Consider the following 116382-nt stretch of genomic DNA (forward strand, 5'->3'; position numbering starts at 1 on the left):
TGAGTGCTGCGATTAAAGGCATGCGTCACCATCACCCAGCTTTAAATATTTGGTTTTATGTGGCATTTGTCCCTTCAATGACTTTAATCATGCTGTGAAGGACTGTGCTGTGTAGAGGTGAACATTTCATGGGCTCTATCTGTGAACTCACAAAGATAGTATTGTTAAAGAACTCCTTTTATTGTTGATTTTAGTTTTGAGATAGTGTCTCATGATTTAACCTGGGTTGTCTAAAAGCTATGTAGCTGAGACTCACTTCAAATGTCCCCTGCTGCCATAGCCTTTCAGGCGCTGGTCTTCCCCATCACACCAGCCAGAGCATTTAAAATAATTTTTTAAATTACATTATACTTTTTTATGTGTATTTTGCCTGAATGGAGATCTGTGCACCATTTTCATACCTTGTGCCTAAGGAGGCCAGAACAAGGTACTGAACCCCAAGGAATTGAATTTACATACAGATAGTTGTGAGCTATAACATGGTGGGTTCTTAGAGTTGAACTCCAGTCCTTTGGAAGAGCAGCCAATGCTTTTAACCGCTGAGCCATCTCTCCAGGCCCCTTAAACTACATTTAAAAACATTTTGTGTGAGGTGGGGGAGGGTGTGCCATGGTGCCAATGTGGAAGTCAGAGAGGACAGTTTGTGTGTAAAACTTGGGCTCTGCGATCCACTTTAGATCATTAGGCTTGGCAGCAAGACCTTTGCCAACTGAGTCATCCCGCCCGCCCCAGTAAACATTTATAATGTTTTAATTCTGCATATGAGCATATGTCTGTGTATGAATAACTATATATGAGGGGGGTACCAGTGGAGGCCAGAAGAGTGTGTCGGGTACCATGAAGTTCGGATTACTGGTGGCTGCCAGATGTGACTGCGAGCCAAACTCGGGTCTTCTCTGGAATAACCAAGTACCCTTAACCACTGAGCCGCTTCTCTAGTCCCATCTTTTTTAATTAAATTTTAACTAGCTTTTCATTTTGAAACAGACATATAACTACTAACAGCTTTTTGAACTTAGCCTCTGTCAGGACATGACCCTTAAGTGTTGTTGTTCATCCAAAACAGCCTTTTCCTTGTCTCCTCAGTTCCTTCGTCACACTTAAGAAAACTCAACTCAGAGTTTACCAAGTTCACACCTCAATAGTTCCAGGTGTCTTAAAAATGACTTTTTACAGATTTTGGCTTTGAAGGATACAGTTGAAGTTTGTATTTGCTATTTAGTCTAAAGCACTGTTCCTCAGTGTCTATCCTTCCCCAGGACAGGACTTCTGGAAACTCACAGACTCTCATACTTCCTGTGTGGATGACCTTTGTTTGACTTGGTTTCTTTTTTTTTTTAATTTTTTTTTTCTACCTTGAAGCCAGGTCATAGGCTAAACTAGCTCTGGGTTAATGTCTTAGGCAAGAATAATTTACCTTTTTCTTTCTTTTAAAGACAGGGTCTCTCTATGTAGTTCTGGCTATATTGGAACTTGCTATGTAGACCAGGTTGGCTTAGACATCACAAAGATCCACCTACTTCTGCTTCTGAGTTCTGGGATCAAAAGTCATAGGCCACAATGTTCACCTACAGTTCATCTTTTTATTAATTTTTTAAAAATTATTTTTTTAAAAAAATATTTTTCATTTGTTTATTTTTGTTTTTTACAGGGTTTCTCTATGTAACAGTCCTGGCTGTTTGAAACTTGCGTTGTAGTCCAGACTGGCCTTTAATTCCGATGTGCCTGCCTCTGCCTCCTTAGTGTTGGGATTAAAGGCATATGCCGCCACTGCCTGGCCAATTCATCTTTTTAAAACTAAGCATTACAATCAGTGTTTCCAGTTGAATTTATGGGTGGGTTTCTTTGCTTTTATTTTTAGAAAAGACAACATTGTAGCGTAGAGCTCTCTGAGCAGCTAAGGTAGGCCTTAAATTTGTGTTTCTTCTTCATCTGCCTCCTGAATGCTGGAATTACAGGCATTAAAATTTAGTATCATATTTTCTTTTTTTTTTTCTGAGACAGGGTTTCTCAATGTAACAGTCCTGGCTGGCCTGAAACTCACTGAGATCCACTTGCCTCTCCCTTCCAAGTACTGGAATTAAAAGTGTGCTCCACCACCGCCCAGCTAATATATTTTTAGTTATATCTGACTATCCTCTTACAACGAAACAATTTTGCTCTTAATGTTAACATATTCATGTCTTGTTATGAGTTTAAATGCTACAAAACCAATATTCCAATGGCATACATTCTCTGTGAAGTTCAAGGTGTATTTGCACTTTTATTATTAGAATGTAGCCAGTCTGTCGTAAAATGACCTTGGTAGGTCCCGTGGTGAGTGAGGACCATGTGGGTGAGAGACAGACAAACATGCCATACGGAGTTTGAGTGTGGAGTTTGAGAAAAAGAAAATGGGAAGGGAAGAGTGAGAGAGAGAGAGAGAGAGAGAGAGAGAGAGAGAGAGAGAGAGAGAGAGAGAGAAAGCTGCCTCTCTAGAGATAGTGGTAGAAAGGAAAACAGGAAAAGTCCTGCCTGCCCCTTCAGAGGGGGGTGGGGGATGAGGGACCAGGAGTGGGTGAAGCTTGTCTCTTAAAGGGACTTTGCCCTGCATACAAACTAGGACCCTGGGCTGGCCAGGATACAGGCTGGGTACATCCTGCCAGATGACAGGCAGACCAGCATAATGCCTGAATCCTAACACTCTACTAAAGATGTATATTCAAAGAATGTATTTAAAAGTAAATGTTAAAGTCAGGCATGGTAATACACACTTTTGATTCCAGGATTCAGGTAGAGGCAGGAGGATCTTTGTGAGTTCTGGTGTGGCCTAGAACTATATAATTAGTTCTAACCAGCCAGGTCTACAATGAGACCCTGTCTCGGGGAAAAAGTTAATGGAAGTCAGGTCTTCTCTGCATGGTTAATAGTGAGATAAGAATAGGTTCACTAGTTTTGTATCCAGTTTTGTAAATTTAATCTTTTATTATTGAACATGCAAACGGTTTAACCTGATTTAAAGGTTTAAAATATGTGAGGCAAAGAAATCATAGTTCACAGAGGAGTCTGCTGAGCTCTCATGCCTGTCCAACTCCATTCCCAAGCACCTTCTGTGGGGAATAATTTCTCCCAGCTTATAGCTCTGTTTCTGAAAGGCGAACATATGTGTGTCACTATATTTACTGTGGTTCTCTTCCTACACGACCGTGTTCTCCGTTCTGTAAGTCTTTTCAGAGGTTTGTCCATTCTCAGTGATCCCCTCGACACCCACTGTGCTTTCGCTTTCGGAGCTCCTTTGGTTGTTGCTGGTCTAAACTTGATTTGTTCACGTTGACTCTCACCAAATTGTCAGTGTGCCTCCATTCAGTGAACACTTCCACATGCACCCCCCCACCTCCACCCCCATTCGAGTCTGTCAGATCTTTTTAGTTGTGGCATTTCTTTTTTTCTGAGACAGGGTTTCTCTGTGTAACAGCTCAAGCTGTCCTGGAACTTGCTCTGTAGACCTGACCTTGAACTCAGAGATCTGCCTGCCTCTGCTTCCCGAGCCCTGGGATTCAAGGTGTGCACCACCACTGCCCTAGTTGTATTATTTTTATGTGTTGGGAACATATAGACTTACTTCAACCCTAGTCTAAGAAAAGCTGATGGACGCTGTTGTAGGTACTCAAATGGCTTTGAATAGCTGGCCAGTAGCTTTAGTACAGCTGAAGTATGATTTTTAGAGGTTATGAAAGTTGGAGTAACTGTACAATAATTTTTTTTTAGCCCATGGCAAGCCTTACCTTGTTACATTGGTCAGCCTTGAACTCAGGACCAATGTGTCTCTCCATCACAAATGCCAGGATCCCAGGTGTGTACAACCAAACCTAGTTTACAACAATAATCGCAGCCCTTCATGCCCATCCAAAGTAAGATCCTGGAATTACTTAGGAAGTCTGTCCCACTCTCAACAGCTTCCAGTTAGACTCAAAAGTTTCTATGTGTGAATTTTATTTTTAAAGTAAGTATAATACATTCTTACTCATCAGGTCAAGATGTTTCCTGTCCCATGCATGAAGATTGGTTTGGTTTCCATTGCTTGTCAGCAGGGAAATAGAAGGAATAAAACATCCAATCAAATTTACTCTTTTTATTTTGAAATTTCCAGAGAAGCTACAGTAACGCACACATTCACTTGGACCCTATACTTTCTCCTTTGTCTATTAATTCCTTACAGCCATGTAAACAAAACAAACGGCCCCAAAGTTTGGTGACCTGAAACATCTACCCCCTCACTCATTTTTAAGACAGGGTCTCATGTATCCCAGGCCGGTCTCAGATTTGCCCTTGAATTTCTGATTCTGCTGCTTCCACCTCCTGAGTACCAGGGTTCAGTCATGCAATTCCATTCTGGGTTTATTCATCATTGGGGATAGAATCCTCAGCCCTGTGCTTAAAGGGCAGGGTCTCCACAAGAACTGCATCCCTAATCCAGTACTGTGACTAAACTGGGTGGTCCTAGGTGAAGGTCTCATAATTGGAATCAGGCTGCCTGCAGTCAGCTCAAGGCTTGACCAGGCCTAGAGGATTTACTGCCAAGATGATCATAGGGGTTTTCAGCTCCTCACCAACTTCACCTCCATAGCACTTGTAGTCTCATGGCATTAGCAAGTGACACCCCCTGACTTGAAGTGAATGAAAACCCTAGCAAAACCACGCAGTGCCTTTTATGACCTAGCCTCTGAAGTCACTTCATCTCTGAAGTCTGCTTAACCCTGTTACAAGGGCATCACTAATGAGGCCACACAGTAGGAGAGGGAGCCTAATCCACTTCTTATAGGGAAAATCCACTCTTTTGTCTGTGAATGTATCTTAGAGCAACCACATCCAGGTGCACTGTCCGCATGTTTGCTTTGTCACCAGCTTCCCTTCATGGAACAGTGTGAGGGTGGATAGCATGCATTGTGCTCGGTCACTACCTAACACTGAAGGTATACTTAAGGAAAAGCTTTTCAAAACAATTGCTAAAATCAAAATTTTTCCAGGCATGGAGGCACATGCCTTTCATCACAGCATAGGAAGCAGCCAGGAGGATATCTGAGTATGAGGCCAACCTGGTCTACATAATCCCCTACATCCCCTCCTACCAAAGTTAGCACTGTGGTAGTACTTTATTTTATTTATTTAGTTTTTTTGTTTGTTTGTTTGTTTTGTTTTGTTTTTCGAGAAAGGGTTTCTTTGTGTTGCTTTGTGTTGTCCTGGAACTTGTCCTCTAGACCAGGTTGGCCTCGAACTCAGATCCACCTGCCTCTGCCACCCCAGTTCTGGGATTAAAGGCACCGGCTTACTTTTTTATTTCATATTCCACTTATATCCATGTTCTAATGTCATGGATTAGTCAAACTGATTTCTATAAACAAAAGCCTTCAAAGTGTGACGTTACCTTGTTTAGATTGGTGGGGCGGGGTGAAGGGGCAATCGTCCTGGGACTGTGTGTGTAAGCAAGCATGACCAAGCTGAGCATCAGACCAATAGCTAAAACAAACAACAAAACAAAACACAAAAACAATTCTCTCCGTACTGCCAACCATTCCTGTAAAGCTGTTTCTGTTGCCTTCAGTTCTGTTTCGGTGGGGACGCAGTTGAGGCGTATGCTGACAGTTTGGGACGCCTGTTTAGAGGTTCTGAGAAACTCTTTGTCAGATTTGAGCAGGTAATAACTTTTGAAACTTGAGTTCTTTCATCTGCGAAGGAGAAACAGTTAGCTCAGGAGAAACCCGCTGCTCAGCATCTTAGAAAGAAGGGACCAGCCAGCTAGTCCAGGGACCTGGCCCCACCCGGCCCCAGGACACCTCCGTCCTCCGTTAGTGCAGCTTCGAGGGGCGTGGCTGCACGCGGGGGCGGGGCTGCGTCACGGGGGCGGGGCGGGCGACTCAGCCCATCGCACGATGTGACGCGCCGCCGGAGGCAGGCCGGGCCCTCAAGATGGCGGCGTGCGCCCGGAGCGGCTCGGCCCGGCAGTAGTGGCGGGACAGCACTCGCCGCTGGGGCCTCCCGCCCCCTGAGTGGCTGCTGCAGCGCCGGGAGTCGAGGATGGTAAAATGACCCAGGGGAAGAAAAAGAAACGGGCCGCGAACCGCAGTATCATGCTGGCCAAGAAGATCATCATTAAGGACGGAGGCACGGTGAGTGTCGGTTCCGCGCCGCAGGGCGGCCCCGGCGCGGGCCCAGCTTCCGCGTTCGCCGGCCCGGGAGCACCCAGCCCGCCCGCGCTGCTGTCGCCGCCGCCGCCGCCTCGACCGCTCCGCGGCCGGTCGCGGCGTCTCGGGGGCCTGTGGCCGCGGGGAGGAGGCGTCGGCCCCTCGGCAGCTCAGCCAGGCCCAGCGTGGCGCGCGGGGAGGCCGGGCAGCCTTGAACTCCATATGCTGTGGCGGGTGGCCGCCGCCGCCGCCCGCTGGGGCAGGGTACGTGCGTTGTCCCGTCGTGGTCCCCGGAGCTGGAGCGGCGGCTCGGAACTCCTGGGCTTGGGGTCCCGGTTGGAGGCTGGGCTCGCTTCCCGTCCCGGCGTCGGAAGCCTGACCTGACTACCTGGGGCCTACACTCTTCCTTTAGAGAAGTCATCACCTTGTGCCTCAAAATAACAGTCTTTAATTTGTCCTGACGCGAGGATCAGGGAGAGATTCTTTGAAAGGCAGGCGGGCTGGGGCTAAAAAATGTACCTTTTAGCCGGTCCTTATTCTTGGTAAACTTTATGCAGTGTGCGGTGGGTTACCAGAAGAGGATATAGGATTTGTAATTGACAAACGAGCGTACACTTTTGTTGTGCTGAGATTTCCCTGCTGTTACCCTCTGCTCTTTGCTGGATCCTTTGGTATCACGTTCGGAAGTAGAATGGGAAAATGAGATGTGTCTCTTTCCCGTGAAGTTGCAGACATGGTTTCTTTCATTCCATTTGTTTGTAATTTAATGGAGCCTCGGTCAGTGCTAGCAAAGCACTAAATATGTAAGTAGGCCACCACCAAGGATTTGCCGAATTCAGTTTGAATTAAATGACAACTTTCTTTTGACATTTCAGATCATGGCCTAGTCCAGCTGCCAAAATTTAGAAAGCTTGGGACATATGGAACGATTTCAGAATATGTTCCGTTAACTGTCAGACTTATTAGTTGTCATAGCTTTGACATTTATTGAAAAAAGAAGTTCGATGTTTCCTAGATCCTTGTTACTGATTAAATATTACTTTAATCTCATGAATTCAAATAAGCTGCTCTGACCAAGTTGGTAGGAACTATATTGTAAGGATGTCGTTGTCAGCTGTAGGAAGACATTTTTTGTTGGTGACATTGTTTCTTTTTTTGATTTTCCAGATAGGATTTTTTTTGTGTAACCTTGGCTGTCCTGGAACTCTGCTCTGTATGTAGACCAGGCTGGCCTCGAACTAACAGAGATCCACCTGCCTCTGCCTGAGCACCGGTATTAAAGGCCTGCACCACCAATGTCTGGTGAAAGCCAAAATATTAACAAAGTGCATTTTATAAAGCCAGATGACATTTAAGACAAGTATTCTTTGCCAAAGACAAAAATGAAAGATTAAGGAATACACCTTTTTGATTGTACTTTGATTGCCTCTTTGGAGGATTTTGGTTTGATGTGATCTGTCAGATTGTTTTCTGTTTTGTAGTGAGCTTTGTCAGCCCTGCAGCAGACTCTTCCCATACTCTTAGGTTAGAAGAGACCCATGTAACTCAGGATGAATTCAAACCTACTGTCCCGCTTCTGCCTTCCAGGTGCTGGGATTATAGGCACCTGCTACCAGGACTGGCAAGAGGAGGGTCTTGTTTGTTTGTTTGTTTGGTTGGTTGGTTGTTTAAATCTTGCTATTTATAAAGATAGAGCAAATTTCTAGGTTGCTGTAGTACACAAATGCCACTTTTCACTAGTAACAATGTAACAACTTGCTGGTAAACTAAATCGATGACTACTTTTCTTGAGGGCTGAGGTCTTAGAGCATTGTCCTTTCTCATCTTGCTATACTTTGTTTTCCTTTTCATTCTTCTTTAAAAAAAAATAGAAGATTATGAGCAGATGGTACACACCTTTAATCCCAGCACTCTTGAGGCAGAGACAGGTGGATCTCTGAATTCCAGGACAGGGCTCCACAGAGAGACAAGAAGAAGAAAATAGCTAATGTCCATGCCTGGTGCCTGTGCTGATCAGAAGAGGGGGTCACATGCTCTGGAACTTGAGTTACAGGTGGTTTTTCACTGCCATGTCAGTTTTGGGAACCGAACATGGTGTTTGCAAGAGCAGCAAATGCTCATAATGACTAAGCCATTCTTTTTTTTTTTTTTTTTTTCCTTTTGGTTTTTCGAGACAGGGTTTCTCAGTTGCTTTGGAGCCTGTTCTGGAACTGCCTTCCAAGTGCTGGGACCACTGCCCAACCCACTTTCCCTGGTGGCACACACCTTAATCCCAGCACTCTGGAGGCAGAGGCAAAGGCAGGCAGATATCTATGAGTTCAAGGCCAGCCTGGTCTACAAGAGCTAGTTCCAGGACAGGCTCCAAAGCCATAGAGAAACCCTGTCTTGAAAAACAAACAACAACAACAAAAGACCTGGTACTGTCTTCACAGTAAGAGCTTTGCTTTCCCCATTGAATCCCACTGGGCCTCCAGATGGCTGACTGGATATCTCTATCTGTCTATCTATTGGTAGGTTGATTCTTTCTCGTACATTGTGAGTGTTTTGCTTTAAGATGGCATTGCTTTTCTGCCTCTACATGTAAGTTAGACTACCATTGTGGACATTGAGGTTTATTGTTATTTGACATGTGGGTGTTTTGCCTGCATGTGTCTCACCATGTGAGTGTGGTGACTGGAGGTCAGAAGCAGCCATCAGATCCCTTGGAACTGGAGTTATTATTGGTAGTTAGCCGCCATGTTGGTGCTGGAAATGAAATCAGGGTTCTTTGGAAGAGCTGCCATCATCTTTCCAGTCCTCCCCACTCTATCCCACCTCTGTTTTGTTTTGTTTTGGAACAAGGTTTCTCTGTGTAATAGCCCTAACTGTCCTCAAAGTATCTCTATAAACCAGGCTGGCCTCCAACTCACAGAGATTCACCTGCTTCTGCCTCCCGGGATTAAAGGCGTGTGCCATCACCATCTATCTCTGGTTTTTGTTTTTTGGGATTTGATATTTATTGAGCTCTTCAATTTTTCTCTGCTACCCTCCCTGCCTCTACCCTGCCCCCTTCAGTCCTCTCCCAAGGTCCTAATTTACACAGGAGATCTTGTCTCTTTCTACTTTCTACTTCCCATGTAGATTATATCTATGTAAGTCTCTCTTAGTGTCCGCATTGTTGTCTTAAATTCTCTGGGATTGTGGTTTGTAGACTGGCTTTCTTTACTTTATGTTTAAAAACCACCTATGAGTGAGTATATATGATAATTGTCTTCTGTGTCTGGGTTACCTCACTCAAAATATTTTCTAGTTCCATCCATTTTCCTGCAAAATTCAAGCTGTCATTTTTTTCTGCTGTGTAGTACTCATTGTGTAAATGTACCACATTTTCCTTATCTATTCTTCGGTTGAGGGGCATTTAGGTTGTTTCCAGGCTCTGGTTATGACAAACAAAGCTGCTATGAACATAGTTGAGCACATGTCCTTGTGGCACGATTGAGCATCCTTTGGATATATACCCAAAAGTGATATTCCTGGGTCTTGAGGAAGGTTGTTTCCTAATTTTAGAAATCGCCACACTGACATCCAAAGGGTCTGTACCAGCTTGCATTCCCAATGCAGAAGTGTTCCCTTTCCCCACAACCTCTCCAGCATAAGTTGTCATCAGTGTTTTTGATTTTGGCCATTCTTACAGGTGTAAAATGGAATCTCAGAGTTGTTTTGATTTGCATTTCTCTGATGACTAAGGATGTTAAATATTTCCTTACGTATCTTTTAGCCATTTTAGATTCCTCTGTTGAGAGTTCTCTGTTTAGGTCTGTACTCCATTTTTTTTTTATTGGATTATGTGATCTTTTGGTGTCCAATTTCTTGAGTTCTTTGTATATTTTGGAGATCAGACCTCTGTCTGATGTGGGGTTAGTGAAGATCTTTTCCCATTTTATAGGTTGTTGTTTTGTCGTGTTGACCGTGTCTTTTGCTTTACAGAAAAGCTTTTCAGTTTCAGGAGGTCCCATTTATTAATTGTTTCTCTCAGTGTCTGTGCTGCTGGGGTTCTATTTAGGAAGTGGTTCCCTGTGCCAATGCGTTCAAGTGTACTTCCCACTTTCTCTTCTATAAGGTTCAGTGTGGTTGGCTTTATGTTGAGGTCTTTGATCCATTTGGACTTGAGTTGTGTGCATGGTGATAGATATGGGTCTATTTTCATTCTTCTATATGTTGATATCCAGTTATGCCAGCACCACTTGTTAAATATGCTTTCTTTTTTCCATTTGATATTTTTTGCTTCTTTATCAAAGATCAGGTGTTTGAAGATGTGTAGATTAATATCCGGGTCTTCTATTCGGTTCTATTAGTCCTCCTATCTGTTCTTATGCCAATATCAGACTGTTTTCAGTATTGTAACTCTGTAGTAGAGTTGGAAGTCAGGGATTGTGATGCCTCCAGAAGTTCTTTTATTGTACAGGATTGTTTTGACTATCTTGGGTTTTTTGCTTTTCCATATGAAGTTGAGTACTGTTCTTTCAAGGTCTTTGAAGAATTTTGCTGGGCATTGCGTTGAATCTGTAGATTGCTTTTGGTAAGATTGCCATTTTTACTTTGTTAATTCTGCCTACCCACGAGCATGGGAGATCTTTCCACTTTCTTCAGTTTCTTTCTTCAAGACTTAAAGTTCTTGTCATACAAGTCTTCCACTTGTTTGGTTGGAGTTACTCCGAGATATTTTATGCTATTTGTGGCTATTGTGAAGTGTAATGTTTCTCTGATTTCTTCCCCAACCCTTTTATCATCTGTGTACAGGAAGGCTACTGATTTTTGAGTTAATCTTGTATCCTACTACATTGCTGAAAGTGTTTATGAGTTGTAGAAGTTCCTTGGTAAAATTTTTGGGATCACTTATGTAAACTATCATATCATCAGCAAACAGTGAGAGTTTGACTTCTTTTCCAATTTGTATCCCCTTGATCTGAAATAATTGCATTGCACATATATATTATGTTTTCTTAATCCACTCCTCTGCTAAGGGATAGCTAGGCTCTATAACTTAAGGAATGTCAACAGTGTTGCAGTAAGCACTGATGTGCATTTATCTGTGATGTGCTGATTTGAACTCCTCTGAGTAGTAACAAGGAGTGGTAGACCTGGTCTTGTGGCAGATCTGTTTAGTGTTGTGAGAAACCTCCATACCGAGACCATAATGATTGGAGTACCTTACACTCCCACCGGCAGTGTATAAGGATTCTTTTTTGGTGGCATCCTAGCTAGTATTTGTTTTGTTTTTGTTTTTTAGGTTTTTTTTTTCACCCCTTAATGATTGTCAATTTTATTGATGAGAGATGGAATTTCAATTTACTTTAAATTTACATTCTCTGGTGATTTGTGAAATTTAGCATTTTTTCTTCTGTTTATTGAATGTCATCCTCTGATACTGATTTCATTGCTGAACTATTTTTTTGGATTGCTAGTTCCCAAATAACAACACTGAGACTTACTAAGTGTAAAAGATTGGCCTTTAGCTTAGGTTTGTCTCAACTATTTCTTACAACTTAAATTAACTCATTTATTGTAATCTGCATTCTGCCACATGGCATTACCTCTCTTCCATCTTGCATCCCCTATTTCCTCTTCTTGTCTCACTGGCATCTCCCTGCCTCTCTTTTCCCAGAGTTCTCTCTTTCCCTGGAAATTCTGCCTATCTGCCTAGCTATTGGCCATTCAGCTCTTTATTACACTAATCACACAATATATATTCACACGTGTTCAAATATCCCACAACAGATTTACTAGTTAGGTTTTTTCTTCTTTTGGTTTTTCAGACAGGGTTTCTCTGTAGCTTTGGAGCCTGTCCTGAAACTAGCTCTTGTAGACCAGGCTGGCCTTGAACTCATAGATATCTACCTGCCTTTGCCTCTGCCTCCCGAGTGCTGGGATTAAAGGTGTGTGCCACCACCTCCTGGCACACTATTTAGGTTTTTAAATTCTTTGTGTATTCTACTTGTTACTTAATCTGTCAGATGTATAGTTAGCAAGAATTTCCTCCCATTCTCTAGGCTGTGTCCACCCTGGTGATTTTTTTTTTTTTTTACGACTGAGTACTACTATATTTATTTATTTATTTATTTATTTATTATGTATACAACAGTCCTTCCTTGTATGCTTGCATGCCAGAAGAGGGCACCAGATCTCATTATAGATGCCCGTGAGCCACCATGTGGTTGCTGGGAATTGAACTCAGGACCTCTGGAAGAGCAGTCAGTGCTCTTAACCGCTGAGCCATCTCTCCAGCCCCACCCTGGTGATTTTTTTTCTCTTGCTTTACAGAAGCATCTTGGTTTAATATAATCCCATTTGCCAATTCTTGACAGTTTTTCCCCGTGCTATTGATGTCCTTTTTAGAAAATCCTTGTCTACACATTGTGTTGAAGTGCTTTCCCCTAGTGGGTTCAGTCAGGTCTTTGATTGATTTTGAATTGATTTTTTTTGTGCAAGGTGAGATCTAGGGATCTAGTTTCATTCTTGTAGATTTGGAAATTTAACACCATCTGTTAAGAGGCTCCCCTTTCTCTGATACATTTTTATGCTTATGTCAGAAAGTTAGGTGGCTGTAATTGTATAGGTTTATTTCTGGACTCTTCTTTCATTTCTCTTTAACTGTATGCCTATTTTGTGCCAGTACCATCCTGTTTTTTGTTAACTGTCTCTGTCATGTAGTGTGAGATTAGGTATGCCCTAGCATTGGTCTTTCTCATTTGAGGAATGGCATTGGAATTTTAATGGGGATTGCATTGAATCTGTAGATGGTTTTTTTTAATAGGATGTTCATTTTCACATTATTAATTCTTATAATCAGTGAATATGCAATGTCATTCTATTTTCTAGTGTCCACTTAGATTATTTTCTTCAATGTTTTCAAGTTTTCATATATAATTTTCTTTTACTTCTTTAGTTATATTTACTCCAAGGTGTTTATGTGTATAGGTGTTTTACCTGCATATATGTGTATGACATCCCTGCCTGATGTTCTCAGAGGCCAGAAGAGAGCATCGGATCTCCTAAGATTGGAGTTCCAGATAGTTGTGAGCCGCTGTGTGGGTGCTGGGAATTAAACCTGGATCCGCTGAAAGAGCAGCTAGATCTTACTTGCTGATTCATTTCTCCAGCCCCTGTATATTTATTTTGAGTCAACAGTAAATGGGATTGTTTTCCTGCTTTTTTTCTCAGAATCTTATTATTTATAATTAGGAAGGTTCACCAGGTGGTGGTGGCACACATCTTTAATCCCAACACTCAGGAGGCAGAGGCAGGCGGATCTCTGTGAGTTCAAGGCCAGCCTGATCTACAGAGCAAGTTCCAGGACAGACCCTAAAGCTACAGAGAAACCCTGTCTCAAAACCAAAAATAAATAAATGAATAAATGGAATAAATACATAGGAAAGTTACTGATTTTTGTATGTTAATGAAAATGTTTATCAGTGCTGAGAGTTTTACCTTTAGGGTTCAGTTTAAAGAATTATATGGTTTGCAATTAGGAATACTTGACTTTTTCCTTTCCTATTTGTTTCCCTTTTGTTTATATTTTCACTCTAGCTAAGACTTCAAGCACTGTATTGAAGATGTGAAGGAGGTAGACACCTTGTTTCTGATTTTAGTAGAAACATTTTTGAGTTTTTCCCCATTTAGTAATCAAAGCTAAGAGTAGGCATAAGAACAGCATAAGTAAGTGTAGAGTAAGTTACTAAATGTTAAATTATGCCTGTGAGCCAGGTGATGGTGGTACACACCTTTAACTCCAGCACAGGAGAGAGCTGGAAGAACTCTGTGAGTTCAAGGCCAGCCTGCTCTACAGAGCAAGTTCCAGGGCATCCAGGGCTATTACACAGAGAAACCCTGCCTTGAAAAAACAAAAGCATACAAAAAATTATGTCTGTGTATCTATTGACTACCATTTCGCCAGTGACAGTAATTATGTCTGTGTATCTATTGACTACCTTTTCGCCAGTGACAGTAATTATGTCTGTGTATCTATTGACTACCATTTCGCCAGTGACAGTAATGACAGCATAGGTGAGTTTGCTGTTGAAGGGTCTGTACATAGCAGTAAAACTCTTAGCTCTGAGTTCTGCTACATATAAAGACGTGGTGACCGTATTAAAGTTTCTAAGATTAAGAAGTAAAACTGAGAATGGTGGCATTCATCTAAAATCAGTGCATTGTTGAAGGTGAGGCAAGAGGTTTGTGAAGCAGAGGGTTAGTTTGAGCTGTGTGGAACCTTGTCTCAAAGACACAGGAAAGGAAAGATGATTGGATTAAAATCAACTTGTGACAGTTCAGAATGCATCCTGTTAAAGGATGTGAGCTACAGTTATTCACATGAGTTATATACTTTATTGAAATTAAATTTTTGTTAGATTTTTAAAGTATACTCGTTCCTTATTTAGACTTATATGTTTACTGTGTGTACATGTCTGTATGCTTGCATGTATGTCTGTAAGCTATGTGCTCTGGTGCCCAAAGAGGCCATAAAGGACATTGGATTCCCTGGAACTGGAGTTGGAGTTACAGATGGTTGTGAGCTATTGTGTGGGTTCTGGGAATATAACCCAGTCCTCTGGAAGGGAAGCAAATGCTCTGAACCACTGACCCATCCCTCCAGCCCAAGTTCATTTGTTTTTTTTTTTTTTCTAAGATCTTCATTGGTCTTTTTTAAACACAGGGATTAAAAACATGGAATTAGACCACTGATGAACTAGATAGTTCTTTGTGTTACATAAAATCACTTCATTGTAGTGAATCCACAAATGGAATCATTACACAGCAAGATTAAGGTAGCCATTCAAATGTTTCCCCAGTTGTAACTACACATCCTGTTGAATTTCTTCTTTTTTTTAAATTTATTTATTATATATATAGTGTTCTGGGCACCAGATCTCATTACAGATGGGTGTGATCCACCATGTGGTTGCTGGGAATTGAACTCAGGACCTCCGGAACAGCAGTCAGTTCTCTTAACCTCTGAGCCATCTCTCCAGCCCCCTGTTGAATTTCTGTACAGTTAGAGTAGCCATTCTAAAGCCGAGGAGCGTCCATTAAGGTTTTATACTTTAGCTATCTATTATATTATTATTATTATTATTATTATTATTATTATTATTACTATTGTTGTTATTTATGAGTGTGAGCATGTGTACATGAGTGCACACACATGTGCCACTGTGCATTTGTGGAGATCAGAGGAAAAGCCTCAGGAGTCTATTCTTCCACCTTGACCTCTCCTTCCATCTTTATATGGGTCCTTGGGGTTTGTTGCAGATGTTTTTACCAACTGAAACCACCTGGTACATTTTAATGCCTTTCATTGCCTCAAAAAAGGAAAAGGAAAAAGAGAAAAACCAATCTGACAATTGAAACTAGAAAAGTAGCTTTATATCCTCTTCTGTGACTCCTGTGTCCCTTTGTCTACAATTGTTTCCTCATCACCTAGTATTACCTTCTCATAGCCTCCTTTCTTTCTTTCTTTCTCTCTCTCTCTCTCTCTCTCTCTCTCTCTCTCTCTTTCTCTTTGTTTTTGTTTTTTGAGACAGGGTTTCTCTGTAGCTTTGGAGCCTGTCCTGGAACTAACTCTTGTAGACCAGGCTGGCCTCGAACCCACAAAGATTTGCCTGCCTCTGCCTCCTGAGTGCTGGGATTAAAGGCATGCGCCACCACCGCCTGGACTTGGTAGCCTCCTTTCTAAATGTTACACTGTACTGACATATGTACACTATAAACTTACAGGTTCTTGAAAGCAAAGAAATAGACACAACCTAGATGTCCACCAGCAGGTGAAAGGGTAAGAAAAATATATACAAAGTGGAATATTCTGTTATAAAGAAAAAATGGAATTATGAAATTTACAGGAAAATAGAAGGATCCAGAAAGTATATTAAGAGAGGTGACCCAAACTCGTGAGAAAAAAATGTGTATTCTCTGTCATGTGCAGATCTAGCCTATAATGCATATCTGTGTATGCATGAAAATGTGTAGTTCTGGATAGTAGCTTAAGAAGATAGACTCTCACGTTGACCAGAGACTTCACTATATAGGTGTGGATAGTTTAAACTCCCAGTCCTTTTGTTTGTATCAGATGTAGGGATTCTAGAGGTGTACCACTGTGCCAGACTACTTTAAAGATTTATTTTAAAAAAATTAAGGTGGACACTTTTAGTGTCCATGGTTCTGCAAGAGGATCTCTGTGAGTTCAAGACCAACCTGGTGTACAAAGCAAGTTCTAGGACAGTTAGAGCAGTTCCAGGGAGAAACCCTGTCTCAAAAAAGAAAACTAGAACAAACAAACAAACAAACAAATGTGTATGAGTGTTTGCTTGCATGTGTCTGTGTACCATATGTGTTTATTGCCTATGGAGGCCAGTGTTGGGTCGTTTGGAGTTGGAGGCAATGTTAGCCTTTGTGTGCTGCTGTCTCATGGGAATTGCTTTGTTGGAAATACCTAAAAAGTAATTGCTATATTGTTTACAACATGAAGTGTGCTCAGAGAAGCAGAGCTCCAGATAGCCTCCTCTTACCTCTTCTACCTTCTACTGTGGAGGATGACTGCCACCCAACCATGTCCTCACACTTTACTTTCTGATTTTAATGAGAATAGTCAGTGTCTAGACACGGTCCCCAGTGCTTTCTACTCCACAGAGAACAACAGCCTCAAAGCTATTGCCTGAGGACAGAGGATCTGTTAAACAACTCTAAGAATGTTTATTTCCTTTTGTCTCCCGTATTATCAGTTTTCAAGACTCCCCTTTCATGCCAGAAGATGTTAATTCTCAATCCACTTAAATACAGCAGTTTACTGTTTGTATAACATAGTAGATAAGCAGCCTCCTGTATACTTCCTTTGTCTCCAGATTACTTGTGGTATCTAGTGCAGTATCACTGTTAAATGATGGCTGGTATATTTCTTAGGGAGTGATGACAAAATACCCACTTATGTTCAATAGGGCATTAGTTTACATGTGCAGTTGGTTGAATCAATGGCTGCAGAATCTCTTCACTGTCTTTGGTAGGTGTGTGGCAGGCAGCACCTCTATAGCTTATCCTTCAGCATTTGCTTTAGATGGGTGTATGTGGATAAATTAGCAAGCACTTTTCTAAGATTATGTATTTTGTTCAAACAAATATTATTAGGAGTACTGCTTACTAATACAATCATGGTATCTGCCAAAAGTTGCAGGTTATTGTAGTGTAACTTGTTTGTGGCAGCCAAAAGCTTGAGATTTGAATAAAACAGATAGCTTTTCTGAAGTAGTGTTCTGACAAGTATGATTTAAAATTTTTCAGTTATTTAAAAAGCACAAATTGTCATTAGCATGGTTTCAAATTGCAAGTGTGAGTAAAAAACTAAGACTTAAGGACTGGAGGTCTAGCTTGGCTGTGGAGCACTTACTTGTCCAGCATGTGTGGCCTCTGAAGTTGATGCTTAGCCTTCCAGACTAAAGAGTTGCTGCTTTTAGCGAGGGTGCATCAAGATCCCCAAAATCGGTTTTGTCTTTTGAAAGCAAATGTCGTTTCTTGTCTTTCATAGTGGCATGACTTTTTCAAGGTATAGAGGCAGTTAGGAATTCCCCTATGTAAAATTATTTTTTTTGAATTTTTGAGACAGGATTTCTCTGTAGCATATTTGGAGCCTGTCCTGGAACTAGCTCTTGTAGACCAGGCTTGCCTCGAACTTACAGAGATCCTCTTGCCTCTGCCTCCCAAGTGCTGGGGTTAAAGGTGTGCGCCACCACCACCCAGCTTATGAAATGTTTTTTAAAATAATGAGTGAAGCATTGTGATACTAAGACAAGTCCTGAAGTTAGGCTCTATCCTATTGACCGCTTGGATCTAGTTAGCTGTTTGTAAATTTTAGTTTTACCTTAATGAGTTCAGTTTGTAGGCATTCCTATAATATTGCTGCTTAACTTGATGGAATAGCCACACCTTCCCCACTAATTAAAAAGGGGTGCAATAAATGGGTCTCCCTTAATAAACCTTTTCTACTTGAGACCTCTTTTCTCCTGAGGAATTTATATACTCTGATACACAAGTGTATAAAAGAAATATACAAATTAAACACTTAGGAAAGTCTTTGTTTTCTATAATTAAGGCAGTAGTTTTCTGTGAGAGCAGAAAGCACTGCAGATCATAACTCAGTTGCAAGTCTGAGCTGAGGTCTTGGTAGCAGTATGCTACTGAACTTGTAGCTGCTAGCCTTGAGTTTACATAGCTGCCTAGGGAGGATCTTTAGAGTGTTATGCTGCATATCACAAACACTGGAAAGAAAACAACATTTGAAGTCTGTGTCTTCTGAATGTATATTGCCCTTATTCTTTTGTAGAGTTGAAAACAGTAAGTTGAGCTACTGTTAGTCCAGGAATGTGTGAAGGCTACCCCTTGTCACCTAGCAACCACATAACCACATGACAGTTGTCAGTAGGAATCAAGGTATTAGCTATTATACACCAGTCACTTTGATATGCCTTAGGATACAAAAGGAAAAAAAATTTCTGTACCTAAGAAAGTGATATACTGTGGCATTCATTGTATGCCCACTTGGGCTCTGGAGTTGTTTCCCCAAAACACACACTTTATTGGGGGGGGGGGCGTCTTCAAGACAGGGTTTCTCTATGTAGCCTGGACCATACTGGAACTTGCTCTGTAGACTGGACTGGCCTTGAACTAACAGAGATCCACCTGCCTCTGCTTCCTGAGTGCTGGGAGTAAAGGCATGAGCCAACAATGCTCAGCTAGTTTTTTTTTTTTAATATTTTTTATTTTATGCATATGGGTGTTTTGACAGTATATATGTCTGCACCAGGTGTTGGAAGAGGGCATTAGATCCCCTAGAACTGCAGTACAGTGCTGGGAGTTAAACCCAGGTCACCTGAATAACAAGTGCAGTTAACCCCTGGGCCGTCTCTCCAGCCACTGGAGTTTCTTCTTAACCTGTATGTGTGTTCGCTTGTCTTTGTTGTAACAGAATGTCTGGGAAAACAACTTCATAATTTTTTATAACAATTTCAGAGGCTTCAAGCCATAATCTGTAGCTCTATTGCATTGGGGCCACATGATTAAGTGAAGCTTCATAGCTGAGTTTATGTGGTAAAGCAAAACAACTCATCTTAGGTTTACAGGCAGCAGAGAGAGACAAAGAGACAGGAAGGGACTAGTGTACCCATCAATAGGATAATGGCTTAGTTTCCCCAACCAAGTCCCACTTCCTCATATGGCCTGTTCACTAAGTACTCAACGATGGAGTAACATACTCCATGGAGTAAAATGCTGCTGCTGAAGCTCACTCTTTCATGAACTGGTTTCCTCTTGGTAGTACTACCAGTGGTGGGACAAGTTCATGAGCTTACGGGATACTTCGTATCTAACCAGCACCCTGTTTATCTCTCTCTGAGATACCCATAAGCCAATGGATGCAATTATATTTGTCTTTTCTAGGCTGTAAACTTTGAGAACTGGGAGTGTTGTGCTTTTGTAGTCTTAGAACTCCTGCATAGACTGTATGCTGATGTTTGCTGAACAATTGAGATCTTACATAAAGTGGTTCCTAGCCATGGTCCTTCAACACCCCTCCCCGAAATTTCAGGTTCCTCTGATTTCTTGCTTGGAATGGGGGTATAGGACCTTAAATTCTGTAGGTTTGGGAGGTACATGTATTGTTTTAATGATGATGCCTTGTGACAATATTAAGAGCAATACAGCATTTTGGCATGTACAAAAATCTAAACTCCTCAACTTTTGCACACAGCTGTTAAATGTGTTTGAAAGCCTAGGAAGTGGCACGTGTTGGTTTGCGTGCAAATCTCATCTGAAATATTCAAGTTGGTTGAAGAGTCCAGCAGTTTAGACTAACTATCCCCATCGTTAGGTAGTGCGTGCTGTATGTTCTTAGTGTTGACTATCGTCGCCGTTAGTTATTCGGGAGTTCACCGTTACCCTTTTAACGTTTGAAAATGTCTTTCTACAGCCTCAAGGAATAGGCTCCCCTAGTGTTTATCATGCGGTTATTGTCATCTTTTTGGAGTTTTTCGCTTGGGGCCTACTGACAGCACCCACATTGGTGGTAAGTAATCTTTAATGTGCACATCACTTTTTCTATAGCAGACGGCTTGTTTTCCTTTCCATGGTTAGCCAATACTAACTGATCGTTTCTGCAGAAGTGACCTATACTTACTGCTTTAACTACCTCTTCCAGCCTTTACATAGCCCTTAGCTGGGTGGTGGCTCAGGTGTGTGAGTGGGCCTGTCATTGGATATGCCCAAGTAGAGGCTTAATCAGTAGAGGAGAAAAATCTTTACATTGATAGGTTTAGGGAAGGTGAAATTTAGGGCCCATATTACTCAACATAATTATTTTGAGGTAAATTGAGTAACTCTGTTTTCCCAAGACAAGTTTCATTTGAGCTCAAGATCTACAAAGACTAAAAGGGATGTTACTTTTTCCAAGATTTGGAACCATGGAAGATGGTTAATTTTCTCCTGCCAGTGCAGGAAAAGGAAATAGAAGCAGGTTCCCAGATATGGAGGAGCCTGTCTTGAAAAGAATAATTAGTCTATAGCTTACAGAATCTCAGAGTAGAATTTTTTTCTTAATGTTGGGCGTATGGGTGTTTTGCCTAACTGTATGTAGTACATCAAGTGCATTCCTGGTGCTGGTGGAGGTATTAGGTCTACTGGAAGTGGATTTACAGATGCTGTGAGCCACCATGTGGGTCCTGGAAATCCATGTTCCCTGGAAGAGCAGCCTGTGAATGCACTTAACAATGGAGTCATCATTGTAGCCCACTAGAAGAGAACTTGGAAGCAGTTGGCTTACTTGTGCATGTTTACAACAAGCTTGGTCATTGTGCACTCAGGAGGCTTCAAAGATTGTTCATAGAAAAATTAAATGACCATGGAAGGAGAATGCAGGAGTTGAAAATGTTTATAGTCCATATTGTTTGGCAGATTTATCTACACATAAAGGCACATAACAGTTGCCTTTGCCTTTTGTGCATAAAATATTGATGTTTCACATGGTAACTTTGAATACACAGGCTATATTCATCTTCAAATAATTGGTTTTTGTTTATAATAAACTATCATTTGTTTAAAGTTAGAATGGTTCTCTCAGTAATGTGCTTAGAGTTATAAGTGTGCTAATTTGGTACATTTTGATTGAGATGCTTTTCCTTTTAAAAAATACAACTGATTTACTTAACTGTATCATTAGTTCTTCACACAAGCTGGGTAAGTACAGTTCTGATAACATGGTTTAAGGGCTGAAGTATAACATGTTGAAGACTATGCAGAATCCATGCTTCAGTCCTTGGGTCTGACACAAAGATAGTCTCAACTGGAGATAGGGCTCAGTGACCAAGAGCAGTTGCTCCTCATCCAGAGGACCCTAGTTTAATTCCCAGCACCTTTGTTAGGCATTTAAAACCTCCTGCAAATGCCAGTTCCAAGAGACCCAACATTCTTTTCTCGCCTCTGTAGGGTACCCCCAAGCATGTGACAAACACATACACATTAAAAAAAAATCCATTAAAAAAGAAAAAGATACCTCAAGTTAGCATTGCCTGCCTGCCTGCCTGCCTGCCTGCCTGCCTGCCTGCCTGCCTGCCTGCCTGCCTGCCTGCCTGCCTGCCTGCCTGCCTGCCTGCCTTCCTTCCTTCCTTCCTTCCTTCCTTCCTTCCTTCCTTCCATACTGGTGTAGGGCCTCATGCATGATTATCAAGAGCCCTACAACCTCCAGTTGTAACTTTGCTGTTTTGAAGTCAGATGATTATTATTATCCCCAACAAATGACAGAGAGCCAGTGCTGCTGACTTAGTAGATCCTGGAGTATCTTCCCTCCTACTCCCCTCCAAGTTCTAATGAAACATAAAGCCCCTTGGTTGGTATCTACTGATTCAAAATCTTGAATATTTAAAAGCAAACATACAGACATGATTTTTCTCATCAATGAGCTTCTTTAATTCACATTTGACTTGTTTTTCCTGATCTTTACTTATGTCCCTCTACCAGGTGTCAAACCCAGGACTTTGTCCATGCCAGGCAAGGGCTCTACAATGGAGCTGTACTCCAGTCTTATAAGTTACTCATTTGTATTTACAATGAGTATGTTTTCTGAGGTTTCTTGTTGTTGACCAGAAGAGGAACTAAAGGAAAGGGAAGATTTCTGGTTCTTGCAAGATGTCCGTAACTGTAACAGCGTTTCTTCCCCTTGTGACCATTCCCCGTTGTTTTTAGAGACAGGCAGCACTGTGAAACATTGGCTTCTGAGTCAAGTGAGAGCTCAGTCGCTCCATCTATAAGATTTCATAGCTCTATGCTAATCTGGAAATTCATGTGAAATAAAACTAGATTGTATTAGGAAAGGTTGCTAGAGCTGAGCAGTGGTAGGTAGATCTCTTAGTTAAGTGCCTAGTCTACAGAGTGTCTTCAGGACGACTACACAGAGAAACCTTTTCTTGAAAACCTGAGGAGGGGTTGTTTGAAAATATTAATGTAGAAATTTTACCAAGACTAAAATGTAACATGTGCTTTTTATTTTTTAAGGTATTGCATGAAACCTTCCCTAAGCATACATTTCTGATGAATGGCCTAATTCAAGGAGTAAAGGTATGATCAATTGTTTGTCTGTTTGCCCTTGTGCACATGGATATATATACATGCATAACTTTCATATATATAATTTTGTATACTGATTGCCAAATCCCTGAGTTAGTAGTTTTTATAACTATATAGTGTATAATTTGGGGTATTTATTCTTTTTACACTATCAGTTTTACATAAGGTTGACTTAGATATGGGCAGCTGTGTGTAATCATTTTATATTTTCTGTCTTATAATAGAATTCTTGTTCCAGAGGTTTCATTGCTCCTATAATAATACAAATTTAGGAACTGGAGAGATGGCTCAGTAGTTAAGAGCACTGACTACTCCATCAGTAGATCCTAAGTTCAATTCCCAGCAACCACATGGTGGCTCACAGCCATCTATAGTGCGATCTGATGCCCCTCTGGCATAAGGTTGTACATGCAGATAGAGCACTCATATACATTAAGTAAATAAATAAATCTTTAAACGAATACAAATTTAAACAATAAGGATAGCTATGAAAAAGAAAAAATTTACTCCCAAACCCTTCATCTATGCAGTCTTCTTACCAGTATAACAATATAGGTAACTAGCCTATGATAGTTTTCTGTTGCTAGTTTAGTTCCTGTAATTGGAAGTACATTAGCATTTCATATTTAATGCTCAGGCAGAAGCCAATAGATGATCTAGCCAACCTTTGGAAATTTTAAAACAATGTATAGGCAAGAAATAAGTTACTGTTGATTGAAAGTTTAATGATTTATTTATTCTAGAGGTAAAGTTTCTTTTTTTGTTATAGCAAAGTAGTTCATTTTTGGCTCATGTATATACAGCATTTTTTTTTTTAACTTGAACTTGTAGGGTTTGTTGTCATTCCTCAGTGCCCCACTTATTGGTGCTCTTTCTGATGTTTGGGGCCGGAAATCCTTCTTGCTGCTAACAGTGTTCTTCACATGTGCCCCCATTCCTCTAATGAAGATCAGCCCCTGGTATGTACATGCTCAGTTCTGTGTAGCAGTTAAGTAAATATTTCTGTTATTGCTTTCTTATCTTTCTTCCTGTTTTTTTGTTGTTTTTTTTTTTTTCCTTCTTCTTCCTCGAGACAGGGTTTCTCTCTAGCCCTAACTATTCTGGAACTAGCTCTTGTAGGCCAGGCTGGCCTCGAACTCACAGAGATCTGCCTGCCTTGCCTCCCGAGTGCTAGAATTAAAGTCACCACGGCCCAACTGTTAGTATTTTCTTAATGGTTTCTTTATTTTAACCAATTTACTTATCAGTATATATTTTAATTTTATTCCTTAGTGTATTTATTCTTTAATGCAGATGAGGCTCAAGGGAAAAAATAGTACCTAAGTAATGGTCAAGAGGATTTGGAATTAGATGCTACTATTGGAAGCATCTAGACCACCAGCAAACATGCTTTAGGATTTCATAGCCCAAATTTCTTTCTTTCTTTTTTCTTTTCTCTTTTTTTTCAAGACAGGGTTTCTCTGTAGCTTTGGAGCCTGTCCTGGAACTTGTCGACCAGGCTGGCCTCGAACTCACAGAGACCCGCCTGCCTCTGCCTCTCAAGGGCTGGGATTAAAGGTATGCCACCACTGCCCGGCTACAGAGCCCAAATTTCAAAACAGTATTTTAGAGACTGGAGAGAGGTGTTACCTTTCTGTTCTTAAGTAGGAATTTTGTAGTTTGTCACTGTTAATTAGGGATGGATTTTACTAGTAAAACTCAAAATGATTGCTCAAAAATCTGTTGCTCAAGACTTGTTTTTCTTTTCCTATCTAAAAGATTGTGGGGCTAATGGTCTAGAGCTTGAGTGTAAGTTACAGTGAACAGGACGTCGTCTTGCCAGTCTTCCGTCCTAAGCTGTCTTAGCAGTACTGAAACACCAGCTGTCGTGTCAGCCGTAGATGGCACTGTGGACAGTACGGCTATACTTCGGTTTTTAATTTATTTATTCATGTACTTTATGTATACACCAGAAGAAGGAATCTGATACCGTTACAGATGGTTGTGAGCCACCATGTCATTGCTGGGAATTGAACTCAGGACCTCTGGAAGAGCTGTCATGTGCTCTAAACCACTGAGCCATCTCTCCAGCCCCACTTTTTTGGTTTTTGATATGTTTTGTTTTGTTTTACAAACTGGACTTGACTTCTAAACCCTGCCCAGCCACAAAGAGTGCTGTGTTACATGCACCCCAGCCTTCAACACCATCTTCTTTTAAATCCAGCTTTTACTTACATTATGTATATCTTTGATCAGATTTCAGGCATATGTATGCTTCTGTTAGAAGAACATGTTAGCCTCTGTGATAAAAATTAGGGTTATAGCCAGGAAAGTGGCACACTTTTAGTCCCAGCACTTAGAAGTCGGGGACAGGTGGATCTCCTGATCTCTTTGGTCATCCTGGTCTACAGAGTAAGTCCCAGAACAGGCAGGGTTATACGGAGAAACCCTGTACTCTGTGTGTGTGTGGCGGGGAGTTATTTTTCACTTGAGAAAGAGGATAAGTTCATACACACAAAAGAACAGCAAATGCCCTGAACTAGCAGGGCAATAGTTGTGTGTCTGTACATTGATTCTTTTGTGCTCTTTCCTATTCCATGGTGTAGATGTATATTTCCAATGAGTATCTAGAATATTTAGGGGATTTGTAGAAGAGTCTTCTAATTAGTTAAGAACCAAGCTTTGAAAACCAAGCCTTTGATGAATACTAAAGATGCAAATGAAATCTTACCAAAGGAATCTAGGGAAGAGCTAAACAAGGATTTTGGAAAGGAGTGTGTTTGAAAACATTTAGTAGCAGTAATGTTCTGGTGGAATGATAACGTGAGAGTTTATAATGATTGAGATGACTTAAGAAAACTAAATGTCACCATTACAATAAGGCTTTTTTTTACTATTAGCTGACTAGTTTGAAGTCATTTTTAGTAAAATACAGCTTATCTTTCAAAGTGTGTGTGAGTGAGTGTACACTCACCCATCTGGATTCATGTGGAGGCCAGAGAGTATTAATTCTGGGCTGTTAGTGTTAATTATTTTTCCACTGTGATTTTTGAGGCAGAGCCTAAATCCAGAAAACATGCACTTTATGCTAGATTTGACTGGCTGTTGAGCTCTGGGATCTGCATGTCTCCATGCTCCAGAGCTGGGGTTATAGATGCTCACCTCTGCATCCGTTTTTACATGGGTGCTTGGGGGCCTGCACACAGTTCTTTTGCTTGTGCAGCAAGTTAGTTAACCCACTGAGCCTCTCCCCAACCCCTTGTTTATTCTTTGTAGTAACTCTTAATTTTATAGACACTACCATTCAGGTTTCTCAAGTTTAAAGAGTTTGTTAACAATTGAAGAGCCAAAAACAACCGAAGGGAAGCATACAGCTCTGTTTAGGCTCACTGTAAACATGTAGTGGCTTGTTTGTCGGTCTCTGTTGTCGGATTTTGTTTCTGTACGATACTTGGATAGAAAGTTGTAAAGAGTGAGATATCAGTTTTTAGCTTGTTGCTGTTCCTACACTTTCACAGTAACTGGCCTAGGATAATAGATGCGTTCATTCTTACATTGTCCTAGAAAGTTTTTGGCTGAAATGTGTCATTCTTGCTGTAACTAATAGACATGAAGGAACATTGTAAGTAATGGTGGTTGTTCTAATCATTTTTTCTTGGTTGCCTTTCATTCTTAGGTGGTACTTTGCAGTGATCTCTGTTTCTGGAGTTTTTGCAGTGACATTCTCTGTTGTATTTGCATATGTAGCAGATATAACTCAAGAACATGAACGAAGTATGGCTTATGGTCTGGTATGTATACGTTTTTTCTTCCAGCAATCTTTTGTGCCTGCTACAAAATACTTGTGTTAAGTGTCTCTTTCTGCAGGAAGTGCTAATTTGTAATTACTCGTTAGATTGTATTTAGAAGTCTTTTCAAAGTTGTTATGGTACATGCCTGTAACTCAGGATTAAGGAAGCTGACACATTAACTGATTGACCTTGGCTAATTAAACAAGATTACATGAAAGCCTAGAGCCATATAAGCTTTGACAGTTACTGTTTGGAATATCTATAAATGGTGTCAGAATTTAAATGATTGTATTCTTGTCAGATTTTTTTTGTATTGGAATTCTAAAAATAAGGACATATAATTGCTACTCATTTAATAACTCATTGAATTAATCTAAAGTATAATAGGCTAACATCTAGGTCAGGGTTCAGTAAACCATTTCTGAGGCTTTGTGAGGTATGTACATTCTCTATTCAATTGTGTTGTCTGTGTTAGTGTGTGTATGTCCGCAACTCTCTAAGAATGTAACAACCAGGCAAGTAAGAGAGCTTGCTACCGATTGGGTTAGACAAAAACTACTGCACAAGGCTAGCCAGAGCTTTTCATTCAAAATTTTCCAAGCCTGGTATGTTCATGTACTCCTTTAATCCCTGGACTTGGGAGGCAGAGGCAGAGGTGTCTGTGAGTTTGAGGCCCGACCGGTCTGCATAAAAATTTGCAGGCCAGACAGAGCTATATAGAAAGAGAGAGATCCTTTGAAAAGAAAAAGCCAAAAAAAAAAAAAAAATGCAGTCTGGTTGTTTCTTAGTTTGGGATAAGGTCAAGTAAAGAATTTCACGCCTTTAAAGGCGTGATCCAGCAAATGACACCGACATGGTGATAATGTGAATCTAGAGCCTTTAATTAAAGGCTGGTGGTGCAGCCTTTAATCCCAGCACTCGGGAGGCAGGGCAGGTGCATCTCTGTGAGTTCAAGGCCAGCCTGGTCTACAAGAGCTAGTTTCATTACACCTAGGGCTTGTCTCAAAACAGCAACAACAACAACAATCAACCAATCAATCAATCAATAAAAAGAAATAATATGAATCTAGAGAAAGGAGAAAAAGATCTTTGTAGTCCTTTCTCATTCTGCCAGAAAGAAATAGTCATAAGCTGGTAGAACTGACAGGGATAAAATACAAAGGAACCCTGAGTGGGCCTCTGTTCACTGCTTTGCAAGTGTGAGCTCATCTGATATGCACAGTGAAAGTGCCCTTTGCCCCACAGTAGTACTGGAGCTCTGCTCCTGCTGTGCTGGCTCCCTAAGGAGATAGCACTGCTGTCTGGTTTTAGAATAGTCCCATCCCAGGGAACACTCTCAGACCCACTTATCATCTGTCCTCACTCCGCCCTGAGCCCAGACAGCAGTCTGCACACTCCGTCTCTGTGCTTCTGCCTTCAGTAGACATTCCATACAAATTGCATAGTGTAAGACAGTCTTTATGTCTAGGATCTTTCCCTTAGAGACGTGTTAAGGTTTACCTGGTCCGTCCGTCCGTCCGTCCGTCCATCCATCCATCCATCCATGCTGCTGTACACTGTTCCTTTGTTTGGCATAAACCACATTTTGTTTGTTGAGAGGTGACAGTTTCTTGATGGGTGCTTGTGTATCATAATAAACATTTAATTATCCGTTTAATTTTGATGAGAGAGAACAGAACAGAATTGGATCTCCTTGTAGCAGTGGGTGATGTTAGGCTGTGCTGAGGATGAGTAGGACTGACAGGAGGGGCATGTGTAATGCTCTGGGCTCCTCGCTTCTCAGCTAAATGAGCCTTTAGTTTCTTGTTGGTTTGCAGGTCTGTTTTCCTATGACTTTGTCTGTGGATGTAAATGCAGAAAAGGCTCCAGAGTTTAAGAAAACATTTGGGAGGCTAGAACATCTTCTTTAGACAAGATCTTCCTGCAGGCTTGAACAGGAAGTGTGCAGCTGCAGCTGACTTATAAAGGAGGATGGTGAATGGGTTCTGTCAGGGGGGTTCCAGATGATCCCCCACTTTCTGTTTTTGATTGCAGGTTTCAGCAACGTTCGCTGCCAGCTTAGTCACCAGTCCTGCAATTGGAGCTTACCTTGGACGAGTGTATGGGGACAGCTTAGTGGTGGTCCTCGCTACAGCAATAGCTCTGCTAGACATCTGTTTTATCCTTGTGGCTGTGCCAGAGTCGTTGCCTGAGAAGATGCGGCCAGCATCTTGGGGAGCACCCATTTCCTGGGAACAGGCTGACCCCTTTGCAGTAAGTTTCTCCTTGGTAGTAGAATGAATACCTGATTCAGGGGGATATGAGTGCTTTCTTCTTTCTGATGCTTTCTTGGGAAAGCATCTTAAGGTTTATTTATATATTTATTACAATCAGGTTCTCAGTGTGTAGCCCTAATTGACCCATTACTTAAGATCATTCTGCATTATTCTCGTGAGTTCTGCAATTATAAACATGAGCCACCATACAAGGCTAAAGATTTATTTTTTGAAGATTTTGGGATTTTTTTTTTTTTAGACTGGTTTGGTGAGGATGAAGTAAAGACAAAACTAGTAGTGAGTTTTTGACTTAAGTGTACGTTGGTGTTTCTCCTATTCTAGTCTTTAAAAAAGGTGGGCCAGGATTCCATAGTGCTGCTGATCTGTATCACGGTGTTCCTCTCCTACCTACCGGAGGCAGGCCAGTACTCCAGCTTCTTCTTATACCTCAGACAGGTAAGGTCCTACCGTAGCGGACTTGTCATGTTTAGTGCTGTAAGGACAGCATTTCATTTTCAGGGAGCCGGACTCATCTGTGAAACGAATGCTTGTCCCAGTTTGCTTTCTTCTTGCCAAAAGCAACTTGGGGAGGAAAGTGTTTATTTGGCTTCTACTTCCATGCTACAGTCCATCATTGAAGGAAATCAGGGCAGGAACTGAAGCAGAGAGCATGCAGGAGTGCTGCTTGTTGGCTTATTCCTTAAGTTCATGTTCAGCTCCCTTTCTCATACCTCCCAGGGTCTCCTTGCCCCACAGTGGCACCACCTGTAGTGTACTGGACTCTCCCATCAGGCATTAATCAAGACAATGTTGCATAGACACCAATCTGATGGAGACATTTTCTCAATTACGGTTTTCTCTTCCTGGATGAATCTAGTTTATGTCAAATTGACAAAACAATCAAAAACACAAAATAACCCTTCCCCCCCCCCCCAAAAAAAACCCTACCAATACAATATTATAAAAAGTAGCCAACAAGAATTTTTTTTTCCTTTTTTGTTTTGTTTTACTTTGTTTTTGAAATGGGATTTTTCTGTGTAGTGGCCAACAAGAATTTAACCTCCTGTTCATAGTACCTGTTTCTGCTCCCTGTCTTTGCTACTGGGGGTGGAACCTACAGACTCATGTTGCAGTTATTTGTAAAGTGATTTTGGGTGCTTGGTAGCTAAGTATAGCTAAATAAACGGGATTTGTTAAGGAGAAGAATGTATTTTACATATGAAAAGCCATTTTTCCGAAGAATCCTTTGTCCTTTATGTATAATAAGTAAATTAAAATTAGAATTAAAAGTCATCGATTAAGCATGTTTCTAGTCATTTAATATTAATGTACAAATAGTAACACTAACATGTTTGCTATGCTCCTTTTTCATTCATTTTGCTTGTTTTGGAATCCTTCTAGATAATGAAATTTTCCCCAGAAAGTGTTGCAGCCTTTATAGCAGTCCTTGGCATCCTGTCCATTATTGCACAGGTGAGTTCCTGTTAGTTGGAGTGACTGCATAGAGGGGAGCCCATCCTCATGCAGTGATGGAATGTTAGGGAATGAACCTTTTTGTTTTGGAGATGGGGTCTTTCTATGTCACCCTGACTCTTCTGGGGGTCACTATGTAGACCAGACTGGGCTCTAACTCACAGAGATCTTTCTGCTTCTGCCTCCCAAGTGCTGTTCTCTGAACTATAGGTTCATATGTGATGTATAACTGTGAAATCATTCATCAACAAATAATCACTGGATGTCTATGTACAACAGCCTAGAACAGTGGAGTCGGTCCCTGCTGTTTAGTTTACATTCTAGGGGATGACACATTAAACATTAGTTATGATTAAAAACTTCCAAGAAAGGGAAGAAGTGGTAGAGAAACTTGGAAAGGTTTTATTTTATTAGTAACGGGAATTTAGGGAGTGCTTGATGTACAAGGTGGCATTTGGCCAAGGATATGCAGACTATAAATTCAAGAAGAGAATTTTAAGTGGTTGAATGATGGGAATAGTGCCCCAAGGGTGAGAGTACTTGTGTTTGAGTAAGAAAGTAGAGGTCTGGTTTGGGTAGGAAAGGAGGCTGGCAAGTAAATCCCAGGGGCTCCAGGAAGCTCTTGGTAAGCTCGCAGGTAAACAGTGATTGTTGGTGTGGAGGGTCTTTTAGTCTTGTGTGAGAGATTCTCATAGCAGCGAGTCAGCCTTGGTTGTTGTACACAGGAAGTGATCTCAGGAAGGGAGGAGACCTGTGTTTCTGGATTCTGTTTCTGACTTGAATGACTCCTCACAGCTTTAAGAAAGCACATTCACCTTTTGTTCCCACTTGCAAGGCTATAAACAGGCCCACAGTGCACAAGATGTTTTGTTGCTGAGTGGGGAGAACCCAGGGTCTCTTTTTGTACCCTTTCCTGGATTAGGATTTATTGGTCCCTCCTGGCTTCTAAACTGAGAAACACGAATTCTGTAATCAACAATACTAGTTGGCTGCATACAGTGAAGGACTGTAAGGTGCTGCTTTATAAGCAGCTTCCTTAGCCTCACATTCCAGAGAGTGCATGCCTCTGCACACAGCTGGCCATTCAGCCCCCTGCCAACTGTATGGTGCCAGCCTCCTGTGTTCTTACCTTTGGCTGCAGGAACCTCATCAAGGTGAATGGTTTTTAGCAGTGCTTTCCCTCTGGGGTGCATGATGAGAGTTCATGTTCTTCCCTGTGAACCTCTAGAGCATGGTTCTCAACATGTGTGTAGGGGGGTCACATATCAGATATCCTGCATATCAGATATTTACATTACGATCTATAACAGGAGCAAAAGTACAGTTACAAAGTAGCAAGGAGAATAATTTTATAGTTAGGGTAACCATAACCACAACATAAGGTCACAACGCTCGGAAGACTGAGAACCACTGATCTAGAGCCTTAAGAGGAAGCAGGACTTTTGAGATGGAAGTGCTGTGTTTGGGGATAGTCTTCAGCACACTTTTCCAATTCTTTTTTTTTTAAATATTTATTTATTTATTATGTATACAATATTCTGCGTGTATTCCTTCAGGTCAGAAGAGGGACCAGACCTCATTACAGATGGTTGTGAGCCACCATGTGGTTGCCGGGAATTGAACTCAGGACCTTTGGAAGAGCAGGCAATGCCCTTAACCGCTGAGCCAACTCTCCAGCCCCCCCCCTTTTTTTTTTAATATTTTTTAGGGTTTATTTAACTTTTATTTTATGTGCATTGGTGTGAAGGTGTCAGATCCCCTGCAACTAGATCTTCAGACAGTTCTGAGCTGCCATGTGGGTGCTGGGAATTGAACCCGTGTCCTCTGAAGAGCAGTCAGTGCTCTTAACCACTGAGCTATCTCTCCAGCCCCTCCAATTCTTTAAACTTTGCATTCTTCACAAGAATTAGATGCCACGGTGTATGCAAAGGGGCGCAGTAAAGTACTGAAATAGCTGCTCCATTAGGGGGACAGTTTTTATTGAAGGTAAGAAAGAGGGCAGCCAAAGGCATCTGGAAGAGTCTAGAGCAGAGAGAAAAAGAAGCAGAGTGGACATGACCAGGGTGAGGGAAGTGGGAATAGCAAGAGACAACCAGAGAGGGAATAGAAAGTAGTGGTTGTAAGGAGGGTGAGTAGTTGGAGGTGGGGAGGGAAGGGCCAGAAAACTAGCTAGTGTGGACTGCGGGAGCCTGGAGGCCAGCATGAGCTGTGATATGCAGCCACAGGCACATGTCAGTGATATTGAACCATAGGTTTCTTCTGCCAGAGGCAAGGGAAATGACTCCTTTTGGAAGATAGAAGTTTCACAAGTTTCTGAGGAATGCTGGCATTTATCTGATTACCAGAAATCTTTTTATAATTCAACTTGAATTGAGCCAAGACTGTTATTCCTGAACATATGAACTGCCTAAGACCTAACAGTCTTGAGTATACTCAAAAGTTTTCTTTTGATTAACTGAATTCTGTCTCTCGTACATTGTGTATAAGTAGAACAGAAATTCTTGCTTCTAGTTGTTTGAATGTGTAAGCTGACGGTGATACTGTCACCATGTCCACACATAAACAGTAGGAAGTGCAGTATGTATTGCTTTAAAAGGAAATAACATAACAAAATCTTATTAGAGGAAATAAAATTTGAAATTTTCATACACTTGTTAGATTGAAAAGTACTAGCTTTACCCAGATTTTTTTTAGTGAGTTGAACTTCTGGCAGACTGCTGCTCAGGAAATTTTATGGATTGGCTAGCAAAGAGTCTAATCCCGCAGGGTGGGCAGACCCAGGGCCTCCATCTTGGATGCTCTTCACTTTTACCAGACTTAAAGAAAGTGGAGTCCTCAGATCCTCCAAGAACTTGGTATGGTGGTAGTGGGTTATTATCTAAAAGTTCTTCTAGGAACCTTTTCTGAGGCAAGGACTCATTTTAACTCTTGCCAGCCTAGAACTCAACTCCAGCCTAGACTGCCCTCAAACATAGTTCAGTTCTCTTCCTGACTCAGGCTCAGATTACAGCCTGAGTCACCACACCTAGACATACTGACATTTGTTACCACACCTCAGAAAATGTTAAGTCATTCCAACTTAGACTCTGTAATTATTTGTGTGGGGAAGTAATGAGTGATTATTGGTACCACTTCTACAGACTTATTATTTTGTGTAGTGTGTTCAACTTTAGTTAGAATATCAAAATTGTTTTTGACTCCCCAATCCATGCTGAATTTCATTTAGATTTGAAATAGAGGTATGTCTATCTACTCACAAAACCATTTATTAAATGTTTCCTATGTGCCAGGGACCGCTCTCAGCACTTTGTGTAAATGCCTTATTTCATCCAGTGTTGAATTCTGAAATTGCTCCTATTAGCTCCACTTGGCAAGAGAAAACCGAAGTAGACTTATCCAGGGTCTCAAAGATCATAGTCCAGCCTGTTTTTCAAGTCTGTGCTCTTAAAACTTGCTCAAATCATACTTACTAAACTATACATTTCATAGAATCTTCATGGTTTCAGCAGCAGGTTTTAGATGAAATTGTGGGTCATCACTGGGCTATTGGATTGCAATCTATTTTAGTTACTTTTGTATTTTTGTGATAACACACCATGACCAAGGCAATTTATAGAAAAAAGAGTTTAATCTGGGGTTCACAGTTCCAGAGGACTATCATGGCATGGAATACGGCAGCCAGTAGGCAGGCATGATGGTGGAGCAGTAGAAAGAGCTGACATCTGGTCCACATGCAGGAGGCAGAGTGTGGTTGTAGACTTTTGAAATCCCAAAGCCCACCCCCAGTAACATTACCTTCTCCAACAAGGTCATACCCAATACTTCACAAACAGTTCCACCAACTGGGGACCAAGTATTGAAAACAGATGATCGGATGGGGCCATTCTCATTCAAACCACTTGGCCTTGAGGCTTCATTCATGCTGTCGCGTATTGGGCATTTCCATCAGGAGCCTAGAGTTCTTTGTCAGCATTGGTCCTCATTGCAAGTATACTAAGGGGTTAGAAAGCTGGACTCGAGTATTGTAGCTCTAATTCTGAATGTGTTAGCCTGTAGCACTGAGCTCTGAGCTAGCTAGGGCAATTACTGCTGAAAACAGCCACACTCGTGTAAAGGATACTTCATCAGAGTGAAAGAAACCACCTTTTTTTTTCTGTATAAAAACTCTGTGATATGCCCCAGCGAGATGGCTCAGTGGGTAATGATGTGCGCCACTAAGCCTGAGTACCTGTGTTCAATCCCTGAGACCCTTACATTGAAGGAGAGAAGCAATTCCTGTAAATAAATAAATGCAAAAACAAACTAAACTTTGTGGTAATCATATGTGTGTTTTTCTTCTAGACTATAGTCTTGAGTTTACTCATGAGGTCAATTGGAAATAAAAACACCATCTTATTGGGTCTGGGATTTCAAATATTGCAGCTGGCATGGTACGGATTTGGCTCAGAACCTTGGTAGGTATAAATATTGTAATGTTCATTTTCTCAATTTTTTTATATTCTTTGAAAAGTTCCTTTATTTGCATAATGTATTTTGAGCACCTTAGGCCTTTACTACCTGCCTCTCAATCGTCTTCCAGCCTATAGTGGCATTTCACTTGTATTTTAATAAGTAAAACTTGCCTGGAGATCAGGAAGGTAAAACAGCCACACTAGCCAGCCTTAGACCAGCCAGCAATGGCACACACCTTTAATCCCAGTAGCCACACTATTTCCCATAGTAACTGGGCAGTGCATGACTTTAATCCCAGTGATTCACGCCTCTAATCCCAACCCTAGAGAGGATTTTAAGATGGGAGCAGACAGCTCTCAGTCAGAGTCTCATTCTGAGATTCCTTGGAAACAGGATCACCATTTTGGACTGAGGTCCAGGTAAGAACCAGTGACTGGCTGCTTTGCTTTTCTGATCTTCAGGTTGAACCCCAATTTCTCCCTCTTGAGTTTTTATTAATTGTGCTTCACTAACTGCATAGACACTTGTTTGTGGTGTGTGTGAATTTAGCCCACAATGTAGTTAGTACTATCCACACATGCATGGCATGGTGTAGGGCATGGGAAGCCTACCCATAACCACACCCCATCAAAAGATGTTTTTGTGTGCTTTTGGTTTTTGAGACACGTTTCCCTTTTTTTTTTCTCTTTTTTTTTCCTTCTTTCTTTTTAAGCTAAGGCTGCCTAAGCGTAGGTGTGTACCTGTAGGTGTGCACAACTTTGCCAGCTCCGCCCTTTTCTTCCTTCCCAGCTAAGCCATTGACTTCAGCGTGTTTCTTGTGCTACAGAGCATGCATAGTACAGTTTCCCACATACATTTATATATTCTAGACTGGATAAGTAGTGGCAGTGGCAGGTTGTTGTTTTTTTTACATGAGATTATTAAACTATTGAATCTGTAAGGGCTCATTTAATCAGTTTGTTTTTTGTTTTTTGTTTTTTTTTTTAAGTAGGAAGCAGCACAGAATTCTGTGGCAACAAAGACAGCCTTCTATCTCTTTTGTCATTCTAGTTAGGGGGAAAGTTTTGTAGTGTTTCCCACTGGCAGGTTGAGAGTGAGCATACTCCACTTCATTCCATTCTGGCTTCCCCACCAGACTCAGCTTTTCTTGCAGACTGGTTTCCTGCAGGCTGATGTTGGTCGGATTGGGCTGCCTACCACTTTGGGCTTGGGTATTATTAGTAAACACTAAGAATGTGTTTAGTGGGTGATGTATTTTCCAGTCCAGTCATTACAGAGGACCCACAAATGTGAAGTATTTCTTTCAAACAAGAAGCCAGGAACTTCCAGCTTACTACTCCTTATACTTTAGAGATTATATCAAGTCAGTGATCTTTAAACCGAAACATAAATCCATGGGAACTTTGGATGGTTGCTGGCTTCAACATTTAAATACACTTGATGTTTCTTATTAATTTTATGTATAATCTTCAAATAGCCTTTCAGCTTCCCACAGAATGTTCCAATTTTACAACAAAATACCACATCATCTTTGTGAACAAGTAGTTACTGTTTCCAGAGTACACAATGCTATGACTTGCCCAGAGCCAATTAGAGGAACAGAGAAAGCACACTTCTCTTTTCTGTACCACAACCACTGCACAGTCAGGATGACTTGGTTTGATTTGACAGGTAAAATGGAAGCAGTATTAATTTTTGTTTTGCCGCTTTGATTACAGGATGATGTGGGCTGCTGGGGCAGTCGCAGCCATGTCTAGCATTACCTTTCCAGCTGTTAGTGCCCTTGTTTCACGAACTGCTGATGCTGATCAACAGGGTGAGTTGGTAGGCACTCAAAGTAGTCGTCTAACTTTGCTGTCTGCGGTAAAGCAGCTTCTGAGGTCCTAATTTCCAGTGGCTGTTGTCCCTTGTCTTTCCAGTACTGAAGGTTTGGCTGAGTGGCGTTTGCGTCATTATGACAAAATACCCAACAGAAACAGCTTGAAAGGTTTATATTGACTCTAGAGTTTTGTTTTTTCATGATCCGTTTATTTTGGTTTTTTTCAAGACAGGGTTCCTTCGCTTTGGAGCCTGTCCTGGAACTAGCTCTTGTAGACCAGGCTGACCTAAAACTCCACCTGCCTCTACCTCCCGAGTTGCATCGCCACCACCCAGCATGATCTATTTATTTTTAATATGCATTGGTGTTTTGCCTACATGTATGTCTCTGTGATGTAGTTGGGATACCCCGGAACTAGAGTTATAGACTGTTGTAAGCTGCATGTGGGTGCTGGGAATTAAACCCTGGAATAGCAGTCAGTGCTTTTAGCCTCTGAGCCATCTCTCCAGCTCTGGTTATAGAGTTTTTAAAGAGTTCAGTCCATGGTTGCTTAGTCTCATTGTTTGTGGGCCCAGAGGGAAAATTATGTCAGCAGGAGAATAGAAGCTACCCACAAAGAGTAGACAGGAAGAAGCCAGGGACAAGATACATTTCCAAGAATTCACCCCAGCATTCTGGTTCGAGGGCCTCCCCAAATAGAGGAGTACCAATTCAGTAACAACAACACACAGTAACAACAACACATGAGCCTGTGAGGGATGGTGCGTGTTCATGTCCTGATTTACTAATGAAGTTTCACTGCCATTTTGATATTGTGATAGGTACCTTAGGCTGTAAACTGAAACTGCACTTTTGTTTCTTGGCCACCCAGACCCAAATAATCACACAGAAACTATATTAACTACAATATTTGGCCAATGGCTTAGGTGTATACCTAGCTAGCTCATACATCTTAAATTTAACCCATTTTTGTTCATATCTGCATTGCCACGAGGCTGTAGGTGGTACATGGTGCCTCAACTCCATGTGCTCTCTCTCTCTGCAGATTTCCTGCCTGGGTTTACTCTGCTGAGCTATTGGCCCAAATAGCTTTATTCACCAACCAATAAAAGCAATACGTATGCAGGATGTCATTAGGGTTTGTTTAAGCCTTTAAAACTCTGTAGCTTCAGTTATCAAGACATCAGTAAACATAGAAAGGTTTTGCGGTAGGAACATTGTTGGCATGCTCACAGGAATGGTCCTGTTCTGGCTGTAAGAGAAAAGAGGGTAGAAGAGTGACAGTGGTTACTTAGTAAAATGGTCACTTAGGAGGGAAAGGCAAGATGAAACTAAAGAAATTGAAACGAAACTCAGTAGTATATATTTGACTGAGTAGCAGACTGTGTGGGGTGGTTTTTAATGTGCTTAATGAGTTCCTGGGTGATTTATAGCCAAAATCCTAGTGCTTTTGCTACCCAGAGTTCACCCTGTTAGGTCTGGGCTTGCACTTACACAGGGCGGTGACTACTGATGGCTTCTCGGTAGCTTTTAATGCTGTTAGAGCTAGTTTTAATACTGTTAGAGCTAGTTGCTAGTATCTGTTAATAATCTCAATTTAGATTGATTTCACATTTGTAGGATAATGTGCTAAATGATTTCTTTAAACATGTAGGTGTTGTTCAAGGAATGATAACAGGAATCCGAGGATTGTGCAATGGTCTGGGGCCAGCCCTTTATGGATTCATTTTCTACATATTCCATGTGGAACTTAAAGAACTGCCAATCACAGGTTCAGACCTGGGGACAAACACAAGCCCTCAGCACCACTTTGAACAGGTAATTCTTAACTTGCATGTTAAAATGTTCTATTTATTTGGCTGGACTAAAGGATTATTTTGAAAACAAGCTTTAAGCCGGGCGGTAGCAGCTTACACCTTTAATGCCAGCACTCGGGAGGCAGAGGCAGAGGCAGGCGGATCTCTGTGAGTTCCTGGCCAGCCTGGTCTACAAGAGCTAGTTCCAGGACAGCCAGGACTACAACACAGAGAAACCCTGTCTCGAAACCCCCACCCCCACCCCAAAAAAGCAAGCTTTAATATAAAACTGTTTCTGGTTTTTTGACAGAGCCTCACTGTAATTCCAGCCTGGCTGGAATGCATTGTGTGGCCCATGCTGATCCTTCTGCCTCAGCCTTCTGAATACTGACTGAGATTATGACATGAGCCATGATGCCCATTCTAGAGTTCTTAATTTACTTTGAGGTCAAGTGAAACCCAAATGGATTGGCTGTATAGCCCTGCTTATAGAGTGCTTGCCTAGCATGAACAGGTCCTAGATTCAGCCAGACGTTGTTAAAACAAAAAGAATCTTTAAAGTCTAAGACTTCTCTTGAGTATCTATTTGCAAAATTGTCTGTGCATACTTTTTCCTGTAAGACTGAAAACCATATAAAATCCTACTTTGTCATTGTGTGTGATGGCATGGTAGCCATTTCTCCACTGCATACTACTGCTTTCTTCTGACTCCATAGTGTCACAGTTGTCACCCATCTCTAGACGCAGTCGGCTATGCATGTTTGTTGCTGTGCTTGCTTTATTTCCCGCCTTATAACTGAAATTATATGCCAAGCCACATGAACCACTGAGCCAATACAAACAGCTCTTCGGTTACCTTGATTTAGCAAGAGTTTCCTGCAGCCAAGCCTATTTCCAAAGTTTAAAAAAAAATGTGGGTCATGTACAAGAAAAATTGACAGTGCAGGGTTTTATGTCAGACTGAAAGTGATTTGGAGTTAAAATAAAAATTTGTTTACCCGTTTTTTGTGGTTAGCAATCTTGTGTTTTTGAAACAAAAAGGTATTGATTCTACAGGTGTTAATACGTGAAGCTTTGCTTGACTCCAAGGTTCCCGTCTTCCTCTTGGGACTAGCAGATTGATAAAGGTGCACGAACCTGTTTGCAGGTTCTGGGCCAGAGTAATGCACAGTTGTCCAAGTTCCCTCTGCCAGTTTTCTGTGCACGACTTTCCAGAAGCATTTTATAACTGTTGCTTTAATGAAGTCAGTAATTTTAGAGAAAAGTCTGAGCACCGGGTGGTGGTTGCACACGCCTTTAATACCACAGGAGGATCTCTGAGTTGGAGGCCACCAGGACAGCCAGAGAAACACTGTCTTAAACAAAAAACCCGAGGAAAGAGTTGCTAAGCAAATCTTGGGGAAGGGGGAATATCTGTACAAGAACCCTAACTATTGTTTCTTCCTCAGAATTCCATCATCCCTGGTCCCCCCTTCCTCTTTGGAGCCTGTTCGGTACTGCTGGCTCTGCTCGTTGCCTTGTTTATTCCGGAACATACTAATTTAAGTTTAAGGTCCAGCAGTTGGAGAAAGCACTGTGGTGGTCACAGCCATCCTCACAGTACACAAGCGCCAGGAGAGGCCAAAGAACCTTTACTCCAGGACACAAACGTGTGATGACTGAAATCAGGAAGACTTTTTATCGGCACCAAGGTCTTAGCTTTCACCCATAGTTCTGGATGTACATTCCATTTCCATCTACAATGTACTTTTAAGATTGTCTTAAGAAATATCTGCATGAACTCCGTGGGAACTAAAGAAAGAACCGGAAGTTTTCCAAAGATGTTACAATTTCTTTCTAAAAGAAACCTTTTGTTTATTAGCACCAATCTCTTGCCACTAAACTGTTTTATTATACATCTTTAATTAAAAGCTATATATGTAACTCTGCTGTTAGCACGTCTCTGCTACCATTTCCTTAAGGTGTTGAGCTTTTACCGTGCTGACTCAGTGACACAGTAGGTAGTATGATTGTGGACCTGTTCGCTTTAACATTGTAAAAGCCTGAGTCAGATTTTAATATTGTAAAATCTTGGGTCAAATAATTCAAAGCCTTAATGCAGATGCACTAGAATAAAGAAATGGTAAAGAATTATTTGCATTTTAAACAACAAAACTTGTGAAAATTGTAGAAAACCAGAATCATGTTCCAAACCTGTTTGCCATAGTTTTATTTAAAACATTATTCACTACTGTTTTGAAGTATGAAAATATCAGCCACTTAGAATTGAAATTGGGGTGGTCAGAGAGCCTATACATCTATGTTCTGCTTCTTATACCACTATTCTTTTGATGTTTGCATAATCATAAGGACCTCAACACTTGAATACATAATCTAAAAATTATATAGTAAAGCTGGTAGCCTTGAAAATGTCAATGTGATATCTATATGTAGATAAATATATATAGTGGCCTTTCAGGACTGTCACAGTAACACTTTATTTACAGAGCTAATGTTTGTCCTAAATTTTCAGGACCCTAGAAGAGAGCTTTATACAATTACTGATGTGAATTTCTCTAAAGTGTATATTTTTGTGTCCAGTTATATTATTTAAAAAAGTGTTACTTTGTAAAAATTGTACATAAAGTATTGTATAGTTTACACTGTTTTCATCTTGTGTGTGGTTACTGCCTAATGCTTTTTAAACTTGGAGCATTCACTATGATTAAGGTCTCAATATGTAAATATTCTGTTAATAAAATTAAATATTTTAATGATTTTTTTCTTTTTAAAAAAGTCTTGATCTGTGAGTCCCTGTAAGGCCTGTTTGGGCTTTTATTTGTTACCATAAGTATGTTTACAGAAACAAATCTTACCTTAACTTACCTCCTGTGTAGTTCATTTGTTTGCCCTCATCTCATCAAAAAACCCCTGAAGGCAAAAATGCAATGTTTGCAAATCAACTGGAAATACTTGATTTCATAAGCACAGGCAATACAAGCCAGTCTTTAATTTTCTACACATGCTTCTGGCATACAGAACTCTGAAGTTTGTATACTTTATTAACAAAGGTCACAGTTCTTAGAAACATCATTAACAGCAACATTTTCATTATTAACACATGTGCACCACAAAACAATCTGAAACAATAGTTGAAGAGGTAGAGCAAAGAATTAGCGCAGTCTATGTGCATGTACACTTAGCCGCTGTGAAAATGTGCTGTCCTATCTTGGAAATGGGTGTTTATAAATAGTAAAGGTGGGGATCTTTTTTAAAAAGCTACGTGTCATAGATCCCTTCCAAAACCTGCCAACCCCTTATGTATATTACACAGTATTTACAACAGTCCTGCATTGCCAAGAGATTTCTTTCCAGAATTAAGTGCTTTCAAGTAACAATATTCTTAGTCATCACTGGATTTTTAATTACACCCCTTATTGGAGATAGCTGGCAGTTGCCAGCATCTTGAAAGTGAGATTAAAAATCCCTGTCTTCCTGTGGTCCTAGTAAAGTTGACACGTCACTACCTTGAAGTGTCTTCAGCTGTGTAAAGTACTTGGGAAAAAAAATACTTTTTAATGTTTATGAATGTTTTGCCTGCATACCACGTGCATGCCTAATGCACTCAAGAGACCAGAGGGGGAAACAGGTCTTTTGGATCTCTGGTTACAGACAGTTGTGAGCTTCCATGTGGGCAATGGGAATAGAACTCTCAGTCCTGGAAGAGCAGCCATCAACCACTGACTATCACATGATTGTTACCATTTTACAAATAAGATTTGGGGTCTTAGTAGGATTTTAATGTCCTTTGAGTAGTTGTCAGTAAGAACACAATGGGAACCTTAAGGTTAAAGATTTGTGTTTTGTATGTCCGTTCATACATGGGTATTTATTTGCACATGAGTGCATTATGTGCCAAGGAAAGGACCTCTGCAAGAGCAATACAAAGTCTTAACTACTGAACCATGCTGTTGCTTTTTGGGGTTTTTTTGTTTGTTTGTTTTGCTTTTTTGCAAACTACTTCATTTCCAAGGAATAGTTCTTAGGAGATTTAGTAGTGAGAAAGAAAATTGTAAATTTCAGTAGTTAATTTTCTTTCTTTTATCAGCAATGCAAATTTTGGTTTTATAAAAATACTATGAATATTCATGATGCCATTACACTGAAGGAATTTTGTGCTCTAAACTCAGCCCAGATGACTGACTAAAGCAATTTAGCCATGTGAATACAATGTCCAAATTATTTTTACATAAAAATACATAAAATTACTTCACAGATGAAATGTTTCAGGGAAAAGAATTTACTCACTATGAATACTTCATTCATTTCAGCGATTTAAAGTGCTTAAGAGTGTCACTGGGTAGGGACATCAACCACAACCAGGAGTGCTTGGCTAACACAAAATGGGCTCCACTGTTTTGGTTTGATTTGGTTTTTTTTTTCCTGGTTGTTTGTGTTTCTTTTTGAGGGAGAAAGTACATGAAATTGGGTGCACAGGGAGGTATAGACCATCTGGGAAGAGATGGAAGAGGAAAGAATAAATCCAAATATATTATATGAGCCAGGCATGGTGGTACACCTTTTGTCCCAGCATCTGGGAGAGGCAGATGGATCTATGAGTTCAAGGCCAGCTTGGTCAGTGCCAGCGAGTTCCAGGCTACAGAGAAAAACCCTGTCTCAAAACAAACAAACAAACAAAAACCAAAAACAACAAACTTGAATTTTGGTGTAAAGATCAATAGTCACAGATGGAAGCTATTTCTCCCAATTCTCAGGTGGCAAATTAAGAATTGTTATACTAATAAACGTGATAGCATGAATCACAGCTTTCTTCCGCTATTCCCTTGTAGGGCACATTTTTCTTTAGGCTGTTTCTTACTCAGACCAAGTGGTAAGAATCTGATAAAATTCAGTGATATTTTTAGAAACATTCTGTTTACAGAATAAAAAATACCATTTATCAGAATCTTTGACAATCTCCTAAGTTTGTAAATGGCAGCAGTATTACAAAGGATTCAGGTGATCTAATAGAAACAAGAAAAATTGGTTTTGTTGTCTAAACTGTCAGTAAGAAATGAAAGGTGTTGGATTAACTATTTGGTAATTGCCCAGGAAAATATGCTGAAGATGAAGAGGGAAGAATTGTGGGTTTGGAAGATGTCTGTAATGCTCCCAGTATGCCATCTTTCTGATGATCTGCAAAAGAGGACAAAACACACAACATATTACTAATTCAGTCTTAGACACATTTAGTTAAATTGTACCGTGCCCAGCACAGACATCTCCTCACCTGAAGTAGTAAACAGATTCTGGCTGAGTCCACGTAAAGGAATGCTAGCTTCTCTTTTCTTCAAGTATTTGGATTCCAGTCCTAAATTTTCACTACTTTAAAAAAAAAAAAAGGTAATCTTTAAGTCATTTCAATGTTCATTTTCTATGTGTATGTGTTGAATATTCCTAGTCGAAAAATTCAGTATGCTCAAATACCATAGCACAAGATTTTTTGATCACCCACATGATGCCACAAGTTGTCAACCCCAACATCTGTTGACCATTTGATGGATGGCTCAGTTGAAACAGGTGCACCAAAAACAAAACAATATATACCTGTGAGCTGTGTATAGGAGAAACATCAATCTTTTCTTTCAGGCTTAGGTCACATCCTAAGATAACTAAGTATGTATTCCAGATATTCCAAAATTCTAATGCTTCAAAAGCCTGAAGTACCACTAGTCTCAAATGTTTTAATAAAGGACACAGCCTGTGTATTCTTGTTTTTTAAAGCCAATAAAAAACATATCTATAGGGCTGGAGACATGGCTCAGAGGTTAAGAGCACTGACTGTTCTTCCAGAGGTCATGAGTTCAATTCCCAGCAACCACATGGTGGCTCACAACCACCTGTAATGAGATCTGGTGCCCTCTTCTGGCCTAGCAGGCATACATGGAGGCTGAACACTGTGTACATAATAAATAAATGGTTTTTTTTAAAAAAAAAAATCTATATATAATGCATTCCTTCTAAAAAAGGATTAAACTTTAAATTCTACTAAGAACTGGGATGAGGGGACTATTTGAGGAGTGAAAATTTTATGGGTACCATAAGATTTTATATAATGGCAAACACAGAGGAAGGAGATGAGAAAATACAGGAGAAACCAGCTTTATATGCTGAGAACGTTATCTTGAGTTTATTGTAGTCAATAAAATATACTATTAGAGTCGGGAGGTAGTGGTGCAGGCTCAGCATTTGGGAGGCAGAGATAGGTGAATCTGTGTGAGTTTGAGGCCAGCCTGGTCTACTAGAGCTAGTTCCAGGACAGGTACCAAGGCTACACAGAGAAACCCTGTCTTGGAAAAACAAAACAAAACAAATACTATTAGAACAAAAAAAAAGCATGTAAGTGACACATGACAGAAGAAAAAGGCATAACTGATTTGAAAATATCATTACTCTAAAAAGTCTGCATGTATATTTATTTTTCTGTGTATGGGTGTTTTGCCTATCTGTGCACATGTATGCAGTGCCCTTGGAAACCAGAAGAAGGCTTCAGGTCTCCCTTGGAGTTACAGAGGGTTGTGAGCAGCCATGTAGGTGTGGGAATCAAACCCAGGTCCTCGGAAGAGCACCAGTGAACCATCTCTGTAGCCCTTTTTCTGAGACCAGAAGCGTCTGGGCTTTTGCACTAGAGATCTGGCCATCTCTGCCACTTGAGTGGTGGAATTAAAGGCATGTTCCACTATGCTTAGCTGTAAAAAGGATTTCTGTGTACATACCCAAATATTTACAAGAGCAGTCTTTATTTATAAGAAAATCTAAGAGGAAATCCTATAATTTAAAACCATATACAGGAGAAGTCACTTTTTCATAGCTAAGAGTAACTCCCTGAGTACTTACTTTTCTTTCTCAGTTGAACAAGGCCTGCTAACAGTTGTTCCTGGCTGCGTATCTAGTGATGTGCTTGGTTTTGTAAGCTGCAAGTTAAACTGAACCTGTGGGGAGAACATAGCTCACATAGCTCATGAACTCAGAACTGAGGCAGTTCCATGCTGAACCAAGTGGTTAGTTTTAGTTCTTGATAAGTCTAGATAATAAAAATAAAGGTTTTGTCTATATTTTACAGCACAAGCACATTCTTTTGATACATAAAAAGAACCTGACTTTTCCTCACAAAAAAAACCTCACACAACACATGAGATGAAGAACACAAGTGATTCTCTTAACGGGTACTTTGACATGAACACTGATGCATTCAGGTCAATTACAGGACTGAAACTATCCAAGGTTTGGTTGGCCTGGTAGCACATGCCAATATCCCATGAGCTGGAGGGATCAAGAGTTTGAAGAAAGCTTGGGCTACATAGCAAGGTTCTGTCTTGAAAATAAGGGGGAAAAAAAGAAAGAAAAAGAAAACAACACAACAACAGCTTTACCTTTTGTATTCTGAAAATCATGCCTTCTAAATGGCTATCAAAGACTGCTATACTAATTTAAAAATTCTAAGCAAGGTATTTGAATTTAAAATTTGTAAAATAACCAAAAATAAGAATGACCAAATAATACTACCACACAACAAACAATACCAAGGAATAAAACTTAAAGAAACAAAACTACTATGAAATTTGAAAGCACTGAAGAAAAAAATTAAAACATTAAGTATTGAACAATTTAATATAACTAAGATATCTATTCTACTCAAATTCATTGGCAAACTCAATGAACTTTCCATCAAAATCCCAAAGACATTCTTCCAGGAATTAGAAAAAAATTCTAAAATATGTAAACACAAAGGCCCAAAAAAGAATGCAATCTTGAGCAAAGAGCAAAGCTGGAGGCATCATTATACTTGATTCCAAGGCACACTACAGAATCACAGTAACCAAAACACCACTGTACTGGCACAAAAGGAGACACACATACCAATGAAACAGAAGGCAGAACCCAGAGATAAACCCATGAAGCTAGGGGGCTGGAGAGATGGCTCAGTGGTTAAGAGTACTGACTGTTCTTCCAGAGGACCCGGGTTCATTTCCCAGCTCTCACATGGCAGTTCACAACTGTCTGAAGATCCAGTTGCAGGGGATCTGACACCTTCACATCAATGCACATAAAATAAAGTTAAATAAACCATAAAAAAATTTTTAAAAAAAACAAGCAATCAGCAAAGAAACAGTCTTCAGAATGGGAGAGAACAACATATATCCACAGAACTCCTGCCCAGAATACACACACCAAAAATTCAACAAAACAAGGAATCTAAAATATATGAATGATCTAAATAGATACCAAAGAAATAAAAATAGTCAATATGGAAAAACTGCCTAATGATTTTAGCTATCAGGGAAATAGAAAAGAGAATTACAGTGAGGTAACTTCCTGCCCCAGATAGAATGGCAATTATCAAAATAAAAACAGGCAAATTCTGAGGAAGATTTGGCAAAAAGGAATTCATACCCTGTTGCTGATAGTTACTATAAAGATCAATACAGATGTTCTTCAAAACACCACACATGAATTTACTAGGAATTTATTTCACTCTTGGGTGTACACCCAAAGGAATAAAAGCCAGAATACAAAAGAGATAAATGGAAACCAATGTTCACCACATCACAGCCCACTACAGCTAAAACAGATTCAGCCTAAGTGCCCACTAAAATGTAAGAAAATATGGTGTGTATGATCACACGCACACACACTGGAGTATCAAATCATTTGTACAAAATTGACGGAAATGGAGGATATTACATTAAGGAAAACGAGCCAAACAAAAGTATCTCTACCACATTTCTCCTTTCCTTTGTGAAAGTAACACCAACAGTCCTCAAAATCAAGACAAGGGAGACAAGGGAGACAAGGAGAAGACACAAAATACAGGAAGGAAACAGGAACAGGGTAAATCTTGAGAGCATACACAACGACTCTCAAACTGTCTAAAACTGGTGGTATGTGGGCACGGCACATTTAAGAAACAAGCTGTGGTTCTCAGCACCAAATACACATTACAAAATAATCTTAGGAGCAACACATGCACAATCTTACTCCAACCAGTGAACCTAGGGGTTCTGTTCACAGGCCACAGAATGATCACTAAATTCTGCACAATGGGGACAGATACAGATGGCACAGAAAACCCTAGAAAACCAGCTGACACAGAAACACAGTCTGGAAACAAATCAGACCTTAAAACTTCAATTGAGTAAGAGTCTCTTTTAATTTTTTTGATGATTCCTTTTTATTTTTTTATGTGCATGGGTATTTTGCTTGCATGTACATCTGTGTGAGGATGTCAGAGCCCCTGGGACAGGGGTCACAGACAGTTGTGGTCACCGCATAGGTGCTGGGAACTGAACCCTGGTCCTCTGGAAGGGTAGTCAATGCTCATCTCTTCTTTGTCATCTGAAAAGACTCTAGAGTATCACAATAAACTACTTAGAATAGAATCCTAACTACTTAACAAAGAGTCAGGAAAATCTAAGTGACTTGCTTTATTGAAAGAGAACTCCAAAGACACCTTCATAGGATTACAAACATTAGATTGCAGGAAAATGCTTTAAAGCACCTATCATAACCATGTGTTCAGCAGAACATTCATGAAACAAATGTAAAAAACAGAATGTAGAACTTGAGGGTATATAATTCAGTGTTAGATCACCTGCCTGGTTAATGAAAAAAGAAATAAAAAGGAAAGGAACAGGCATGACTGCTGCTAGGCATGGTGGAGGAGAAAGTTTACTGTAGACATGCGGGAGAGCACAGCCAGAGGCAGGGACATATGGAAGTGTCCAGAGTGGGCATGACCAGACTGAGCTCGGCCATGTGGGAGATGGGGAGGGGAAAGGAGAGAGGAGATAAGATGGGGGAGGGGGAGAGGGAAAGAAGCAAGGGGAGCCAGGTGCAACAGCCGGGAGGCCAAAGGTCCAAAAGGGAAGGGGCAGGTAACCAAAATGTCGGATTGATTATATAGGAAAGAGCCTCTGGGGGAAGGGCAGTTCAGCTCCTGGGCTGGAGAGTTCAGGGTAAAGGGTAGGGTATGCCTGCCATCTACACCCTATGACAGGTAGGAAATGAGGGATGCTGGGAGAATCTGGCAGACACATCCAGCTTTGATATGTTAAATAGGCAACTCAGCTGTTTGTCCAGGGTTTGAAACTTAACACCTGACCAGTACAAGGTTCTAGATTCTGTTCTTGGTACTGAGAGAAGGGGGAAAAAAGAAAAGAAAATAAGAATTTTAAACGTCTTTAATCCCAACACTTAGGAGGCAGAGGCCAGTGGATCTCTATGAGTTCAAGGCCAGCATGGTCTACAAAGTGAGTTCCAGGACAGTCAGGCCTGTTACACAGAGAAGTCCTCCCTCAAAAACAAAATAAATAAATAAATAAATAAATAAATAAATAAAAATTAAAACACCCAACTAAGCACCAAAATGTTAGTTATAATAATGATGATCAAGAAATGAAATGGATAGAAAAAAATCTTTGCTAATAAATCAAGGGTGAGAGGAGTGGTTCTCATCTACCATTTACAGCAATGTCACCAGAACTCTATTTTAGAATCTGCTGGCTATAAGCACGCCCTGTAGACATGGAAATTCTGACAGGAGAATAAGAAAATTGATTTTCTTATTTAGTATGATTTTTAGCAATCTTTCTTCAGCTTGCTGACTTAGTAAAACAATAAATAAAAACGGAGAGGTAACTGGAAATAACAAGATTCCATAAACTGATATCTAGTGTACCAGCCTTTTCTTTTCGGGCAACCAATCAGCTCCCAAATCATGACAAAGAGACCTATTAGTTTTAAATGCTTTTTTCTGGCTAGCTCTTTTTCTCTAATTTAAATTAACCTGTTTCTCTTCATCTACACTTTGCCTCGGGCTTTTTACCTTTTCTTCCCGTACTTCTATTCCATCCAGGTGGCTGGTGACTGCCTAGCTGGCTGGCCCTGGTATCACCTCCCTTTCTCCCCTTTTCTCCACTGGTTCTTTAGTTCTCTCTTTTCTTGAGCCCAGATTTCTCCCCCTACATATTCTCTCTGCCTATCAGCCCCACCTATCCCCTTCCTTCCTAGCTAATGGTTGGTAAGCTTTGTTATTAGCCCAGTCAGGTGTCTTAGACAAGAAAGGAGAAACAAATGCAACATAATTTTATATAATTAAACAAATACAACACAGACAAATGTAGCACATGTTTATACAATTAAAGTAATACTCTGCAGCATAAACAAATGCTAAAGTAATGCTCCACCACAAACTAGACTTTACACACTGCAGTGACTCCACAAACACGTGATGCTTGTATTTCCTTTAAGCACACTAGACATTTAGTATTCATCTAATGATGAATTCTACCAGTTAGTAGCTGACCAATCAAACGCACTTTTAAAAAGTGAAAAATTACTCATATGCCAACAAGAATTTGTAATCTTTCAAAACAGCTCATTTGGCTACCTTTGGTCCTGAGATCGGATGGCTGGTGTTTTTGACAGATACTACAGGAGGGAAAGCATTCTGGAATGCAAACGCAGAAGAGACAGGATAGCCAATTCCACAGCTTGGGTAATTTAGTCTATTATCAACCTAAAAACCAAAATAAAAAATGATTGGAGATGAGAAATATACCTAAATTATAATCTGAAATATGTTGACCTAGAAGGCAAAGTGTCTGCTAGTAATAATTACTAGTTAATAGCAATATCTCAGAGGCCAATTTTCTCAAAAAGTCACCACAAAATGTTGCTTTTAAATAACCAAAGGCTGGAACCTCTTTGGTCCATCAGGAGGGCCTTCCAGACTAGCTTTGTAAGTATGGGTCAAAGAACCTCCTGGGTTTACCACTGAATGGTGTTAAAACAAAGCCTGACAAGGCATGTTCTTTATCTAGTCCTACTACAGAGAAGATGGAAGGAAGCGTGAGGATTCATCAACAGTCATAAAATAATTTTGTCAGACTGAATAAAACCAAGACAAGCTGAAACAAATGCATGGTTCTACTAATTTTAGTATCATGTCATGAGAACAGTTTCTTAAGAGGCCACTTGAGCGCCTCTAACGCCAGTGGCAGGACTATAAACCCCTTAAGTTACTTAACAGCACTCATTAAAGAGTCAACTTTTCTAAGCTTATAATTTAGCCCTAGCCATTTCTTTCTGTATCCCTTTCCAACTGAGCAGCAGTCTTTTCAAAGCTTTCCACAATGTAGTACAGTTTATGAGAGCAGTAGATATCTAAATTTAACAATCAGTGGCAATCCCTCATAGCCAGCAATATCCCTCTGGTGTACAGCTGGGGTAACTGTTCTACGTGATGGGGCCTGCAAACTATAAGCGATCATAGAACCTCAGCAAGTGTCGGAGAAAGTGGGACTTTACCATGGATTGCTAACAAACTGCTAGGGAGTAGAAAAAAGTGGCTGAGTCTCTACTTATGTCTTACTGATTAAGGCAAGGGAGTGTATTAAGGCCAGAACTGTTAGTGGTTAGCGAAGCCACAACTACAAACGTCAACCAGAACAGAAAGCTGTCTGGCCCTTTCTGTAGCCTAGCAGACTTTTGTCTGTGTTCCGATATGATTGAAGAGTGCTCTTGTTTTTTGTGTTGATTCATCAAGAGACCACATCTGATGATGATATTCTATATAATTGTTATGTTCAAGAGGAAAGTCTAGGTCTTTAACCATAATAAGCAAGCGCTTATTAGCCTTGCCATCTCATAACACCAGGCCACCTCCTGGATCTAAAGAGCTGTCTTTCTTCTTCCTCCCATTCCTTGTGAGGCAAAGACTAAAAATGTCTCTCATGATGAAGTATATGTTAATATGGCTGCCTCCCCACTTTGTTTACTGACCAAATCAGTGTAGGCTTTTCTCCACAGTAGGTCCAAACCTGGGCTTGATTCTAAACAATCTTTCTCTGCGTGTGTGTTCACATGTATTTAGTTTCAGTACACTTAATAATTATTTCTATAGAAAAGACTTATAAAGTGTGCCCTTTACACATACTAACATATAAGTACACACACAGTCAACCTATTTACAAACACAGAGGCATGAAATACAGTCTGATTAAAGTCATGCATGTCTAAACCGCACCCCCTGGGAAGGACTGCGGGGCTCTAGCAGCGTCTGCACACGTCATCTCACGCTTACCACATTCAGGCTGGGAGACACCCCACTCCTGATGGTGCTGCTAGAACGCGCAGGTGGGGTGGGAGAGGTTCCCAGTGTGTCTTGTTTTCTTACCAGCTGGTTTTCATTTAGTTCTTTGTTTAGCCACGTGATTACTTAAATAGGAGAACAAAAGGCAGAACAGAATTTCATTTTCGTTTTTTTGAATAATTTAACATAATTAAATGATAATTAGTACTTTTCTCCCTTTGGTTTTTTCACACAGGTTTCACCACGCAGGCCGAGTTCATGCTCTTTCTGCTCAGATTATAAATGTGCAAGACCACACCAGCTATCAGTAGTTTTTGTAATTCTACAGCTGCTTTACATCAGTCACACAACATAAACTTGATACATGTTTGTAGTTAAAGATGCCTATTTTGACAACCAGCACATGGGAATTCTTATTCTATTGCTTTCCGAAACACATACTTCTACAACTCAAAGTCTGACCACTTTTGCTTTTAGAACAGTATCTTATTCTATGTCTGATGCCTAATTCTTAGAACTGAGAAAACGTTCAATCACAGTTTAATCTTGCCAGGCATGGTGTCACATGCCTTAATCCCAGCACACTCATGAGGCAAGAAGCAGACAGAGCTAAACAGAAAGCCCCTTTCTATAAAACAAAATAATTTCATTTATCTGCACTTTTACTAATTCAGATAAAAATTTCAAGTTAACAATAAAATGAGGCAAAAAGCCTCATTTACAGAAAAATATAACATTACTTACATTTTTCATTATTTTTTAAAAGTTGTTTACTTTCTTCAAGTTTCTGAACTGTAGTTTCTAATTGCTCTTGCAATTTGCATACCTGAAATATATCAATCACAAGTCAATAAAAGTTACAGACTAAAGAAATGTATTATACTACTAATTAGATAACTGACAACTACTGAAACCACTAAATTAAGTTGGGCGGTGGTGGCGCACACCTTTAATCACAGCACTCGGGAGGAGAGGCAGGGGGATCCTGAATTCGAGGCCAGCCTCATCCTCAGAGCGAGTTCCAGAACATCCAGGACTACACAGAGAAACTGTCTTAAAAAACAAAAAACAAACAAAAATCCACTAAATGAAAAAGAAAAAGATTCAACTATGTAATGAATATTTAAAAATTAAAATAGGAGAATATATACCCAATTACCTATCCATTCTGTACATATGAGAAGCAAGGTTTTAGAGTATTGATTACTAACACTGCAAACTAATATGGGTTATTAACATCTACCTAATCTAATGGGCTTTTGTTTAAGAAAAAAAAAAAGGCCAAAGCAACTGTCTTCATACAACCAAGCTGAAGTTTTAACATCTATGTGGGGAAGCTCACTAACTCTTTACACAAAGCAGGCACAACCCAGAAGCAGGAGACAGTGACCACCTCTTGCTCTTTGGCTCGAAGAGACTGTCCGGCATCCTGCAACTCCCTTCGCTCCTTCTGTAGCATTTCTTCTTTCTCAGCCAATAGTTTTTCTTGCTGAATAGTAACTGTATTCTTCAGTTTCAATTTACCCATGAGAGTTTTAAGATCCCCTTGTAACTTCTTGATAATTTCATTTGCCTACAAGAGAGCCTCATATGAATATTTATGCAAGTCAATGAAATATTAACATTCTGCTAAATATTTCAAAGCGAACCTTCAGAAGTTCTGCTGATAATGATTTTATTGTAGCTTCAAGTTTTCCCAGTTGGACCTGATTTTTCTCACCATTTTCTTCTAAAGCCACCTGATATAAAAACAAAACACAGTAAGGCACTGTATTTATTTAGGGAAAGCATCACTAGTAAATGTGATCGATTTATTTTTAAATTTTTACAAAAGACCTTTTGTTCTTGGATTGTATCGAATGCTTCTTTTGTTCTCAGAACAAGCTGGTCTTTATCCTTGATTTCCTGTTCTAAAACCGCCACTTTTGTTTGTAGCTGGTTAATGTGCTTTTCTTTCTCATGGCATTCAGCATCCAGAGTACAATTCTCTCTTCTCAGAGAAAGGACCTCTTGCTTAGCCCGCTGCAGCTCCTGGGGTGGTTAGGGAAAGGAATTATTACACATCATGTAAAAGGAAAATGAGTCAGTTGGTTATTTAAAACTAAGGTATCTTGCTTGGGGTCAGAAAGATGATTCAATGGATAAAAGCACTGTCTGCCCTTCCAGAGGATACAGGTTCAATTCCCAGCAACCACAAAGTAGCTCACAACTGTTTCTAACTGTTGAGTCTAAGGAAATCTTATGCCCTCTTCTGGCCTCCACAGATACCAGGTGCAAAGACATACATACAGGCTAAACAACCATACACATAAAAATAAACAAAATTTTTTAAAAAACAAGCAAAATACTCATTACCTTAAAAAAAGCAAAAAAACAAAAAACCCCTTTCCACTGGTGGTGTATACCTTTAATCTCAGCACTTGGGAGGCAAAGGCAGGCAGATCTCTGTAATTTCGAGGCCAGCCTGGTATACAAAGCAAGTTCCTGGACAGTCGAGCTATTACAAAGAAAAACCCTGTACTGAAAAACAACAACAACAACAAAAAACCTTTCCAAGATGTCTTAAACACCGAAAGACAGGGGCAGTGTGACTATCTTCACAACACTCAGAGGCTGAGGCAGAGTTAATATAACCTCGAGGCTAGCCTGGGCTACATAAATCTTATCTTCAGCAAAAGAGCAGTCTTTAGTAATTTTGAGGGTCTAGTATGTTTTTTAAAAGCCATGAAAATCTCTCCAGTGGTGTGTGTAAGTTATAGATCTAGATACAACTTTAAAATATACTTTGAGTTCAATTATACCAAGGAGAAAACAAAGCAATTCTAATTTATGAAAAAAATTACAGGCTGGAGAGATGACTCAGTGGTTAAGAGCACTGGGTGCTCTTCCAGAGGTTCTGAGTTCAATTCCCAGCACCCACATGGTGGCTCACAGTCATCTCTCTTCAGGCCTGCAGGCATACATGCAGGCAGAACACTGTACACACAATAAATATATCTTTTTAAAAAAATTACAATTGCTTTTTATTTATTTTTATTTTATGTGTGTGTCTTGCTGCATGTATGCATGTGCACCACATTTATGCCTGGTGAAGGTCAGAAGAAAACATCAGATTTGGAACTGTAGTTTTGGATGGTTATAAGCCACCATGTAGGTGTTAGAAATCAAACCTGGGTCCTCTGCAAGAGCAACAAGTGCTCTTAAATGCTGAGCCATCTCTCTAGCTCCATTCTGTGTAATTTTATTACCTATTTCTTATAATAACATTATTTTTCATATCAATAAATATTAACATTTCTGAATTTTTCTTTGAATTATACTTAAAGCAAGAAAAAATCAAATAGTAACTGTTAATTAAAAATATATTTTAAAAAAATCTAGAATAAATTAAAAAGGTAATAGCACCAAATGTAACTAAGCCCAATAAGTAATATATAGGGAATTATTTTAACAAAAAATGTTTAAGATAATTTTAGAATGCACAACAATGGTTTTTGGAGCAAATTTAGATATCAGACAGACTTGACTTCAAATCAGAACACATGTACAGGGCAAGTGCGGAAATACTTCTTTCAGTGTCCTCATTTATAAAGTTTCTTGACGTGTGCATTCAGTTTTAAACACACATGTACATACAAATAAATGAAATTTTAAACAATCTCTAATGCAGGTTCTTGGGAAGGAGCTGACATAAGATCACCCTTCAAAAGGCTTCATTGGGAAACAAGGTCCTAAAGAGCCTGAAGAGGGAGAGAAACACAGAAGTCTGAGGGGAGCTAGGCTGGGACAGGTACAGCAGGACAGGGGCCTTGACAGGAGACAGACCCTTTAGTTCTCAAGAACAATGGAGGTCCTGGCTCTTAATGATTCTCAAGGGGTGAGCAAACTGCAGACCATGTGACCATGTGACCTAGTCTGATCTGGCCTCTGGGCCAGAGTGATGAAAGCAGGAACTAGGGAGGACCATGAACTTCTCTTACAGCCACAAGTGAGAGCGGGTACAAGACACAGCACAGCAAGCTTAGCTATTCTGTCCCACAGACAGAGCTGCAGGGGTTCATGGCATGACAGCTGTTAGAAAAAGCCCTGGGATCTAACATAAATCCCCCAAGAACTTCAAAAGTCCTATGTAAAATGTCGAACATATTGGCTGGACACAGTAAATATCCAATAAATAATAATCACTTTAGGGCATTAATGCCTACAATGTTTAACTTCACATTATTATGAAACCGAACATTCAGAGATAACAAAGTTCTTCAGGCAGGAGTTCTACTTTACAGGTGTTCTGCAAATCCTAGAGGAAAACACTTGGTATTATGGCTTCAACATGAAATGTCCCCACAGGCTTCATCTCCTGCTGAATACACGACATGGAGAGGTTGTGGAAACAAGAAAGTGGGGGCTTACCAGAGCAAGTTAAGTTGCAGCGACTTATGTCCTCAGAGCTGTATTGTGTCATGTCCCTGCACTGTTACAGTTCCCTACCCACTTCCTGTCTACTATGAAAAGAATAGCCTCTTTACCACATTGCATCAAGTTCAAAGTACAGCCAGAATAAAGCCTCTAAAATGCTGAGCCAAAACAATCCCCCCTAAAGTTGTTGATATCAGTATTCTATCACTGATACAAAGATAACACAATGAGGTTATATAAAAATCAATATAATTAAGAGTGTTCATAAACTGGCCCATTTGGGGGTTTAGACAGCATTATTATGAAGCCATTAGCCACCCAAGATACCACGCCTGAAGTCAGAAATGTTGCACGACCACCCAAAGAGTACAGGGTGTAAATGTACACATCTATTGTCAATGCAAAGAGTACAGGGTGTAAATGTACACATCTATTGTCAATGCAAAGAGTACAGGGTGTAAATGTACACATCTATTGTCAATGCAAAGAGTACAGGGTGTAAATGTACACATCTATTGTCAATGCAAAGAGTACAGGGTGTAAATGTACACATCTATTGTCAATGCAAAGAGTACAGGGTGTAAATGTACACATCTATTGTCAATGCAAAGAGTACAGGGTGTAAATGTACACATCTATTGTCAATGCACAATATTTCAAGGATCTATGCATAAAATTGGTGGAGCTTTAGCTTCCAAATACTAGTGAAACTTTGGAACTTTGGTGATCTCTGATGTTAAATAGATAGACCTTAAAAAAATCAGAAGCAAGCTGGGCATTGTACCACATAGCTTTATTCTGAGCACTAGAGAGGCAGAGGCAGTTGGATCTGAGTTCAAGACCAGCCTGGTCTACAGAAAGAAACACTATCTCAAACAAACAAACAAACAAAAAATCAGCAATGGTGGTGCTTGCCTATAGTCCAACCACTAAGAAAGGTAAAGTCAGGTACTGGACTAAGCTCAGGAGTCTGACACCAACCTGGGGAACACAGAAAACCCTGTCTTTAAAAAAAAAAAGAAGAAAAAGAAAAAAATCTGAAAATAACTTCTACCAATGTTAAGCAGCAACTATCATCAGTGCCAAGGCATCCACAAATGTGCTCTAGCAAACACCAACACTGTTCAATCTTCTCTGATGTGTAGGGTATGAAGCTCACTGCAGAGCACGTGCCAAGTATGCAGGAAGCCCTGGTTAAATCTCAGCAGAGCACAAACATACATTCCTGGGTGCCTGAGGAGACAGGCAAATAACAAATGATTATAATCCCTTTCCTTCCCCGTGTTGGCTGGAGGGGCTTAAGCAAATAACAATAGAACTCTGCAGTGCAGCCCAGTGATCTCTACAGTGAGGATAATAGCACCTACATATGGAGTTAATTTCTGCAGGTCGCATCCACAGTGTCTGTCATTACCCTGCACGTGCTCAGTAAGCATTAGCTATTGTCTAGCAGTAGAACGCTCAGTGGTCATTCAACTTCACAGAGCTGCGAGACTAAACATGTCACCACTAGCCCTGTGAGACAGACACGGCACTAATATTAGAAGACACACTGAAAGAATCTGGGAGATGCCCTTTTATTTACTATTTATTCAAACATCAAACTAAAACACCCAGTTTATCTCAGTTCCTCCTGAATTAGCACTTTTATCACATCTGCCATCCCTGTTTTCTCTACACTGAGATGATTATGGCAGGGCCAAGAGATCTATGCAGAGCACCCAGGGAGCACCACCTACTCAGCAGTACGGCACAAAGTGAAAGCAAGGACTCAACCTCAGCAGTCCCTAAGTGGGACAGGAAGCAGCCAGCACTCTACCTCTTCCACACCAGCAAGTTTCGCTTTCAGTTCTCTGACAGTGGCGTCTCCTTTATACTTCTTCTCAGTGAGGTCTTTATTAGCTGCCTCTAATTCAGACAGTCTGTTTTGAAGCTGGAGGATATTTCGTTGATGGAGGGCTTCCAGCTCCTTTTTCTGTTGCTCATGCTGCTGCTGGTACTGAACCTGGGCCTATTACAGAATAATATGTCAAAGAAGAAAGAACAGAAACAGAAATAGGGAAAAATCAGAAGGAAAATAGTCGTAATTTCATCCTCATTTTCAGATTTCCCTGCTTAAAAAAAGTCTGTTTCAATTACAGATTTCATGAAAGAAAGTGAAGGCAAACAAAGGCATATTTAACACGATTGTCTTGTTTGTAATTCCCCCTACACTCAAGAGGTATAAACCCAAGGATCAGAGCTACAGTCATTCTCTGCTACACAGCAAATCAAGACCATGTAGCCTGGGCTATACGAGACTCTAAAAAACCAGAATAACCAGAATGGTGGAGGCAGAGAAGTAGATAGTCTCACTTTTATAGAGTAAAAATATATAAAATCCCCAGTCACACATATTGTTTAATAAGAATGTAGATGAAAGAAAAGGTGGGACCAAGGTGTGGTGGTGTACACGTTTAATCCTGCACTCAGAAGGTAAAGGCAAGTGAATCTCTGTGAGTTCCAGGATAGTCAGGTTACCCAGAGAGACAGAGAGGTGTGCGCTGACACTCTGCTGCAGCCGTCTGCATTAGTGAGTACATCTCAGTCATTCAGAACTCATCGTTCCAGTGTCATTTCCTTACGGCTCATTCCTGTACCGTGTAGTTTTATCTGTATTGTGATGTACAGATTTTTCTTGCTATTATTCCCTAAACAACACTGTACAACAACTGTTTACATGGCATATACATTATATTAGACATTATAAGTAATCTAGAGATGATCCAAGTATAGACAAGCACAAGTTATATATAAATAGCATGCCACTTTATAGAAGGGACTTTTGAGTATACCTCTGTATACTTCATAAGTGTGTGTGTGTGTGTGTGTGTATAATAATATATATTATATATTATTATTCCACTCTCTTATAGATACTGAATGACACCTGTACATGACAAAAAAAACTCATGTTTAGGATATACAAATAATTCATAAAAATAAGTAAGAAACAGAAGGTCCGACCTCCCCAGGAGCAGCCAGTAGGCCCAACAGGGTGCACCAAGCAACCTCTGGCATGACCTGAACCTTGGCCCCAACTCTACCACAAGGAGCAACCATCTTAGCCTTGGATTCACTGGCACCTGAAGGAGTGATCATTGGAAACACAGCCCCAACTACACAACTTGGAGGAAAAGATGGGCAGACAACAAGGTAAAAGCACATGCAACAACACAAAGAACAACATGACACCTCCAAAAAATAGCGATTCTACAACAGCAAGACTTGAACACCACAACACTGATGAAGCAAAAGAAAACGATCTAAAAAATAACTTTAAGAAAATGTTTGAGGCACTTAAAAGAAATGAAAAATGCCCTCAAAAAATTGGAGAGAAAAAAAAATTTGGAAGAAATCAACAAATCCCTTAAAGAAAACCAAGAAAAAGTAATCAAACAGGTAAAAGAAACAATTCAAGACCTGAAAACCAAAATAGACAATAAGGAAAACACAAACTGAGGGAGTTCTGGAAATGGAAAATTTGGATAAATGGTCAGAAACCATAAATGCAAGCATAAACAACAGAATACAGGAGATGGAAGAGATAATCTCAGGCCTTGAAGATACAATGAAGGAAACATTCATCGGTCAGAGAAAATGTTAAATCAAACAAAAGCTTAACACAAAACATGCAGAAAATATGGGACACCATGAAGATGCCAAACCTAAGAATAATAGGGACAAAAGAAGGAAAACTTAAAGGCACAGAAAATATACTCAACAAAATTGTAGAAGAAAACTTTTCCAAAAATAAAAAGGACATGACGATGAAGTTACAAGAAGCTAACAGAACACAAAACAGACTGGACAAAAGGGGCTCGCCACATAATAATCAAAACACTAAACATACAGAATAAAGAAAGACTATTAAGAGCTGCAAAGGAAAAAGGCCACGTAACATATAAAGGCAGACTGGACCCTATCAGAATTACACCTGACTTCTCAATGGAAACAATAAAAACCAGAAGGTCCTGGCCAAGCATTATGTAGAGATTAAGAGACAATGGATGCCAGCCTAGACTACAATACCCAACAAAACTTTCAACACCATAAAAGAAGAAAACAAGATATTCCATGACAAAACTAGATTTAAACAATACCTAGCCACACATCTAGCTCTACACAAAGTACTAGAAACTTTGTGTAGAAGGAAAACTTCAACCCAAGGAAGTCAGCAACACCTACAAAAACACACAATAGATGATCTTACAGCAGCAAATCCCAAAGAAGAAAAAAGCACACACAATAACATCAATCAGTCAATCAATCAATAAATAACAGGAACTAGCAATCACTGGTCATCAATATTCCTTAATATAAATGGATTCAACTCACTTATCAAAAGACACAGGCTAACAGATTGGATATGAAAACAGAATTCATCCTTCTGTTACATACAAGATACACACCTTGACCTTAGAGTAAGGGGTGGGAAAAAAAAATCCAATCACATGGACCTAAGAAATAAGCTGGTATAGTTATCCTAATATCTAACAAAATAGACTTCAAACTAAAATCAATCAAAAGAGACAAAGAAGAACATTTCATATTTTTCACACACAAAAAAAAATCATCAAGAGGAAATCTCAATATTGAACATGCATGCCCCAAATGCAAGGGCACCCTCATATGTAAAAGAAACTTTACTAACGCTTAAATCACACATTAAGCCCCACACACAAAGAGTGGGAGACTTCAACACTCTACTCTCACCACTGGACAGGTCTGCCAGACAGAAACTTAACAGAGAAATAAGGGAACTAACAGATTTTATGACTTAAATGGACTTAACAGACATCTACAAAATATTCCATTTAAACATTTAAAAAAAAAAAAAACTTCTCAGCACCTCATGGAACCTTCTCAAAAATTGACCACATACTAGATAACAAAGCAAACCTCAACAGATACAAAAAATTGGAATAACCCCCACACATCTTATCAGATCACCATAGCTTAAAGCAACACTAATTTCAGAAAGCCCACAAACATATGGAAATTGAACCTAAATCACCAATGGGTCAAGGAAAAAATAAAGAAAGAAATTAAAACTTCCTAAAATTCAATGAAAACGACTGCACAACATACCCAACCTTATGGGAAACAATGAAAGCAGTGTTAAGAGAAAAGTTCATAGCACTAAATGTCTACATTTAGAAGCTGGAAAAAGGGCTGGAGAGGTAGCTCAGAGGTTAAGAGCAATGATTATTCTTCCAGAGGTCCTAAGTTCAATTCCCAGCAATCACATGGTGGCTCACAACCATCTATAATGAGATCTGGTGCCCTCTTCTGGTCTGTAGGCACACATACAGACAGAACACTGTATACATAATAAATAAATCTTTAAAAAAAAAAAAGATGGAAAAATCCAACACTAACGAATAAACAGACAACAGGAAATAACAACATTGAGGGCTGGAATTGACAAAACAGAAACAATACAATATGAAGAATCAATGAGACAAAAAGTTGGCTTTTCGAAAAAAAATCAACAAAATAGACAAACCTTTATCCAAACGAACCAAAGGACAGAGAAAGAATAACCAAATTAACAAAACCAGAAATGAAAAGGGGGACAATGACAGCAGACACAGAGAAAACACAGAGAATCCTCAAGTCATACTTCAAAACCTGTACTCCACAAAATCAGAAAACATAAAAGAAAATGGACAATTTTCTGAATAAATATCACTTACCAAAATTAAATCAAGAACAGATAAGCAAATTAAATAGACCTATAACTGCTAAAGAAATAGAAACAGTCATCAAAAGTCTCCCAACCCAAAAAAAAAAAAGCCCAGGGCCAGATGGTATCAGCAGCACAGAATTTTTTTTTTTTCCATTTGTAGGCTGGGGAGTAAATGAATAGAACAGTGTTTTCTATCCAGTCATTTTCCCCAGCCAGCTTCAATGTTCCAAAGTTTAATTACCAGAGCAGGGAGGAGACCATGAGCTGAACTCAACACTTTGGGAATCAGCACAGAATTCTACAAGACTTTAAAAGAACTAATACCAATACTCCTCAAATTGTTTTACATAATAGAAACAGAAGGAACACTGTCAAACTCTTTTTATAAGGCTACAGTTACTCTGATATCCAAACCACAGAAAGATACTACTAAGAAAGAGAATTATAGCCCAATCTTACTCATGAACATTGATGCAAAAACACTCAAAAACAAAACAAAAAAAAAGCTGGCAAACCGAATCTAAGACCACATCAGAAAAATCATCCACCATGACCAAGTAGGCCTCATTCCAGAGATGTAGCGATGGTTTAACATATGAAAAATCTGTCAATGTAATCCATCATATAAATAAACTAAAAGAAAAAAAACCCACATGATCATCTTATTAGATGCCGCAAAAGCCTTTGACAAAATAAATATCCCTTCATGATAAGTCTTAAGAGCAGGGATACAAGGAACAAAGCTAAACATAATAAAGGCAATATACAGCAAGCTAACAGCCAACATCAAATTAAATAGAGAGAAACTCAAAGCGATCCCAATGGATCATGAACAAGACAAGGCTGTCCACTGCCCATACCTATTCAATATAGTACTTGAGGTTCTAGCAGAGTCATAAGACAACTAAAGGAGATCAAGGGGGTACAAATCAGAAAAGAAGTCAAACTGTCACTATTTGCTGATGATATGATAGCATAAATAAATGACCCCAAAAATTCTACCAGAGAACTCCTACAACTCATAAACACCTTCAGTAATGTAGCAGGATACAAGATTAACTCAAAAAAATCAGTAGCCCTCCTTTATACAGATGGTAAATGGACTGAGAAAGAAATCAAGAGAAACATCACCCTTCACAATAGCCACAAGTAACATAAAATACCTTGGGGTAACTCTAACCAAACAAGTGAAAGGCCTGTATGACAAGAACTTTAAGTCTTTGAAGAAAGAAACTGAAGAAGATACCCAAAAATGAGATACCCAAAAATGAGATCTCCCATGCTCTAGGGTAAGTAGAACAGTAAACAGAAATCTTACCAAAAGCAATCTACAGATTCAATGCTATGCCCATCAAAGTTCTTCACAGACATCTAAAGAACGATACATGATAGCCAAAACAATCCTGTACAATAAAGAAATTTCTGGAGGCATCACAATCCCTGACTTCAAACTCTACTATTGAGGTACATTAATGAAAACAGTCTGATATTGACATAAAAGCAGACAGGAAGACCAATGGAATCCACTCGAAGACCCGGATATCAATCTACACACCTACGAACAACTGATTTTTGACAAGAAGCAAAAAGTATTAACTGGAAAAAAGAAAGCTTATTCAACAAATAGTGCTGGCATAACTGGATATCAACATGTAGAGGGATGAAAATATATCCCTATCTACCGCCATGTACAAAGCTCAAGTCCAGATTCTGAGAGTCCTGGAGGCAGGACCACCATTTTCAGACTGAGGTTAGGAGTCCTGCTTGAAGCTTGACAAGTAAAAGCACCTCTGATACACCGAAGAACAAATAAAACCAAGCACTGATGGCTGAAGTCAGAAAAATGATGACTCCATATGTTAATCTGAATGAAAAGGACTCCCAGAGGCTCATAGGGCGTGGTATTATTTACAAGGATTAGAAGGTGTGGCTCTACATGTTATTTATATGGATGGAGGCATTACAATGTGAACAGAAAACTCACTGACTGCTCACAGTAACCAAAATTTCAAAGCATTTAAAAGCCTACCAGTATTAAAAAATAAAGTCTACCAGTTTGATAAGTAGTTAATTTAAGTTGTATCTGAATGACGAATAATAGCCGAAGCATTAAAAAGGCATGTTTGAATTAATAGAGAATGATATCTTAAGATTTTTTAAAAAGTTATAATCAATATATCTAATAAAATTTTATTAGCATGGAATAAAACCCCAAATGTATAGCTATAACTTACATTGTTACAAATTTATAAACAAATATTTGTAAATTGCATACCATTCATATATACATAGAGAAAAGTCTAGAAAAAGATATCAAATAATCTGCACTGAGTTGAGAATCAATATGATGACCTTAATGAGGACCACCAGGTCACCCAGGAAGGGTGAGGCTGATGGCTGGGAAGTCGCACAGAATAAAATGCCTAGGATGATTATATAATCTCTGAATAGTAAGACTTTGAAAACTAAGCTTTCAATTTGAATTTCACATACTTGTTAGATGTTTGAAAAATTTACGGCAAGCATTTATTACTTTTATAGTTAATGAAATAACTCTTTGACATTTTCCAGGTACCTTTAACGTTCTTACCTGCAAGGCTTTTTCCTTCTCACTTGTTAATTCCTGAGAATGCTTATTTGCCAGTGATGCTGTGTGTGAGGCCCATTCACTCCGCAGTTTATCTAATTCTTGCGTTCTCTCTGATAACGTCTATAACAGAGGTCAGTACACATTAATAGGAGAGTCTCTTGAATATGCTACACTTCAAACAAGGGCACTGGAAAGGAAATTTTGGCTTTCCAATGCATACTTAGCATTTTCCCCACAGATTAACTTAAAGACAACAAGATAAGAATAAAAAGATGACAGGTGACGTTTAACCCGCCTCTAACTTTTAATTTCATCCAGCTCTTCAGGGCCAAATCCTTTCCTCTGACCTTAAGAAACCTGGGTTTATTAAGTCTCAACTAAGTTTACTTCTTATACCTAAGTACATTAGCATTGTCCTCCCCACAGAACCAAGTTGTACAGGAGTATTTCCTGCCTACAGCCATGCTGCTTAGCAAGTACTTTCACCCTAGATTTCAAAGATAAAGGGCAAAGTGTAGTGGCCAAGACCAAAACCATGCTAAGCCCATCAAAGGATTAATTCTAATCTCAATACAGGAAAAAAGGAAACAAAGATGGAAACTAAAAAGTCATTTTAAGCCAAACAAATAAATAAAATGCAAGGGCAACAAGAGCTTCCACCAAGTCTGATGGCCTGAGTTTGATTCCTGGTACCTATGGCAGAAAGAGAGAAACCCAACTCCCACAAGTTGTCCACTCACATGCCATGGTACACACATGCCTACACACAAACAGAAGCACACATACAATAAATAATTTTTAAAGGAAAGAGAATAAGTGATAGATACTAAGCATTGTCTTACTTAATGATGACTTAGAAAATATGTCATATGTTAGGGATGGCAGGGTGGATTATCTAAAAGAAAGCATCCATTTAAGACAATTAACTAATAGGGGAATGGGACAAAGATGAGATTCCATGGCAACATACTTTGAAAGAACATACACAAAGGCTTGTATTTAATTCAAGAAAGAATTCAGAATCAATATCTGGATGACTTACAAAGGCAAAATGAAACTTGAATTACCTCTTGTGCAATGTGCAGTTGCCTGGTAACATCGTCTAGTGATTTAGTCAATGATAATTTTTCTTCCTATTTATAAAAATAAAATTATGCAGCTTACAATTTAATACAATCATCCATAGCCAAACTATTCAAAGTGCAGCAAAATACAACACCATCATCATGCAAAGAGCCTATTAGACATGCAAGAACTCAGGCCTTCTAAAAGGAACCTGCATTTTCATAAGCCCCCAGATGATTTGTATACCATGAGCACTAGCTATGCAATGATCTAACCATTTAACCGAAATCTTTTTTCCTTTGTTTTTTTCTTTGTTTTTTCAAGATAGGGCTTTACACAAAGTTTCTCTGTGTAGCCTTGGCTGTCCTAGAACTCACGGTATAGACCAGGCTGCCCTCAAACTCACAGAGATCTGCCTGCCTTTGCCTACCATGCGCTGGAATTAAAAGTGTGTGGCAGTGCCACCCAGCCCGAATTTTTCGTTCCTAAGCAGCAACACCACACCATCCTTCTGCCACAAACTTTATGCAGCATTTCACAATATTCAGAACATGTTCATATACTTATTTTCAAACATATTTGCTAGCTGATGTTGGGTATAGGATGCTAACATGTGTTACTTTTATGTTACATTTTTTTAACTCTGTGAAGATGTGATACTTTGCCTGTCTAGAAAACCTGATGGTCTAATACAGATCTGAACGGCCACAGTGAGGCAGGAGAAAAGGTAGGTGGGGCTGGCAGGCAGAGAATATATAGAAGGAGAAATCTGGGAGAGAAGTGGCCAGAGAAAGAGGAGGACATCAGGGGTCAGCCATCTAGCTACAGCAATCCATGGAGTAAGAGTAAGATTTACAGAAGAGAACAGGAAAAGTCCAGAGGCAAAAGGTAGATGGGGAAATAGAAGTTCAGAAAAGCTGGCAAGAAACAAGCCAAGTTAAGGCTGGATATTTATAACTAAGAATAAGCTTCCATGTCATTTATTTGGGAGCTGGATAGTGGGCCCCCCAAAAGAGCCAAAAATAAAAGAGTAAAAACCATCACACTGCTACTACAAAATGACACAATGGTGACATGGAATTCAGGTGCCTAAGGCCAGAGCAAAGCAGTACACATTCTGGGCCCTAAGTTTCTCTACTGTGGGTCTAATTCTAGACTTACAGCTATAGGCAGTAGCTAAACGAAAACCAATAAAATTCACTACAAAAAAAGAAAGGACAATATGGCTCCTCAGCGATTTATAAAGTACTCAGGTAAGAGTTTAAAAGAGTGACTTAAATTCAAAGTCTTACCTTGCTGCATTTCAGACAGCCTGCTAGAAATTTCTTTATCTCTACATCATTTCCAGGTAAAAGCTTTAATGACAGGTGAATAAGATGCTTGAAAGGATTTGTCTCCACGACATTTAAAAATACTGGCAAGTTATCCAAAAGAGTCGCTGAAGAAATGAGCTGCAGCAGAAACCTTGGAAGAGAAAAGCCACATTCTAGCACGCAGAACTGTGAAACCCTGCCGCTGCATCATGGACTTCGACTCAGACCATGAAGTAGGGAAATTAAAAATCATAGGGGTTATGAGTAAGAGGCTACGGGAAAAGATAAGGAGGAGTATGACGGTGCTGAACGAAAGCAGTCCTTGAGTTCATAGCAGGGGACAAAAGAGGAAACAGAGAGAAAGAAAAAACTAAAAACAAAAACTCAGCATACCACAGGGGAGACCAGAGTACCAGCTCCTTACTCTGGCAACTGCCCTTTAAATTACGGACTATCCTTTCCCCTGGAAACTCTCAGAAGGATCACATAGCCTTGACTCACAAGACAAAGGCCTTTATAGAAGAATTATACCTAATAAACATAAAAAAAAGTGTGTGGGAGTGGAGGGCAGGTGGCGCAAGCCTTTAATCCCAGCACCAGAAGGAGAGGCAGGAGGCTCTCTGTGAACTGGAGGCCAGTCTGGTCTACACAGTAATATAAGTTCCAAAACAGGCAGCACTTCATAGTAAGACCCTGTATTAAAAAAAAGAGGAGGGAAGTCAGAAGTTTGTGGTGCACTCCTTTAATCTCAGCACTTAAGGCAGAGCCAGGTTGATCTCTATAAATTCAAGGCCAGTCTGATCTACAGAGCGAGTTCCAGGGCAGCCAGAACTATACAGAGAAACCCTGTTAAAAAAAAACAAAAAACAAAAAAAAACTACTACAGAAAAACACTTCAGAGTTTCTAATATAACAAGATATTAAACAATAGTCAACAGTTGTTCAAGCCAAGAAACAGTCCAAGGTGAACTTATCATGATCAGGAGTCAGCAGCACATGACCATGAACGTAAATGCAATCACTAGCTATTAAATAGTTCAACTAGCTTGGTGCTGGAGAGACGGCTCAGCAGTTAAGAGTACTTGCTGCTCTTTCCAAGGACCTGAATTCAATTCCTAGCACCCAGGTTGGGGAGCTCACATCTCTAGGAGCTGCAGCTCTAGGAGATTTGACATACCCATCTGGCCTCCAAGGACCCCCATACACACAGAGACACATAAATAAGAAATGAATCTTAGGCTGTGTAGTGGTAGCATACACCTTTAATTCTAGCACTAAGAAGGCAAAGGCAGGGGAATCTCTGTGAGTTCAAGGCCAGACTTGACTATAGAGTGAGTTCCAGGACAGCCAGGGCCACACAGAGAAACTCTCTCAGAAAACCAAAAAGAAAAAAGAAAAAAAAAGAAAGAAAAAGAAAAGACGAAAATTAATAAATAAATCTTGGTAAAACAATTATTTAAGCTAACTTTAAAAGTTGCATCAAACCATGTAAATTAAGGTTCAAATATTTCTTTTTTTTTGTTTTGTTTTGTTTTTTAAAGATTTATTTATTATGTACACAGTGTTCAGCCTCCATGTATGCCTGCAGGCCAGAAGAGGGCACCAGATCTCATTACAGATGGTTGTGAGCCACCATGTGGTTTCTGGGAATTGAACTCAGGACCTCCGGAAGAGCAGTCAGTGCTCTTAACCTCTGAGCCATCTCTCCAGCCCCCAAATATTTCTTATTTTAGTCAAGATTTCTTTTTTATTTTATTTTATTGTGCATTGGTATTTTATCTGCATGTATGTATGTATGTATGAGGGTGCTGGATCTCCTGAAACTGGAGTCACAGACAGTTGTGATCTGTCATGTGGGTGCTGGGAATTGAATTCTGGTCCTCTGGAAGAGCAGCCAGTGTTTTTAACCACTGAGCCATCTCTTCAGCCCCGAGTTAAGATTTCTTAAAATTTGGGGTTTAACTGACCCCTAATCCCAGTTTTAAAAAATAAATAAATAAAGGGGGGCATTTGTAATACATGGAAAATAATTTTGTATCAATTATCTCTCAAAGAGGAGTCTGTGTAGAGGTCTATTACCATGGCACTCCCAAGTCTCACCTTGGAGTCTCTTTCACATGTTCCTGGGTACACTGCTGAAGGAGGTCTATAAATTTCTGTGGAAAAGCTAAGAAGTCCACCAGGAGACCTTGCTGCAATTTTAAACTATACAGAAAACAGAAAAACAGTTCTTCAGAAACTTAATTACTATCTTTAGTTATCATTCATGGACTAAAATATTCTTTATTTACTAATGTCATCACTATTTAATGTTACCCCTAAAATCCGAATCCCCAAAACATCACAAGACTGTATTTGCTGCAAAAGCAAAGAGTAAAAAAAAACTAAACTAGGGAACTTTTGATTTGAATCAACCTTATCTAATGGGAGTTGAGAAATTTAGCCAAAACATCAAAATTCTGAGCTATTTAATATGTAATAATATAAAAACTAATAATCTATAAAACATTTATCTTTTAAAATAGCCTGTCAACAATTATAAGACAGTCAGTATTCCCAGAATAACTTACCATCTGAATAGGTAGGTATATGTTTCAAAAAAGAACAATGTAAACACATAAAATTCGGGAAGTAATTTCTAGACTATACATAGGGCCAGTAAATATAAAGGACTCACCTTTGAAAATCTTCCTCAGATATAACAAGGTTATACAGAAAAAATGGATCTGTATCGTCAGTCAGACGGATGACTAAATCCTAAAGAAAAGAATACTTTTTTAAAAAAATGTTTTCAGTAGATCTTTTGTAAAAATGAAATTATTCAACAACATCAATATATCAGTTGTATGTCAGAGTCCTGTTTGCTGGCACTGCTTAATTTTACTAGTCTTGAGAGAGTAAGTCTGTTAAACAGGGGCAGACATTCAACTCCACAAGACCTGCATGGGGTGTGCAGAAGCTGGTGAAATGCTGGAAGTTAGGGCATCTTCTACGAGGTCAGAGAAGGGGAGAGCAGCTTTGCACTCTGGCACCAATGCAAGACTCAAATTAACTGGTCTGGTATTTCAAAAGCAGCAAACACAATCAGCAAAACTGACAATCATCTACTCAAGAAAAAGAAGGGGCTTTTGTCACTCAGACGGTGAGTATCAGGTGACATGTTTCCAGGGCTTCCCAGGAGGCCTCCCACTCCAGCTGCCCACTAAAGGGACAATCCATCTGTTTCCTTTTCTAATGAAATGGGTTCCTTTCATAAAGACACTTGCCAGGTTGTTAAATTCTAAGTGTGACAGAAATCACAGCTGACAGGCAGGTACACAAAAACGAGCAACTTCAGTGAACACTGGCCCAAGGAAAACCCACACACCTTGTAAGAGGGGCTAACAAAGAACCTGAAGAAAGTCTACTCATTTCTAAGGAGCCTCTAGGGGATTGGAAACATTGAAGTAATTTATTAAAAAGGCTAAAAAAAAAAAAAAATGAAGAGGTACCATATGTAAGATTAACACGTAAGAATGTTACTCTCTGTTCTAGAAAATCAACAAACTGGGGGTTTACTCTACCTCAGAACAGCTTGTGATCCAGTAACCTCTACTTAAGTACGTCTTCAAAGTTGCCTCAGATGCTACTGAAAACCAACAGCAAGCCAAAAGCTACAGTTACTGCTAACTACAACAAGCTTGCATGTGTTCAGGGAAAGTTGCAACACAGAAAACATATGCTACACTTAGTCCTATGGCCTATATCTTTAGTGCTGTCAAGTTTTTTTTTTAAGATAGGGCATCAGTTATATAGCCCAGGTTGGATGCCAAAGAACTCTCAATCCTTCCTCCTCTTGAATACTGGGATTACAGGGATGTATCACTACATTCAACTCAATTTTGAAGTTCACATCAAATTCACACTCTAAATCAAAATGTAAAGTAAGCTAATTTTTTAAATGCTCAGAGCATACCCAGATTATTATATCAATCCCTAATTCTTCTTGGATTTAGTAATACATGGTATAATTAAATTTAAACGGCTGGCTTAGATTTCACCACCCTATGCTTGCAACAGTTATAAAACGACCCAAAAATTTTAAAAATGAATTTAACAAGAGTCATCTTTTTTAAACTCCATAATTTTATTATAATGGCAAAAAGACCAGGAGAGAACAAGTAGTTCACCACTACCATAAACTGGACAGCAGAATTTCTCATCTTTGGGGAAACGCAAGAGTCAGCATATGTGGAATACAATGGATAAGCCCCACCTGGTAAACCCACCTTAGTGATTATAGGATGACTAAGTATAGGTAAGTACAGCTCTCATTTTCTTAAAACAAAACAAAACCACAACAATAATTACATCACACAAATGCTCATATTTCAAAAGGAAATAGATACCAACCTTTCTGTGCACTGGATTAGAAAGTGACTGTAGTTCAATGCTCACTCTGACACTTCCTCTCCTGAGAGGATGAAAAGACAGGAGCAACTCAGAAATGTTCAAGCGACATGAGTTCCACTACCCAAACACCAGTTAACCATCCTGACCACAAGCCTCTCCACAGGTGTCCTCAAGCTTATAAACAGGTTCTAGAATGTACACTGGGCATGGCTGCTCTAATAAATAACAAGTAATCCTTAATGGAAGGCTTAATTTTTGTCACTTTTAAAATGAAGATGCTGTGGACTAAATGGGGCGAACAATCAGAGTGCCTATTGCTTGTAATCTGGTAAGTAACTTACTGCCAGATTCTAAATAGCATCTACTAAGACAGACCATCAATTTAGTAACAACTTTTAGTTAGATCTGAAAATTACCACTGCAATGATCAAACTGACTTACAAAGAGATACTATCTTAAAAAGTTAAAATAGTATATTTACATTATTTTTATACTCAAGGAAATGACAATCACTATCCTGTTACATACATTAAGTATTTTAAACCCAAAAGCAAATCTACATAAAACATTCTCTATGCAATATATTCATATAAGTATTTTCAACTCACTCTCTCATTCACTCTGAGAGAGTGAAGCTACAACACTCCACATTCTATGCAGTCTCCATTATGAACAAGGATTAAAAGTAGTAATAGCATTAAACTGAGAAACAAAATTAATAAAGATAAAATTAGTGAAAAATATTTATGTATCTCAAAACTATTCTGCTAAATTCAGCAACAAGGGCCTTTCTTTGATATGTGTGTGGGGGTAAACAAATTTGTGGTGGTATGAATATGAATGGCCCCCATAGGTTCACATGTTTGAACACTTGATCCCAAGTTAGTGGAACTTCCAGAAGGATGAGGAGCTGTGACCTTTGGAGAGGGGTCTGTCATTGGGGATTGGCTTTGAGGTTTCAAAGGACTTGGATCATTCCCAGTGTAGTCTATCTCCTGCTTGCCCTCAGATGTTGCTTCGGGTACCTGCTACCTCCCACTCTGCCATCATGGACCCTAATTCTGAAATTTAAGCCTAAAAGAAGCATTTCTTTTATATGTTATTGTAGTCATGGTCTCTTATCACAGCAATAGAAATGTAACTAAAACAAAATTGAATCTGCTCAAGTGTAAATTCTTCTAAAGATTTGGTTTAAACCCTTTCCATATTCTACTTATCTACAACAGAAGTAAAAAGACTAGACAGACACAGCAAATGACAATGGGTGGGGAAAGTGGAAAGGGATAAGATTCAACTGCTAAGATCTAGGTTAAGCTTGGATTTGCAATTCTATATTGTTTTAAAATGTATCATTTTAGCCGGGCAGTAGTAGCACATACCTTTAATCCCTGCTTTCAGAAGGCAGAGACAGGTGGATCTCTGTGAGTTCGAGGCCAGTCTGGTCTACAGTGCGAGTTCCAGGACAGGCTCCAAAGCTACACAGAGAAACCCTGTCTCTAAAAACAAAAGAGAGAGAGAGAGAGAGAGAGAGAGAGAGAGAAGAAAAAAAGAAAAGACATACACACAACCAATGAGAAAGTTTCCTTTATCTACGTTTAACAATTATTTGTATATTCTCTCTCTGCATTTTGGTAAGTTTGGATAAAGGTTTGTCTATTTTTGTCTATTTTGTTGATTTTCTGGAAGAACCAATTCTTTGTCTCATTGATTCTTTGTATTGTTTTCTTTGTTTCTATTTTGTTGATTTCAGCTCTCAAGTTGATTATTTTCTGCCATCTAGTTCTCTTGGGTGAGTTTGCTTCTTTTTGTTCTAAAGTTTTCAAAGGTTCTGTTAATTCACTAGTGTGGGATTTTTTTCCAGCTTCTTTATGTAGGCATTTAGTGCTATGAACTTTCCTCTTAACACAGCTTTCATTGTGTCCCATAAATTTGGGTATGTTATGTGATCATTTTCATTGAATTTTAGGAAGTCTTTAATTTCTCCCTTTATTTCTTCCTTGACCCATTGATGCTTCATGTGAGCATTGTTTAATTTCCATGTATTTGTACACAGCAGCAAAAAATAATGATATCTTGATATTTGCAGGCAAATGGATGGAGCTAAAAAACATCATACGAGTGAGGTAACCCAGACCCAGAAAGACAATTATCATATGTACTCACTCATAAATGGTTTTTAAACATAAAGCAAAGAAAACCAGCCCACAAATCACAATCCCAGAGAACTTAGACAACAATGAGGACCCTAAGAGAGACATACATGGATCTAACCTACATGGGACGTAGAAAAAGGCAAGATCTCCTGAGTAAATTGGGAGCTTGGGAACCTTGCTCCCCATGGGGGAGGGCTGAAGAGGAGGGGAGAGGAAGGGAGCAGAGCAGAGAAAAATGTAGAGCTCAATAAAATCAATTAAAAAAAGAAAAACCCAAAACCACATCTAGAAATATGTGGTAGGAAAATCTGAGTTTGCAGCTATAGCATCTCAAACCATAAATCTTATTTGCTGTTTTAGAAAGATCCATGATATAAGAGCATTAAAACAAATAAAATCCCAATGAAATACACTACTTATCTCGAGTACACACATTTTAAACATTGTTTGTAACCGAATAACACCCTCTAGACCAGTCAGATCTAGCCAGGTTGGTTTACTTATTTTTAAATAAAGATCTTAAACATTAGACACCAGAGCTGGAGTTCAGCCCATTGCTGCCATCTAGAAGCTGTGATCTTATCCTCTCAGTGCACAAAAAACAAAAGCTGCTGTAAGCCAGGTACTCTGCTGGGTGCTAAGGATACAAACAGAAGCAAACATGGTTCATGTCCGCAAACTGAAGTCAGACCAAGTTACCTAGATTCATCTGATTGTTTTAGGGCTCAAGAGACAGAAAAGAAGAGCTATTAATGTCTACTGAGTACCTATACTGCTGGATACTCGAGAAAAGAGAGAGAGAGAGAGAGAGAGAGAGAGAGGCAGAGAGTCAGAGAGAGAGCGCTATCCCAATCAACAATAATCTTGGTGGTTATTTCCCTTACAGAGAAGAACCCAAGGCACATCACAAAACCCAAATTTGAACTTATCTCTTTACTACATAATGATACCTAAAAAATGATTAATTAATCTCAACTTAGGCACCCAGTTTTATAGCTGGTCTCAAACTCACAGAGTGTCACCTGCCCCTGCCTGAATGCTAGAATCCCACTACACCTGGCCATCTAGTCAACTTTAAAGATCCTTATTGGAAAGGGATTTAAGCTATATCTTGGGGTGCTGGGGAGATGGCACAGTCAGTAACTGCCTGTCACACAAGCATGAGGATCTGAATTTGACCCCCAGTACCCAAACTAAAAGCTGTGTGTGGGACTGGGGAGACAGCCCAGTGGTTAGAAGCACATACTTGTTCTCTCACAGTCTGCACCCCAGCCCACACCAAACCATCCACAAAGGTCTCACCCCAGCTCCGAAAGACCTGCCACTCGGCTCCCTTTCCAGGCACATATGCTCACTCCCACAACAACACCCCCCACATGCTAAGATACAAACACACCACACATGCTAAGACACACACACACAGACACACGCGCGCGCGCACGCACGCGCGTGCGCTAAGACCCATGTACACAAATAATTTTTTAAATCAATGTGTTTGTATACATCTGTAGCCATAGGGGTCGGGACAGTGTAATGTCAGGAGATCCCCAAGGCTCACAGGTCAGCCAGTCAGTCAATTAGTTTGTAAGGTACTACGTTCAATGAGACCATGTCCCAAAAAATAAGGCGGAGAGTCAGCAAGATAAGTCAGTGGGAAAGACACTCGCTCCCAAGCCTGACAGGCTGAATTCCATCCCTGGAACCCACAAAACCTACATGGTCAAAGAAGAGAACAGACTCCTCCAAGTTGTCCTCTGACCTCCACAAGCAAACTGTGGCACACATCCCCTCCCCTCCCTCCTCTCCACAGACATTAAATATATACATGCAATTTCTTAAAAATGAATTTTAAGGTGGAGACCATTTTTAAAAAGATACCAGAAGCCAACCTCTGGTTTCCATACTCATTCATACACATATTGACACATACATTGCACACATGCACAGCACACGACAGAAAAGACAGACAGACGCACACACACAGACACCTTGGGAGTCATGAAAGAATGACCCAAGGCAGAGGAAGAGCACGAGTGGAGCCATGGTAGAGAGAGCACAGGGCATTAAGAAGAGTTCAGGTCCTCTGACTACAGAAGAGAGTTTAGGGATCAAAACGAAAGAGCGGGTGGCTATCCAATGCTGGGTTTAGAGATCTCACCATTTCTCCCAGGTAGGGTTCCCTGAGAGTTACAATACCCTCTACCCAACTGCCTTCCCTTCTTCTATGCCTTTATTATACTTTATTAGACTACTTATGCAATCACACCTGACTAATAACTAAGGTTTAGGGAATATTTAATATATACTAGTTGCTATTATAAGCACTTTGCATGCATTAAACTATTTCATCTTCAATAACAATACTATGAGGTAGGTACTATTATTCTGAATTTAAAAATGAGAAAAAAAATGCTAATAAACTGTGTAGGGTTGGGGCTGGGAGTACAGTACAGTGGTAAAGTCCATGATAGCATATTGCAAGGACATGAGTCAATCCACAGAAACACACACACAGTAAACAAACTGTCTTTAGTCTTAAAGAATCTAAGTTGTCTTTCCTATAGGGGTTAGCAGAATTACTCTGCACGAAGCCAGAGAGTAAATATTTTAGACTTTGAGTTTCTGTCACAACTGCCCCCCGCACCTGCTACTGTTGCTATTGAGTGCTGAGGACCGAGGCACATCCTACAATAAAGACCACAGAGCTATATTCCCACTTATACCCCATACAGTTACTCACTGAAGCCCTTGTGCAGAAGCAACCAGACAGTTGCTAACAGAGAAGGGTGGCTGTGTCCCAGCAAAATCTGATTTAGGAGCAGTGGCTGCTCTTTGCCACAGGTGATAGTAATATCAGGTTTCTAAACAAAGTTTAAGAGCTGAAATTGGGTTTTAACACGGTTAACTCTGATTACAAAGTGTTGGGGAAGAGTTGAGAGTGTCAAGCTTCGAATCACAAGTAATGTCCCATATTGCCCAACAGAAACAAAAGAACAAATGGGAGTCATAAGTGTCATGTTAAATTGTCTAGAGTCACATTAGAAAGCCCCTCGCTTTGAAAGTAAATTTAATTTGAATACATTTAACCCCATATACTCTAAAAATAGCTGTAACGGATAATAATCATAACATTGAAATTGTTTACATTCTTGTTACTAGCATGTCTTCAAAATCTACAATCAATTTTTACACTTAGGGACATCAGTTTGGAGTAGGTCACGCCTAATAACTGTTATGCAGATAATGACCACATACTGGACAGCACAAACTAATCACCAATTAGAGACTGGGGGCCGTATAGATCAGCGTACAACATGTTGAGTGAAAGCGTAAGTTCAACGGCCAAAGTCAAGAAGACAATGAAAATTATCTACAGATTCCCTGTATATGGCTGGTGTTCTCAGTCCATTCTGACTGCTTTGCCAGTTGGTTCTGGACCTAATTCTAAACTGTAAACCATGGTTTAACTGGCAACTCAATAATCCGATGGCTTCATTTTTTTTTCCAGGCAATATTTCTTCACCATTTAGTTTCTACATACATTTTTGCACCTGATCTCCACTGAAATCATATGGGCATGTGCTAAATCAGTTTTGCAAATGAGCATACAAGACTCACAGAAACTAAATAAATATATTTAGTTAGATAAAAAAAAATATTGCTTAAAACGGGGGAAATAAGATCTCACTTCTAGTCAAACCTATCTGAGCCTTGATAACACCTGTGATTAATGTTGCACGTTTGCATTTATCTGTGAGACAGGTTTATTGTTCTCTACCACACGTGAAGATCAAGGGACCCCAGGGGCCCAGCTTTACGCGGTCACAATATTCACGGAATGGACAGAGTTCCTGACTTTCCAGGCTTTGAGGTTGGTTAAATGTATCTTTGCTTTGAACTGATGTGCAGGTGGGGACCAAGAACATCACTGAAAAACAAACTTTTTTTTTTTTTTAGTTGAAGTTCTAGAGCTTCACTCCCACTGTCCTTCTAGGGAGATCATGAGTGAGGAGCTGGTGCGGACCCTTCCCTGAAGTCACCGTGAAGCTTCGCAGAAACTAAACTGCAGAGGATCCGCGCTCCCACCCAGGGACATGCAGGCAGGAGGCTCGGTTCCGCTCAGAGCCAGGACCTTAGAGTGCGGGGAGTCGGTCTCCCGTTCCCTCGTTCCCTTTCGTCGAGTCCCCTCCGCAGCTGCCGACTCGGCGACGTACAAAGGTAACCTCCGGGTCCCCGCAGGGTCCCTTCCCACGTCCCGGTAGTCAGTGCGCCACGGCCGCGGAGCGAGCCCCGCTGAGCCCAGCCGCCATCTTCCCCATTGGCTCGACCCCAACCGCCACCCGCCGGCGCCCACAGGCGCGGCCCTCACCTCTCCTCACAGTCTTTGCATTTCACTTGCAAGGGGACTAGGTCCTGGAACAGAACTTGACTCATGTCGGACCGCTGCCCGGACGGTTGTGCGAAAAAGCCCAGCAGGCCTGGGCCTCAGTGCCAGTTTGTTAGAAGTCCCCGGCCTGACAGAGTTTGAGTTTGGCGCTCAGCTCCCGCGGAGGAGGAGGGGGGGAACGATAAACACAGGGAACGGAGGAGGTTTGGCCCTCGGCAGCCACCATCGACTCCTTCTGCGGTGATTGCGTATTTCCGGTCATCAACCCCCGAGGTGGGGCGCACGCACCCACACCGCCCCCAGGCGGCCATGTTTGTTAAGAGCAGGGGAACCAAAGGCTGGTGACGGCTTGGGGCCGGGTGCCGGACTCCCGCCAGCCGAAAGGATCGTGGCTAATGGAGACCCCCGCGCCGCCCTCGCACGCGACCGCTCTGCCAGCGGAGGGCAGATGCAGCTACTTCGTGGAGAAGAAGAAGCGCTTCTGCAGGATGGTGGCGGCCGCGGGGAGAAGGTTCTGTGGTGAACACGCTGGCGCCGCGGAGGTCCGGTACCGCCCCACCCTCCCGGGAGTTTCCGGGTCTGTGGGTGCAGGAGCCCGGCCTCGCCCCCTCTGACCGGTTCCTGCTTCTGTCCCTCGGACTCGTCCGCTTTTCCGGCTGTAAATGCAGCTCTGACCTCAGCGCGGAGCCGTGATGAGCCCCCCCCACCCCCCGAGGAGTCTTGTTTTCTTGTCCTGAGTAACGCGCCCCCTGAGATGCTCTCTCAGATCTGTGTAGCCAGCCTTCCACTCTCCTCTTGTCCCCAAGGGAAGTGATTCTTTTTACAGAGCAGTGTGAAGTCGCTAGGTCTTCCCATCGGGTCTTTAATTATTGTTTTATGAGCGATAACCACGTGTGAATGCATCAGGAAGAAACTTGGAAATTTTCTTACTTAGACTTCACCAGGAAACACCTTATGAACTTGTGATTCTTGTTCTGGGGTGGAGAAGGAAAAAAAATATTAACGCACATAACAATTTTAATTGAAAAAAAAGCCGTTGAAAGCAAATTGCACTGTTTTTAGGGGTTTTTGTTTGGTTTGGGGGGCAGCAAACACTTGGTGGTAATGTAAGGCATTTCTACTGTAAGTGCAGAACATTAGTGGCTTCCAGTGCCTAGAGAACAGGGACGTTGCCAACCTACAAATCACAGGACATTCTCATCCCCCTTTTCACCAGAAAACACCTCAGTAACAATAGCACATGGTATACACTCAAATAGTAAATTTTTAAAATGCTTGTGTGTGTGTGTTCTCTGATTAGGCTTTGCAAGTTAGAACAGAGTCCTATTTACTTTGAAAGTTAATTTTACTGCTTTTTTAAATTTATTTATTATGTATACAATATTCTGTCTGTGTGTATGCCTGCAGGCCAGAAGAGGTCACCAGACCCCATTACAGATGGTTGTGAGCCACCATATGGTTGCTGGGAATTGAACTCAGGACCTTTGGAAGAGCAGACAATGCTCTCCTGTTTGTTTTTGAGGCAGGGATCTTGCTATATTTTCCCAAGTTGGTCTTGAACTCTTTCTCTCAGAGATTCTCCTGCCACAGCCTCCCAAGTAACTGGTCTTCACCAAAGAATCAAGCTGGAACTTAAGTTTTAAAATCTGTACATAAGGAAGAAATAATATATGTTATCTTAAAAAATACTGAATAATTTTAACTTTCCCTAAAATTTAGTGTGCCTAAATTCATGAACATACTGAAATTAATTGAAATAAAATTGAGAAAAAAATAAGAGTAAATATGTGGTCAGCTTTTTCTTTGTGGCATAGCATTATACTAAGCAGTGTTGTAACTTTCATAAACCTTAGGAAGTAAATCATGCTATTATTCTCATCTTTTGCATGAGGCAGTGAGCCTCTGTAGGGCCGTAGATCTAGCAGCTAATACAGCTGAGACTCACACCTAAGCAGTCCTGCTGGTCTCTAGCTTTAATAATTGTACCACCCTGTTTCACACACGTTCGTAGCACCTGTGGAGTAGAGCTGCCAGTGCTTGCTGTTTTCCCTTGGTTTCTCCCAGTACCTACAGTTAAATGTGTGTAACTCAGAATATTGTAACTAACGTACTGAAAAGTTGCAAAGCTGGCGATTGTGGCCCATCCTAAATTGTGTCACACCTCGTTTTTCCTCACATACTTTCTCACATATTTTATTTCTATATTTATTGAGACAGGGCCTCAGTATGTAACCCTAACTGGCCTTGGACTCGAGATCTGCCTGCCTCAGCTCTAGAGTGCCAAGACTCAAAGTTATGTTCCTTCATGCCTAGCTTTTCCCCATATTTTAGCAACCTAGACTTAAATATGCATTTTAAAATCAACAACATAATTTTAATGGGCAACATTTTCCAAAATTAATAAGTATTCAAGTATTATAATTTAGCCATTTATACCCCTTATATATGTATTTTAGAAGATCATTTTGTACATGATGAATATTTTACAGTATTTTGTTAGTTAATCTGAAGTAAATGGTTAACATCCTTTCTTAGTGGTGAATAAAATGACTGCACCCATTTTAGCAGGTATTATCTCTGATGCAAAATTATATAAGTCGGCCAAAACAGTATTTGTTTTTTATACAGGAGCCACTAACAGATTTTTTTGTTGTTGTTATGAACATGACCTGATCTTGCTTATTTTTCATTATGAATTTTTAAAGTTTTCTTACCTTGTTTTGGGAATAGAGATACACTGTGGGTATATCTAACAGTTGAATGTAGTAAACTTGATATCTAAGTAAATGTATCCTTTTTAATTTATTAGGAAGAGAATGCTCGGAAAAGAATCTTGTGTCCTTTAGATCCAAAACAGTAAGTATTTAGATCAGACAAATGTTTTTGTTGTCGTTTGGGTTGTGTGTGTGTGTGTGTGTGTGTGTGTGTATGTGTATGTGTGTGATATACTACAAACAGTAACTTCAAAAGGCTCATTTAAGATTTAAGATTTTCTCTCTCAATTTTTCTCTTTAAATTTAGCACAGTATATGAAGACCAACTAGCAAAACATTTAAAAAAATGTAACTCAAGAGAGAAGCCAAAGCCTGTAAGTGTTTGAAATGTGTGGTATGTGGTGTTTATATCCAATACTACTTAGTATTATAAGGTGCCGGTTGAATTTGGCAAACGTATTTAAGTTCTCACTTGATAACTGTACTTTTCTTCCCTCCTCCTCCTGCTTCCTCTTTTTCCTTGTTTTTGTGTTTTGTCTGTTTTGTTTGGGGTTCTGATTGGTTAGATTAGAGGCAGGCTTCACTGCATAGCACAGGTTGACCTCATGCTCGAGTCCCTTTTCCCTTAGCTTTGCAAGTACTGAGATTATTGGTTTGTGTCACCCTGACCAGCCCAGAATTTTGACAGGTTTTATTTTTGGTTGCTTCTTTGCTTTTGAGGTCAGGGACTGTGCTGTGTTGCTCAGACTGGACTTCTCAGTCTCAAACATTTCTCATGCCTTCCCTCCAAGTGTACGGTGATAGGTATATGCCGCCGCCCCCAGCTTGATAGGGGTGATGGTACAGCAGCAAGAGATTTAGAGTCTTTAGAATTAAGGTTGTAAAGACTTAACTGCTGGGCATCTTTGAGATTCAGACTCGTATAGAAATAGTGGGTTTGAGCTAACACCAGTTCAGATGAGTCTCTCACAGTGTTCACCCAAACAAAGGCTGAAAATCCGGGTTTCTGTTTGGTAACAAATAGAATAGGGTGACAGTAGATGACTATACTATGTTTTATATATATGATGGGTAGGTGTATTTACTTCATGGAATAGAGCATTTTACAATGTGTACCCCAAAATATCATGTTTGTTTGTTGTTCTTGTTTTGACTTTGGTTTTTTGAGACAGGGTTTCTCTGTGTAGCAGCCCTGGATGTCTTAGAACTTGCATTGTAAACCAGGCTGGCCTCTGCCTCTCAAGTGCTGGGATTAAAGGCATGCACCACCACCGCCCAGCAGCATGTTGGAAACCTCAGATGTATAATATAAAATTGATTTTTTTTCAAAGACATTTAAAATAAGAATAGAAAACTTTTAATGATATAAAGTAAGATGTTGAACACATATAGTAATGGTTTGACCGTCAGCTATCAACCTGATCAATATAATTGATGTGTATGGATATGTATCTCTGAATATCTACATGTAAAGAAGTTAGTTGTCAGGCAAAGGGTGTTTGTTTTATTGGAAGTAAATAGCAAAGAGCACACATCATATTTGTCACAAGTTAGCATGTTGCAGGTTTATGGATGCCGGCAGGAATTAGGAGATCCCTGGGTCAGAGACAGACAAAGGCTGAAATGCCTGTCATCAGGGTCTCTACTGCTAGACTATACCACATCTGGGAATTTGTATTATTCACCTCATGGGAGCAGTAAGGGCATCTTTCTCAGGTCAATTATCCTTGTCTTTCAAAGCCTATGGACTTAACTCTGGGGCTCTGTTGGGAATACTGCATATACAGTGACTTGCCCTGAAGCTGAGGAGCCCTGTCTTCAGGAAAGACTTTTTTCCCTAAATTGGGGCAGTGAGCAAACCTGCCTCTCCTGTGCTCCATAGGAAGACATTTTTCTTTATTATACTGTACAGTAAGTAAGCCTGCTATGGGATCTAGGAAGAAATGCCATTTCTGTCTAATAAGGGTGGTTGATATGCAGCTATCCTTGAAAGGCTAGTCTGGAGCACAGCGAGACTTGTAAGAAATCAGAAGACCCAGCAGAAGTGACTCCCAGGAGCACTTCTCGGTTTGGTTTTGTTTGTTTAAATTGTTTATTTATTATTACACAATGTTCGGTCTGCTTGCCAGAAGAGGGAGCCAGATCAAATTACAGATGGTTGTGAGCCACCATATGGTTGCTGGGAATTGAACTCAGGACCTCTGGAGGAGCAGTCAGTGCTCTTAACCTCTGAGCCATCTCTCCAGCCCCTGTTTGTTTGTTTGTTTTTAAGAGGGGAAAAAAAAAGCAAAGTCTCACTATGTAGACCTGGAGCTTACTGTATAGACCAGGCTAGCCTCAAACTCACAGAGTCCACCTGCCCTGGTGTCTTGTCTCCTGAGTGATATCTCAAAGGCTTGCGCCACTGTACCCAGCCCTCTGGTCAGTCATTTTGTTACAGATATCCTTCCGCATTGTCAAGTGTCTCCAGTTGAGAGGCACTGCTGTACGCGGAAAGTATTTTAGCTGCCTATGACATCTCATACCTGTAATCTTGACACCTGGGAGGCTTAAGCGAGAAGATTACCTTGAGTCCAAAGCCAGCTTGGACATCATAATAAATTTTAGACCAGCTTGGCCACCAATTGAGCTTCAGTGTGAGATCCCCCTACCGAAGGGCAAGCATGATATTTTAACAGTAAGGTAATGTAGAAGAGAAGCAGTGACCTCCCGTCCACCCCTTTAGAAGTTAGACTGATCCCAGAGGCCTAGCTTTGGGGCACCAGTGGACCAGACTCGGCCATCCACCCCTTCAAGAGGCCAATCAGGTTGTGATAAAGCTAGAAAACATTTTTTCAGTATGGTCGAAATGAAAACGAGCGAGGAGCTTACTGTCCTGTGTCTCGGGTTTTGTGCTGATATTGCTGACGACATAGGAGAAAAGCAACAGGAACACTATGAAGCAGTCTCAGTCAGACGAGGCTGACTGACCTTTACCTGAGGCCTGGTTCTGTGGGGTCCTGCTGGCTCAGGGAACATCTCATCCCTTGAAGTAGGCGGTACTGTTGGTGGTACTGTTCTGGCTCCAGACCAGAAGGTAATGCTCCCTGTTGAGCATTGAGGTAATGCTCCTTTGCTACCTTAGAGTAACCTGCCTCCGAGACTCCCTGTTCCTGGGAGTTTTAGTGTATCTTTCTTTATCTTGGTGTCTTCATTCTTAGAGGTGAATAAAAAGAGATGAGGTAAAGCAGCCTTATATTACTAGTTTCAGATGAGAGGGAGGCCTGAAGTGGTTAACATGTCAGTTTGGCAGGGGTCTTGCCCAAGTCTAATGTAGCACAGGCAGAGTCGTTCTCCAGGTTCCATTCCTGTCAGACCTGTACTAGACCCAGGAGAAGAGCTGGTGCTTCTGCCACGAGCAGCCTTTAAGTTCTGTGAGAAGGCTTTACTTCAAGTACCTTCCTCGCCTACGGGTCAAGTTTCAGTAGGCGTGTGGGTGGGGCATGTGTTCTGGGAAAACTTTGAGTGTGATAATATTTGGTGACTGAGTGAATGTGAGAAAAAGGTGATGGTGGGGAAGGGTGAAGGAAGAAGTAGTTCTTAGCTTCTTTATTGTGAGCTTTGTATTAATATGTTATGATTTTGTTTTGTCAAGGATTTCTTTATTCAAGATATAAATGCAGGATTAAAGCATGAAATGGAAATTCCTGAGCAGTTAGTAAGTATATTATTTAATACTTAACTCTTTGTACATTGACCGTTCCCCACTTTTGTTTGGAAACATCTATTGTTTTGACGTGAAGGTGTATTTTCCTATAAACCATTGTTGTTAGTGATTGTTAGTTCCCAGACCAGCTTATGTCCCATAGCAAACTGCAGTGTGGCTCTGTTGTGAGCTCACTGAGCCCAGTCTTGACCCTGAGGGATTGAGTGCCATTAAAGTACCTTGGCACAGACTGAGTGGTACCTTCACAGCTGGGCAGTTCCCATGGCTGCCTAGGAACAGAGTCTTTGAGAAGACCTTAAATTGCCATGGGTCTGCCCAGTGTTAAGCTTCTACTCTTTTTTGTTGTGGTACTTTAAGGCATGTGTTGACTACATTATTTAGTTTTATTTTTGTATATAGGTTCCATTTTCTTCTCTATCTGAAGAGCAGTTGGAAAACTTAATTAAGAAACTGAGGAAAGCAAGTGAAGGTAGGTCTCCTAAAGTTATAAGTTCAATTATTTGAAAAGCAGTAGGTGGTGTCTGAATTGATACCTCCTGTTCGTCATTCAGAGTCCATGTCTGGCTGCTTAGACTATCACATTTTTTTCTTGGAACAGGCTTGAATTCTACACTTGAAGATCACATTATGTCCCATCCAGCATTATATGATGCCCTTAATGACCCTAAAAATGGTGAATGTGCTGTCAAGCACCTGAAACAACAGGTATGTTTCAACCACAATAACTTAGCCTTTGGTTATATGTTTAATGCTAACATTCTGTGTGATGAGATGGCTCACCTGATACAGGCACTTGCTGCCAAGTCTGGTGACCTGAGTTCAGTCCTCTAAACCTAATGGTGATAATCGATTCTTATAGGCTGTCCTCATGTGTATATGCTCACAATAAATAAAAGTAATTTTTAAAAGCTAACATTCTAGCTAGACTTAGGAGTACATGCCTTTAATCCCAGCACACCAGAGACAGAGACAGGCACATCTGAGTTCAAAGCCTGCCTGGTCTACAGAGTGAGTTTCAGGACAGCCAGGGCTAACACAGAAGCCTTGTCTTGAAAAAAAGATATTAAAAAAATACAATAACATTCTGTTCTGAGTATAATTAGTTTTTATAAGTGGACAAAATATTTTCATTCAATATTATATGTGAACATAAAGTAAAAAATTCAGCATGAAATATCTGAATACAGATATTATTTTAAAGAAAAAATGTCTTAGCCTTTCAGAAGTTATCAGTGAAAACATTCTGTTTTGGGTAGAGATTACCTTACTGATTTTGAATTTGAATTGAATTCTTTTACTCTAGTTTATAAAATAATCCTATGGAGTGTGCAGGCTTCTATTTTAGGTAACATTGAAAAATTAAAGTTACTTGGTCCAAGAAGATGCTTTGTTGAGTTTGGAGCAGGAAAGGGGAAATTATCTCACTGGGTTGATATTGCCTTAAAAGATGCTGAAAACGTTCACTTCATCCTGGTAGAAAAAGTGACCACAAGATTCAAGGTAAGTAAAGCCATTGTAGGAACTTAATAACCAAACATATTCTTTCCCTGTAGGGAAAAAAAATGATAGGAGCCTGTCTCTTAAAATGAATTTCCTTTTTTATATATTTGATTATAATTTTGCCATTATTGGTTCTAATTGTACTGGTTAAACTGAAGGTAACTTTTTAAATTTAAATATTAATAGTTTGTGATCTGCATTCTTAAAATTGTTTGCAGAGACAGGAAAGTCTGTGAATGGAACCAGGTTTCAGCTAGGAATTAAGCCACATCCTAACCTTACCTTTGCCAGTGCTGGCAGACTTCCTTCACTAAATTCTTCTTAACCATATTCTTGCATACTGTCTATGCAGATAGATAATGATAAAGCAGCTGTGCTCTTACGTGTGCTTAGAGAGGAGAGATAGATGAATGCGTAAGGAGACTGTTAAAGACAGGAAGTTCTGCCCTGTATGTGCGATCAAAGGAAAGCATGGTAGGCTTTGTTAGAGGGAGGCAGTGGAGAGTGACCATGCAGAAAAAGTGGTGCCTGTGATCATCTTGAAAAATGAGTTAGCATTTGCTAGATAGGGTGTGAGAAGCACTCTGGGAAATAAGAACAGCGTTACCACAGGCCTGTGTGATGGAAATCCAGTGCGTTAGGTAGACTGTGGCTGTATGAATTAGGAAAGAGAGCTGGTCTAGAAAGACCTCTGGTTGTAGGCTCTTGGCTTTGTCCTGTTCTGTGTTAGAGATACGGTGAAGATTTGGTTTTTGTTTCTAAGCGGCTGCCATGCAGCGTTTTAGCTCTCTGTCTAAGTGTGTTAGAGCGATGAGCAGTACTCAGTGCCAGAGGAACATGAAGGTAGGGAACTGGTCTCAGTCTTCGCCAGTTGTCATGGAGGAAGTTTCTAAGGATGATTTTAGAACTTTCCGTGGAGCTAGAGATATGACTCAGTGGTTCTGCATTTCCGGAAGATCTGAGTTTGGTTCACAGCCACAGTATCAGGCGGCTCACAGCTTCCTGTAATTCCAGCTCTAAAAGATCTAACACCGTCTTCTGGCCTCCTCGGGCACCACACCCAGATGGCACATGCGCGTGCGCGCACGCGCACACACACACACACACACACACACACACACGTAAAAACATGTTTTAGATGCTATCCTAGGAAACCGTAAGACTATTTCAGAATTTTAAACTAAAAATAGGAAGATTAGAAATATGAAAATTTTTATTCAGTAATACAAGTAATAATACTGGAGAGTAAAGGCCATTCTGTGGACTTTATAGGAAAGAAAGAATGATAAAATGTTACGATGGTGGAAGTCATAAGACTGGCTGGTTTATTATTCGTTGTTTCTAAGCAGCAGTAATCTGGGATAGTTTCTGGCTTAACTGGGCACAGGTATTCTTGAGGAGGAAAAACATGAGTTCAGTTCTGTGTGGGTTCAATTTCCTGTCTGCATGTTTCTGAAGGCTTGTGCTGTAATCTAGTGGGAGATATTTTGCTTAGCATTCATAAGGTGCTGGGTTTGAATGCCATTTTTTAAAAAATAAAAGAAAGCCTTTTTGTTATTGTTTTTATTTTTCCAATCCAAGATAAGGTTTCCTTATGTAGCCCTGATTGTCCTGGAACTAGCTCTGTAGACCAGGCTGGCCTCGATTTCAGAGATCCACCTATACTCAGCCTCCTGAGTGCTGGCATTAAAGGCGTGCCGTGCGCCACCACCACCTGGCTGAAAACAAAAAACTTTAAGAGGGGGCTGAGGCTGGAGCTCAGTGGTCAGTTGCTGCCATGGCATGAATATGGTCTGCCTTCAATCTCTAGCACTGTTGAAAAGAGAAAAACTGTGGGGTGGGGGAGGGGTAATGTAGCTGATGATTCTTAGAGAGATCTGGACCAGTGTGCACAAGCACATGGGTGTAATGGTTAAAATGCTGTGTTTAAAGAAAACAAGAGTGAGTCACAGTAAAGCCAGGGATGATAAAGATGGAAGCGCTGACAGGTAGCCACAGCCACTTAACCCCTGTGAACCCTGATTTCTTTGTGAATGGGTTGGTAGTAGTTATGGGATGAGAGAAATAATGTGGCCAGGCGCACACTTTTAACCCCAGCACTCGGGATGCAGAGACAGGAGAATCTCTCTGAGTTCAAGGCCAGCCTGTTCTACAGAGTGAGTTCCAGGAGAGCCAGGGAAACCATAGAAAAACCCTGTCTGGAGAGACAGACAGACAGACAGACATATAGACATATGTGGGATGTGTGATTCGCCTCTGTATGCTGTGAATACGATTGGTTAATTAATATAGAACACTGTCTTGGCCTGTTAAAAGGGCAGAACTTAGCTAGGTGAGGAAAACTAAACTGAATGCTGGGAGAGGAAAGGTAAAGTTAGAGAGAAGCCATGTCGCCCCACTGGAGACAGATGCCATAACATTACCCAGCACAGCCATGTGGCAATACACAGATTACTAGAAATGGGTAAATTAAGATGTAATAGTTAGCCAATAAGAAGCTAGAGCTAATGGACCAAGCAGTGATTTAAATAATATAGTTCCTGTGTGATTATTTTGGGGCTGAGCAGCCAGGAACCAACAAATGGCCTCCTTCAACATATATGTATATGTAATAATAATAACCAATAGAATTTCTAGCCTTATAAAAGGGGTGTTGTTATTTTTGAGCTTTCATCCAAAATCTAAACCTTTAAGTTGTTGCTCATTGTCTGAAACTGTAAAAATTAGGTATATTTACTCTGATATTTGAAAACAAATAGACATTTTCATAAAGCTTTTTTTTTTAACATTGAGTTCTGATTCGGTAATGTCCTGTTTATGCAGGTAGATGGTAAACACAGAAGAAAGAACTCAGCATTTGAAAGACTTCAGATTGATATTCAACACTTGTGTCTGAGTGAGTCACGTATTTCTCCACTGCTCTACCGCAAGTCAGACATTCCAGGCTCTGGGGGCTGTTAGAATTCTGTTCTCACAGACCTGGGCTTCAGGAAGAACAAAGTAATACTAGTGCTTTGGTAATACAAGTATATGTAACTTAATAAACATAAATGGAGTAAGGATTGAAACCTAAAAATTTTTTGTTGCTGGGTGGTGGTGGCGGCAGCAACATACACCTTTAATCCCAGCACTCAGGAGGCAGAGGCAAGCAGATCTCTTTCAGTTCAAGGCCAGCCTGGTCTACAAAGTGAGTTTCTGGACAGCCAGGGGCTGTTACACAGAGAAACCCCTATCTTGAAAAAGAAAATTGTTTTGTTATATCAACTTTAAGTGTAGTATGATATTGCAAGAAGTTCAAAACTTTTGATAAGTCATTATATATTGCTTCCTTGCACTTTTAAAATTAATTTTGAGTAATGCAGTTATGATGGCGCACACTTTTAATCCAAGCACTCAAGATGCAGAGGCAGGCGGATCTCTGTGAGTTCCAGGCCAGCTAGGGCTGCACGTTAAAACCTTGTCTTAAAAAAACTAACTTAGAGTATTCAAACTAGCCTTCAGACTATAGTTAACAGGACTGTCAAAATCGTTAGAGGAAAAGAGATAGTTCTTTGTGTAGCTAGTATATAAAACATAGGTCCTCAGAATTCTTTCATAATGAAAGTAACTTATTGCTATGGAATTAATAATCCATACAGACACACATACATGCATGCACACCCACACATGAACACAAATGCATACACATGCATGCACACTCACACATGTACATAATTGCATACAGACACACACACACACACATGCCTCATGGTTGTTCTCTTTAGTGCCTTTTCTTTTTACATCTTCTAACATTTTTTTTTTCTTTTTTGTGTTTTGAGACAAGGTCTTCCTATATAGTCCTGGCTGTCCTGGAAATCACTGTAGACCAGGCTGGCCTCAAACTCACAGAGATTACCTACCTCTTCCTCCTGAGTGGTGGGATTAAAGGTGTGCACCACCACACCTGCCTGTTTCATATTTTAAAAGAAAATAATGCAAACATTTCCAAATATCTTCCATCCACTAATTTTATTCTGGTTTTGAGAAGCAGCCAAGCATTTGTATAGAAATCGTATTTTCTTCTGCTTAACCGAAGCCAGGAATGGTATGTATTTACTCTGGTAATTCCAGCACGTGGGAGGCTGAGGCAGGAGCATCACCCCAACTACATAATGAATTTCAGGCCAGCCAGTAATACATACGAGAAAGAAGAAAGTCATTTGTTTGTTTATCCGAATATTTTTCTGTGTCATATACTAAGCACAGACACATTCTTAGGTTGTATATTGGATTCTATGAGAATTTTTTCCCCACATCTTTCATCTCCAAAGTTCAAAGACTCTAAAAACCCTTCTTTTGGAAAGACACTTTAATACTTTGTATCATAAGCAAACTAACATAATTCTTACTGGTTTTGTCTCAGACAGGATTCCTGTGCTGAGAGAAGGAAAACTGCCGGTGGTAGGAATTGGGAAGCATCTGTGTGGGGTCGCAACAGGTAAGCCAGAGACAAGGTACCCTCCAAACTATCACACTGAGCTGGGACCTTCTCGGGGTCCACTTAGGCTCTCGTTTAACCCATGTAAAAGCTTTCTAAAGCCATTTCATCCTGGTGCAGGAGGGAAGCATACACCTTTGGTTCCTTTCATCTAGCCCCTGCTTCTCAGAACCTGACCCTACAGTGGCTGCGTCCCCATTTCTACCCCTCTCCTCTTTGAGCACTCGGTCTGAATCCCCTTCCGCTCTGCTGCAGGCACCTTCCCTCAGTGAGGTTCAGCGTCCTTCTCTCTTAGTGCTTCCCCTCGCCAGGGCCATTCCTTCCAGCGTTTTCTGCTCCCTGTGCTTGAAGTATTAATATTTAGACCCTTCTGTGACACACAGTGTCCTTGTCCTTCCCCTTCTTGAAACTCTCAGTCAGTCTGTGTCAAGGTTTACTGTTGATCAACATGAACCATGTCTATTTTCTCAAAGGCCATGTTGCTCCAACCATTCCTAGAATTCCACTGTTACCTGTTTGAAAGAACTGCTCATCTGTGAGCTTAACTTTCTCTACATTTTTGGCCCCTCCTTACTGTCATCAATATGTGCTCTGCAGAGCTTTTCCTTGTTTTCTAAGTGTCTGTTCATACATCCAGTTACACTGCTGTGCTGGGATTCTTTTCCAGCACATTGCATATGCTAATACAATTCTTGCTGTAGGAGAGAGACTCTGAATATTTGAAATGATCTTGACCACCAGCTTGCTGCCTCCTTTTTTCTTTTAAGAAGAAGGTCCTTAAGGTCACTATGAAAGAGTTTGTGATTGCCAGTGTTCTCTTTGTTTCTGAAATAACTTAATTCTTTTAATAATTTTCTGATTATAATTCTTTAAATTATGTTTAAGTCAAATGTAAATAAAATAGCAAATATATTTTGTTAGGAAATAAGTTGATGGACCTGGATGAAGTGATATGCCTTTCCTCCCAGATACTCAGGAAGCTGAGGAAGGAGGATCACTTGAGCATCCACAATCTGGTCAGCATAATGAGACCTGTTCTCGCATATGAGAGAGAAAAAGACAGAGACACAGAGACACAGATAGTGAGATTACCAAATTAGCTATCACTTTATCCAAATAATGTTGGTTATTTTTTATTATTATTATGATTATGGTTATCTCATAATGTTGGTTGGCATGATTAAAATTTATTGTAAAGATCACATAAATTATATCTCTTTTATATTATAAGGTAACAAATTTTAAAATAAAGCATTTGTTTTTAATTAATAGAGTATGATATGACAATCTAATCAAATAAAATGTAAGTTTTATAGCATACATTTGTGTTCTTTCCCATATTGCCAGCTATCAGTATGGCAATTTAGGGGGGTTTAATTTGGGTTTTTTAATTTATTTATTTATTTTTATTGTATATGTATGGATATTTTGTCTGTATGCATGCCCAGTGCCCACAAAGGCCAGAAAGTGCCGAATCCCCTGGAACTAGAGCTATGGACAGTTTTAAGCCACCCTGTGTGTGCTGGGAGCCTAACTTGGGTGCTCTGCAAGAGCAGCAAGTGCTTCCAGCGATTAAGCCATCTCCAGCCCCTTGTATGGCAGCTTTAGTCCCTGCATCCTCAGTGTTCTGTACATGCAGGGCATTTAGCAAATATTTGCTAAACAAATCCTATGGACAGTAAAACTATTTGCCCGCTTTTCATACTGAAACCTTCTTTTTCAACTTTTCTTTTTTCTTTTCTTGTTTTGTTTTGTTTTGTTTTGAGACAAGGTTTCTCTGTAGCTTTGGAGCCTGTCCTGGAACCAGCTCTTGTAGACCAGGCTGGTCTCGAACTCAGAGAGATTCGTCCACCTCTGCCTCCTGAGTGCTGGACTTAAAGGCGTGCACCACCACTGCCCAGCTTGGTTTTGCTTTGTTTTGTTTTTTCAAGACAGGGTTTTTTGTGTAACAGCCCTAGCTGTCCTGGAACTAGCTCTGTAGACCAGGTTAGCCTCAAACTAACAGAGATCTGCCTGCCTCAGCCTCCCAAGTGCTGGGGTTAAAGGCATGTGCCACCACCACCCGAACTTTTTCTTAACTTTTCAACTCATCATTATTTGTTGTGACCAGCCTACATTTCAAGACTAGTATCTTGGCCAGGTGTGCTGGCACACACCTGTAACCAAAACACCAAGAAATGGAAGGAGTGAATCAGAAGTTTGGGACCAACATCAGCTATGCAGAACCTATCTCAAAACAGACAGATACAAAACCAAAAAAACTACCTTCTTGAACCTGGGTCAGTCTCTAAGCGAAAGCTCCTTTGTTTTTTTCTTTGGAGTTTTTTTAAGCGTATAACTTTAGTTGGGATGGGAGAAATGAAAGACAATACAAATAGTTGAACAAAAGTTTTTCAAATCATAGGACTTAAATTTGCTTCAATTTTATTGGGAAGTAGTCTTTATGGAAAATAAATCTTAGGAAATTAAGATAGGATGTCCAATTATATGCTATAATCATTACAATATATAACTAAGTAGATTTTTGCTGGTTTGTGTTGTTGTTTGTTTTGTTTTTAACCACACTGCTTAAGAAATCTGAAGAATATTTTTAAAGATGACGTGGTTTGGGGCCATGTCATTGTGTTTGCAGATCTTGCATTGCGATGTTTGGTGGAAACCTATGCTGCCAATTTTGAAGAAAGGACTGAAGAACCTTTAGCCAAACGCGTCAAGAATGATCAAACAGAAGAAGGAGGTAATGCTTTGTCCAAGGACGGAGCTGAAGAGGACGCCCCCGAGACATGGGCCCCGGTGGCTGGCATTGTCATCGCACTCTGCTGCCACCACCGCTGTGACTGGAGACATTATGTGGGCAGAGAGTATTTCAAGGCACTAGGCCTCGGGGCAGAGGACTTCTACTATTTCCAGAGAATGAGTAGTTGGGCAACATGCGGAATGAGAAGGCCATCTTTGGAAGCCCCAGACAGGACTGCAGAGCGAAGAGGTGACCAGAATTCTGACAGTGAAGAACATGACGAGAGAGGAGACAGACTCACAGACGGCAGCACTGATAGCATGCCTGGGTAAGGACTACAGTGCACCACACGGAAGGGAGATACTGTATTCCATAAAGTCGTCCCCTGTTGGGCCTTATTGGTACATTTCAGGACCTCTCACCTGCCTAGAACCTTAGAGAAAATAGAACCTACCGTGCGTGTTAGCATGGCAGTCTGTCAGTCTAATAACCAAGATGGCTGTGCCATTGACTAGTTAGTGAGTAACTGGCAGTGTGGATGTTCTTGACCAGTTCATTCCCCAGGTAGGAGGGAGTCGGGTCAGAATGGCAATACCAATGGTTCGTTTTGGGAATTTTCATTTCAGTATTTCCAGACTGTGATAGACCTTGGGCAAGAGAAACCCAAAAAAATGAAATTGAATAGTTGCTTCTTGGTCTTTTGGCCAAGATAAAGTATAGAAAATAAAACTGAATAAGAAGAAGGATTCTTTTTTCAGATGACTGCTATCAGCAGTTTAGTTTTAAAAAAATACAGTTTACAACCTAATTTTGGAGCAGGCTAAAACACATTGTAATTATAATAATGACAGGACTGGGAAGCAAGAGACAGCGCTTCCTGAACTGCTGGCTAGTTAGCAGCTTCGTAGTGAATGGCAGTGCTAAGCTTCTTAGGAACGCTTACAAAGCTTAACTCCCTGTGTGTTTATCCACTGCAGAGTTCTGACCGCTGAAGAGAAGGAGAATATAGGACATCTTTGCAAATTGCTGATTGACCAAGGCCGACTCCAGTATTTACAGCAGAAAGGCTTCAGCCCTGCTTTAAAGTACTATACAGACCCATCAGTGTCTCTGGAAAATGTGTTATTGACTGCCATACCAGCTCATCTGTCACTGTAGGAAGCAGTTCATTAATGGAAAAGAAATGTAAACACCACTTGTCTTCTGCAAACAAAAAAATTTAATCCTTTTTAAGTTATATTTTTATATTCACAAAAATATAAATAGCAGGGTATTTTTTTCTTTACTTCCAAAGTCCAAACAGAGACTTCACCAAGTTCTCCACGTATTCCTTCTCAGCAGGGCTCTTTGACTCACTTTATCCATCAGAATGCATAGAGGGAGACTGGCATCTGAGTCACTTAACTTGGTCATCTGAAACACATACAATACATGAACACATGATTACAGTATAAGCCGGGTGGTGGTGGTGCACGCCTTTATTCCAGCACTCGGGAGGCAGAGACAGGCAGATCTTTGTGAGTTCGAGGCCAGCCTGGTCTACAAGAGCTAGTTCCAGGACAGACTCCAAAGCTACAGAGAAACCCTATCTCGAAAAAAAAAATTACAGTATAAACTCTATTCATTTTTAGGTGTATTTGATATGTTTTATTTTTTGAGTTTCAGTTGTATTAAGCGATGCCAGTTTGTAACAAAGATCAAGATCAATCTGAGTATGGGGATTTTTCATTATGGGTATAGAAAGAATAACTGCATTTCTCAGATGCAGACAAATTTAGCAATGTGAGAATTGGCGGATGGCATCACTATTGAAGTGCCAGACCCCCTCCTGTGTCTGTACTCCCAGAGTCTGACCATGACTCCAACCTGAAGAGATGATTTCAAGGGGAAAATATCTTACTTTAGGTCTTTGTTGGATAATCATCTAGTTCAAACTTCTAAAGACTGTTGTTTGTAAACATAAATCACAAATCAAATTTTGAAGTTGCATGTAACTTCTAAAGTTAATCAGTATCCTGTATCTTTTTTTCAGCCTCTTGTGTATAAATGTAACTTTTTTATCAACCTCTTGTGTATAAATTAACTATTTTTTAAAAAACAGCTTCTCTCCTGTTGGGGAAAATTGTTTTTGTTTGCTGTTCTGAGACAGGGTATCATTTGGTACTCCTTGGCCAACCTAGAACACAGAGATCCCCTGCCTCTTCCTCCTAAGTGCTGGGATTAAAAACATGTACCCATGCCAGCAGGGAAAGTAACTGGATTAAAATACAAATTAGATAATGAAACCAAAACCTCTTGTTTAGGCTTTACATAACTGATAAATAGTTTTTATATACAAGCAGATATTAAACCAGACATGTCATAAGACTGTTCCTCTTCCACATCTTACCCTGGGTTTGTTTCTACATTCATTTGTAAACATTATATGAGTTGTTGGTAGATATGCAAAGACAAAGATTCAGAGTCAATAATGCTAGCTGTTAGAACTACACTGAGATAGCTGTTTGTATTTGGTAGGCCTGTGACTAAGCAGGAAGCCAAACACATTTTCACTCCTGGCCTTTCTGTTTTAGTTTAATCTCATGTGTCGTCAGATTGCCTAGGTTTAAATTCCAACAGTACCACCTCTCAGCTGGCAAGTTACTTAATCTCTGTGCCTCAATTTTCTCCTCTTAAAATAGGGGTGATGATAACAGTAATGGAACCTACCTCACAAGGTTGTGTATATCACGTGAGATAGCCCAGGGAAACCAATTTGAATGGTTCCAAGCACATAGTAAATGCTAGCTAGGTATAATAATATTACATGAGTCTATTTTAATATAATAGGTGTTTGTTATTTTTTATTTAAATTGTTGCCTTCTATTTTTTATATTTTTAAAATATAACAATTTTATGTCAAATATTGTTAATGTACATTGATTCTTTTGGGAAGGTTGAAATACACTTTAATATCTTAACTGTTTTGTAGGTCAAAATTCCAGTGTGATACCACTGGGCTAACTGCAAAGGATTGCCAGAGTTTTGTTTCCTTTTACAAGATGGCAGTATTTCATCCTTTATCTCCAAAGCCAAATGGTTTTTGAGTATGTCTCAAATTTGTACTTCTCTTGAATTTGCTATTAGTTTCTTCTAAAGTTAAGCTTTATGATGATGTTTTATATTCATAAATAACCCAATAGATTTTTCTGTATTTTAAAGTCTTCTGACTAGGAACTTTAAATTACATCCATAACTCAATGAGGGAACATTTCCATATATTCCAGAGAATAAGTTCATTGATATTTTAAAATTAATAACTCAGATTCCCCAGTCAAGAGAACATAGATGAAGATAATTCATTGTTTAACAATTATCCTTATTTCATAAATGTCATTTGTATCAAAAATTGTTGTGTATCATTAAAAATTTATGTCCAGAAATGGAGAGATGGCTCAAAGGTTAAGAGCACTGACTGCTCTTCCAGAGATCCGAAGTTCAATTCCCAGCAACCACATGGTGGGTCATTATCATCTAAGTTGGGATCTGATGCCCTCTTCTGGCATAAAGTTAGGATTGCAGATAGAGCACTCATATACATAAAATAAATGTCTTTTTTAAAAAAAATTATGTCCATAAATAAAAAAATTCTACAATGGGTATAATCTCGGTTGTGTTTCAGAAGACATACAGCATGCCCCATAATTCTATATATTCCTATGAGTCATTCAATTCAATTATGTTTTGATAATGGTTCTGAGTACATTATGGGGAAATGAGTTGTTTCTTCGGGTGCTAACCTTAAGTCAAGATTACAGTTTTTCTAATGTGATTTTTTTTTTCTTGCCTCATATAAGAATGTGAGCTAGCAAATGTTAAATCACTATTTCTTGACTTGCAGACTGTTTGTGCTTAGCTCGCTCCCTTAAACTGCACGTCCACAGTGCATTGTACATGTCCCACATCAGACTCACTGCTGACTTTGCAACTCATCCTCAGTCCTCCCTCCTCATTCTGCATATCAAACCAGATTCAGCACCACATCCATTCCACAGTAGAGCACTCCCGTCCAGCTGTCCCGGATGGAGACATCCGTCCCGAACACTGGTTTCCATAATTATCCATTCTGTCTCCTGCTTGCCTGATACTTTATACAACTGGGTCATGCACTGCTTTGAACTATGTTGCTAGCCCTTCCTCACACTGTTCACACTATTGCTTCCGTGACCTACAGCAGCACCAGGGGCTCCTGAAGTGACCCTTGCTAAGCAAGCAGCCTGTGGATATCGGGGAGGATTCCCAAGGGAAAGACTGTGACTGTTCTCTCTGGTTGCACTCCTTTTCAGAGTAGCTGTTTGGTGCATGGAGTGAGTTAAAATCTCCCTTTTCATCTACAACTCTTTTTACTTTTAATAATTACAAGGCCAAAGTTTCTATGCTATTATGTCACTGTTTTTATTAACAAGATGGTGGTCTTTGCCATATTCCTCTGATTTTGTTTTAATTTTAAAATGTTTTCCTTGATTATAGAAATGCTTAATTCTAAATTATGAGATGAAGTGGTTGTAATCTTTATATTATACTTCATATTCTAACTGTTGAATAAAGTCCATATTTTTCACCCCCAAGTCAAATTATTTTTTAATTATTACTTGTAGATATTAGAAAAACAGAATAATGAGGAAGGTGTGTTCATACTCAGTCTGACTTGGTTGACAACGGTAGTGATTCTTTAAGAAGCAGATTGGGGGGCTGAAGAGATGGCTCAGTGGTAACAGCACTGGTTGCTTTTCCACAGGACCCAGTTAAATTCCCAGCACCCACATGGCAACTGTCTAACACTAGTTCCAGGGATCTGATGCCCTCTTATGGATTCTGAAGGTACTTCATGCACATGCTGCACCAACATGCATCCAGGCAAAACACTCATACACAAAATAACTAACATCTAGGCAGAGGGTGTCGCTGGAGTTCAGTGACGGGACACTTGCTGTGGGTTTGAGCTCTGGCACTGGAGAGTCGTGTTTACAGAGACAGAACTAGAAGTCTATGTTCCTCCACTTGAGTGTGCAGCAAGTGCAGCTGAAGAAGTTGTTTTCCTGACTACATTTGAAAGACCCTCTTTCCAGTTCCTCTCCTAGTACCTATCGGAACGATGGCCGGAATCTACATTCATGTTCCCCTCTGTCAGCGTTGGCCAATTTGTTGGGAAAGACAAGATAGAATGAGAAATCCCCAAAAGACTTAATAGGAAGGTAGAAGTTAATTGTATCCACATTCTCTTCCGAAACTATTTAATTAAACTGTTTAACTATAACGTGTTGTCTATACATCTGTACCTGTTCTCCGTGACTCTTGTATATATGCATGCATGAACTGAAGTCCAAACAGCTCCCGTTCCTCCTCCCCTTCTGTGATGTCGCTGGGAGGGAGGGTCACTTCCAGTCTCAGCGGGTTGTCTCGAAAGTTGACAAACCTAGCAGTTCACCAGAAAACAGTATTTTTTTTTAGATTTTTATTTATTATGTATACAGGGTTCTTCCTGCATGTATCCTGCAGTACAGAAGAGGACACCAGATCTTATTACAGATGGTTGTGAGCCACCATGTGGTTGCTGGGAATTGAACTCAAGACCTCTGGAAGAGCAGCCAGTGGCTCTTTACCTCTGAGCCACCACCTCTCCAGCCCCAGAAAAAAGTTTTGTATAGGTGCCATCGAAGTGCCTGTGCATTTATTTCCAAGGAGAAAGATCAAATGACAGCCTGCCGAATTGCTATTTTCCACTGTTCTCAATAACTGATTTTCTTGCTGGGATCTAATATACCCAAGAAGAAAAGATATCTTTTCCCTCCAAAGCTCACAAAGGCAACTATTAGTTCATAACATGTATTGAATGTGATGAGAGCAAGTAATACATGATTAGTGCTATGAATATAGTCCGTGCCTGTTTTTATGGATGGATACCATAATCATTGCGTGCAAAACTAAAGTTGCTGGATAGGTCAATGAACGAAGGGCGTCTGTTGTGGAGGTTTTGAGTTTGGGTGTCCATTGCCTCATTCCATCAGAAAATTACATTTTGGAGAGAATTTTCTTGACTTTCTAATAAGTAGCAAAAAAAAAGGTCTGCTTTCTCTAGGCTGATACAATTACTGGTGCCTACTCGTTGTTATCCAGAAGGAAAGTGTTCACTGTTCCGTTCTTTGGGTTTTGTATCGCTGAGCATTTGTTAGCAGTTTAAAGAGAATTCTCTTATTGTCACCAACAAAAGACATTTCTTTAAACTGATAAACCATTTTAGTTTCAAGAATTATTTCTCGAATAAGCTAGATTGCTGTTACATGAATCACACTTATGAAACTATTGAAATACTGGAATGTATGTTTAAAATATACACACTCAAGCTGGAGTGTACTTACTTACAGAGGACCCAAGTTCAATTCCCAGCACCCACATGACAACCCAACCCTCCGTAACTCCAGTTTCAAGAGATCCAGTGCCCTCTTCTGGCCTCCATGGGCACCAGGCACACAAGTGGTGTGCAGGCAAAACACCCACACGCAAAAGGAAAATTTACATATACATACACATACACATCAATCACAACCCAGATGTGTCGGTCAGGATCTGGTTCCCCCGTCCTGCCTCCAAGGGTAAGTGTGCCATGCTGCAGCTGTATTCTCTCACCTCAGATTTGCCATCTCTTCCATGCAGCCCGGAATATCTTGCAGCTTATTGTTGCTGAGAACAAGAGTCCCCAAGTTTTTCATATTTCTGATTGTTTCCGGCAGGCAAGCTATTTCATTCCTCTGGAGCCACAATGTGTGTAAACTTTGCATTCTGGAAAATTAGAATTTTGCAGTTATCTCGAATATAAAAAGCTCGCCTCATCAGATCATAACGTTGACGATTCAATTTTTTAATTAATTTAATCATTTACTTAGTTTAATTATTTGGCATTTAATAAAATGCATTTACTGGCCTAACAGACTTCATTCTTTCCAGTCACCTCATTGTCCCGGGAGCTCCGTCAGGGAATTGACTAGCTATCGTGCCACGGCAGAAATGAGAACATTTACACCGCACGTTTTTCACAGTTCTCTAAATGTACGACTGTAAATGTCACGTAAGATGAATCTTAAAAATCAGGAACTGATAATATGCCCATTTTGGGCAAGGTGGTAGAGACTCAGGTCACGATTCCTACGTTCAAAGCCAATTAATGCCATTCACTGAGACCTGGGATAGGTGACAAACAGCTCTGTATCGACTCCCTTGTCCTCTAATAGTGTACACAGAAGTGCCTGGCATGCGCCAAGTAGTGTGGTTACTGTGGCATGTCCTTGGTAATGGCTTGAAAGCAGTTAGTTCTCCCCTCCCCAAATCCTTTGCATATTTTGGAGAAATGAAACTAACCCACTGGAAGTCTAAGTTTTGACCCAATTGGGTCTTTTGTAATCACCATGGGCTCTTAATTGTTCCGTTTGTTGTTTCTTATTTTTCATAGGTGCCTTGGAATTATTGGTAGCATAAAGGAACCCATAAAGCATAAAGTTACCTTTCTAGACTGTCAGGGAGTTGTTGAAGGCTGTTGCTTCCCATATCCAGCCACTCGAGGGCAGGCATGTTCAACACAGCCAGAGGGATCGTAGTGAAGTGGTTCATACTCAGATCAAGGTGGGTGAGTTTCAGCAGTTTGCTGAGCTGAAGAAGAGAGTGGGTAACACTTGAGCTTTGTTTAGACCCAGGAGTCCACAATAATCAAAGCAGAAGGATAACGGAAGCTGGGCATGGTGGCACAGAGCCAAAGGCAGAAGATGGCTCTGAGTTCAAGGCCATCATGGTCTACACAATGCATTCCAACACTGTCACGCTACACAATAGACCTGTCTCAAAAAACAAACAGCAGCCTGGGCTCCCAATAAAATAAAATGGAAATTTTTTTCTTCAAAGACAATTTATCTTCCAAGATGACTAAGTTCCAGGGTTCATCGGACCTGTGTGGCAAAAGCATTGCCATCCCCGTCAGCATTTCTCATGTTCACTTCCAGCCAGTGGCTGAGAATTATATGGGAAAACTTACTCTTCAAGATAACAGTGACCTTACTGGCTCACTCACACTCGCGATCTCAAACCTCGAACTCACTCGGTAACAATTCTGGGCTGGGGTGCGATGAGTGCCTGGAGATTTTATACCACACAGCGCTGGGCTCAGCTTCAGAAAAAGATCGTGTTATTGTGGCGGTGTCTTCCGTCCCCCAACTTCTCAGAGCTAGTGCCTGTCCTGAATTTGATATCTGTCATGACTGTGCATGTTTCTTTATATTTTGTTGCTATATGGAAGTATTTGCATTTTTAAGTCATTATATTTTTCCATGAAATGTATTGTTTTATGATTATTACATTTGAGGATTATATTGGACTGGCTTTTTTTTTTCTTTCTATCAGACTCTTACTGAGATTTTGGTTTTGTATGTATCTTCCAGTTTGTTGGACAGTATCAATGTAAGTCCTAGCTAGCAGGAATGCATAGCCTCAAGCTCACAAAAATCCACCTGCCTCTGCCTTCAGAACACTGGGTGCAAAGGTGTGCACCGCCATGCTTGGATTCTCTCATCAGTTTTAAAATGTATTCGTGGGAATGCTTAGAGCACTGTTTTTTTTTCCACCTAAAATATCTATTGTTACTTCCATTCCACACTTTTATTTGATTGGCCCACAGTTGTACTTAAATACGTGAATGATTATGATAGCAACCACACAAAGGCAGTGCCATTGTTTCTGTTTTATGAAAATCGCTCAGAGCTCATGTAACTCAATGGACTCAAGTTCTTATAGACCTAAAGTCTCAAAATTCCTTCCTCTTTATCCTCACTGGAAGTTTGAAGATAGAAGAATTTAATTAGCATCTACAGAGCAAACAAAAACAGCCTATCCACTTGGCTGTCAGGGTTCTGTATTTTGATTGTATCTTTACCATCTGCACCATGAAGTACACAAATACAGAGTTTTGTAGTTCATGCAGAAAAGCAGGATGAGGGCTCTGAGGAGATGGCTTAGTGGGGAAACTGCTCGCTGTGTAAGCGTTCCGACCTGAGTTTGAATCCTCAGCACTTAAGTGGAAAGATGTATATGTAGCAATCTGAAACCCCAGTGCTGGGAAGCAGAAACAGAAGGGTCCAAGGGGCTTGTGGTTGGGGAAGACACCTGAGAACATCTGGCCAATGCATACACACATACACATACACACGAGCATGCGCGCACGCGCACGCACACACACAGGTACATATGTGCACACACACAGGAAGCTGCAGGATTCCATCTAACAGGTGATGCAGTTTCTCTAGCTTTTTAGTTCAAGTCATAAATAAAAATGCATTTCTGAAAACTGTTATCAGACTTCTCCATGATTCAATGTGGAGTAGAAAAAGGTGTTTATGTTAACAGGTGCATATACTAGTGAGGTAGATACAATTTAGTGTCTGACAGAGAAATCTTCAGAGTGAGCTGCACTGTGAGACTCTGCCTCACAACAGACAGACAGGTAGACAGATAGACAGACAAAAAGCCTCAAGGTCCAAGGCTATAGCTCAGTAGCATGTCTGCTCAGCATGCATGAGACCCTGGGTTCAATCCCTGGCAGACAAAATAATCAAGCGTGTGTGAGGAACCACTATAGGAACCTACGCTTCTCCTTATTATGGGAGTTTAAATTAAATAAAGTTCTGTCTTCTCTCCAAAGAGAGAATAATACAGAACAGTAACAACAATAGAGGAACCTTTTATGCCAAATAGAGTTTGTTCTAAGAAAAAAACTTGCCTTCTGGTAGAAAATGCTTTTCACTAAGAATGTCCTTCCTAAAATAAAATTCATAATAGTGCTTCATGAGTTTGGTTTTATTTTGTGTTTTCCCGACAGCCACATGCCCGAAAAGCAGACTATTAGCAGATGCAAACAAAACAGACATTGGGACCTTCTGACCTCTGGAGGGAGGTCGCTTAGATCTCTGTTCACAGCCAGTTCTAGCTTCTCCAAGCTGGCACAGTTGCTCAGCTCTTTGGGGACAGTCTTGATTTTGTTGTAGCTAAGAATCAGTTCCTGCAGCCTGGTGAGCAGTCCTGCACAAGACAACAGCAACAACACTAAATAACAACAATACACAATAGGAAGCAGGCGGACTTAGCGCTTCCTGTCACTCAGTGCTGCTTACAGACTTCACTTACTTATTGGCAAAGTCAGTTATTCTCACCTTCAAACCAGGGGCAAATTTCTCATGCCATAGGAGAGGCGCTGGGATTTCCATTCTGCTTTATCTATACTGCTTTATATAAACTGGGTCAAGGTGACAGTGGATGGTACAGAACCTGCCTAGCATGTACCAGACTGGTGTGGGACAATTCTATCAATTATGTTTTAAATAAACGCTGATTGGCCAGTAGCAAGGCAGGAAATATAGGTGAAACAAGCAGACAGGAAGTAGAGGTGGGTCAAGGAGAACAGGAGAATTCTGGGAAGGAGGAAGCTCATTCCTCCCCAGTCCTGTCCAGACACTGAAGAAGCAGGATGTGACTTGCCTAGCTGAAAAAGGTACTGAGCCATGTGTCTAACATAGATAAGAATAATGAGCTAATATAAGTTACAAGCGTTAATAAGAAGCCTGAGCTAATGGGCCAATCAGTTTATAACTTATGTAGACATCTGTGTGATTTTCTTTGGGGCTAAATGGCTGTGGAACCTGACGGGAGTACAGAAACCCCAACAAGCAGGCCCTCCATGTTATACCAGACCCTGCATGAAGCCCACTCTATGACTCTGACAGGCCTTGCCCTTCTTCCCAATTCCCTCTGCCTTGCTAAAAACTGTTAGTTTTCATTCCTAAAGCTAGCCACAAAGGTCTGTTCCCTATTCAGCCACTTCCTCCTCCTGAGGCCTTCTACCAAGGGCCAGCAATCAAAACTCCCCTTTGATTCACTTACTAACCTTCCCAGTTAAAATTAAGTACTTCGCCCTAACACAGGGTTTCTCATTGTACCTTTATAAACTGCCATTTGCCTATGGACCACATCTGTCGGTCTGTCCAGAGGCATTCCTTTGTTCCTCCAGGACAGATACCCCTGTCCCCTTTCCCTCATCCCCTGCCCCTTCTGTTTGTTCTCTGTCTCCTTTACCACCACAGCCTAGCCCATTCTTAACACAGACCTCCCCTTTTTCTCTTAAGAATTACACCTGCAAGGTGTAATCCTGCTGTTTTCTGCCTGAGTCAGGAAGCAGCCACTTTAACTTTTCTTCCCCTACTTCATAAAGGATCTCTGTGAAAACAGGTGTTTGGGTGTAGTTTGTACCTAATCTGGGCCCAGAAGGGAGCCCCCACTGTAGGGGAGGCCCCATCATTGGGCTTAATCTCCAGCACAAACCCCGAAACAGAACACAACATCCTGGGCAATTTTTCATTTGGGAACATTTTCCCACTGTCTAATGAATCTTTCCCACCCTTTATTTCCTTTAGTGTGTTCTAAGATAAATAGTTAAACCAGCAATATTGTTTTAAATATATACAGCATATTTCCAAAAGCTTTTCTCAATTGAAATTTTGTCTATCACCCCAGTATAAGTTTGAATCCCCTGAAGCATGAAGTTAGAGGAAATGTGTACAGTTTTCTCAAGTTTCAGAGAGATCTTTATGCCACACATTTTAAGCGGCAGGGTAAGGGGGTCTGAAAGAAAGAAAAAGCACATTTGGCAGATAGATAAAATAACAGAATAAAAGTGATCATCCTTACCAATCCCTCGGGGGATTTCTGAAATTGTGTTTCGAGATAAATCTAGTACAATGAGATTCTGGAATCTTCCAATGAATTCAGGAATTTTCAACAAACCCGTCCTATGAAGTTGCCATTCTTGTAGGTGATTCAATTTCAGTAACGAAGAAGGGAGAGTCTAAAGCGGAAAACGTGTGGACAATCATTACCTTGTCTGGATTAGCCTAGCACTGGGCTGCGCTGCTACGAAAAGATTGCCTGGTTTATTCTCGCATTGTATCACACTGCTGTGATATTACGGGATGTAAAGATGCGTTTGACGATAGCTTTCACTGAACTGGTGACATTTCCAGGCACTTTGGGCTACTTCTACTCAAACCTTGACTTTTATTAACTTTTTTAATTGTTAAAAATTTATTGTCAGTTTTTTTACAAGTTATTATTTACTTCATTATTTATCTTCAAATCTCAATCACAGTAGAATAAACAAAAACTAAAATATTCTGGCCAGTAGCACACACAAATCATGTCTATTCTAATGAATGATTCTGTAGTATTTATTAGGCTATCCAAGAGCATGTGTATAATTGAAAATGAGAATATTCTGAAAAAAAATCATTTCAGTAATTTGAATTTCTCTTCCACTTCTATTATTAAGTATTTTAGGAGTTTGTTTGTCTTGAGACAGGGTCTCTCTACAGACCCCTGGGTGTCCTAGAACTCACAATGTAGTCCAAGCTGGCATTAAACTCATAGAGATCCACCTGCCTCTACCTCTGCCTCCCAAATGCTGGGATTGAAAGTGTGCGCCACCACTTCCATCCTGTTTTATGAGGTTTTTCAAAGTATTTTTTTTCTTTAAACTCTGAACTCTATGCCTTTTCCTTTCAAGCCTAAAATAAGCCAAAAATAAAACCAGAAAGTTAACTAGGAAACTGACCCCATAGCTAATGATAACTCCGTGTATGAAAAACAAACACTCAGGCAAGGTTTTGAAGCCCTTGTAAGAGTTAGTCTATCTGATGTAATTAAGCACACATGTGCATGTGTGTTCATATATATGTGAGGGAGAGAGAAATATCAAGCAGGGGGACACCGAACAAGAAAGATCCCCTTCCATTCTGGGATCTAAATTGATAGTTTAGCTATATAATATGAGTTAGCCTGCCCATCACCCTTGTTGAGCACAATGGGCTGTCTGCTTATTGGAAGGATTTAGAGAGTAAGTCTCACAAGGGATTCGAGTTCAGGCGGGATGGGGCAAAGAGACTCTCCGATAAAAAACAGTTCATGCACTTACATTTCTTTCCCATTGTTCACGTTGCCCAAATCCACTTGTTCTATTAACAGACTCTCAAACTATCCTGGTCTTAAATGCAGTCTCAGATCCTCCGGGCCGTCACACAATCCAGAGGCCGGCCAGTCAAGGGCTGCTTCTAGAGTGCCTACCTTCCACTCTTCTTTCTCTATCTTCAAAATGACTCTTCCGTCTTCCCTGGTGACCTTTTCTTTCAGCTTGGTTAAGCTGACCCGGTCTTCCCAGATGCGCACCAGCCTAAGACACCGGGACACAGTTTAATTCATAGGCAATGACAAAAGCAGTATCACCAAGTCCACCCGAACAACCGACGTGGCAGTGAGAGGAACAGAGGCCATGCGTGGATCTGAGACAGGGCAGAGGGTGAACGGGGAGGTTGAAGGGAGGAGAGACAAGCGGGGAAACGGTGAAATTAAATGTGATTTTGCAAAAATAGAAAATTAAAAAATAACCACTGAACCCATGCTCATCCATGCAGCAACCGTTCACCTGATCTCTAATACCGTTGACTCAGTGGTCACCATGGCAGAAAGCAGACAGGCATGGTGATGGCCCCTCGTTTCCCCAAACAGTTCTATTAACTGGAGACCACTCGTTCAAACATACGCACTGGTGCGGGTCTTTCTCGTTCCAACCACCCCATCCTCTAGCATCTCTTTGGGGTACCTGAGCTGCTTAAGATGGTCCTTTTTTGAGTAAATGATAGCCTCCCGTTTTCTTCAGGGGCTGGCCCTTTAACAAACCTGCTTTTCTTCATGTTAGCCTTCTTCTCATTGTACAGAGGCCTTTGAGCCGTGAGCAGTGTCCTGCATTTACTAACACTATTGGTTCAAGGTTCGTTTATTTGTTTTGAGGCTAGGGATAGCACAGTGCCCCTTGCACGTACTAAGTTCAGTCCTAAGGTTTTAAAATGTATCACAATTCTTCACATATTCTACTTCTAATAGCGTTAGTGAGATATGACTCCCATGCTATAAGATTCAACCTTTTAAAATGTACAAGTCGACGATTTTATCTGTAAATTCACAACATCATGCAACTGTCTTCACTATCTAATTCCAAAATATGTTATCACTCAACAATCCTCCTCAGTCCTTGTTAACAGACATTCCTCATCCCTCCATTCCTTCCTGGTCACCACTATATTTTTTTTAAGGTTTATTTGTTATATATACAGCGTTCTACCTGCATGTATGCATGCATGCATGCCAAAAGAGGGCACCAGATCTCATTATAGATGGTTGCTAGTCACCATGTGGTTGCTGGGACTTGAACTCAGGACCTCTGGAAGAGCTGCCAAGTCACCGAACCATCTCTTCAGCCACCACTATTTTTTTGTACCTATCCATTTGCCTGTTCTGTATTTCATCTCAAAAGGGCAATATATAAGTCTGCCGGCCCGCTTAACACAATTCCAGCTCATCCACGTTGTTACTGGTAACCAGCAATGCACTTCCTTTGATGGGAGGGTGGCAGTACTGTATGGATCTTTCACATGTGTTTGTCCATCCATCACCGACTGTATGTTTTTCCTCTTCTGTATCATATTGCTAAGAACATTTGTATATGTGCCTCTTTGTGAACTGGTCAATAATAATAAAAGGCCATTGTTTAGGACCAAACTCTTGACACTGATCCTCAATAAATCAGACCGAAAATTGAAATAAAGCTCTGTGGTAGTCTGAATAAGAATGGGCCCCCTAAGCGCATATATTGGAAGGCTTAGTCATCAGGGAGCGGTACTACCTGAGAAGAATAAGTGGTCACTGGTCATGGGCTTTGGGCTTTCAGATGCTTAAGCCATGCCCAATGTGCCATTCTCTTCCTGCTGCGTGCAGACTCAGGTGTAGAACTCTCCGCTCCTTCTCCAGCACCATGTATGCCTGCACAATGTCGTGTTCCTCACTAAGATGATAAGGGACAAAACCTCTGAAACTATAAGCAAGCCCTAATTAAACGCTTTCTCTTAGAAGAGTTGCCTTGGTCATGATGTCTCTTCACAGCCATAGAACAGTGACTAAGACAAGCCCCATGTCACAGAAATAAAAGAGTTCTCTGGCCTTCTGAAAAGTCATGACAGGTGACAGCCTCTTTCCCCACCAAAGCAGTTCCCACTGGTTTAGTAATGAATTTCCCTCTGCCATAACCCTAATACATAATCCTCAAGGTAGCATGAGGTAGTCTGATATGACCCAGCTGTTCATTTTTATAGTTTTGTCTTCACGTCTTGGTTTTATAGGAAAAATAGCTTTGGAATAGCCAAGCTGCCTTATGTTCTATGATTTTTTTTCCTTTTTCCCCAGTCCCTTTCTGTATTTAAAAGCAATCTGTTTTTACCTGGCTTCACAGAATGAGTGCTGCCTAACCCTTGATCAGCGTTCTGCCTATTGGAAAGCTTTTGACACTGGAGCTACGGGGACAGCGGAGTTCGTAAAATGGACCTGAGTCCAGATCCCCAGCACCAGGGTGAACCCATGACATATCTGGAACTCCAGAGGAGGAGAGATGGGAGATAGGAGGATGCCCGGGCTCACGGGGCAGCCAGCCGAGCTGAGTTACAAGTTCAGTGAGAGATCTTGTGATAAAAATAATGATAATAGGGCTGGAGAGATGACTCAGCGGTTAAGGTTAAAAACACTGGCTGCTTTTCTAGAGGTCCTGAGTTCAATTCCCAGCAACCGCATGGTGGCTCACAACTATCCGTAATGAGATCTGGTGCTCTCTTCTGACCTGCCCGCAGACATGCAGGCAGAATACTGTATATATAACAAATAAATAAAATACTTTAAAAAATTACAAAAGATAATAATAATCATAATAATAAAGTGGGCAGTAACTGAGGAAGGCACCTGTTCCCATGCTCACACTCACATGCACACACAATGCGCATGCACACACAAACATATAGGGTGGAGAGTGGCGGAGAAGGGCAGAGGACATTCACCTCGGACCTCCACTTGTATGCACACGTGTACACTTGCACATGCCAACATGGACACCTACACATACACACACACACACCTTTAAGATTAACTGCCATTTGACCTTCCACAGATTGTATATTTTTTTATTTCCAGGGCTATATTCTTAGGAGAGTTTCTGAGCCATGTTGTAACTTCCTGATGAACCAACAGAACAGCCTAGCCCCAACTTCACAGTCTGACTGCCTGCTCTCCACAGCTCTGTCTCACTGTGTCTGCTGACCTCAAACTCATGGTCCTCCTGCTTCTGCTTCCCAAGGGTCCGAATTACAGGCGTGCACCACCACACCTGGCAAAACCAAGTTTTATCATGTTATGGCATGATTTTGCAATGGAATTGCTTTTAAGATTAATAGAAAGTGGTTTTTGAGGTTTTCATGGTCTTTATTTCCTGGAGAGATAATCTGAACACTTGAGAGACAGAAGCAGGTGGACCTCTGTGAGTCCAAGGCCAGCATATCTCCCTCTCTCTCTCTCTCTCTCTCTCTCTCTCTCTCTCTCTCTCTCTGTCTCTCTGTCTGTCTGTCTGTCTGTCTGTCTGTCTCTCTCTCTCTCTCTCTCTCTCTCACACACACACACACACACACACACACACACGCCCAAAGGGAGCTAACTGGAGGGCTAAACCACACACAGGAGTTGGCAGAGGGAGGTAGCAGAAGCTGAGTCTTACACTGTGGAGTTGGTGCTTTGGCCACTTTTGTAATCGGCACCCCCACAGTTGAGCCACTAGAGTTGAACTTTCTGCTATTTTTTTAAAAAACCTGACATTAGCTATTAGCTATTTGCTTTATGAATGAGAACTGGAGGGAGCCATGTGGTATTCACACGGAAAGGAGGTATTCTTACAAGGTTAGACTGAAAACCAGTCTAACACTAATCAGGAAAGTCGGTCAAATGTCAAGATTTCAGAAGAAATGAGAGCCCCATATTAAAATACAGCCCTCTCTCTATAAAGAAATCGTGTGATCCAGAGGGACCCTGGCTCCGGCTCCCAGCCAGTCACATAGGCTGGGGACTATGTCCGTCTTCTGCTGTCAGGTGCAGCTTGAGGTGTCTAGTGGACACAATCCCGAAAATCAGACTGTCCCAGAAGCCAGACTTCAATGGGTGTTCAGTGGGTTTCTGTTTTCACACACTTACATCCTCTTGTTACTCTCAACACATAATCCCATCTGAACCAATTATTTCCTTAATTAAGAATACTTCCAGCCGGGCAGTGGTGGCACATGCCTTTAATTCCAGCACTTGGGAGGCAGAGGCAGGCGGGATCTCTGTGAGTTCAAGGCCAGCTTGGTCTACAAGAGCTAGTTCCGGGACAGGCTCCAAAGCTGGAGCAATGGCTCAGTGGTTAACAGCACGGGCTGCTTTTCCAGAGAACCAGAGTTCGGTTCCTCAGCACTCACGTGACAGCCTGAAACCACCTGTAACTCCAGTCCCAGGGGGTGTGGCACCCCCTTCTGGCCTCTGAAGGCACTGCATGGAAGAGGTACACAAACATACAGGCAGGCAAAACACTCATGCACGTAAAATAATAATAAAGAAAAATGAAAGACGATTTTGAGGGTGGGAGAGATGGTTCAGTTATTAAGAGCACTTGACGCTCTTACAGAGGCTCCAGGTTCAGTTCCCAGCACCCACATGGCAACTCTGCAACTGTCAATAACTTTAGTTCCAGGGGACTCAGTGCCCTCTTCTGGTCTCCATGGGTACCGCACACATGTGGTAACCAGACCTACCTGCAGTCAAACGCTCATATACGCAGAATAAAAATAAAGCATCTTAAAGAGGATTATTTTGTGTTTTCTATCGAATTCAGTGGGGCTCTTACTAAATGATCTTTCTATAACAACGAGATTATAAATTTCCACTAATCTGAGATAAAATGTCTTAGCATACTTGTGCTGAAAGTCCTTCTCTCGTTTCACATCTTCATTGTGTTTCTTTATCCTTTCTTCCCACACTTCCTTTACAGCATTGACGGCCCCGGTACAAACCACATTTTCTGTCATGATTTTTCCACATCGTCGTCAAGTCGTCTACTTCATTAGGTGTTGAAAATCTGGATCATAGGCGGCTCAGAAAAGACCTATGTGTGTGAGAGAGGAAGAAGCATCCTGTTTCAGAATACTAAATACAGGAGCAATCACAGAGGTAATGTTCGTTGAGCACCTGTATTTCCCCAAACTATATTTATTCTTCACCCACCCTTCCTTCCTTTCTTCCTCCATTCACTATTTATTTATTCAGAAACAGGGTCCACTGTGTTGCCCAGCTTGGCCTTAAGCTTCTGGGCTGAGGCAGCCCCTCCCACTTCAGTTTCCTGCATAGGTGGAGCTACAGGTGCGCACCAGCACGCCCACGTAATCTACATGTGTTTGGATGCCATATCTTACTTTGAACCCTTGTAAAATATGATGTAAGCGTTTTTTGTTGCCTTTAATATTCACATGAGGAGACTAAACCTTAACAGAGCATACGTAGCCGGGCAGTGGTGGTGCACGCCTTTAATCCCGGCACTCGGGAAGCAGAGACAGGCGTATCTCTGTGAGTTCCAGGCCAGCCTGGTCTACACAGCGAGTGCCACAACGGGCTCCAAAGCTACGGAGAAACCCTGGGTGGGTGGACCAGGGAGAAGAGCACATGTGGTAGGAGCAGGAACTGCTGCCCAATCTACCTCCTTTGCTTCCTTGCCATTCATAAAAATGAAAACTCGCCATGAGACTTGCATCCGACTATGGGAAAGCGATTAAACAACGGATACATAAGTCTAGGGCCCTGAAGATGGCTCAGCAGGTAAAGACGCTTACCCCCAAATCTGATAACCTTCAGAGGATCCAAGCTCCAGCTGTGTCTACCACATAGGGCTTTCACAGGGGATTAATTAAACCTGTTTTGTTTTGTTTTTTAAAGATGACTAGAGAGACAGGTCAACGATTAAGAGCATTTGCTCCTCTTCCCAAGGACAGAAGTTTGGTTCTCAGCACCACATCATGAAGTTCCCCATTGCCTGGAACACCAATTCCTGGAGACCTGATGCCATCTCTGGCCTCCAAAGGTTCTCTCTCTCTCTCTCTCTCTCTCTCTCACACACACACACACACACACAGAGAGAGAGAGAAAGAGAGAGAGAGAGAGAGAGAGAAATACACGATATACAATCTCACAGAAATGCACACATTCGTTTCAAAATAAATAAATAACTCTTTTAATAATAAATAACTCTTTTAATAATTCAAGAGAAAGAGTAGCAAAACTATTACGAAGCAGAAAGTGGCTCATGGAGAAGACAGAAAGTTCAGAAGCAAGAGAGGCAATAGGAAGTGCAACTGTGACCAGAGTCACTACATGCATGCATCAATGTGTTGTAGTGAAACTCACTGCTTACACTTAACACGTCCCAAGTAGAAGTAAGAAAAAAAAAAGGCAGTTAAATAGGAATAATAAGATTGAAAAAAAACAGGAAATCCAAATGACAAAAAAATCATTAATTGTAGCTAACTTTAGAATTCTGTAGATTAAACCATAATAAACTATCTACACATATCCTGTCACAATGGTTGATCGTAACAAACTGACTCTACCAAGTATCGGTAAAAGTCTGAGAGAGGAACTTTCCCCTAGTACTGTGCGTTGGTGGTACTGTAACTATTGGTTATTGTAACTATTGTTATAACTACTCCGAAGAGCATAGATGATATGCAACATATATATACATACATTCCCACTCAATAACAGCAGGATAGGCCATCCCTGTGGAATGTGAACAAGTGCCTCCAAGAATGACTCTTCAAAGTAGCAGAATGACGATGATGATGGTGATGGTGGTGGTGGTGGTTGTGGTGGTGGTAATGGTGGTGGTGGTGGTGGTGATCGTGGTGGTGATGATGGTGGTGATGATGGTGGTGATGGTGGTAATGGTGGTGGTGGTGGTGATGATGGTGGTGGTGGTGGTGGTAATGGTGATGGTGGTGGTGGTGGTGGTGGTGGTGATGGTGGTGATGATGGTGGTAGTGGTGGTGGTGATGGTGGTGGTGGTGGTGGTGATGATAGCAATAAAGAACAAATGCCTCTTGGAAATTTACTTTTGCATGGATGTCTTCATTTAGCAGGTCCAGGATATTTGGCTAACCTTGTCTAAATTATAGATTTTAAATTAAAATTACCCAAGGAGCATGGGGCCAGACAGAAAAAGAAATGGAAAAGGGCCATTAGAAGAAAAAAATAGGGTTGCTATGCCATTAGAAATATGCAGAAAATCACTAAGATGGGGTACTATCTCTAAGGAAGGCATGAAGCTCACACACAAGAACTGAGTGGGAAATCTTTCTAGTCAATAAACCTTGCTGTTAGCCATAATGGTACATGTCTGATGGTGGGCTGAGGCAGGAGGATGGCAAGATTGAGACCAGCTTGGGATACATAACAACATCCTGCCAAAATAAGAAGAAGAAAGAAAGGAAGGAAGGGAGAATGGATAAAGCAAGGAAAGAAAAGAAGTCAGGATGGGTAAAAGGAGAGAGGGAGAGACAGTGGGAGGGAAGGAGCCTTAGAGAACATGTACTAGTGACCTAATTCCCTGGGCATGTCACCTATAATTTATGTCTCAGATATTAATAAAATTAAAGTGAATACCAAATACTTTCAACAACATAAAACAAAAATATTTAAAGAATGTAAGATATCCCTGTATGTGTATTGCTTTATTCTATATAAACTCACATTTGTTAACTTATTCCATTGTTTGACATTAAAGATTGGTCATCTCTAATATTCATTTGCCTAAAATGACAGATCTGCACCAGAACACAACAAGCTCATAACAACGCATTTCTGCATTTTGCTGCTTTATGGAAGAAAAGCGCTTTGCAGCGAGGGAAGCATGCAGACACCACAATGGGAGTCTGCTCTCCAAAGTTTAAAAAAGTCCAAGAATACAATCTTCAATTCTTGCTTCCGGGGAAGCCTGTCTCTTACATCCTAGAGAATGACAAATATGTGAGCGGCGGCAACCCCCCAAAGGGCTTTAAGTTAAACTCAAGCTCAGTTCTATATTGGTGCACTTCCACACACAGTAAAGTTGTCTTTGGCAGTTCACTTAATGCAGAAGAAATGGAGGAACTGGTTTCCGGAAAGCACTTACCCTTGGGGGAGGCTGCAGCCAACATACCCAGAGCTCCTGATTTCCAGCTAGAAACACGAGGTGGATCCAAATGACTAAACTCCTCTGTCGGGCTGTAACCACAAGTGAAAAGTAATGTCAGCCGAGTTCTAATTATAGCTCACGGACAAGGCTGAGAATAGCAAGAATCACGTGGGGCTTCGGTGCGAAGGTTCAAGAGATAACGTCGGCGAGTGCGTTGTGTTAGAAACACTAGGAAACTTTCAGGGAGAACTATTTCCTTTTTATTTATTTAATTTTAAAGTTTTATGTTTGCGTGGTTGGTGTGTATGCATGGCCGTGCACCACATGAACGAAGTGCCCTGCAGGCCAGAACAAAGTCCTGAATTCCCTGGAACTGGAGTGAGGGATGGTTGTGCGCCACCGTGTGGATGCTAGGAATTGGCCCTGGATCTTCTGCAAGAAGAGCAAACGCTCTTAACCACTGCGCCATCTCCCCAGGCCCATAGAGGGAAAACTTCCTAAGCACTAGAAAAACATTCTTTCTAAAAGTCTTTCCATCTTACAGATTTCATGTATTTCATAGAATTTTGAAGCAAAGCGATTTTAAAATACGCCGATCTGTAACAGCACAAAACCCTGAGCTAAAGGCACCGATGTGTCAGATAAATGAACACGAAAGGTGTGTCGAGGAACCCCAATTTATGCTGCATCTGTGCTTCATTTTGGGAGCATGCTGAGGGTTGAGTCAAACCATGTTCATTCGCTTGCCTCTTGGGTACACTCCCAAGTCTGGGGCTTCAAATTTAATTAACTTTCTGTCCTTACTTCTCAGTGGTCATCGACAGGACTTAATTCCATGTTCTTAAGAGTTATACATTTTAGTTTTTTAAATTTGTATGCATCTGGACATGGACAAATTTTAAAAGATAACAGATCTCATTGTTACACTATATTTACACACACATACACAATTGTTCAGTGCTGGGCTGGAGCAGAGGCCCTTGCATATGCTAGGCAAGCTCTTTACCATTGAGCTACACCCACAATTCTGTAGAGCTACTTATTATCATGTTTTGTTAGCATATATTTTTTCTTTTTGTTTTTTTTATGGGTTTTATTATAACATTGCCTCCCTAGAAACCAGCCCAGTCTAGATGAGACCCTGGAGATAGAGACAGATTGAGACATTTATACCCGTATTGTTTCTCAAAAGAAACAAAACACTTCCCAACTTTCCCAACACTTTCCCAAAAACACTTCCCACCAGTGAATGTAAAAGTGTTTTCCACTTCCTTCCCAATACTTATCTTTCATCTGATCCTCCTGCGTCCATCCCCTGAGGGCTAGGATTGCAGGCATGTGCCACCATACTGGGTTATAGGTGATGCTTCATGCAGGCGAGACAAGCAATCCCTCAGCTGCACTACAGCCCCAGCCCTTTCCCGTATGTTGAATGGAGTGTCGTGTGTATAGTGAATTCGAAAGGGAAGTTCATTCTGCTTTGTATTAGTGGTTGCTTTCAGTATCATGGAAATAAAAGCTCCACGGAATTAAAAAAACCTTTCACAAGATAGCTAGTGTGAACTACGTAACACCGTTTTCTGATACTGACCCAACTTTAGAGTAAATTTTATGATCAGTCTCAAACAACAACTACAATTTTTTTTTTTTAAAATTTTAAAAACTCTATGGAGAACTTTCCTATCTAGTAAAAGTAGAAGTTACGGGAATTTTATTTTTATACTCAGCACCAAAATCTTAAAGTTTCTCTTAATGTGTTCTATAAATAACATTCTATTGAATATGGAACACATTTCGTTTGACTAGTTTTCTCTTCTTCTTTTTAGATGTATTTATTTTATTTTTTGTATATGACTGTCACCTGCATGTATACTTGCAGTGCCCACAGAGGCCAGAAGAGGGCGCCCAATTTCCTGGATTTGGAATTGCAGGGCAATGTGAGCCACCATGGGGGTGACTAAGAGCTTTTAATTGCTGAGCCGTCTCTCCAACACCCTAGTTTTCAGTTTTTCAGGTAAGGGTCTTCCTGTGTTGTCTTGGTTGATCTGAAGCCCCTGGCCTCAAATGAGTGTGCTTCCTCAGGCTTCTACACAGCCAGGACTGTGGGCACATGCCATCAGGCCTGGTTTTTACAGTCACTTGTAATATACTTAAAAAAAAAACTGTATGAGAAATGATGTAGTCAGAGATTTTAAAAAAGATGATTTTGGGAGCTGGAGCGATGGTCGGTGGCTAAGAGAGCTTGCTGCCCTGCAGGTACCATTCATATCATTACAGTCTTGCTAACCCTTCTTATAATCTTGGTCTTTCTGCGCTTCACTTATCGTAATTCTAGACCTATTATGAGCACATCCTGAAGCAAATTTCAAGTTATATAGTTTGCCGCCTGGTCTGACAGTGCTCCTCTGAGTGTGTGGAGGGCGAGGCCACTCATGCTTTCTCTTGAAAGGAGACCACCTCAACCCAGCCACCAGGAGTGAACCCCCACCTTGGCCCAGCTTTCCCCACATATAACCTCTGAGTT

General features: G+C 40.5%; 4 protein-coding genes and 1 non-coding gene across 7 annotated transcripts; 2 read left to right on the forward strand and 3 right to left on the reverse strand.

Annotated features, from left to right (window-relative positions):
- The first annotated feature begins 5922 nt into the window (after positions 1–5922).
- On the forward strand, positions 5923–41136 carry Slc71a1 (solute carrier family 71 member 1). 2 transcript variants are annotated; one of them, XM_085677784.2, is made up of 12 exons: positions 5925–6146; positions 20149–20244; positions 22725–22787; positions 23628–23755; positions 26452–26566; positions 28601–28819; positions 29164–29277; positions 30223–30294; positions 34636–34748; positions 36465–36562; positions 38220–38383; positions 39810–41136. In XM_085677784.2, the coding sequence occupies exons 1-12, from the start codon at positions 6063–6065 to the stop codon at positions 40014–40016; spliced, it is 1473 nt and encodes a 490-aa protein (XP_085533910.1). In that variant the 5' UTR covers positions 5925–6062; the 3' UTR covers positions 40017–41136. The 2 variants fall into 2 exon arrangements, with proteins under 2 accessions (XP_085533911.1, XP_085533910.1); XM_085677785.2 differs by lacking the exon at positions 38220–38383 and having other exon boundaries at positions 5923–6146.
- A 181-nt stretch (positions 41137–41317) lies between these two features.
- Sass6 (SAS-6 centriolar assembly protein) lies at positions 41318–77845 on the reverse strand. Its single transcript, XM_048456981.3, has 17 exons — positions 77523–77845; positions 71001–71061; positions 69286–69365; positions 68709–68813; positions 66588–66759; positions 65298–65363; positions 64231–64350; positions 57729–57920; positions 53330–53524; positions 53143–53232; positions 52887–53066; positions 52238–52319; positions 51485–51618; positions 49790–49918; positions 45238–45332; positions 43631–43725; positions 41318–43536 (listed from the first exon to the last, which is right to left on the reverse strand). Exons 1-17 carry the CDS (start codon positions 77585–77587, stop codon positions 43430–43432), a joined length of 1968 nt encoding a protein of 655 aa, XP_048312938.1. The 5' UTR covers positions 77588–77845; the 3' UTR covers positions 41318–43429.
- On the reverse strand, positions 61793–61924 carry LOC125414875 (small nucleolar RNA SNORA36 family). Its single transcript, XR_007236431.2, has one exon. It is a non-coding gene; the product is annotated as a small nucleolar RNA SNORA36 family (small nucleolar RNA).
- On the forward strand, positions 77830–97281 carry Trmt13 (tRNA methyltransferase 13). Of its 2 annotated transcripts, XM_048456983.3 has the most exons (11): positions 77831–78082; positions 80350–80396; positions 80562–80628; positions 83889–83951; positions 84360–84429; positions 84559–84665; positions 85293–85460; positions 88284–88356; positions 89863–89937; positions 92570–93002; positions 93652–97281. In XM_048456983.3, the coding sequence occupies exons 1-11, from the start codon at positions 77936–77938 to the stop codon at positions 93830–93832; spliced, it is 1431 nt and encodes a 476-aa protein (XP_048312940.1). In that variant the 5' UTR covers positions 77831–77935; the 3' UTR covers positions 93833–97281. The 2 variants fall into 2 exon arrangements, with proteins under 2 accessions (XP_085533912.1, XP_048312940.1); XM_085677786.2 differs by lacking the exon at positions 85293–85460 and having other exon boundaries at positions 77830–78082.
- Positions 93871–114012, reverse strand: Lrrc39 (leucine rich repeat containing 39). Its single transcript, XM_048456985.3, has 9 exons — positions 113856–114012; positions 110612–110801; positions 105863–105968; positions 104435–104591; positions 102636–102772; positions 100212–100357; positions 99341–99493; positions 97993–98129; positions 93871–94087 (listed from the first exon to the last, which is right to left on the reverse strand). Exons 2-9 carry the CDS (start codon positions 110722–110724, stop codon positions 94071–94073), a joined length of 966 nt encoding a protein of 321 aa, XP_048312942.3. The 5' UTR covers positions 110725–110801; positions 113856–114012; the 3' UTR covers positions 93871–94070.
- Positions 114013–116382: the final 2370 nt, after the last annotated feature.

Source organism: Myodes glareolus, chromosome 17 (assembly GCF_982192425.1).
Source record: "Myodes glareolus chromosome 17, mMyoGla1.1, whole genome shotgun sequence".
NCBI classification, from domain to species: Eukaryota; Metazoa; Chordata; class Mammalia; order Rodentia; family Cricetidae; genus Myodes; species Myodes glareolus.

What these genes read in the sequence shown, in the direction of transcription:
- Trmt13 (XM_048456983.3), top strand. Translation starts at nt 77,936, where the DNA reads ATGGAGACCCCCGCGCCGCCCTCGCACGCGACCGCTCTGCCAGCGGAG. An exon ending in TGTCCTTTAGATCCAAAACA is followed by an intron (nt 80,397 to 80,561) that starts GTAAGTATTTAG and finishes CTTTAAATTTAG; the next exon opens with CACAGTATATGAAGACCAAC. An exon ending in TGGAAATTCCTGAGCAGTTA is followed by an intron (nt 83,952 to 84,359) that starts GTAAGTATATTA and finishes TTTTGTATATAG; the next exon opens with GTTCCATTTTCTTCTCTATC.
- Lrrc39 (XM_048456985.3), bottom strand. Translation starts at nt 110,724, where the DNA reads ATGACAGAAAATGTGGTTTGTACCGGGGCCGTCAATGCTGTAAAGGAA. An exon ending in TAGAGAAAGAAGAGTGGAAG is followed by an intron (nt 104,592 to 105,862) that starts GTAGGCACTCTA and finishes TTTCCGCTTTAG; the next exon opens with ACTCTCCCTTCTTCGTTACT. An exon ending in TAAGCGACCTCCCTCCAGAG is followed by an intron (nt 100,358 to 102,635) that starts GTCAGAAGGTCC and finishes TCTCTTCTTCAG; the next exon opens with CTCAGCAAACTGCTGAAACT.
- Slc71a1 (XM_085677784.2), top strand. Translation starts at nt 6,063, where the DNA reads ATGACCCAGGGGAAGAAAAAGAAACGGGCCGCGAACCGCAGTATCATG. An exon ending in GCCTAATTCAAGGAGTAAAG is followed by an intron (nt 22,788 to 23,627) that starts GTATGATCAATT and finishes TTGAACTTGTAG; the next exon opens with GGTTTGTTGTCATTCCTCAG. An exon ending in CTCAGCACCACTTTGAACAG is followed by an intron (nt 38,384 to 39,809) that starts GTAATTCTTAAC and finishes TTTCTTCCTCAG; the next exon opens with AATTCCATCATCCCTGGTCC.
- Sass6 (XM_048456981.3), bottom strand. Translation starts at nt 77,587, where the DNA reads ATGAGTCAAGTTCTGTTCCAGGACCTAGTCCCCTTGCAAGTGAAATGC. An exon ending in AACTGCACATTGCACAAGAG is followed by an intron (nt 64,351 to 65,297) that starts GTAATTCAAGTT and finishes CCTCTGTTATAG; the next exon opens with ACGTTATCAGAGAGAACGCA. An exon ending in ATCCGATCTCAGGACCAAAG is followed by an intron (nt 45,333 to 49,789) that starts GTAGCCAAATGA and finishes TTCTCCCCACAG; the next exon opens with GTTCAGTTTAACTTGCAGCT.